Source organism: Globicephala melas, chromosome 6, assembly GCF_963455315.2.
Source record: "Globicephala melas chromosome 6, mGloMel1.2, whole genome shotgun sequence".
In the NCBI taxonomy this organism is placed as follows: Eukaryota; Metazoa; Chordata; class Mammalia; order Artiodactyla; family Delphinidae; genus Globicephala; species Globicephala melas.
This window is the reverse complement of record NC_083319.1, coordinates 68,207,865-68,331,894: the sequence shown is the minus strand read 5'-3', so window position 1 is coordinate 68,331,894 and position 124,030 is coordinate 68,207,865. Positions and strand designations below refer to the sequence as shown.

The following is a 124,030-nucleotide window of genomic DNA, read 5'->3' as shown; positions in this document are numbered from 1 at the left end:
TCTTTTTTTGGATTTCCTTCCCATTTAGGTCATCTATTTGTGTTTTTTGTTTTTTGGCTGTGTTGGGTCTTAGTTGCTTAGTTGCACACGCAGGATCTTTGATGAGACATGAGGGATCTTTCATTGTGGCGTGCTGGTTTTCTCTTCTCTGGTCGTGGTGTGCAGGTTTTCTCTTCTCTAGTTGTGGCGCGTAGGTTTTTTCTCTCTCTAGTTGTGGCACTCGGGCTCCAGAGCGCGTGGGCTCTGTAGTTTGCAGCATGTGGGCTCTCTAGTTGAGGCATGCGGGCTCAGTAGTTGTGGCCTGTGGGCTTAGTTGCCCCGTGGCATGTGGGATCTTAGTTCCCTGACCAGGGATTGAACCCATGTCCCCTGCATTGGAAGGCGGATTCTTTACCCCTGGACCACCAGGGAAGTCCCTACTTGTTTTTTTTTTAATGATAGCCATTGTGAAGTGATATCTTACTGTGGTTTTACTATGCATTTCTCTGATGATTAACGATGTTGAGCATCTTTTCATGTGCCTGTTGGCCATCTGCATGTCTTCGCTGGAAAAATGTCTACTCAGGTCTTCTGCCCATTTTTAAACTAGGTTGTTTGTTTTTTTGATGTTGAGTTGTATGAGCTGTTTATATATTTTGGATATTAACCCCTTATCTGTCATATCATTTGCAAATGTTTTCTCCCATTCAATAGGTTGTCTTTTTGTTTTGTTGATGGTTTCCTTTGCTGTGCAAAAGATTTTGAGTATAATTAGTTTCCATTTGTTTATTTTTGCTTTTATTTCCTTTGCTTTAGGAGGTAGATCCAAAAAAATATTGCTGCAATTTATGTCAAAGAGTGTTCTGCCTATATTTTCTTTCTCTTTTTTTAAAAAAATAAATTTATGTATTTATTTATGCCCATGTTAGGTCTTTGTTGCTGTGCGCGGGCTTTTTCTAGTTGCAGTGAGCGGGGGCTACTCTTTGCTGTGGTGCGTGGGCTTCTCATTGTCGTGGCTTCTCTTGTTGCAGAGCACGGGCTCTAGGCACGCAGGCTTCAGTGGTTGTGGCACGTGGGCTCAGTAGTTGTGGCTTGCGGGCTGTAGAGCTCAGGCTCAGTAGTTGTGGCGCATGGGCTTAGTTGCTCCGTGGCATGTGGGATCTTCTCGGGCCAGGGCTCGAACCTGTGTCCCTTGCATTGGCAGGCATATTCTTAACCACTGCGCCACCTGGGAAGCCCCTGCCTATGTTTTCTTCTAGGAGTTTTATGGTTTCCAGTCTTGCATGTAGGTCTTTAGTCCAGTTTGAGTTTATTTTTGTATATTGTGTTAGAGAATGTTCTAATTTCATTCTTTTACAAGTAGCTGTCCAGTTTTCCTAGCACCACTTATTGAATAGACTATCTTTTCTCTATTGGATTGATATTAATTCTTCTTTTAGTGTTTGGTAGAATTCAGCAGTGATGTCATCTGTTCCTGGATTTTTCTTTGTTTGGAGATTTTTGATGACTACTTCAGCCTCCTTATATGTTACTGGTTTGTTCAAGCTTTCTACAATATTTCTTCTTGATTCAGTCTTGGTAGGTTGTATGTTTCTTGGAATTTATCCATTTTTTTGTAGTTTATCTAATTTGCACACACATAATTGTTCATAATAGTCCCTTCTGATCCTTTTTATTTCTGAGACATCCATTGTAATGTCTCCTCTTTCATTTCTGATTTTATTTGAGTCTTCTCTCATTTTTCTTACTTGAGCTATGGGTTTGTTGGTTTTAGTTTTTCAAAAAACCCAACCCTTAGTTTTGTTGATTTTTCCCTCTATTCTCTATTTGATTGATTTCTTCTCTGATCTTTATTATTTCTTTTCTTCTGTTAATTTTGGGTTTAGTTTATTCTGCTTTTTTCTAGTTCCTTGAGGTGTAAAGTCTGGTTGTTTATTTGAGATCTTTTTAAGGGTAGGTTTTCATCACATCGTCCTAAGTCCTCTTAGTCCTGCTTTTGCTGCATCCCATAAGTTTTGGTGCATTGTGTTTTTGCTTTTGTCTCAAGACATATTTTGGATTCCCTTTTGGTTTCCTGTTTGCCCTAGAGATTTATTCAAGAGTGTGTTGTTTAGTTTCCATGTATTTGTGAATTTTCCTGTTTTCTTACTTTATTGATTTCTAGTTTTTCCATTCTGATCAGAAAAGATACTTGGTATGATTTTGATCTTAAATTTTTTAAGACTTGTTTTGTGACCTAATGTGATTTATCCTGGATAATGTTTCTGTATGCACTTAAGAAGAATGTGTATTCCTCTGCTGTTTGGTGAAAAGTTCTGTATATATCTTTGGTTTATAGTGTTGTTCAAATCCACTGTTTATTGATTTTCTGTCTGGATGTTCTGTCTATTATTGCAAGTGGGGTATTGAAGTCTCATATTATTATTGTATTGCTTTTAATTTCTCCTCTCAGATCTGTCAATATATATATATATATTTTTGTGGTACGCGCGCCTCTCACTGTTGTGGCCTCTCCCGTTGTGGAGCACAGGCTCCGGATGCGCAGGCTCAGCAGCCATGGCTCATGGGCCCAGCCGCTCCGCGGCATGTGGGATCTCCCCGGACTGGGGCACGAACCCATGTCCCCTGCATAGGCAGGCGGACTCTCAACCGCTGTGCCACCAGGGAAGCCCCTAAAGTGAGTTTCTTATGGGCAGCATATAGTTGAATCTTGGTTTTCATATTCTTTTAGCTACTCTGTATCTATTTATTGGGGAGTTTAGTCTATTTACATTTAAAGTAGTTATTGATAGTGAAAGATTTACAGTTGCGATTATGTTAACTATTTTCTCTTTGTCTTGTAGTTCTTTTGTCCTTCTTTTCTCTCTTGTTATCTTCCTTTGTGTTTTGTTTTTGTTTTGTAGTGTTTCGATTCTTTTCTCTTTTTCTTTTGTGTAACTTCTATAGGCATTAACTTTGTGATGACAAAGGGCCTACATAAAATATCTTATAGTTTTAACAGTCTAAAATAGACTTAAAATAAGCTGATAAAAACTTAACTTCACTTGCGTATAAGAACTCTCCATTTTTACGTCTTCTCTACATTTTATACTGTTGATGTCATAATTTACCTCAATTAATAGTATGTATCCATTAATATAATTTAGTTATAGTTGTTGAAATAGAAATTTGAACTCGTATAGAATAACTGCAGGGTCTACTTGCCTAATAATAGGCCGTACTACCCCCGTAAAAATATAACATTGTTCTGTCCTTGGTCTCTAAGTAGATGAATGAATTAGTTTTATTCAGTATCATTCATTCAGAACTTATCAGTGTTTTCAGGATACTGAAGCTTCCTAAGTTAGGATACTCCAGATCCACCTTACAGCCCTTTTTAGTGTGCTATACTCTACAAATACAGGTATTCCATTCTTCCATTCACTTATTCAAATGTCTCATCCTGTCCATCTGATACACATCTGTAACTTGCCTTAATGGGGGAAGAAAAAGCCATTGTTTATCATCGTACTATCATTGAGGCAACAACTAGCACCTTGCTTTGTATTCTGGACTAAAACTGATTAAAAACAGTGCTGTTTTTCAGAAAAAAATAAAATAAAATAAAAACTATTTGAATATTGGGCTTCCCTGATGGCACAGTGGTTAAGAATCCGTGTGCCAATGCAGTGGACATGGGTTCGAGCCCCAGTCCGGGAAGATCCCACATGCCGCGGAGCACCTGAGCCCGGGTGCCACAACTCCTGAGCCTGCGCTCTAGAGCCTGCGAGCCACAACTACTGAAGCCTGTGCGCCTAGAGCCCGTACTCCACAACAAGAGAAGCCACTGCAATGAGAAGCTCGTGCACTGCAACGAAGAGTAACCCCTGCTTGCCGCAACTAGAGAAGCATGTGCACAGCAACAAAGACCCAACGCAGCCAAAAATTTTAAAAATAAATAATAATTACAAAAAAAGAATACCTTGTAATTAAAAAATTTTTTTGAGTATCTTGTATCTGTAGGGCACTATGTTAACATATGTGCAAGACAGGAAGTTAAAATATCCTCCCTTGCTCTAGTTTATGGAAATAAAACATACAGCAAAATGTCATAATACAAAATAGTGTATGGAAAATCTCATTATATTCAAACTCAATTTCATCTCCTTGGTGACATCTGTTCTGGGATCCTCAGTGTCTCCTCTACAGGTGAACTGCTCTCCTTTCACTATCATTCTGGGATTTCCTTCCCCTTTCTTAAGTACCCTTTTTCCTTGATCCTATCTGTTCCTCATTTTTTACCTTATTCACTCACTTGGTGGAACACATTCTCCAGTAGCTTCCTGATAAAAAGCATGAGAGCAATAAAAGTTTCAAGACATTGCCTTTCTGAAATTGTCTTTATTTTTACTCTGACATTTGGTTGGTTGGAAACAATATTCCCTCAAAGTCTTAGAGGCATTACTCCATTGTCTTTTAGCTTCTAGTAAGTCTGATGCCTGTTAATTTGTGTTTGATCTATTTACTATTATTATTATTGATCTATTTTTTCTCTCTTAAAAACGTAGATTTTCTCATTATCTCTGGTGTTCTGAAACTGAGCCCCAGTTTGCTTTGTGCTGGGCCTTCTCATGTCCTTTAATTCTGGAAAATGTTCTGGACTTTTTTGATGCTACATTTCTTCTGTATTCTCTGTTCTCTCTTATCCACACTCCAGTGATCTGGATATTGGATCTCATGAACTATCCTCTAATGCTTTTATATTCCCTTTCTTATTTTCTATTTGTCTTTTTGTTCTGTTTTCCAGGAGATTTTCATCATCTTAATCTTCCATCTCTTCTTTGGAGCTTTAAATTTTGGTATCATATTTTAAATTTCCATAGGCTATTTCTTTTTCTGATAGTTCCTTTACAAATATAAATTATTTTCTTGGACAAAACATCTTTTACCTCTTTGAGGATCTTGGTAACATTAAGGAAAGTTTTCATCTCTGTTTAGTCTTGATTTCTTCCAAATTTCTTTTGTTGGTTTGTTTTGTTTTAGTCTGTCTTTTTCATGTTAGAAACTTTCCTCAATTGTCTAGTGATTTTTGGCTGTCTGCTCCTATTTAAATTCATTTAAAGCCTGTGGGTAGCACTGGCAGACTATGAGGTTCATTGGAAAGTCATCTGGCTGAGCCATTTCTTTGAGGAAACTTCTGTTGCCTGCATCTTTAGGCTTGTTCTGTTTGGCTGCTTTGATTCTTCCAAGATTCTTCTGCTGGGCTGGGATGAATATAAGCCTGATAAATAACATTCTGGTCACTCTAGGAGAAGAAAACCAGTGTCCTAATATTCAGTTTATAGGCAGACTTCACTTAATCCTCCTGTTTTCAACATGGTACTCCATTCCTCAATGTCCTTGGTGTTCCCCCAATTCATAGACACTCTGGTTTACTCTTTTCAGGGAGTAAAAACTGATAAGTGTTTGGGATTAGTGGGTGAGGAGCAATTGCCTGGCAATCTGGAATTGGGGAGGGGATCTGTGGGTCTAATTGCTTCATTTTTTAAATTACTGAAGGATAATTGATGTATAATATTATATAAGTTTCAGTTAGACAACATATTGATTCACAGTGTTTAAAGGTGGTTATATTCCATTTATAGTTATTATAAAATATTGGCTATATTCCCTGTGTTGCACCATATATCCTCTAACTGCTTCTTAAACAGGTCTTCAATCAGTCCTTCTGTTTCTAGTGTTCTACTGTCACTGATGCTGCTGAATCTTGAACATTTTGGAGGTTCTGTGGTAAAAATAATTCTTCTTCCCAACTTTCTCTGCTGTTGGCTAAGGATTCAGTTTTCTTGGGTCAGCTAAGTCAGGCACCATTCTTCCTTGTGCTTTTCTGCTTCCCCAAATTTGATGCTATTATCTCTTATTCTATCTTTGTCCATACCCCGTCCTCCCATTACTCTCATTTTAGTGGGATTTTGGAGAGAGAAAGATAAATCTGTATGTTTAATCTACCACCTTGTTTGGAAATAAGAAAAATCTTTACCTAAATTATTCAAAACTGAATAATAATTTGATAATGACACTGAAGGGGACTTTTTGCAAGTGATTTCTTTTCTTAAAAAATTTTTTCTTGACTGTACACCTGAAACTAACACATTGTAAATCAACTCTACACCAATGAAATTGAAATATTAAAAAAAACTTTATTGAGGTATAATCTACTTACCATAATTCATCCATTGTATATAAGGTACATTTCCATTACCACAGCTCATTTTTAGAATATTTCTATCACACCACCCCCCACCAAATTTCTCTTGCTTCTGTTTGCAGTCAGTCTCTACTCCCAACCTGAGACCCATGCAACTACTGTTTTGCTTTCTGTCTCTATAGATTTGCTTTCTCTAGAAATTTTATGTAAGTGGAATCATATAGTTATTTTGTATCTTGCTTCTTTCTCTTAGCATAAGGTTTTTGAGGTTCATCCAAATTGTAACATGTTTCAGTATTCCATTTATTTTATTGCTAAATAGTGCTCCATTGTATGAATATATACTACTACATTTTGTTCATTCACCAGTTGATGGAAATGGGGATTGTTTCCAGTTTTTATGCCATTATGAATAATGCTACCATAAACATTCATATTAAAGTTTTTGTATGGACACATGTTTTCATATCTCTTGGGTAAATACCTACGGGTAGAATTACAGTAAGTATATGTTTAACTTTTAAAGAAACTACCAAACTTTTTCATAAGTGGCTGACCCATTTTATACTCCTACCAGCAATGGATGAGAGTTCCACTTTTTTCAGATCCTTGGGAACAATGTTGGTTTATAGCCATTCTAATGGATGTGAGGTGGACTCTCATTATGGTTATAATTTGCATATCCCTAATGATTATTGATGTCATAGATTGTGTTGGGGGTCCTGAAGACCACCCTCCAGGTTCCATGATTTGTTAGGAGGACTCAGAGGAATTAGCATGTTGTCATGCTCATGGCTATGATTTATTACAGTAAAAGAACTCATAACAAAAGTAGCAAAGAGAAAAGACACATGGAGTAAAGTCTGGAGGAAGTCAAGCACAGGCTTCTAAAAGTCATTTCCCAGTGGAGTCACACAAAATATACTTAATTCCTCCAGCAACGAGTTGTGACAATACGTGTGAAATGTTGTCTACCGTGAAATCTCATTGGGAACCCAGAGCCCAGGGTTTTTTATTGGGGGCCCGTCATTTAGGCACCATTTACCTACCATGCACCAAAATTTCAGGTTCCTAGAAGGAAAGTAGGTGTTCAGTGTAAACTACAGTGTTTACACTTTAGGCACAGTGAGTTATTGTTACTAGGGAATGGTGGGAACTCTCCTGAGATCCAAGTTCTCAGCCAAGGGCAATCCTTGCAAGTAGGACTTTCTAAGCATAGCAGTCTCAGGCTTGCTTTGTTAACTCTTTTCTGCACAAGTATATTTTCATGTGCTTATTAAGCATTCATATATTTTCTTAGGTGAAGTATCTCTTAAAATCTTTTGCTCTTTTAAAATTGGGTTGTGTTACTAAGAGTTGTAAGAGTTCTTTGCATGTTCTGGATATGGTCCTTTATCAGATAAATGATGTGCAAGTATTTCTCTCAGTCTGTACTTATCTTTTTTATTTTCCTTTATCAACTATTCTTTATTTAATTTTCACTAAATTATTTTCTTTCTGTTGGCCTTATCACTGACATCAGTTCCAAGTTGCTTCAGTGGTCACTCACATAGTAGCAATTTTTTTTTTCTTTTAAAAAATTTTATTGAAGGGACTTCCCCGGTGGTGCAGTGGTTAAGAATCCACCAGCCAGTGCAGGGGACATGGGTTCGATCCCTCGTCCGGGAAGATCCCACATGCCGCAGAGCAACTAAGCCCATGCGCCACAACTACTGAGCCTGCACTCTGGAGCTCGTGAGCCACAACTACTGAACCCACATACCATGACTACTGAAGCCCGTGTGCCTAGAGCCCATGCTCTGCAACAAGAGAAGCCACCACAATGAGAAGCCCGTGCACCGCAATGAAGAGTAGCCCCTGCTCCCCGCAACTAGAGAAAGCCTGTGTGCAGCAGTGAAGACCCAACACAGCCAAAAATAAATAAATAAATTTATTAAAATAAATAAAATAAAATAAAAATTTATTGGAGTATAGTTTATTTACAATGTTGTGTTAGTTTCAGGTGTACAGCAAAGTGATTTAGTTATACATGTATATATATTTATTCCTTTTTAGATTCTTTTCTCATATAGGTTATCATAGAATACTGACAAGCATTCCCTGTGCTATACAGTAGGTCCTTGGTGGTTATCTATCTTTTTTTAAGTAGGCACTATCATTTTTTCTTTAATATTTATTTATTTATTTATTATTTGGCTGTGCCGGGTCTTAGTTGTGGCAGGTGGGCTCCTTAGTTGCAGCAGGCTCCTCAGTTGTGGCTTTCCAGCTCCTTAGTTGTGGCATGCAAACTCTTAGTTGCGGCATGCATGTGGGATCTAGTTCCCTGACCAGGGATTGAACCCCAGCCCACTGCATTGGGAGTGCAGAGTCTTAACCACTGCACCACCAGGGAAGTCCTTTGTTATCTGTCATATATAGCAGTGTGTGTGTGTGTTCATACCAAGCTCCTGATTTATCCCTCCCTTCCCCTCCCCCTGCCATGTTTCCCCTTTGGTAACCATAAGTTTGTTTTCAACATCTGTAAATCTGTTTCTGTTTTGTAAACAAGTTCATTGGTTTCTTTTCTTTTTTAAAAAATTAGATTCCACATACAAGTGATATCATATGATTTTTGTCTTTCTCTGTCTGACTTAGTATGCTAATCTCTAGGTCCATCCATATTGCTGCAAATGGCATTACTTCATTCTTTTTTATGGCTGAGTAATATTCCATTGTATATATGTACCTCATCTTCCTTGTCCATTCTGCTGTTGATGGACTTTCAGGTTGCTTCCATGTCCTGGCTATTGTAAATAGTGCTGCAGTGAACGTTGGGGTGCATATATCCTTTAGGATCATGGTTTAGGATTATGCCGAGGAGTGGGATTGCAGGATCGTGTGGTAGCTCTATTTTTAGTTTTTTAAGGAACCTCCATACTGTTCTCCATAGTGGTTGTACCAATTTACATTCCCACCAACAGTGTAAGAGGGTTCCCTTTTTTCCACACCCTTCCAACATTTACTGTTTGTAGACTTTTTGATGATGGCCATTCTGACTGGTGTGAGGTGATACCTCATTGTAGTTTTTTTTTTTTTTTTTTTTTTTTTTTTTTTGCGTTATGTGGGCCTCTCACTGTCGTGGCCTCTCTCGTTGCGGAGCACAGGCTCCGGACGTGCTGGCTCAGCGGCCATGGCTTATGGGCCTAGCCGCTCCGCGGCATGTGGGATCTTCCCGGACCGGGGCACGAACCCGTGTCCCCTGCATCGGCAGGTGGACTCTCAACCACTGCGCCACCAGGGAAGCCCCTCATTGTAGTTTTGATGTGCATTTTTCTGATAATTAGTGATGTTGAGCATTTTTTCATGTGCTTTTTGGCTATCTGTATGTTTTCTTTGGAGAAATGTCTATTTAGGTCTTCTGCCCATTTTTTGATTGGGTTGTTTGTTTTTTGACATAGAGCTAACATGAGCTGTGTGTATATTTTGGAGATTAATCCTGTGTTGGTCACTTCATTTGCAAATATTTTTTCCCATTCTGAAGTTTGCCTTTTCATTTTGTTTATGGTTTCCTTTGCTGTGCCAAAGGTTTTAAGTTTAATTAGGTCTAATTTGTTTATTTATTTATTTTATTTTCATTACTCTAGGAGGTGGATCAAAAAAGATATTGCTGTGATTTATGTCAAAGAGTGTTCTGCTTAAGTTTTCCTCTTAAGAGTTTTATAGTATCCAGCTTTGCATTTAGGTCTTTGATCCATTTCGAGTTTATTTTTGTGTATGGTATTAGAGAGTGTTCTGATTTCATTCTTTTCCATATAGCTGTCTAGTTTTCCCAGCACCACTTATTGAAGACACTGTCTTCTCTCCATTGTTTATTTGTGTCTCCTTTGTCATAGATTAATTGACCATAGGTGCATGAGTTTCTTTCTGGGATTTCTATCCTGTTCCATTGATCTATATTTCTGTTTTTGTGCCAATACCATACTGTTTTGATTTCTGTAGCTTTGTAGTATAGCCTGAAGTCAGGGAGTCTGAGTCCTCCAGCTCCATTTTCTTTCTCAGGATTGCTTGTACTTGTCTTTTCATTCTCTTAATTGTCTTTTTAAATATTAATTAATTAATTTTTGGCTGCATTGGGTCTTGCTCTGTGCAGGCTTTCTCTAGTTGCAGTGAGTGGGGGCTACTCTTCATTGCAGTGCATGGGCTTCTCATTGCGGTGGCTTCTCTTGTGGAGGACGGGCTTTAGGCGCGCAGACTTCAGTAGTTGTGGCCTGCGGGCTCAGTAGTTTGGGCACACAGGCTTAGTTGCTCCGTGGCATGTGGGATCTTCCTGGACGAGGGATCGAACTCATGTCCTCTGCAATGGCAGGCAGATTCTTAACCACTGTGCCACCAGGGAAGTCCCTTAATAGTGTCTTTTGAAGAGTAAATTATTTTTATAAAGTCCAATATGTCAATTTTTTATTTTTATGGATCATGATTTTGGTGTATGTCTAAGATATCTTTGTCTAACAAAGGTTATAAAGATTTACTTATATGCTTTCTTCTAGAAGTTTTACAGTTTTAGGTTTTCCATTTAAGTTTGTGGTGTATTGTGAGTTAATTTTTGTGTGAGGTGGTGTGAGTGTTTAAGCTCTTTTTTTAAATTTCCTGTATATGGATGTCCAGTTATCCCAGTGTCATTTGTTGAAAAGACCATCCTTTCCTCACTGAATTGCCATGACACTTTTTTGGCATCAATCGACCACAAATGTAAGAGTTTATTTATGGATTCTCCATTCTTTTCCTTGATCTGTATGTCTATCTGTAGCTAATATCATACTATCTTGATTACTTTAGCTATAATTTTGATACTAAGTTTTGAAATTGAATGGTTTAAGTCTTTTTTGTTGTTTTTTTTCAGAACTGTCTGGCTATTTTAGGTCCTTTGCCTTTTGTATACAGTTTTAGGATCAGCACACCAATTTCTGTAACAGAAAGTTTGCTGGGATTTTGATAGGGATTGCACCGAATCTATAAATCAGTTAGGGGAGAATTGCCTTCTTAACAATATTGAATATTCTGATCCATTCATTTATATATATCTCTCCATTCATTTATATCTTATTTAATTTCTCTCAGAAATGCTTTGTAGTTTTCACTGTAAAGTCTTGCACTTAAGGGGTAAATTTATTCCTAGGTGTTGTATTCATTTTTATGCTATTGTGAATTGCATTGTTTTATTAATTTAACTTTTGGATTGTTTGTTGCTAGTATGTAGAAATTCAATTGATTTTGTAATTGATCTTGTCTCCTGCAGCTTTGTTTAACTTTCTTGTTTTTGGTAGTTCTGTGTGTGTGTGTAGAGTTCTTAGGATTTTCTAAGTATAGGACCATGTCATCTGTAGATACAGTTTTATTTTTTCCTTCCCAATCTGGATGCCTTTAACTCTTTTTTCTTTTTTTTATTCCACTGGCAAGAACCTCCAGTAGGGTGTTGAATAGAAGTGGTGAGAACAGACATCTTGTTTTGTTCCTCACAGTGGCAGGGAATATTCAGTCTTACTGCTAAGCATGATGGTAGTTGTAGCTTTTTTGTAAATGACTTTTATCAGGTTGAGGAAGTTCCCTTCTTTCCCTAATTTCCTGAGGATTTTGTAAAAAAAAAAAGAAATCAAGAACGGTTATTGGATTTTGTCAAATGCCTTTCTGAATCATTGAGAAGATCAAGTAGTTTTGTCCTTTATTCTACTGATGTGGTATATTACATTAATTGATTTTCCAGTGTTAAAACCACCTTGTATTTCTGGTATAAACTCCTCTTGGTCATGGCATATAATCCTTTATAAATATTGCTGGTTCAGTTTGCTCATATTTTTAAAGGATTTTTACATTTATATTTACAAGAGATAGTGGTCTGTAGTTTTCGTGTGACAATTTTGTCTGGCTTTGGAATCCGGGTAATATTGGCCTTGTAGAATTAAGTAGGAAGTGTTCCCAAATTTTCTAAAAGATCATGTGTAGGATTGGTGTTACTTCTTTCTCAAATATTTGATAGAATTCACCAGGTCCCCCTATTTATCCTTCTTGATACTTAACATAGTTCATAATGATACACTTGGGCGATATTTTGGTCACCTGCTTCTCCTTCTATATTAAGGTTCCATGAGGTTCCTGTTCCTTGTCTCTGTCATTCAGCACAGTGTCTGATTCATCATAGGAGATCAGTAAGTGTTTGTGGAGTGAATGGTAGATGCCCAATTTATGTGTCATGATGGGCTAGTCTTCTATTGGTGCCAATGAAGTTTAGCAATTCCAAATAATTAAAGATGGTAAAAAAGGCAATGTTTGCTAAAGTGCTTTGTACTCAGAGGAGTAACTATAGAGTTTTAACAGTGGTCTACAAAGAGTAGATTTTCCGATGGTATACAGCAGTGAGTTTGGGGTTGGATCGGTTTTAAGGCCACAGGAAAGAAATTGTATAGCTTCACTGAGTGTCAATTTTACAAAAAGAGTTTGGGGAAATATTAAAGATGGCCATATTAAGAAGTAAATATAAAATTTTAAGATAAAATACCATTTGCAGTGGTCCCTAAGATCTCCAGCTTACCCATTCATTCTTTATCCTGGGAGGAAAAGTTTGAAAAGAAAGATCAAAGTGGGCCTGAATCTCAGCTCTAGTACTCATTAGCTGTGTGATCTTGAGTGAGTTTACCTCCTAGCTTCAGTGTTCTTGTTTGCAATATGGGTAAGACAGATTTATGCCAGTTTTAAGAGATGGACAAGAGAGCTTAAGGGAAAGTATGCAAAAGTGTTTAATGCATAGCAAGCGACAGTAAATTCTTCATAGGCAAGGACGTTTTGGAAAAGGATTAGAGAGTTGTTTATATGAGTTAGGGTAGAGTTGTCTGGAACTAACAAGACATGGGCAGTAATTGTAACAGGGAGGGGGAGGAAAGGTTGTCTTGTCCAGCACCAGCTCTACAAAAGTACCAGTGTTGATGCCATTTTATCCATACCATCTTCATCTTTCAAGATCTCCACCCTCTGTTGAGAGCAGGGATGGGGAAAGTTGGGAGTGCCATGGGTTGTTGACAAAGCTGCTCTCCACAAGGGCAGTTTGAAAGGTGGGGGGGGGTGCTTCTCATCCAAGTCTGGGGGCATGAGTGTGACATTTTTCTTCTGGAAGATTCATAGGTAATGTTAAGACAGCTGTCAAGAGAAGGCTGGTGTTCATCACTGTAGTTCCTCTGTAAGGCCCATGTGATGTTCCCTGTCAATGGCAAGGGATGGCATGCAGGCTTTTCCTCGGCTTCCAATAGCCTCCCTGTCTCCATCCTGTCCCCTCAGGTTTCCATCCTCAGCTGTTAGGGCCCTGACCTCCTACTGAGAAGGCAAGGAGCAGCTTCACCCTCCCCTGTTCTTAAGAATGATCAGTAAGCTTTGCTCCCCTCTGGATCTCCCTCTTTGACTTTTTAGAGCTGAGGTCAGCAAACTTTCTCTGTAAAAAGTCATATAGTAAATATTTTAGCTTTTGTGGGCCAAGAGGCAAAATCAGGAATATTTCTACAAATTTTGTAGACACCGAAACTTGAATTTTATATGTTTCATGGGTCGTGTATTATTCTTTTGACTTTTTTCAACCATTTAAAAATGTAAAAGAACATTGTTAGCTTGCTGGTCATACAAAGACAGGTGGCCGGCTGAATGTGGCCTGTTGCCAATACTTTGCTGAGCTCTATTCTAGAGCCGAACGTGGAAGAACAAAATACAAAAAACTCTGAATATTAAGTGTTCTGCAGTCTAAAATGCCTCTGACTTACTGACTCACTCCTTCACAAAAACTAATGGGAAGAGTGAGGAAGTGTGGGAAAGAAAAACAACCATAAGATTGTCAATACTTGAAGTTCCCATGTCCCACAATGGGGAAGTCATCGTGTTTAATTCCAAACCACCCATCAGAGCAGTCTCCTGAGTTTGCTTTGTGATTCAAATCACCTGGCTTCTTGTTGAAACTAGGGTCCCAGATGAGAGTTATTGATGCCAGTGGTTTCTAGGTAGGCTCTGTAGTGGTTCTAAGGGTCAGGTGAGCTGAAGAAACACTATAATAGGGGAAGGCTGCTTATAGAGAGGGCAAAATAATCTCCCAAACTGTGCTTCTTAAAGTGTGGCCCCTGGCCTAGCGGCATCGGAGTGGCTCAGAACTTGCTAGGTCCACTGAATCCGAAACTCGGGGGTAGGGTGTGGCTATCTGGCTTTTATCAAGCCAGGTGATTCTGATGCACACGGAAACTTGAAGACCACTGCCCCGGCATCATTACTATCACCTGGGGCAGTGATTGAGCACCCACTTGAGCAGTCAAGGCCGAGGCGCCCTGAAACTGCTTTGTTCTCAGAGTGCGAGGCCTGTGTGAAGAGCTGAAGGCATCGATTTCCACAAGGAAGATCTGGAAATGGATGCCTTTCTACACCAAGGGGCACCATGGATCCTAGAGATAGAAAATGCCACCCAGTGTGATGAAGGTGGGGTTTTCGGCCTTTTTGCCCAAGTGAGCAGGGCGTTTGCTGACTTGTGCACCCACGAGCTTTCCAAAGTCGTCACAGTCTTCGCTTTTCCCGAGGTTTCAACAAGGCCCAACGGGGGACCTTGGTCCTGGGCCTGCCAGGCAAGCCGCTGCAGGATTCCTGACCTCACAGGTGCACCCGTGGCCCCGGTGACGTCACAGAGGCCCAGCGGGCCTGGGGCGGGCAGAGGCGGGGCCGGTGCGTGGAGGGGCCGGGGCGGTGCGTGCAGGGGGCGGTCTCCCGGGCCCGCGTGGTCCACGCTCTGTTCTGACCCGGTGCAAGGCCGGCTCAGGGAAGGAAACGGAAGACCGGAGTTTGCAAAAGGGTCACTTAAGTTTTCTCTGGAGTCAGTATTCAGGATATTTGCCAAGACCCAGGAGACTCGGCGCGCCCCCTGCGAGGCGGTCGGCGTCTAGGAGGCAGCGGCGTGGGATGCCCTGCGCCGGCCTCCAGGCCTGTGCATGGCCCTGATGAAGAGGAAGTGCATCTGCGACCTGTGCTCCTGCGGGTAAGGCGTCCGCGCCCGCGCCTAGGGCCCAGGAACCTGGAATTTCAGACTCTGAAAGCTAGGCTGAGCCCTGACCCTGAGCTTCGAGATCAGGAAGCACCACGGTGGGTGCGTCCACTTGTCGGCGGCCTCTTTTAGGCTGCTGCTAACTGTTGTTAGCAGTTAACGCGCCGCGTTGAATCAGCCCCGATGAACGTGGCTGTTCTCAGGCCTTCTCCGTTTTCCTTCCCGCCGAGAGCTGCGCGGACGTTGAAAATGAGCACAGACCCGCAGAGTTTGTGCTCCCCTCCCTGCAGCCTAGAGAGTGTCAGACAAGGATAGAAACCCCCCTGGCCAGGTTGGGCCAAGTCTTGCATCTTTTGTTGGTCTCCTTTTGGGGAAGAGGAATCCTTTCATGTAACTGAATTTCTCATTCAGAGAAATTCTTACTACTTAGGAGTGTAAGGTATTCTAAAACTTATGTCCACACTGGTATAGAGTTGAACAAGAATAAGGAAAGGAAATTATTTTTGCGCTCCCTTGTCCTGGCCTTGCCAGGTGTCTCTCCTGACCATTGCCTTTATTAACCATGCTTGGGTGAAGCAGGTGGTTCCAGGGAGGAATCCCGGGTTTTAGTCAAAGTTCTGCCGCTGACTCCTTTCCTGTATCTCGCAACGCCTGAGGTGCTTCTTTCACCTCCTTCTTAGGACATGTAAGAATTGCTGGGCTTGAGGACAGCACAGGAGCAACAGAAAAGAGGGGCGGCTCTGGGGTCAGCCCTCATGGGCTGTTGTTCTTTGTGGGGTCTTGGGCAGGTGACTGAACTTCTCCAGGATTCTCTAAGTAGTCAATGAGATGATGTGTGTGAGACTCCTGCTAATGGGTTGTGCTTAAAATACGCTAGCATCTGGAAAGCTGCAAAAAACACTTGCTAACTTTGTTACGTGAATATTGAAAATGTCATCAGTAGTGGGGAGAATTAAAGGGAACTCTAGTAACTGGGTGAGAAATCTTACACATCTCTGGCATCAGTGGGTGGTTCTCAACCGTGGCTGCCCCCTAGAGTCACCTGGGGAGCTTTAAAGTGATACTGGTTTCCCAGGCTGTTAAATCATCCTCTCTGAGGGTGGGCCCCACAGCAGTCTGTCGGTGATTTCCCCATTTGCCAGGATTGGGAACCGCTGAACTAGATCACATAGAAGCATGGGTCCTGCTTTTTAAGGTTGGTTAGGGGGATCCAGAGCAGTGTTTTAATCTAGGGCTAATTTTCCACACGACTGAGGCAAAACCTCTACGGCTCACCCTCTGCTGGGGCCCTTTACATACCCTCGCGTCTCTTCTTGAGGTATTGAGTTATTCAGGTAGGACTGGGGCTTAATTTGCTCCCTTGTGGACATTGGGATTGAAATATCTGATACAGTCTCCATCTTTGCCCAGTATGCATTCCAGTTAGGAAGCCAGGAATGCTCATTGAAGAGGTACAGAGGGTATGCAGTGAGAAGTCTCCGTCCTGTCCCTGTAGTAGGGGACGTTCCTTCTCTGTTTCTCCTTCACCCCTGAAAAGGGGCTGTTTCCCATTGGATGCAGAGTCTGTCCATGGATCTCTTCTTTGCCTCCTCCTCCTCCTGTACCTACCCCTCTACTCTGATTTCAGTCAGGGATCTCTGGTTTGACTCTCACACCCCTCAGCCTCTCTTCTCTTATTTCAGTCTCCTTTCACTTCTCAGAGTGCTTGTTGGTCCATCTGGTTATCTCATCAACCTCAACTTCAACGACCTTCAGATAGTCACCACGTTCCCTTTCTCCAGTATCTGCCCCATTAATGGTGCCTTCTATTGTCCATTTACCCTGGGTGTATTTATTTATTTATTTTTAAATTAATTTTTATTGGAGTATAGTTGATTTACAATGTGTGTTAGTTTTAGGTATACGGCAAAGTGAATCAGTCATACATATATCCACTCTTTTTTAGATCCTGTTCCCATGTACGTCATTACAGAGTATTGAGTAGAGTTCCCTATACTATACAGTAGGTTCTTATTAGTTATCTATTGTATATATAGTAGTGTGTATATGTCAATCCCAATCTCCCAATTTATCCCTCCCCTCCCCTTTCCCCCTTGGTAACCATAAGTTTGTTTTCTACATCTGTGACTCTATTTCTGTTTTGTAAACAAGTTCATTTGTACCATTTTTTTTTTTAGATTCCACATATAAGTGATATCATATGATATTTGTCTTTCTCTGTCTGACCTACTTCACTCAGTATGACAATCTCTAGGTCCATCCATGTTGCTGCAAATGGCATTGTTCCATTCTTTTTTATGGCTGAGTAATATTCCATTGTATATATGTACCACATGTTCTTTATCCATTCATCTGTCTATGGTTACTTACATTTAGGTTGCTTCCATGTCCTGGTTTTCGTAAATAGTTCTGCAGTGAACACTGGGGTGCATGTATCTTTCCGAATTATGGTTTTCTCTGGATATATGCCCAGGATTGGGATTGCTGGACCATATGGTAGCTCTATTTTTAGTTTTTTAAGGAACCTCCATACTGTTCTCCATAGTGGTTGTACCAATTTACATTCCCACCAACAGTGTAAGAGGGTTCCCTTTTTTCTACAGCTTCTCTAGCATTTACTGTTTGTAGACGTTTTGATGATGGCCATGGTGACTGGTGTGAGGTGATACCTCATTGTAGTTTTAACAATTTTTTTTTTTTTTTGGCTGCATTGGGTCCTCGTTGCTGCGCGCAGGCTTTCTCTAGTTGTGGCGAGTGGAGGCTACTCTTTGTTGCGGTGCGCAGGCTTCTCATTGCAGTGGCTTCTTTTGTTGTGGAGCACGGGCTCTATGCACATGGGCTTCAGTAGTTGCAGCACGTGGGCTCAGTAGTTGTGGCACGTGGGCCCTAGAGCATGCAGGCTTCAGTAGTTGTGGCTTGTGGGCTCTAGAGTGCACACTCAGTAGTTGTGGTGCATGGGCTTAGTTGCCCCGCGGCACATGGGATCTTCCCGGACAAGGGATTGAACCCATGTCCCCTGCATTGGCAGGTGGATTCTTAACCACTGTGCCACCAGGGAAGTCCCCCTCATTGTAGTTTTGATTTGCATTTCTCTAATAATTACTGATGTTGAGCATCTTTTCACGTGCTTTTTGGCCATCTGTATGTCTTTTTTGGAGAAATGCCTGTCTAGATCTTTTGCCAATTTTTTTCAGTGGGTTGTTTGTTTTTTTGATGTTGAACTGCATGAGCTGTTTGTAAATTTTGGAGATTAATCCCTTGTCAGGATTAATTTGCAAATATTTTTCTCATTCTGTGGGTTGTCTTTTTGTTTTGTTTATGATTTCTTTGCTGTGCAAAAGCTTTTGCGTTTAATTAGGTCCCATTTGTTTATTTTTGTTTTTATTACTCTAGGAGGTGGATCAAAAAAGATCTTGCCACGATTTATGTCACAGTGTGTTCTGCCTATGTTTTCCTCTAAGAGTTTTATAGTTTCCGGTCTTACATTTAGGTCTTTAATTCATTTTGAGTTTATTTTTGTATATCATGTTAGAGACTGTTCTAATTTCATTCTTTTATGTGTAGCTGTCCAGTTTTCTCAGCATCACTTATTGAAGAGACTGTCTTTCTCCATTGTATATTCTTGCCTCCTTTGTCATAGACTAGGTTACTATAGGTATGTGAGTTTATCTCTGGACTTTCTATCCTGTTCCATTGATCTATATTTCTGTTTTAGTGCAAGTACCATACTGTCTTGATTACTGTAGCTTTGTAGTATAGTCTGAAGTCAGGGAGCCTGATTCTTCCAGGTCCATTTTTCTTTCTCAAGTTTGCTTTGGCTATGTGGAGTCTTTTGTGTTTCCATATAAATTATAAACTTTTTTTTCTAATTCTGTGAAAAATGCTATTGGTAATTTGATAGGGATTGCATTGAATCTGTCAGTTACTTTGTGTAGTATAGTCATTTTGACAATATTCTTCCAATCCAAGAACATGGTCTGTCTCTCCATCTGTTTGTGTCATCTTCAGTTTCTTTCATCAGTATCTTATAGTTTTCTGAGTACAGGTCTTTGCCTCCTTAGGTAGGTTTATTCCTAGCTATTTTATTCTTTTTGATGTGATGATAAATGGGATTATTTCTTTAATTTCTCTTTCTTATCTTTCATTGTTAGTGTATAGGAATGCAAGAGAGTTCTGTGTATTAATTTTGTATCCTGCAGTTTTACCAGGTTCATTGATGAGCTCTAGTAGTTTTCTGGTAGCATCTTGAGGATTTTCTATGTATATTATCATGTCATCTGCAAACAGTGACAGTTTTACTTCTTATTTTCCAATTTGAATTCCTTTTATGTCCTTTTCTTCTCTGATTGCTATGGCTAGGACTTCCAAAACTATGTTGAATAAAAGTGGCTAGGTGGACATCCTTGTCTTTTTATCCTGGGTTTAAAAATTTGAATCATCTCTTATCCTTCACCATCCCCAGTATTCATATCATCTCCAAAGTCTCAAACCATCCTCTTTTGAAATCTATATTGGTACCTTCCTTTTTATTCTCATTGATCTCCCCTTGGGTCTCTAATTTTTATGTTTGGAAGCTGGTCCTAATGTACCTTTCTAGTTCTCTCCATGACCCCCTTACATAAAACCACTCATACTGGATTGGGCTTCCTGGCATCCCCTAAGCAGACCTTGTGACCCTCCCCATCTCTTTTCCCCTACGCTTACTGCCCCTGTTCTAAAATGCTTGTGTCGCCTCCTCCTGTTGCATGATCTTTTAAGGCCCTGCATCTGTTGCCTGTCTCAGTAATCGAGCCCCGTAGCTCCCCTTTGGAGAGGGACCCCATTTTCTGTTAATGGTTCTAGTTATCTGTCTGCATGCTTTCTCCCCTCTTTGTGTACTCGTGGAAAGCAGAGCCCATGTTTTCTATTTGTGTGTGTGTGCTGTATAATACTAACACACTGTTCTCCATAGAGCAGTCAAAACATATCCTTTTGAATAAATAGATGGATTTTGTTTGTCAAGGTGTTATACTGGAATGGATTAGGGAGCCTGGGTTTACAGCTGTGCTGTCCCATAGGTTAGCCACTAGCAACATGTGGCAACTTCATCTAAATTGTTTGAAATTCAATAAAATATACTCAGTCACGTGTGTAGCCACATTCCAAACACTCAGTAGCTATGCATGTGCAGTGACTACTCTATTGCACAGTGCAAATAGGGAGCATTTCCATCATTGCAGAGTTACACTGGACAACCCTGACCTAGAGTCTCATTATTTGGAAGGCTTCCTCCTCACCCCCAATTAAATCTGCTTAGAAATGGGTTGGGAAGGAATGAGAGGAATTATATAGGTGTTCTCTAAGCTTTAGAAGTCGAAGATTTTTTACTTTGCCAGCCTGAGATTATGGGAAAAAGTGATGAGAAATCTGGTGGAAAAGCATGTGTGAAGATGAACACTACTGGTCAGAGGAGAGAGTGTTTCAGTGGGAGAGGGGAGCCTGGGGTTTCTGAGTGAGTCATTTGATCTCCCAGGGCTTCAGTTCCTCCAAGTTTTTAAAATCAGGAGACTTGTGGAGGCTCTTGGGACTGCCAGGGAGGGAAGGAAGCCCACATCTCTTTTTTCCTCTTCCACTGCATTTTCCTCCTGAGGCTTTGTTTGAGCAAATAGTTCTTTAATGTCCTTTCAAGTTTAATTTTTAAAAAAAATTTATTTATTTTTGGCTGCATTGGGTCTTTGTTGCTGCACACAGGGTTTCTCTAGTTGCGGCGAGCGGGGGCTACTCTTCGTTGCAGTGCGCGGGCTTTTTGTTGCGGTGGCTTCTTCTGTTGCGGAGCACGGGCTTGAGGCACACAGGCTCAGTAGTTGTGGTGCATGGACTTAATTGCTCCGTGGCATGTGGGATCTTCCCAGACCAGGCTTGAACCTGTGTCCCCTGCATTGGCAGGCAGATTATTAACCAGGGCACCACCAGGGAAGTCCTCAACTTTAACTTTGGGAGACTCTGTTCTTGTTACTGGGGAGGCTCAGGATGCACACGGATAGCTGGATAGGTAGCCGTCCTCTGTGGGAGCAGCTGTCAGAGGCTCGAGGAATGGGCAGCGCTCTTGGAGCCAGTTCTTTCTTTTGGCCACAAGATGGCAGCCTTCTCCCAACCAAGTCTCACTGCTAGATCAGCCTAAAGGGAAAACAACACCTCGTTCTGGGTTTTTCTTCAGCGTAATTTTTTATAGATTTACCTTAAGTTTTATAGAATGAGCAATTAGAGTTTAGGGCCCAGCAGAGCTCAGGAAGTGGTATACCTTGAGAGTAGATCACAGATGACAAAGTGAAGGTGTTGCAAATATCTAAATCTGGAAGATTCCAACCCCTCATAAAACTTTTTAATGAGCTTTGCAGGTTTTAAAAAACCAGGCGCATTTTCCTGAATTAAGCTCAAGGCTTTCCATCCACAGCAGCACTCCACTTGACAATCAAGATCTGGCGATCGGTATTATTACCATAAAGTGTTATACTCTCTTTTCAGTGCGATCAATGCCAAGTAAGCAAAAATATTCATGAGTTGTAGAGATACAGTAATGGAACAGTTTTAAAATTGTTTCTAACCATCCTATCACTTAATCATCTTGACACAACAGAGCTACATTGGGGGATTGGAGTGTTTGATTGTAGTCACCTTACTTTTGTATATGAGAAAATAAGATCATCTGAATGTCCCCAGTACTTCTTGTTACTGAAAAAAAGGCCACCTTTCACAGTTTTCAGTATTATACTACCTTACATTTCTGTAGTGTTTCGAAAATTTTAAAAGCACTTTCTTATACATTATTATCTTTCGGGATTGGCAGGGGTGGGGGGTGGTCCCTCAACATGGGGAGCATTGCTTAGCTTGGAAATTTGATTCCTTGATCTTAGCCTTCATTTTCCCTGGGGATGTTTTCTGTTTACTGAGCTGTTCTTGTCCCAGATTACTAAATTTGCAACTGGGGGTGGGGAGGAGGAGGGTTCTGGGGAGGGCTGTAGATAAAATAAATTGCTAATTAGCTTTTTTTTTTTAAAATAAATGTATTTATTTATTTATTTGCCTGTGTCGGGTCTTCGTTGCTGTGCACAGGCTTTCTCTAGTTGCCGCGAGCATTGCGGTGCACGCGGGCTTCTCATTGCGGTGGCCCCTCCCATTGCGGGGCACGGGCTCCAGGCATGCAGGCCTCAGTAGTTGAGGCATGCGGGCTTCAGTAGTTGTGGAGCACGGGCTCAGTTGCTCCGCGGCGTGTGGGATTCTCCCGGACCAGGGCTCAAACCCGTGTCCCCTGCATTGGCAGGCAGATTCTCAACCACCGAGCCACCAGGGAAGTCCTGCTTATTAGCTTTTTAAATCTGAAAGGGATCTTAGCAGTCTCTAGCTCTTCTTATTTTACAGATAAGGAGTTTGAAGCATTGAGGTTAATTTTAATATACAAGAACACATTTTGTTAAGCTTTAGGCACAATTAGGTCAACAATTAATTTTTTTTTATCTTCTATTGTGTATCAGACTCTGCTAGATGTTACAATTCAGTCTATGATCTGTTTTCAAGTCACACTGGGTAAGGTTTGAGCGTAGATTATAACGGAAAGGTTCCTGTCCATTTGAGAAATATTACCTGATGCAAAAAAAGAGGTGTAATTCTAAAAACCTTTTAGTAAAGTAATATAAATAGCAAATCTCTCTCCTGAGATTAAGATGTAGTAACAGTACTTTTTCTGAAATTCTTGTAAAAAAAATTGTGGTTAATCAAGGAATTGATACAGCTTACTTTTATATCTGATTATTTTATGGCTTGCAGTGCAGTGTTTTAAAGACTTTGTGCAATCTTGCAGGAAATTCCAGGACTGGGTAATGTATCATGAAATATTTATGTAGCATTGGTAGTATGTGCAGCATTTCATAAAAAAGGTAGTCCCATAGAGGACTTGCAAATTGTTGAAAAGGATGTGAATTTGGCCTTTTCACAGACCTTGGGGAGGAAGGTGATCTCAGGGGCAGCCATGTATCTGCAACTTAAATCAGTTATGTTAACCAGGGAGGAACTTGTTATTTTAATTTTGGAAAATATTTTCTTCACATCGATGGAAATTTCCTTAACCTTAGATTTTATTTTCTTAGAGTCTCTGTTATAAATTAAGAGGAAGGAAAAAAAATCGAGGAGTTGGTTTGATATTACATGTTTCAAGAAGAATTCTTGTTTTTAATTTAAATAAAATTGACTTCATAAATTCTGATTAAGAGAAAAAGACAAAGAACAGCTTTTAATAGATGCTTGCTGGTGACTTTTTATCTTTAACAGAATCCAGATAGAGAAGCCAGGACAAAAAAAAAAATCTTTCACTTTAACACTGAATTATTTTTATTGTAGAACTTATGCACTTGAATGTTATATGCTCATCAAAAATAATGGTATTTTTGTGATATCAGAATTATTATTTGTTTGTATATACCCTTAATCTTGTAAAATGAGTATAAGTCAGTATACATAATTAGTTAAATTTCAGATATTAGGAAATTGCTGAGTACAGCTTAGTAGTAATTCAAATTAGTTGTTAAAATGATCTCCTCAGTCTTAGAGTTTCTAAGCAGATGAGTTTAGAGAACCCCACTCCAATTCCATTCTGCCCTGGGTAGTTTTAAACACCCTTCCCTCCATCGATATAAATAGACATCGATTAAAATAGACTGGCCTTCAGGTGATAAAGTTCATTTGAGGAGATGACATGTCCCATGGGGGGAAAGCATAGCTAAGCTACAAATGAACGAGATGAATACAATAAGTGACGTAGGATTTCAGAGGTGGGACAGATCACTCTGGGAGGGGGTACCGTGCAAGCTATAGGAAGGGGAAATGATATGCTTGGGGTGGTCAGGAAAGTAAGCTCCAGGGTCAGGCTGCCTGGTTTTGAATCCTGGCTCTGCCGCTTTGTAACTGTGCAAGCTTGTGCAAGTTGAAAACAGGGGTAATAACTATACCTTAGCAGGCGGGGCAAGCTCTGAAGGAAAATGTTATGTTGGTGAGGGCTTGTCTCCACCAGCTGCAGGGGCCTGGGGGGCAGAGACATGGAGACATCACACCCACGTTGAGGGCTCAGGCCTGAAGCGGGGGATCATACCAGAAGCTCCATGGAGGCAGGTTGCACGGGGGCCCGTCCATGCCTCAGAATGTGAGCTCACGCAGCAAAGAGAGCCACTGACGGGTTGGAGCAGGCGAATAACAGATAAAGCACTCTTCTCCCCAGAAGAAGTACTTAAAGGAGCAGCATTTCCCTCTCTCGCTGTCTCTCTCTCTTCTCTTTTTCTGTTAAAATAGATGTCCAGTGTCTGAATCAGAGCGACGTTAAGCCTGTTATTCAGTTAGATCTCCAGAATGGATTTGTAGTTCGTTAATATTTTTTTTTAAATGTATAATCTCCACTCTATTCTTGGCATTTAAAAAAATTCAACAAATAATTTATTGATGAATTTAGTATGAGAGCCAGATGAGTATAGGTGTTAGCACAGATCGTGAAGCCAGACCACCTGGGTTCAAATCCCAGCCTTTCCACTTGCCAGCTGTGTCTCGTTGACCCATCTTACAGCACAGTCTCCTGTGTGCCGCAGGGTCCTCATCTGTAAAATGCAGATGACAGCAGAGCCTACTTCATAGGGTTGTTGTGAGGCTTATGTCCTTATTAAGCAAACAGAACAATGCCTGGCGTCCATCGGAAGGCATAGATAAGTGTTACTATTTAAATATAAATAAGATGCCGGTCTGTGTTCTAGGTCATGAGGTTCTGGGAGGTGTGAACAAGATCTCTGCTCTCATGAAGAGCTTGCACTCTAGGGGAGAGTTAATTTTGTTTATTCACTGGTAGGTAGTGAAAAATGCTCTGAAGAGAATGAAAGCAGAGTGATGTGCTGAAGTGCTTGGGGACCTTGATTAAATGTGAAGGATATAGGGATGGTCTGCAAAGATTGAATCTGCTCTTGACACAGCTGGGAGGCCCTCTGCCCTTGTAGGGCCGTCTGCCCTTGAGTCCAGCAAGTTCCGACTGACATTAACAAACATTAAGGTTGAGTTTCTGTTCAGTTTAGAGCTTTCCAAGTCTTAAATACAATGACCCAGGGATTAAAGGCATCCTCACTGCATAGCATACTCTACCATTCTGTTCTGGGGTTTTCTTTACGGGCTCATTCAGAATAACTTTGAAGTATCTGTGATTGTTTCTCTAAAAGGAAACGACAGTGTTTCTAAATGGCTGTCAAGTTAACCACTTAGCCAGATATATCCATGTATTTTAGATATCCAGGATATCCAAAAGCCCCTCCTTCTTATGTTAACAAATTGAGTTGTAAGGTAAAGAACAAGTTAAATTTCTGCCTGTGCTGGTCAGTTACTTAGTTTAGAAACGTTACCATTTACGTGATTATTTTTAAAAATCAAAACTTTTCCTCTTAAACTACCATTTTCTCTTTCAAGTATATCTCAACTCTGTTCTCCAAATAAAGTCTACATAAATCTGTGAACAAGAGCTCAAGATGAAAAGCAAAGAATTGACTGAATCCCTTGTTTTGTATCCTGCTTCAGATGGGAGGGCAGTGGGTAGTGTTAAGGAAAGAATTTGGGACAGTGAGTCAGAATGTCTGCATTCTAGTCCTGGTTTTGATTAATGATAAAGTTTGTGAGCTTGTTCAGGTCCTTTAACATCTCTGGGCTTCTAAAAATCAGTGATCATCAGTTTTGTTTTTTGATAATAGTATTGTTAAATAACAAATAGTATTTTTTTTAAATAAATTCATTTAATTTTATTTTTGGCTGCTTTGGGTCTTCGTTGCTGTGCACAGGCTTCCTCTAGTTGCGGTGAGCGGGGGCTACTCTTCGTTGTGGTGCACGGGCTTCTCATTGCGGTGGCTTCTCTTATTGCGGAGCACAGGCTCTAGCTGCACAGGCTTCAGTAGTTGTGGCTCGTGGGCTCTAGAGCTCAGGCTCAGTAGTTGTGGCGGACGGGCTTAGTTGCTCCGTGGCATGTGGGATCTTCCAGGACCAGGGCTCAAACCCATGTCCTCTGCATTGGCAGGCGGATTCTTAACCACTGCGCCACCAGGGAAGCCCAGTATTTGTTTTTTAATAATGGGGTATCTCATTGTGGCTTTGCTTTGCATTTGCCTGATGATTTGTGATGTTGAGCATTTTTTTCCATATATCTGTGTCTATTCAAGTCCTAGGCCCATTTTGAAATCAAGTTATTCTTTTTGCTATTGAGTTATATGAGTTCCTTAGGTATTTTGGAAGTTACCCCTTATTGGATATATATTTTCTCCCATTCTGTGTACCTTTTCACACTGTTGGTGGGAATGCAAAGTGGTGCAGCCATCATGGAAAACAGTATGGTGGGTTCCTCAAAAAAGCAAGAATAGAGCTACCATATGATCCAGCAGTCCCAGTTCTGGGTATTTATCCAAAAGGATTGGTATCAGGATCTTGAAGAGATCTTAGTACTCTCATGTTTGTTGCAGCAGTATTCACAATAGCCACGATGTGGAAGCAACCTAAATGTCCACTGATGCATGAACGGATAAAGAAGATATTGTACATAAACACAATAAAATATTCTTTAGTTTAAAAAACCAAGGAAATGCTGTAATATGTGACAGCATGGATGGACCTCAAGGATGTTATGCTAAGTAAAATAAGCTAGTTACAGAAAGACAAATGTGATTCTCCTCATCCTGTTGTCTAAAATAGTCAAATTTATAGAATTAAAAAGTGGAATGGTGGTTGCCAGGGATGAGGGGAGGGGGAAATGGGGAGTTTCTAATCAACACATATAATTTCAGTTGTATAAGGTGAATAAGTTTTAGAAATCTGCTGTACAGCATTGTACCTGTAGTCATCAGTACTGTACTGTGCACTGAATATTTAGAGGATAGATCTGAAGTTCTCTATAGATCTAAAGATCTAAAGTGTGATAAGTGCTCTTATCACAATAAAACTAAAATTAAAAATTAATGATCTTCAGACAGTGAGGTAGCCCCTATTTTTTTAAAATATGTATTTATTTGGTTGCACTGGGTTTTAGTTGTGGCAGGCGGGCTCCTTAGTTGCAGCATGAGAACTCTTAGTTGCGGCATGCATGTGGGATCTAGTTCCCTGACCAGGGATCGAACCTGGGCCCCCTGTATTGGGAGAGCGGAGTCTTATCCACTGCGTCACCAGGGAAGTCCCAATGCAGTAGCCCCTATTGTCCATAACAGCTTTTTTTTCTAGACCCAGAAAATTTCCATCTCAGGGTTCTGAAGGTGTCTGCAGAGGTCTCCTGGGGCCTCTGTTGGTGATCTCGGAGAAGTGAGGGAAAAGTGGAGATGTGTCACAGAGCTGAAGATGGACAGATGTTCTCTTGAGTTTGCCAAAAATTACTCAGTGGCTGCTGAGAATGAATGTCTTTCTCAGGCCTCGTTGTGGCCTAGTGTGATCTTGGGGGCATGTCTTACCTGGCTTCCTCTCAGCACTCTGCACCTCTGCCATGTGTGGCTGCCCAGCCCTTGCTTTACACTGCTTACCGTTTCAGGTAACCAAAGAGACTGAGTAGAATTCAGTGTACTGTACATTTCAAGGGGAAGAGGGCCTGGTTGGATCAGCCTGTGACCTGGTTCCTCTGGCATCCGGGGTCCTTCCTCTTGGTCCAGTCAGCTGAGCTGTGGGAGTTACATGATAAAAACTGGGCAGTTTGGGGAGGGGGCTGTTTTGTATAAGAGGGAATGGGTAGGAAGAAGAATGATTAGGAGAAATGAATAGCTTCTTGAAGACTCTTGCCGAGATATCCTTGAAGATGAAGTTGGTGAAAGATGGATTGGATGATGGTATAATGAGGTGGATTCCTAGCTCATTGAACAAGCAGGCCCATTAGAGTGTTGACTGATGGCTTTTTGCCTACTTGGAACAATATCACTGGTACCATGCCATAGGACTCCATCATTAGCTCTGTCAGTTCCACATTTTTATCAAAACTTGGACGAAGACATAGAAGTCATCCTTATCAAATGTACCGAAAACAAAATGAGAAGAAGATAGCAAGTGATAGACGACAGAGTCAAAATTCAAACTTATCTTGACCGGCTGGAATGCAGGGCCCAAAACCAAGCTGAGACTTAAGAGTAAACATGAAGTTCTACATTTGGGATGAAAAATCAGTTCCACACATTCATAATGGGAGAGGTTTGTCTTGGCCATAGTTTGTGAAAAGGTCTTGGGGGTTTTACTTAACCACAAGTTTCATATGATCTTGATGGTATGATGTGACTGATAAGAGACATTAACTTCGTTTCATGCTAAATGACAGTAGGGTGTCCAAGTCAGCAGATGTAATTACTTCGTTGGACTCGGGCTTGATCCGATCACAACTGAAGGTTGCTTTTCCATTTGGGCACTGTATTTTTAAAAGCCTACCAGCAAGTGATCACGAAGGCCAGGTTGTGGGGAATGCATTCTGGAAGTGAGAGAACTTGAACTTGACAGGGTCAGTAGACGGATAGACAGTCAGTGAGGCTATATTCTGCAGAGGAGGGTCTGTACTTGTTCTGGGTTGTTCAGAGGGTAGGACTAAGACCACGGAGTGGTCACTTCAGGCAAGCTTATCCGAGGTGAATACGAAGAAACAAGAGTTTTGTAGCAGTTAGAACCGTAGGGACTTGAAGGGGACTGCCTTTCGCCCTTGAGCTGGGCATGCGCCTGTTGGGATGCTGTGGAAAGGATTCCTGCTTGGACAGGAGCTTTGACGAAAGGATCTCTAGGGTCCCTTTGAGCGCTGAAAACCCAGATTTCTGGAAGGGGAGCATACCATTTATTTTAATATGATGATTGAACTTGAAAGACTACTGCAGAGGAAAGAACTATGGGTACATGTGATATGAAGAATAAGCTGAGATCCATATGTGCCTGAAAAACCAAGGACGTTGAGGGTTATTAAGACGTTTGTATTTAATGCGTAAAGCACATGTGCAGACTTGAGCCTCCTGTCTCCATCCGCTGCTCCTTCTGAACCTGCCTCATTACTTGGTGCCCCTTCTTTTCTGAGAGCCCTTTGATAACCTTCGGATAATGTATAAAGGAGCTTCATTGTTTTGCTTCTGTAACTTTCCCTGATTATGTCTACGTGTAGAAGTTCATATTTAGGAGGCTTTTGTGGGCTAGCCTGGGACTCTAGCCATCACATGAAGCAATACTTTTGTGGGAAATGTATTTCAAGTCCAACAAGCAGTGTATGGACTTTTGAAACGTGTTGCATTGCAATGCTGGAGAGACCCATGCTTCTTTTGCCTTGTGACGATTCGCTGCACACCACCTTGGGGCCTTTTCTAAGCTGGGCTGTGGGCTTGAAAGCCCCTCCTTGCTCCTTGCTGCCAATGATGGCAGTTCCTGAAATTCTAACACTTCCATGAATCAAGCCTTCCTGTTTCTCTTCTACTGCTCTATTTAGAAATGGATTTTATTAAGGTGCTTTCTTCCCCAAAAGGAATTTGGGGACTCTTAAGTAACGTCACATAATGCAGTACCATAGGAAAGAAAAACATGGTGACTAGGTCCAAGTCTTCCATCCCCATAGCGCACTTGGGTGCCTTCTCTGAGTCCTTATAGTGTGTGGATTTAGGGTCTCTGTTTTGCTGTCCTTAGCTTCTCAAGCTTCTAGTCACCGCATAAGGTGTAGGAACTTGGTGTGGCTATCTTTTAATGATGATGCTGGTACTAACGAGAGCTTTTAAGATGGTTATAGTATTCAGAATTCTTGGTTGAAGCAACTTAAATGGACACTGACTGGCTTAAGCAGGTTTAAACAAATGAAAAGCTGTAGTGCAATGCACAGAATGATGGGGAAGGGTGGAGAGCCGAGGATGGCAGATGGGAAGGTATAGAAGAGGCCAGGAGGCCAGAGCCACAGCCCAAGTCATTCTCCAGAGACCATCTGGTGAGGATGCTGCGGATGTAGCTACTGCCCCTGGACATAGCCCTGGCCCTGCCGATGTCACTCCTCTAGAGCAAATTCTTCACTCTCACCCCACTTTTTATTTATTTATTTTTGCATCACTTGTTCTATATTAAAATTTCCAGGTGGGTGTTTCTGATTTGCTGTGCTTCCGTCACGTGCTCAGGCCTCACTGTGGACTTGGGTGTTGGGAGGCGTGTTTTATGTTTTGGTTTCTGGAGGTGGGCGCTGCCTCTCACAAGATGAACATGGTTGGGAGTTCCTTAAAGGAAGGGTTTCGGATGTTAGGCAGCTAAAAAAAGAAATTGCTGAAAATTAACTTGTTTACATTTCAGTACCAACTTAGGAAAATAGAATTAGCTCAGGGTTTCTCAGCTGTGGCACGTTTTGGTATTTTTGACGTGGAGGTCTGTCCCGTGCATGGTAGGACGTTGAGCAGCATTCCTGGCCTCTGGCCACTAGATGTCGGTGGCAGCCACCCAGGTGTGACAATAAAAAATGATTTCAGTTATCTCCGCATGTTCCCTGGGGGGTAAAATCCGCCTGGCTGAGAATCACCGGGCTAGAGGCATTCTCAAACCACGGATTATGATTTGATAGCCTTGCAATGACGACTGTAGCACAGGAATGGATCTTATACTACTGTCCTTGGAGAGAGACAAAGCTTTCCCCACCTGGTGCCCTTCAGACATGCGAATGTCTGAAATTGCAGTGTTCTTCAACTTAAGTGTACTTAAGAATCCGCTGGAGAGCCCTTTGAAAGACGTGAATTCCTGGGCCCTGCCTCTGTATAGTTTGATTCTGTGGGCCTGAGGGTCCAGGGATCTGCAAGTTTTAACAATGAACCCTCGTGATTCTGATGCAGGTGGGCTACGGACCACACGTTAAGAAACGCATAGCTCCTACGTGGAGTATTGGCCTCAAAAATAAAAGGCATGTGTTTCTTTAAGGAGAAGAGACATGGTTTTGAGTCTTTCAGATCTTTTCAGTTGTTGATTAAAAAGAAGCAAGGTAAAGATGTAGTCTGTTCTTACAGGAGTTTTTGGCAAAGGGTTGTTTGGAAGCAGCCTTGACATGTGATGCGGGCACTCATCGCTCTCCATCGCCATCAGCGAGAAGTGTCTTCTGTTTGGAGCTCTGACTTGCCTCTCAATCCCCCTTGGGAAAGGACCTTTCACTTCAACCGCCACCGCCCCCCATAAGTATTAGTCAAACCTCGCAGGGAGGTTTTTAATGCTTTCCAGTTCTCGCTGGCCTGTCTATTGGTCTTGTTCACGGACGCCCTAACCTCCACAGGAGCAGAGTCAGCATCGCTGGCTTCATTCTGCCTGTGGAGCCTCCACGGTGGGAGGTCCCACATTCTAATTGTGGGTGGAGGAGACATCTGGTAATACCTGTGACACAGCTGTGGCCCTCCTGAGCCTCTGCGCTCTTCTCTCAGGAAGGCTTAAATCTAAGCAAGAAGATCCCACCCACAGACACAGCATCTTGCAGTTTTCTACCATGTTTGGGGGGCAGGGTGCTTACTTGAGCTCCTTGGTTCTCTTTTCCCTTCTGCTCTGGCTGGGACTAGACACAATGCTATTTCTGACAGCAGTTTTTCTAAAACTCGGGTCACGTGGCTTTGGTTCAAAGCCTTTGGTAGTTCAAAGCCCGTTGATCAAAGAACCAACTCTCCATCATTCAAGACCCTACCCTGCCTTTCCCGCTATTCCCTACCATGCACCCTGTGTTCCAGGCTCCGCAAGCTGTGCTGACACCCTGTATACTAACTATACTTGGAATGCTAACTCTTCTATCACCCTGTTTTCCAGGCTCATCAGACTATTCTACAGACTAGCGTGCAATACCCAGTTCACAAATGGGGAGCTTGCCAAATATTTTTCCTCCAAAAAGGAATTGGTTGCTAAAATGTGATATTTCCCAATTTTTAAGAAGTCTGGACTTTGTTTCTCTTGAAAAAGTAAAAGATGTGACAGTTACCATTGCCCACATTCCGAAGTGGTGACCGTCTTGCTCTTGCCCCAAGCTGGGGCTTGTTCTCTCCGTAGTGTCCTTGGATAAAGGGAAGGGGAAGAGCCGTGAAACTTTACCTTCCCATGTCCCACAAGAGGGCAATATAACCTCTCAAAAAGGCAAAGTTGCAGAAGCTGCTAGCCTGGCCCTGTCACCGTAGTGAAGTTATTTGGGCGCCCACCTGCGTTTTGCATGCCGAGTGGGCTTGCAGCAGGCTGTGTGCTCTTCACCCTTGCACGAAGTCCTTTCCCCTCCAGATCTTAAGCAGTTAATCTGAAAGCTAAGCGTGTGCAAGCAGGGCCTACGGTTAGCTTCGGGAGCTGCCGCTCAGCCTAGGTGGAGGTCGTGGAGGGCTGATGGAGGCTGATGAGGCAGGATTGTTTCTGGGAAAATGCCTGATCCGTGGAGACAGCCTAGCATGTTTCGGCAGTGCTTCTCCCTGGCACGGAATCTTGCTTGTCAGCACCCCAAGAGCTGAGCCGTCACCCCTGGGCGTGCCTTAACACTAACCAGGCCAACAGAGACTGATGCGTGAACCCAAATGTCTATTTCTCAATTTAGAACGAGACGTATCTGCCGAGGGGGCCTAGAAACTCAGTTTTGCTGGCCAGAGTGTACTTTCCTTTCAGAAGAATTGAGAGTAGAAGCCAAAATACAGTTGCCAGGTTGCTTGTCTGCATTCTGAGCAAGGGGAGTGCTCTGATTTGCTCATTTGGAGGTCCCCTTGGGGTGTTCTGACGCCCCCTCCTGGAGTGAGGGGCTGGCTGCGTGGAGCGTCTCTGCCAGGCTTCCTTATGGGAGCAGGGCTATGGGTGCCTTCCCATGTTTGCCTCTGACTCAGTCTGCGCCCTGCCCCTGTGGTCTGTGCCAGATATACAAGTCAGTAGATAACGCCATAAGTTATTAAATTACATTCGCATGTGCCATTTTTTACTTCAGGTCCTGTTTACATCTTAGCTGTTACAGATGATTTTTTTTCTTGTTTTTGGCCGCGCCCTGCGCCATGTGGGATCTTAGTTCCCCAACCAGGGATTGAACCTGCAACCCCGGCAGTGGAAGCATGGAGTCTTAACCACTGGACCACCAGGGACATCCCGTATTACAAATGATTTTATTAATTTAGGCCTAAGTATTTTGGGCGGTGTTAGGGTTGAGGCCCCTTAGCACCTTTGAGTGTACCTGAAGATATCTGCAAAGGTTTAAGAAAATAAAACTAGCTCTTAACTGCATATGGTGACTTAAGTACAGCTAAGTGAAAACAAAGGTTCCAAATCTTACTTTCTCTTTTGGCTTTCTTCTCTTTGCTTGCCTTCGGTTCAAACAACAAAGTGGCTCATCTTTGCCTCATTGTTTCTTCTCATTTCTTTTTTATCCATCCTAAATGCTGGTAATGTTTGCAGTGGTTTAATAAGAATGTGGGGCTTCCCTGGTGGCGCAGTGGTTGAGAGTCTGCCTGCCGATGCAGGGGACACGGGTTCATGCCCCGGTCCGGGAAGATCCCACGTGCCGTGAGCCGTGGCCGCTGAGCCTGCGCATCTGGAGCCTGTGCTCCGCAATGGGAGAGGCCACAACAGTGAGAGGCCTGCGTACCGAAAAAAAAAAAAAAAAAAGAGAATGTGGAAGTATGGAAAAGTGGGGGAAGAGAAAGAGCATATATGGAATAATTGGGTCTTGGGTTTTTAAAAAACTGGCTGTTAAACTTGTAAATTTTTTTCTGTGTCAGTTTGGGTTGAATAAATAGCCACATGACATTAGGTAAAGTTAATACTGAATTAAAGATACATACATACTAGCCTATGAATCCTATTTTTGCCTTCATTTTCCACTCATTTGCCCTCAGTCAGAAAGGATGTTGACCCAGCCTCGGGTCTTACAGTCTAAGACTTAGTTCTGGACAGGTGAGGGGTGTGAGTGCTGACTGGGAAACATTTCTGGTCATTTTCACTCCTGTGCTCAGTTTAGTTGATGGGGAATCTCCATAGGCTCCAGGGTGTGTCTCCTTGGGTCCGTTTGTTGCTAAAATCACCCATGGTCCTTGGGCTCTCAATGCAAAGGGAGGAAGAGACACGTGTGTGTTGATGGTGTGACTGTGCCCATCCCTGCCTCCCTCATCAGAGAGGGGGCCATGGCTCGGATGCCTCCTTGGGTAGTTCTAGAGGATTTGCAGAAATAGGACTGTTAAAAAATGAGTTATTTGCTACTGAAGTCCATTTGGCATGTATTTAAATGCCTTTTGATGCTCTGACCTTTGCTTGAGTTTCATGGCACTATGTAGATAAGTAGAAGACTTAATTCCTATTTCTATAGAGTTTAAAATTTATGCAGTTTCGTCATGTACATAAAACAGTGAGAGAGCAATGCAGGACGGCATAGTGTAGTGACTAGGGTAGGGATTCTGGAGTTAGACAGACTTGCATTTATTTATTTATTTATTATAAATTAATTAATTAATTAATTTATGTTTGGCTGAGCTGGGTCTTCGTTGCTGCGCACGGGCTTTCTCTAGTTGCGGCGAGCGGGGGCTGCTCTTCGTTGCGGTGCGCAGGCTTCTCATTGCGGTGGCTTCTCTTGTTGCGGAGCACGGGCTCTAGGCGCGCGGGCTTCAGTAGTTGTGGCGCACAGGCTTAGTTGCTCCGCGGCATGTGGGATCTTCTCGGACCAGGGCTCAAAAATGTGTCCCCTGCATTGGCAGGCGGATTCTTAACCACTGCGCCACCAGGGAAGCCCCCTGTATTTATTTTTAACCTTTCTGTGCGCCACCAGGGAAGCCCCCTGCATTTATTTTTAACCTTTCTGTGTCTTAGTTCCTTGATACGGTAAAAAATTATATGAGATAATGTACGTAGAGCATTTAGCCTAGAGCCTGGCATGTGGTTAAAAGTTCAATATTTGGTAGATAATCATAGTAATTGGGTCTAATAAAATGTTTCTTTATGCCCTTTTATTGAGAAGGGAAGGGTTTTCCATGTTTACTACTCAGGTAAATCACTTTGAAAGAAAATTTCCTAAAATACTATTATATACCATTTCTATTTCTTTAATAAACTTTTTCTGTGATGACAGAAATATGGACCCATTGATCCTCTCTTAAAAAGTGCCTTGTTTGAAGTCAGTGTGCCTGCCTGTAATTGTTTTTTTAATCCCTGTTTTTTAATAAGCTGCTTCTGTTCTGGAGAATCAGCTAACCAAACAATGTATACAAAGGAGTCAAGTAAAGGGCCTGCAGGAGGCCTCATAAGTCAGCTCTGGGAGATCTTCAGTGTTGGGGGTACTCCAACTGCTCCCACCTTATTGGCTGTGCTCTGAAAGATTGGGGTTTCTAGAAGCGTGGAATGTGGCTACATGGAGTGTTTGTATAGTAGGACCAGAAGTGTAAAGAAACAGTGAGTAGCCCCTGCATCATCTTTATTTCCCATCCGAGGTGAGCATGATGGAAAGTCTGATTCATAAGCAGGCAGGAAATGGGGGTTCCAGCCCTCATACTGTCAGGGCTGCCTCTCCACGGAATGCGGCTTTCATTGCCCTAGGAGGTCTTCAGAGCTACTGAGGCACTTTAGACCCTCCTGGGAAGAGTAAGGTGCAGAATGAGTGAAACTGAACTTACTACATCTCAACTTCATATAAGATTTCTTTTTAGGTTAATAATGTTTATTTGTAAACCAACACCCCCTGACCCCCAAAAACTTTAATGGACTTTGCTTCTTGAAAGAGTGAATATTCTCTTTTGAAGGTGATGGAAATTGCATGAGTAAAGGAAAATCTGACTGGCTTTGGTAATGAAAGAGTGTAAGAAAGTCAGGATTTCTCACAGCTGTTTTAGTAGGCAGAGTGCTTGCGCTTGGGGAATAACACCACAAGAAATCTTGATTTTCTCTGATACTCGTTCCATTTTGTTCTGTGTACTCCTGTCCTCACAGATTTAAATACCAAATTGCTTCTCTTACTTCACAGTTTCCACCTGGGGTCTCAGGAGTTTGCAGAGAGCCAAAAAAGCATCTGCTGTTTCCCCCACATCTTAGAACTGGGGGCTTCTTTGTGAGCTGTTTATGTCATCATCGCTATATCTCTGGGTATTCCTAGTTGAGTTTTTAGTTTCAGCTGAAGCTGGAATCTCAGAAGTGGTGGATCTCCTCTCCCCCTGCTTAAAAACCAACATCATCTTGGAGAGTTTTCTGCTGTGATGCTTTGGGGCGACTTAATTTTTGAAAATCCCTTTTGACCTTTCTCATCTCTGCTGGGATTTTTTTTTCTTTTCTTTTTTTTTAAATTTGGAAGATTTTTAAAAATAAAGATTATTTTTTCCTCTGCAGAGACAGAAAATAGCTTTAGTGTAACCTTGTCAGCATCAGTCTTTTATTCTCTGAACACAGAGAGGAAAAGGACGGGCAATAAAGATAAGATTCAGTTCTGTCTGCCAGAGCTGTGTGGCACTGATTAAAATGAAGCATCTTTGTTTATTTGAAGGTAAAATATGGATTTTTGTTGGGAAATAAGTTTGCATGTATGAAATTTGGCCATTTTGACTAAACTGATCCATCAATTAGCTGGATGATGAATGGCTTTTGATTTGGGGATTAATGAATTTTGGGTCTTGTCATCAGCGTTCACCTAGCTGAGGGTCTAAGTTGCATGCGTGCTCAAAAGTGCTTCCAGAGAGCTGGCCTGTCCTTGGAAAGGTCCCCACAATGGCTAGGGCACACTTCCCTCTCCGCAACTCCCCTTTTTAAACCATTATTGGAAAGATTTTTTTCTTTTTACAGTTTTTTCCCTAGCTTTATTGAAGTATAATTGACAAATAAAACAGATATTTACAATATACATCATGATGGTTTGATATACATTATGAAAGGATTCCTCCCATCTAGTTAATTAATGTATCCATCACCTCATATATTTATCTTTTTTTTTGTAAGAACATTAAGTTTCACTCTTAGCAAATTTCAATTTTACAATATAGTGTTATCAACTATCGTCATAATGTTATACATGAGCTCCTTAGACCTTATTCATCTTAGAGCTGGAAGTTTGTAAGTTTGTACCTTTTACCAACCTCTCCCTATTTTTCCTACCTCCCGTCCCTGGCAACCACTTTTCTACTCTGTTTCTATGAGTTTGACGTTTGACTTCGTTGTTCTACATATAAGTGTTATCATGTCCTAGTTATCTTTCTCTGCCTGGCTTAATTCCCTGAATATAATTCCTTCAAGGTCCATCCATGTTGTCACAAATGGCAGGGTTTCCTTCTTTCTCATGGCTGAGTAATATTCTACTGTGTATAGATACCACATTTTCTTTGTCCATTCATCGTTTGATGGACACTTAGGTTGTTTCGATGCCTTGGATATTGTGAATAGTGCTGCATTGAATGTGGGCGTGCAGATATCTCTGATATCCTGTTTTCACTTCCTTTGGATGTATAACCAGAAGTGAAATTGCTGGATCATATGGTAGGTCTATTTTGAACTTTTTGAGGAACTTCCATGCAGTATTCCATAGTGACTGCACCAATTTACATTCCGTGCCCCCCAACTCCATTTGTCCCATTCTTCACCCTCTGACACCACAGGTGAGCTGAGTGCCATCACAGTAACAGCTTGCCGGGGGTGAGAGATTGGACATGAGATGTGGGAAAATGTCTTACAGGTCCCTGTGGTCCTTCTATCACATCCCCTTCCTAGCTGTCCGCTGCCCCATCCTTCAGGAGTTCAGTGTCCTGTGGCTGTGCAAAGACCTCCAGTGAGACCCAGGGCTGCCTGCCCCCCTGTGTCCCAGGCTCTACCATTATTTCTCCTTTCTTTCCTGACTTTGAAATGCCCTTTTGTTATTTGCAACTTGCATTTTACTTGTTTGATGACTGACATATGGTTATATTTCCATAAGGACAGTGGCACATAGTAGTCACTCAATGAGTATTTGCATGAATAAATGAATAATTAGTCTATTGATGGAAAGCAATCTGACTATACTAATCTGTCTTAAAATACAAATGACTGCCCCAAATCTTTCATCATTATTATTTGAAGCATTCTAGGGAATTTAGGCTTGAGTTTGCAGCATTTGTACTATTAATTTATTTTTCAGAACTTTAAGATTTAAGAAAAAACATTTTAAAGGGAATACAGGTTCATGACTAAAAAGTTTAAATAGTCCCCCAGTTCCTTTTGCCTAAGGCACCACTGTTTTTGGTTTCTTATGTATCTTTTCTGAGAGTTTCTATAAATATACAAGCATATGTACAAATTGCAGCCTACTTTTTAAATAATATGAGACATAATATGCCCATTTGTTATCCTCTGTTAATGTAAGGCCCTGACCAAATGGGTCACCTGACTCCTTCCCCTCAGCCATTCCCAAATAGGCCATATGTTTGTCCTTAAAATTCATCTCATTCAGAATTGTGTTTTAGGGTTAACTTTACCTTTATTTCTTTTTTTTAAATGTATTTTTAATTCATTTCATTGTTTTTCACCTTACTGTTAATCAAGACTTAAAAAAAATTAATTAATTAATTATTTTATTTATGTTTGGCTGTGTTGGGTCTTTGTTGCTGTGCGTGGGCTTTCTCTAGTTGCGGCTAGCCGGGGCTACTCTTCGTTGCGGTGCCCGGGCTTCTCATTGCGGTGGCTTCTCTTGTTGCAGAGCACGGGCTCTAGGTGCACGGGCTTCAGTAGTTGTGGCGTGTGGGCTCAGCAGTTGTGGCACATGGGCTTAGTTGCTCCGCAGCATGTGGGATCTTCCCGGACCAGAGTTTGAACCCGTGTGCCCTGCATTGGCAGGCAGATTCTTAACCACTGCGTCACCAGGGAAGTCCGTACCTTTATTTCTTTATACCACTGTAGTATTTAGGACAAGGTTTGACCACATGTGTTAGAAAATGTGAAATGGCAGTGGCGTACACAAGATAAAAGCTTGTTTTTCTTTCCCCGAAGAGAAATCCAGGGTTAATAGGGCAGCTCACAAGGTCAGGGACCTGGGATATTTCTGTCTTCATGACTCGCCCTCTCTAGTGCTTTGCCTCATAATCGAATATGGCTGTTTAACCTCCAGCCATTACATCCATATTCTAGGCAGCAGGATAGGGTAGTCTCCCTTAACCCCCAAATCACGTACACTTCACAGAAGTGTCATACAAGCCTTTCTAGCTGGTGCAGCTAAACATTGGGGATTCTGTTACCACAGAAGAAGGGGAATATAGATAATGGGGTAGGTAGCTACTAGCATTTTCTGCCACAATCACTCAACTCTTCAAATATAGTGGTGACCGCCCCCCCAGATTTCTTATTCACCATGGTCTTTAAAATAACTTTGTGCTTCTTTCAGAAATTCTGATTTGATTTGTGAAAGTAAAGGTCAGTTCAGTCTGAAATGGCCACCAGATCTATTAAAAAAAAATGACCAAGTGCTGCATTAGCTTAGTGGAAAATTCAGTGTGGCTTTACATTGCAGTTTGGCCTTTTCCAAGTTGATCGTTTACATCAGGTGTTGGCGAAGGTTTCCTGTAAAGGACCAGATAGTAAATATTTGGGGCTTTGCAGGCCAAGTCCTCTGTGTTGCAACTACTCAATTCTGCCTTTTTAGTATGAGAGCAGCTGTGGACAGTACATAGAAGAATGAGCATGGCTGTGTTCCAGTGAAACTTTATTATCACACTGAAATTTAAATCACATATATTTTTCATGTGTCATGAAATATTTGTCTTAATTTATTCAGCTATTTTAAAATGTAAAAATCATTCTTAGCTTACATGCTGTACAAGAACAGGTGGTAAGCCAAATTTGGCCCCAGAGCTATAGTTTGCTGGTTGCTAATTTAGATGATGGTTGTTAGAAATAAGCTCTAAGAAAAGAAAGTAATGTTTTGCTATTCTAAATAGAAGTTGGTCAACCAGGGTGAGATTTAGGAATGGGGCAGAGGGAAGGAGAATCTAAAAATATTTAGAAGAATTGATGAAGTTTTGAGGCCACATATTCTAAAATGCTTAAAAATAGATCACCAGATTAGGAAAATAACCATATTTTAAAGAAATGCATTGTCTTCATTCTTTAGTATGATAAAATATAACAGAATTTACCATTTTAACCAATTTTTAAATGTGCAGTTCAATGACATTAAGTACATTCAAACATTACCACTATCTATTTCTAGAAATTTTTCATCCTCCCAAATTTAAACTCTGTACCTGTTAAATAATAACTCCCTATTATACCATCTCCTTAGCCCTTCATAACTTCTATTGTATTTTCTGTTTCTGAGAATTTGCCTATTCTAGGTTCCATATAAGTGGAATCATACACTATTTGTCCTTTTTTATCTGGCTTATTTCACTTAGCATAATGTCCTCAAGATTCATCTATGTTGTAGCATGTATCACAATTTCATTCCTTTTTAAGGCGGAATAATATTCTATTTTATGTATATGCCACGTTTTGTTTATCCATCTATTGATGGATAAAGTGGCTGTTTGTACTTCTTGGCTATTGTGAATAATGCTGCTATGAATATTAGTGTGCAAGTATTGTTTGAGTTCCTGCTTTCAGTTCTTTAGTGTATATGCCTGGAAGTGGAATTGCTAGATCAAATGGTAATTCTATGTTTACCTTTTTAAGGAACCTCCATACTATTTTCCACAGAGGCTGCATTCTTTTTACATTCCCATTAGTAATGCACAAAGGTTCCAATTTGTCCACATCCTCACCAACACTTGTTATTAAAAATTTTTTTGTGCTAACCATCTTAATGCATGTGAAGTAGTATCTCATTGTGGTTTAGATTTGCATTTCTTAATGACTGATGATACTGAGCATCTTTTCATGTGCTTATTGACCATTTGTATAAATCCTTTGCAAGACACCTGTTCAAGTCCTTTGCTGATTTTTAAATTGTGTTTTTCTTTGTTGTTGTTGTTGTAGTTGAGTTGTAGGAGTTCTTTTATATATTTTGGATTTTAATACCTTACCGATTTTTGATTTGCAAATATTTTCTCTCATTCTGTGGGTTGTCTCTTTACTCTCTTGATAGTATACTTTGATGATGAAAGTTTCTATTTTGATAAAGTCTAATTTATCTGTTTTTGTTGCTTGTGTTTTTGTGTCATGGCCAAGAAATCATTACTGAATCCAGTGTCACAAATCTTTCCCTCTATGTTTTCTTCTGAGAGTTTTATAGTTTTTATTTTTACAGTTAGGCCTTTATTCCCTTTTTTTTTTTGCGGTACGCGGGCCTCTCACTGTTGTGGCCTCTCCCGTTGTGGAGCACAGGCTCTGGACACGCAGGCTCAGCGGCCATGGCTTATGGGCCCAGCCGCTCTGTGGCATGTGGGATCTTCCTGGACCGGGGCACGAACCCGTGTCCCCTGCATCGGCAGGCGGACTCTCAACCACTGTGCCACCAGGGAAGCCCTATTCCCTTTTGAGTTAAGTTTTATATATGATGTAAGGTAAGTGTCCAACTTCATTTTTTTGCATGTGGATGTCCAGTTTTCTCAGTGCCATTTGTTGAAGACTCTATCAATAGTCCTGACACCCTCTGAAAATCATTTGGCTATAGATGTGATGGTCTATTTCTGAGTGCTCTATTCTGTTCTTTTGGTCTATATATGTGTTCTTATTGCCAGTACCACACTCTTTTGATTACTGTTGTAGTTTTGTAGAAAGTTTAAAAATCAGGAAGTGTGAGTCTTCCCATTTTATTCTTCTTCTTCAAGATTATTTTGGCTGTTTGGAGTCCCTTGAGATTACATATGATTTTCAGGATGAGTTTTTCTTTTTCGGCAAAAAATGCCAGGGAATTTGATAGGGATTGCATTGAATCTGCAGATTACTTTTGGTAGTATTTCCATCTTAATAATATTAAAATCTTCCAATCAGTGAACATGGAAATGGAAATGTCTTTCCATTTATTTGTGTTGTCTTTGATTTCTTTCAGACAGTTTAGTTTTTAGTGTACAAGTCTTTCACCACCTTTGTTAATTAAATTTATTCCTAAGTATTTTACTCATTTTGGTGCTATTATAAATGGGAGTGGTTTCTTAATTTCCTTTTTGGATTTTCCATTGTTAGTGTACAGAAATTCAACTGATTTTTGTGTTTTTATTTTATCTTTTTACCCTGCAACTGTGCTGAATTTACTAGATCTAACAGTAAAAACGATTTTTTTTAGTGTTTTTACATATGAGATTATATCATCTGTGAACAGAAATAATTTTACTTCTTTTCAAATTTGGGTGCCTTTTATTTCTTTTCCTTGACTAATTCTCTGGCTAGGACTTCTAATGCTATATTGAATAGAAGTGGTGAAAGTAGACATCCTTGTCTTTTTCCTGATCTTAGGGCAAAAGCTTTCAGTCTTTCACCATTGAGTATCATCTTAGCTATGTGTTTTTAATATATGGCCTTTATCATGTTGTGGAAGTTTCCTTCTGTTCCTAGTTTTTTTTTTTTTTTAAATCAAGAAAGGATGTTCAATTTTGTGTAAAGCCTTTTCTGTAGACATGCATATTAAAGTATACAAGGGTCATTTCTGAGCTTTACTTTAAAATACTTCAGTAAAAAAAAAAGGGGTTTGAAGTGTGGCAAAATCTGGATAATTGTGGAGAATGGATGATGCTTTGGGAATTTATTAAATGATTTTCTACTTTTGAGTATGTTTGGAAATTAAACTTTTATTAGGGTACTTATTTTATTGTTTTACATTGTTGAATGCCCTTATTTATTAAAATTTCTGTTTTAAACTCATTATTGTTTTGATTACTTTTACTTTCTCCTCGTTTTAGGGTTTCCTGTGTTCTTTTGCAACATCCAGCTATATTATACTTTTGCCTTTTCCCAAGATAGAAAAAGTATCTGTTTATATTTTTTCTGTTTGTAAGAGTCTCACTCTTGCTTAAAGTGCTCTTCCTGCCTTTAGAAGTTGGTAAAGTTGATTCTTGTGATCTCTTGGGTATTATGAGTGTGCAGTTTCTAAACCTGAATGACTTGAGGGGGCTTTGAAAAAACTGTAGATTCTGTAGGACGGATTCATCAGGCCTGGAGTGGGATTTAGTCCCCAGAAATGTTTGCGATGCAGCCAGGTTTGGGAATCGTTAAACATGAACAAGACTTCAGAAAGGGCATGGGGGCAACATCCCTTTGTGTTCCCTCCTTCCAGCCTAGAGACTATCTTGCTTCAATAGGAAGAGAGCAGGACTTGGAATCAGAAGTTCCAGTCCAGGCCATAGACCTAGATGACTTTGGTTGAACAGGTAACTTCACTCTCAGAAAAATTAGGAGACTGAACCATGCCAGTGGTGAGCTCCCTGAATGAGTTATTTCATGATGAAACTTTGGCTAATGCCAGCTTCAGCCTGAGAGAGAGATGTTGACCGCTAAAAATGAGGGGATCAATGTGGAATAATTCCATGAACCGAAGAAGATGTTTGTGTATTAGGTTGATTGAAGTTTAGACAAATAGCTCAAAGGAAAAACTACAGATGACCAAAGGATTTTTTTTTTTTGGGTGGGGGGTTGGGGGAAGAAGCTTACTTTATTCATTTATTTTTATACTTATTTATTTAAATCAGTATAAGCGGTAGAAACGTGGCCTTCTATAGTTACTTTCTACGTTTCAAAAAGAAAAACTCGATCTCTTCTTGGATGGTCTAGTGGAACCACAACCTTGACATATTTAATACATCATAATTAAGCATTATACAAAGAGCTTTTCTTTTGAAGCCTTGAAGAATGTTCAGATATGCCTTGTTAGCTTACTCAAGCCAAATTGGGAGGTCAAAAAGATGCTGGCAGCCTGTCAGATCCTGAGGCCCCCAGGCACTGAGATTAGCCCCAGATCACATCTGAGGGTTAGTGTGCAACTGCTAACAGATTCGTCTTCTAAAAATCCAGGCTTCAGAGGGGAAGGGATCTGAGAGGCTTTTGGTGCAGCCCTTCCTTTTACAGATGACAGAACTGAGACCTCCAAAGGGACGGCTTTGCCAGGGCCCCCTCATGCTGAGCCCAGCGTTTTCCATTTACTTGGTCTCTGTTAGGATGGCAGCACCTTCAGAACACAGAACACACTTCCCTGCCGGAAGCCACATCTTTCAGTGGTGACACCCAGAGGTGGCCCCTGTAGTCTTTTGCTTGTTTTGGAGAGATGCAGCGTGACTGCTTTTGTTGTTACAGCACTGGGTGGTCTGCTGGTGAGCACGTAGTATAAATAACAACTAATAAATAATTTTACAGCGGAGGTCCTAAATCTTTCCAGATAGTGCACTGGTGTGTGGCTGTCAAACGCCAGACAGATCTTAAGAAAATAGTAACTTTAACCCATCTGTCTTTTATGTACATGGCACATTATTGTCATAAAGTTTTCCTAAGGTTCTAATGGCTTAAAGGAAACAATGTACACGTAAAAACACACGTACACAAACACACCCACATATGCATAGCTACCCTAGCTTGCTACATGATCACTTCTGTTTTTAGAAATCACCAGTTTTATACCTTTCTGAATTTTTTTTCTACTTTGGCTACAGGAAATGATTTTAGTTCATACTGCAGTGGATTTGATCGGACTTGGTATTTTTGAAATACAATCCTTCTGATTTTGCGTGCTGAACCATACTTTTGCTTTTGTTTTTAGTGTCAGAAACGATAAGATGATGAATTGGCTTTACTCATTTTGTAGTTTTGTAGCTCTTGAGAGCCAGCTCTGAGTCCTGTGCTGTGTAAGACCTTTGGGTTTCCAGGTGAGCTGGAGGTTAGGATTCTCGCCTTATTCCCCTCCCTGAAATCTCCAGGCTTCAGCTTCTTCACCTGTAAATTGTGGAGGATACCCATTGCCTAGAGTTATTGTAAGGATTGAGGGTGGTAGCTTCCAGGAGAGCCCCGCATCATAGGCCCTCCATCTAAAGCTCTCGACAGGTATTGGCTTTCTTTGCCTTCTAGCTGTGTGTCTTACACCTTCTCATGCTGATACCTGCCCATAGCAAAGCTTGCCCTCTCGTGAAGCCATCCCCAGTTGGAATGAAGTTGTGCTGCTCTGTATTTCCATAGTGCGCTGTACCTTCCGCCCCTCCCATGTGGTCTTGGACGTGATGTCTTTCACTGTGGTGATGCTGGAGGAGCTCTCTGTGTATCCCCCCATCTCCCCCCACAGCTGAGCCACTGAATGAAGGCTGTCTGAGGACAGAGGCTGAGGCTGGCCAAGCCCTGCACTTCCTACAGGACATTAACGCATCCTGGCCACACAGCAGGTATGATCTCGGATAAGCTCTCGGTGGATTTGTGGGGTGGTTTTTGAAACACATCAGTAGAATAGTACACGCTCAAGAGGCGGTCCTGGTTTTCCTCGTCCCTGCTGCCTCCTACGCCCCACATCTCTCTCCAGCCCTCTCTCTTGGAAGGCTCTACTCTGTCACCTGAGTGGGCTTGGCCTCCTCAAGGAGCTCAGACTTATTGATGAGTGGTCAATCAGAGCCAGCCTGACTACGTAATAGCTGTGTGTCATTGGTAGAATTGTGTCCCCCCCAAAGATGTCAGAGTCCTAACCCCCAGTACCTCAGAATGTGACCTTCTTTGGAAATCAGGCCTTTGCAGAGGTAATCAAGGTCACGTGAGGTCATGAGGGTGGGCCCTAATCCAATACGACTGGTGTCCTTATTAAAAGGGGAAATTTGGACAGAGGCAGACACATACTGAGGGAAGATGATGTGAAGGCACAGAGAGAACATCTAGAAGCCAAGGAATGCTTGAGGCTGCCTGAAGCTAGGAGAGAGGTGTGGAACAAACACAGATTCTGCCTTGCAGCCCTCAGAAGGAACCTACCCTGCCACCACCTTGATTTTGGATTTCTAACCTCTAGAACTGTGGGACAGTGCATTTCTGTTGTTTAAGCCACGCAGTGTGTGGTCCTTTGTTATGGAGGAAACGAATATATTATGTGAAGCGTCAAATTTCTTAAAATTTTCAGCCTTATTTCCTTATCTGTAGAATGGGATGGTGTGACAAATCACACCTATCTCATAGGTTCTTCTGAGGATTACATAGTGCCTGGCACTTTGAAAAGACCTTTACGGATGGTATCCCTTTGCTGTTATTGCATAGATTCCCAGACTTCCTCAGCCCTGGGCCACTTTGCATTTTTCAGTCCCTTGTTTGCATTTCTTCAGAAGCTGTTGAGCCAGGTCTGGTTTCTGTGGCCATAGATCTAGAAACCTTAATGTAAAGCAAATCATATTTTCCTATGGAAATCTAGTTTAATTAGGGGTTTTATTTCCAGACAGTGTGCTCAGTGACAAACAGATAATCTGCAAAACCGTCCCATTCTAATAGGTTAGTACGTGTTAATGGGCCGAGGACCCTCTCTGGTAACCATTTCAACAGGGAGTCTTTGTTAGGTTATACAGTAACCTTTAAGTACCTATTGATTTCCTTACTTTTGAATGCCTGTCACTGTAGGTTATAGGAAGTAGGACATGGATTATTTGGTGATGGAAGAAAAATTAAAATCTATGAATTAAAATCCTTCTCAGCCTTTGGGAGGCTTTGGCGTCTGGAATCAGATGTGGGCTCAAGTCTGACACTGGGACCTGTGTGGCCTTGGGCCAGTTACTTTCTGAGCATCTACTTTCTCTATAAAACAAAGGCGATGCTACCTGCCCAAGTGGCTGTTTTAAGGTTTAAGGAAGATAACATAGGTAGAGAAACACCTCTTCTATGTGGTACATCCTACTCACAAACAAAAAAGTTCCTCTCCTCCCCTCTTCCCCATTCCTCAACTGTCGGTGGCTCAGGTGCCGGTCGCCTCAGGCTTGATGTGGAGGTTGCTTTGGGATAGGTTAAGAGTTTATTGTGCCCCTTAAATTATACTCGGGAGAAAGCTACCCACCACCTACAGGCTGAGAACCTTTGAGTGACGTAATTCAGATTCAAAACTTTATTTCAACATGGTACGAAGTGAATTTGATATTCTTCTTATGGTTCTTTTGGTGATATAACTTTTGGGTTGTTTATTTTAAAAAAAAGTCTGAAAGGACTAAACATTTGAAGAATGAGGTATCATGAGACAGGGGTGTGTGTGTGCATGATGACTAAAAAAGTAAATTTTCCTATAGCTAGTATTCTTTAATTATGAATTGGTCATCTCTAGGAATTAAATGTATATTTTTGAAGTTCTCTAAGATAAATCTGCATTAATAACTATGGCTATTTGAGCACTTGGGGTTCAGATAACATCAATAACCTAAAAATCTCTAAGCTCTTTATAAACACCAGTGCAGACTGTACTAATATCCATATAAAACAGGACTTCTGTTTAAGCTTAATTGACTTAGTCTTTTGGTATTGCATTAGGAGTCTACTCTCTAGTTTCACTTAAAAAGCAATGGAGTAGGGAAAGAAAGAGGCATAGAATGTTAGGTTTTGGCATCGTTTTGTTTTATTCATTTTCTAGTCTCAAAGCCATTCTCAGATGATTCCGTTAAAAGGAGGTAGGATATTTGCCATTTTCCAGGAAAGTAATGATAGATGATAGGAGAGAGAGATTATTCATGCCTGTTATAATCAATATAACTTCATTCTATAACTGCGTTTTGTGCACTTAAAGTCAAATGATCTTACTTCCTTTTAAAAATAAAAAACTTAGAAATTCCATAGAGGAAAATTAAAAACAGAGGAAATTTCCAAAAGTTTTAATATCCTCTTTTTCTAATTATTTTCACAAACTGTGTTCAGGTAGGACCCTGATTTGTGTAGCTATATAATCTGGAAACCAGTATAAAATGAATCATCATAAAGCAAATCATATTTTCCCACAGGACTCTAGATTGATTGATAGATTGATTTTTGGCACGTGCTTCAGTAGTTGTGGCTCTAGAGCGCAGGCTCAGTAGTGGCACACGGGCTTAGTTGCTCTGCGGCATGTGGGATCTTCCTGGACTAGGTATCGAACCTGTGTCCCCTGCATTGGCAGGCAGATTCTTAACCACTGCGCCACCAGGGAAGTCCCTGAATCTAGCTTTAATTAGAGGTTTTATTCCTGACAAAGTGCTCAGCATGGTATAAATCATATATATTACCACTAATATGTTATAAAAATAAAGATACAATGATAATACATCGTGTAATAATTTAAATAATATTATACTCCTAGTTACATACAATGGGCATGCATATAGTACATACACAGATTATCCAAAGGCCCAAGTGCTTTATAAAACATACATTCAGCATATAAAATGCACAGCTGTGCCATGATTTCATGTATATGAAAGAACTTAACTAATAGAGTGCTATACAAATGTAAGCTGAAATTTTATTAGCGTTGTGCATATAGCCTAACGTAATACACGTGCAATAAGACATTCCTAAATGTCTAGTTAGGAATATTTTTCTTCTCCTTAGAATTTGGAAGGACATTTGGGGGTTTGGGTGACTCATGAACTAGGTAATATTTCTTACACTTACATGCTTTGTTTCAGATGTTCTTTTTACATGTGTTTTGTAGCCTCATTACCACCTTTTGAGAGAAGATGCCATTGGCCCGATTTTGAAGAAGGGGCAGTGATGATCAGAGATGAGTGGCACTTTCAGAGTCACTCTGTCACTAGGAAGCTGTAAATCCCACACTAAAACCTGTTCTTCCTGATTCCTCATTCTATGCCCTTTCAAATACACTATGAGGACCTGACATTTTTCCTTGGGACAAGCAGATGGCTTCAAGATTATTTCAGGCATCCTAGAGCAGTGTGCAAACTTGGGGTCACTCTCAAAGGGAACTGTTAAGTGTCTGAAAGCGTGGAGTCCTCAGAGAAGACTTCAGCTGTGAGGGTTCAGAGAGTAAGAGACTCTTGAGTCCTTGCTCTCCCTGCTCCCTCCCCCTTCCCCGTAGCGTTACTGAATACAGGTGGTCACGGCAGGCTGGGCAGGTGGACAACCTGAGGAAAGTGCATGGAAGGGGCACGCAGGGCCCTATGTCTTTACCTTAGTGTATTAGTCAAGTAATACTAGTCAATGCTGCAGGAACAAACCCTGTCATCTCATTAGTTATGACAAAGGTTTATCAAAGTCAGAGGCTCTTTTTGTGCAGTGACCAAAGGATCAGGGCTGCTGCCATCCTGCAGCTTAGCCATCTTGGAGTTCCTTGTTTCCAGGTTTGAGAAAGAGGGAGAGGAAACACGTGGCTGCCCCTGGATTAAGGGGTGTGGCGTGTGGTCTCAAGCTCACCTGCTCTTCTCTGTGCTGAGACGATTGCTTCTCCAGCAATTGAATCATGATGCTGTCTTCAGTAACGTCCTGGTCAATCACCTGAGCTGATTGTACCTGACACTCATGTTGGTGGCTTGTTTTAATAAACATTTAAGGAGTGCTATGTGCAAGGCACTGGGTTGGAAGGCTGACACAAAGCAGCAGTTCATTCCAAAGAATCACGTGAATTGTGTCATCCAGAAATCATAACTTTACCACCAGAGCCACTGTTACCCATATGAAGCCTTTGTGCAAATTAGAAACAGACACCCCTTCCTCAATGTGTTTTACTTTCACCTGTCAGAAAATTGTCATGCTGAGTTTCAGAGCAATACCTTTCACTAGTGTCTCCTGAAAAACTGTCTAAATTGACAATGTCTCCAAAATGAACGGTGTCCTCTTAGATGTCACCCTGTCATCCTTGTGCAGTACATAACCTGTACAACTGTGTATAACAGCCTTTGTTCCCCTTGCCTCTTACTGTTGAATCTTTTTGAAATTCTACAGGTATTTCCAGATAAAAATCTTGAAAATCTTTGTAAACCTGGTGGGATATTAGTTTTTGGAAGAAGATGATTTCAGTTCTGTTAGGCCACAGGAAGGCGAAGTCTCTCTGCCATCTTCTGAGACATACATCATCCATCTTTAGTCTGATTTGTTTGAAAACTATATTTAACTTCCTCAATTGTAGGTTTCTCTGTTCTTTGACCACTTGCTGCATTTTGAAAATATGGAGTCACCCTGGTACAATAGTCTCTTTTTATTAAAAAAAGCTTTTATTCAAATAACTTAGGATTTTAATGAAATATCCAAAGAGTGATAAAATTCTTGCCCCGGGGGCTAAAAATTATTGACATCATTAGGAAAATAGATTTTTTGTTGCCGGCATTTGAAATAGACCAACCCAACAGGCAATGCTGTTATTTGTTAAATGAACAAATGAGTGGATACATTGTGAAGGACATTTAGTCTTAACTGTAAACCAATTGCTTTTGTAAAAAACAAAACAAAAAACCCCCACAAAACCTGCTTTATGACTGTATGTTATCACAGAAGGACCCAAACCTAGAAAAGCCCATTACTATTTCTCTGAGTTAAGGACCCTTGCTAAAAATGCAGGAGCAATCATGTGTGAAGAAAGGATAGTATGTTTAAAAAAATTCCAAGACTGCTCTAATTGCACTTTGATTACTCTCTCTAGGGAGTAATTCTTACTCCTTTGTAGGAAACTGCACGCAAGTCCGACCATTTGGTTTTGTGAAAATAAACTTCGTTTAATTTATTGACACGTTATATGTACCTGCCAAATTTTCTCATGCTTTTTCCCTGACATGTGTCTTGCCTGATGGAGTCACTGTAAGGCAGTCCATGTATTTTTAAAGAAATTATGTTTTGCTAAGGAATGTATCAAAACTGTTAAACCATTTGCACCTTGTTCTCATTAGTCTTTGGAATGCAGCTGCCGGAACAGAAGGGGCAGGGGAGACAGAGACGGAGAGGTGGCCCCGAATACTCTCACCTCTTCTGGCAGGAGACCTCTGGGCTCCATTCTGAGTTGCAGGAGCCCGCTTCTTCCTTGGGCAGCCATGCCAGGAGGTGCAGTCGGGGAGCCCCATAACCTAAGCCCAAGGCTGCTCTGTTTCGCTACCAAACCAAATAACAAAATGGACCTCACCTCTCCGTGCAGTCCAGCTCCCGTTGTCCCACTGTGTGTACAACACTGTATGTAATTAAACTTCCAACATTCGGGTTTCCACTGAAAATACTCGCTAGAGCGAGGCCTGTGTTGGTTCTTTAACAGCAGAGAACGCTGAAGAGTGTTCCAAGTCCTGACGATTCTACTTCCTAACATTTCTGCTCTCCACTGCTGAGACCCCTGCCTGCTTCAGGATCCCACGAATCGTGTTTGAACTGGTGCAGGAGCTTCCGAATAGGCCTCCCTGGGCTCTCCAATCCACCCTTTACGTTGTAACCAGAGAGATCTTTGAAAGACACGTGACCTTCTCTTCCCTGCTTGGGACTCATTTGGGGTCCCTGTCACCTCCAGCGTATAATGAGAACTTCTCTGAATGTCGTTCAACTTCTCTGCATGCCCTTCAAGGTGTGGCCTCTGCCGCCTTGTCCAGCCTAGTCTCCTGACCTTTCTCACCTGTCATTCTGTGCTCCAGGAATATAGGACTGATGGTGATTTTGGAAATTTACCTTGCTCTCGCACACTTCGTACCTTTGCTCTTTCTTCCTTGGATGTCCTCCCTGCGAATGGTCGATCTGGCTAACTCTCCTTAGCCCCATCCCACCTCATTTTGGAAGCCCTTCCTGATTTCCTCTCCTGATTTAGGTGCTCAGCATTCTGCGCTCCCTTTGAGCTTTATGTCAACACAGCCATCAAAGCAATTGCCTAGGAGCGTAAATACTTGTTGCACTTGGAGCTCCTTGAGGTCAAGGATCATAGCTTTTAATTCATGTCTCCATAAACTATCACAAACTGGGTATATAGAAGTTCCCTGAATGAATTAAGGAGAGATTACCAAGGTCAGTCTTCAAACGCCGTTCTTTTCAAAGGCGGGTATCTCTAAATCCGGCAAGTTAACCTAGAATGGAATGGCTTTGGTGAAAGAGCTCAGTTATCTTGGTGAAAAATCAGCTGAACTGCCTTTTCATGTCTGTGCTTGTTGCTTTCTCTCCTATGTTATGTTACATACAAAGTCACCTGAAGGAAGGCACTGCTCAGGGTCACCCCCCCACCGCGATGGTGACGCTTCTGAAGTCTGCCGATGACTCGGGGTGGTGCAGGACATGTCAGTTCATCACGCGGCATTTTGTAGTGAAATGTTTTCTCGGTTTCACACTACAGGGCTTATATTTTCTCCAGATTTGGGGACAACTGTATCTTCACTGCTTGGGCATCTTAGTATTGTGGCCTGTGGCCAGTTTTGGCCGAGTGGGTTGGTGAGGGCTCTGTCGCCCCGTCCTGCAGGCCGCCCTCGGGAATGCAGCCCTGCCTGGCCACGGTGGGGACACAGGGTAATGTGTGAGAGGTCTGAGAGCCTCTGCTGGGATAGGGTTTTCCTCCTCCCGGGTGACAAGGTCCAGCTCCCCCAGCTTCCGGGAGCTGAATGCCTCGGAACTTCAAGAGTGTGGCAAAATGCAGAGCTGTGCAGAGCTGCATTTAGAATCCTGTTTCTGGAACTTACTGCGGGACTTTGGAGAAGTTGTGGAGCCCTTCTGTTTGGTTTTTTATACTTATAAAATAGGGCCCAGGCTCCTTGTGGGTTGCTGCGAGATGAAATGTGATGCACATCAGGAGTGCAAAAGTTATGACTGCCAATTGTGCATATCTGTTCTTTCAGTACATTCGAGAAGTCTGCGGAGGCGCAGAAAGGGAGAGTGACTTGGTTTTGCACGCTGGACCAGTGAGATGGCTGTGATGACTAGTATCACACCGGCGCAGGGAGGGTTCCCCGCTGTGTGAGGAGCTTCCATCTGCTCCCTTCTCCAGGGGATCTGCTCGGGGGCCCCTCTGGAAAGGGTGGAGGGGGCACATTGCCTGAGTTCTAGTTCTGCCTTTGCCCCCCAACCACCTGTATGACCTGTGGTGAGTCACTTGCCCTCCATTCGCCTCAGTTTCCAGACTCCTTTGGAAATCCGTGAGGACCAGCCTCACTCACCTCCCAAGGTGTTTGTTGACATAAAAGCAAATAACGTAGGTGTGCAAGTGTTGTTATGAGAACGCCACGGGGTATCTTGTGACTGAGAGTAGGGGTGAGTGGGGGGCGGCCTTGTCCTCTCTCTCTCCCTTCCTTCCACGAGCAAGCTATTTAATCATCATAGCCACGAAGAAATAAACTAGGAGCACGGGGGAGAAGCGTTTCTGTTAAAGTGATTGCTCATCGATGTGGTCATATCCATTTCCGGAGGTTCTGAGGAGAGACTTTGAAGTTGGTTTAACACTCGACACCTGTTCTGCTGTCAGGTGCTGGACTAGGGGCTGGTCAGATCTGAGTTGCACAAGTCCATGAGTCAATTTATTCCTCAGCTCTTAGATAACGCTCTACAGGATAACCACATTTTAAAGGTGAAAATCCCTTGACCATGTTAAAAACGCAAGCGGAAAAGACTGGAAGGTAATGTACCAAAACGTTGACTGATGGTTCATCCTTGAGTTCTCAATGAGGTTTTCTTTTTTTCTTTCTTCCCTTCTTCTGTACTTGGCAACCTTTCAAGAACGAGTTTTGTTGTTTGGAATCCAAAAAATATATGCGCCTCCTCACACAAATTGAATGTAATGCTATTTCAGATTGGAAAAATAGGGATTTTGAAATCTACCAGTATACTGAAGAGGGCTAGTGTATCTAGAAAATTCCCAAAGGCAAGCTGGGCCCACCCAGGTGGAGACTTCCCTTGAGCTCAGCACAAGGGGCCCCCTCCGTCCTCTCCCGCAGCTGCTCGGAGCCGGGCCAGTGGCCACAAGGCTTCCCTGCAGGCCAGGCCTTACGGAGCGGGGAGTTTGGTGAGCATCACATAACCAGTTTCGGTGGGTCTAGAGGATTAATGAGCTGCTAAAACTCGCCTTCTTCATCTCCTGAAGCTTCCTTTTGAACGACAGATTCCAAATACAACCTACCACAGCCATGTTCCACCTCCCACTGTACTTCTGACTTGTTTGCTTAAACACACGCTCCCAAGCAGCGCCTCTGTTCCTACTATTGCCTCTGAGAGTTTAAGCCAAAAGGTGCCAGAAAACAGCTTTATGAAAGAGCTCAGCAACCTCAGAGCATGAAAATGACTCCAGAATGACCCTGTTTCCAGGTCTCCGTGCCAATTAAACTTTGAAATTAGTCTAAATTGTTAATCCTAACGTGTAAATACTTGAATCAGTCAGAATCAATCAGTTAGAAAACCTGAATTCCTTCCCTTTCTCTAGCAAAACTCCCTTTCTAACTACCCCGTTTCAGACTGTTTCTCTGGTGGAGAATTTCCTTGCATTCCCCTGATACAGCCGTTTCTTAACTCCTTACTTTCTCGCTTCCACATTCTCGTTTAGGCCTCATCATCTCACCACCAGATGACTGTAACTGGTCTCCCTGCTTCTGGGCTCTTCTCCCTCTGTACACTTCCACCAGATCAGTTCTGCTGGAAAATAGAGTTGATCGGGTCACTTCCAATCCGCGACCTTCATTGAGCTCCCGTTGCCCTCACTGAATGGAGCAGGTCGGTGAGCCCTTCCCAGTGCAATTCCCAGCCTCACGGCCACCTCCAGGCCATGCACTCCCGGCAGAGAGTGGCTGTGGACCGTCATGCCAAGGGCCTTGTGCCTTCTCCCTGAGCCTTTGCTCAGACACCGCCCTTCACCTTTGTCCGCTCATCCCTCACAGGCCACAGCCCGCTCGTTCTCAGCTTGGGTGCTATCTCCTCATGAATTCTGTATTTATTACATACCTTCCTCCCTACCCCCATCCCCACCCCCGCCCCCTTGAAAGTCAATTTGTCCTTATTTCCTTCCTCTGAGGTCCATTAGCATACTAGGAAATTGTTCTTCTCTTGCTTTAGCAATGTATGAAATAATTTGGGGATTCGTCTGCTCAACTGATTGGAAGATCCATGGAGGGGCCAAGGCTACCTCACTCTTTCGGGTTTCTCCACACTTTCTAGCTCAGTGCCTTGAACCTCCTCTGTTTGTTGAATGTAACTGAATAATGGGATTCAAAAATGACTTTTAATGAGGCATCTAGAATAGATTTAAGAAATATACAAATTGTTTCTTACCTTCACTCGGGAAGCGTGGAAAACATTCTATGCTATCCCATTTTAGTATCGATAGAGTGCCGTGAAATGATAGTTTTGCAGCTACTTAAGATGTTGAGGCCTGGACATCTTTGCTACTTTCCAACTTGAGTAAACTTTCTCTAAAAAACAGAATAATTTTAGTTCCATGAGAAAATGGGGGCATGGAGGGATAGAGGTGTGTAAGGGTTTTGGCGTTGGCCCAACCTGGGGTCAGATCCTGGCTCTTAAGAAGTTATTGAATCTTTCTCATAGGACTTCAGGTTCTCCATTGGCAAAATGTTGATAATATCTGCCTAAGCTGTTGTGAGGATTGCAGGATGATGGATGGAAGCGTCTAGGACAGTGCCTGACACACAGGCATGCCCAAAGTGCAACAATGGGTTATTATTTTCCTATCCATTACACACGGTTCAGTTGGAAATTGGGGCATCTGTTAAGTGCAGCTGCAGACTGCAAACCAACTTTACATATTTCAAGAGCTCACCTTGCACAATGGCTTTTATTAAAATGTGAGATTGTTCATAAAGCAGAGAATTACTTGACAGCTGACTCTGAACATGGGGCTCGAGTTCACGCAGAAGGGCCAGGTGTGCTGCTATGCCGTGCTGGGCATGTCTTCCCCAGCAGGTGAGCTTTTCAGGTCAGAACAAGCAGATGTGTGGTTTTCTGGGATGAGAAGGCAGGATGGAGTCCTGTTTGCTCTTTTGTAGCGTGTGGCTGCGAAGGGCAACAGTGTGAAAGGCTGGACCCTGGAACTATGCTAATGGAGCTCTCACGTGTGCGTGGCTTAAAAACAGAACTGTAAAAAATTCATCACTCTGATTGTGTCTCCATGGGGGCAAAGACTAAGAAAGGACCAGAGAAGAGAATGGGGTCAATTAGATAACTGGTGGTTGAGTACTTATCATGTACTAGGCACTGCTTTTGGGTGCTGGGGGCAGTGAGGGGAGTGGTGGTGCAGAATATAAAGATGATAAGATATAGTCCCACCTGAGTCTGGGCTTTTTTAAATATATTTTTTGAGTCCTGGACTCTTGAAAATATGGTAAAAGTTTTGGACTTTCTCCAAGGAAAATGTGTACGTACACATACCATTTTACATACAATTCCAGGGGGCTCATGGATCCCTTGAAGTTCATTTAAGGATTCTAAGTTAAGAACCCTTTATTTAGTAATGACAATCTAGTGAAAAACATGAACACGGACACTGGGTTCAGAAACACCTGGTTCGAGTTTGGTTCCACCCCCTTGCCAGCTGTGTGTCTCACTGAATGAATGATCTTGGATAACTTAACCTTTCTAAGCCTCAGACATCTCATGTAGATGAGAATAACAGCAGCATCTCATGGGGTTGTAGTGAAGATGAAATAATAAACAAAATGATTAGCACAGTGCCTGGCATGTGGCAAATGCTCAAGAAATGTTGACACATAATTATTCCTAGTGAGCCTGTTATAAGGGAGCCATGAAAGTACCGCAGGAGATTAATTCCTATTAGCCTCTGGGAGGAGAATATGAACCACAGGTTTCAGTGGAGGTCCTTGTTATAGGAAAGACTGTGAAGAACAACATGGTGGGTTTTTTTTTTCCTGTATAAACAACACATTCATGGTAACTGTCTTCTGCCCATTGGTAAAAAAGGGCTACCACCACAGCATTCCATAGGGGTGTTTCTGTGGTTATGTGCTCCATGCAGATGACCTCATTGGAGGGAATCAATCTCACAATGACTGCTAAATACAAACAGTGTTATAGTCCATCAGCAATAACGAAGAAAAAGGAGGATAAATGGTAACAGTTATGAGCTTCTGAGGGGTTACCATGAGCCAGGCGTTGTGCTAAGTGCCTCACGTTTGTGTGGGTTGAGTGTCCTTTCTGACGAAGCTTGATCACTTAGAAGAGCCGAAGTCAAACATAAAACACTCTCACTGGGTGTAGCTGGAAGTCAGCAGGCTGTGTGTGTGTGTGAGTGTGTGTGCGTGCACGGACACACACGCATGCAGGCTAGCAAAAACAGAGCTTCTTTTTATCAGCCTTCACTCATTTGACTGCTTTCTGAGCCGCGAGTTCAAACATTTTGGAATGTGCCTGTTGAACACGAAGGTTTATCACGCAGAGTGTAAGATGACAACCACAAGATTCAGAAAGATTCTGAGCTTGGGGGAGAGTTACAGTTAACCTCATAAAGAGTGCAGATGAAAGCCGTTCCCATAGTTACAATCAAAGACACTTTAGGCCACTCTTTTCCCAGAGGAAAAGTTGCTTTTTATGGCATGTTTTAAAGTTTTATTTCAAAAACAGTCAGCATCTTTAAGCAGAATGTAGTATGCTCCCCAAGCTTTCCCTTGCAATGTGTTTCCAGTTTTCTCAATCGTATTACCAAGTTTCTGGATGTGCCGTGAGTTGCTACCCTCACCAGATTCGCACTCAGGAGGATTTAGCCTGATGGTCTTGTGCGCGTAGCAAGAACGCTCTCCCAAACCTCCTTGCTCTTTTCATTCTGAGAGGAGAGTTCAGAGGCAGCATTATTATGTGTGAAGAGATTATCTTTATCGTTCTCTCACTTTTCAGTCAAGGAAACCGAGGCCCAGAGAAGAGATGAAACCCAGTTCTACCCAGTACTCTTGACTACACCCAGCACTCCACTGCTCCTAAAACTCAAGAAACCAGTTTCTCGCCCACATCTTGGGTTGGAATGCTTCCTTATTGTGTCCTAGGTCTCTGCGCACACAGGGGTTTATGAATGTATATGCATTTTAATTTAAGCACTTAAACTTATTTACAAAACAGATAAAGAGGGCTTCCCTGGTGGCGCAGTGGTTGAGAGTCCGCCTGCTGATGCAGGGGACACGGGTTCGTGCCCCGATCCGGGAAGATCCCACATGCCGCGGAGAGGGTAGGCCCACGAGCCATGGCCGCTGAGCCTGCGCGTCTGGAGCCTGTGCTCCACAACGGGAGAGGCCACAACAGTGAGAGGCCCGCGTACTGCAGACAAAACAAAACAGATAAAGAGTCACAGATGTAGAAAACAAACTTATGGTTACCAAGGGGGAAAAAGGGGGGGAGGGATAAATTGGGAGATTGGGATTGACATATACACACTACTATATATAAAATAGATAACTAATAAGGACCTACTGTATAGCACAGGGAACTCTACTCAATACTCTGTAATGACCTATGTGGGAAAAGAATCTAAAAAAGAGTGGATATATGTATAACTGATTCACTTTGCTGTACAGCAGAAACTAACACAACATTGTTAAATCAACCACACTCCAATAAAAATTAATTAGAAAAGAAACAAAAAAAATATAAGTGCTTAAATATCATGTCTTTTCCCAAGATGTAGAAACTGCGACTAGTTGCCTTTCAATAATATCCTTTAATTGAGCACCTCAGTGTTGCAAGGAATGACTAGTAGTCTGATAGCACCTGATACCTGATAGGTGTTACAGTACTGCTGTGGTCAGTTTGCAACTATGTTTGTGTGGAATTTCAAGGTTAGTGAAACTTACATCTCTCTTGGTCGGCCTGCTTCACTCCTAGTGTAGTCTGTTTTCCTGGGTCTCACTGTCCCCTGAGCACAGCCTTCAGCTTGCCTTGGATTTTGTTGTTTGAAGAGCACTTTATATGCTTTCTCCACCATAATATGCCTTCTGACAACGAGTAGATGAAAGCTTGGAGTTTGACCAAATACTGACTTTGTTTGCATGTGCACCTTTCCTTTATACATCGCACAGGACTATCGTAGTGACCTTCTCACCTGTCTCACAGTGCCTGCAGTCTGTTTCTTTTTTATTTATTGATTGATTTTGGCTGTGCCATGTAGCATCTTAGTTCCCTGACCAGGGATTGAACCGGCGCCACCCCAACACTGGAAGGCGGATTCTTTACCACTGGACCCCCAGGGAAGTTCCCTGTAGTCTGTTTATTTTTTGTTTTTTGTTTTTTTTTTGCGGTACGTGGGCCCCTCACCGCTGTGGCCTCTCCCGCCGCAGAGCACAGGCTCCGGATGCACAGGCTCAGCGGCCATGGCCCACGGGCCCAGACGCTCCGCAGCATGTGGGATCTTCCCGGACTGGGGCACGAACCCGCATCCCCTGCATCGGCAGGCAGACTCTCAACCACTGCGCCACCAGGGAAGCCCTGTAGTCTGTTTCTTGACCAATCTTTGCTGCTGTGCTGGTTGTGCTCCATTAAGAACAGAGCCAATCTTACCAGCCACCTGTTAAAAACCCTGTAAGTTTCCCTGTTGCCTAGAGCAGGGGCGGCAAACGATTTTATTTCAGATGTCAATTCCAGTTATTTGGTAGTGGCTGTCTGAAGCGTCATAAAGTGCCATGATTTGTAATGTCTGATGTGTAGGGAGAGGCGCTGATAGCAGATGTGCCGTGTCCTCCCTAGCCAAGAGGGCAAAGTGTCAACTTTAAAAAAAAATTATTTATTTTATTTATTTATTTTTGGCTGCGTTGAGTCTCCGTTGCCGCATGTGGACTTTCTCTAGTTGCAGGGAAAGGGGACTACTCTTCGTTGCGGTGCGCGGGCTTCTCATTGCCGTGGCTTCTCTTTTTGTGGAGCATGGGCTCTAGGTGCGCAGGCTTCAGTAGTTGTGGCGTGTGGGCTCTAGAGCGCAGGCTCAGTAGTTGTGGCACACGGGCTTAGTTGCTCGGCGGCATGTGGGATCTTCCCAGACCATGGCTTGAACCCGTGTCCTCTGCATTGGCAGGCAGATTCTTAACCACGGTGCCACCAGGCAAGCCCCAAAGTGTGAACTTCTAGGGCTTCCCAGGTGGCGCAGTGGTTGAGAGTCCGCCTGCCGATGCAGGGGACACGGGTTCGTGCCCCGGTCCGGGAAGATCCCACATGCCGTGGAGCGGCTGGGCCCGTGAGCCATGGCTGCTGAGCCTGCGCGTTCGGAGCCTGTGCCCCGCAACGGGAGAGGCCACAGCAGTGAGAGGCCCGCGTACCGCAAAAAAAAAAAAAAAAAAAAAAAAAAAAATAGTGTCAACTTCTAAACATGGCATGTCAGACTCTTCCTGATCTGGTTTTTGCCCACCTATCACTTACCCCTCCCCAGCTGGCTTCCTCCCTCTGTGCGCTGCTTCCCCAACACCCCTGCCGCCACGCCGACATGGCTTTGTATCTGCCGAACTTCTGCCTGAAATCCCTTGCCTCTTGCCTCCCCTTGCTTCTCCATTGCCTTCTCACCCTTCAGCATCGACTAAGTATAACTTGCCTTTGAACCCTCCTCACCCTTTTGCCACAGAGCCAGACCCCACAAAATCACTTTGTTCTTTTTTTAGTTGCTCATTGCATTTTGCATATACATAATATTGTTAACACATTATAGTATAATCATTTAATCATATATCTGCTCTTCTACTAGGTGGTTGGTAGGAAAATCAATGTTGATCGAGTTCCTTCAGTGTCCTAAATACACTGGGAAGAGCTGCCCATCCGAAAAGCCCAGTGCAGTAGAATGAAGGTAGGGTTTTGAAGCTGACTTCCTGGCTTGAACCCCTGCTTTTTTACTGAGGAGAGGACATGTGATTTCTCTGAGTCTTAGGCTATTCACGTTGTAAATTGGGAATCATAATACTATGCCAGGTTGTTGAGTGGTTTAGAAATAGGATTTCTAAAATGTGAGCGTACCATAGTAAGTCCTCAGTAAATGGTGACTATTATTGGTTATCTGCTTTAATCTCAATTTTGTGAGGCACAGTAGGAATTAATTTTAAATGCTGTAACTGAACCTCAAATTATTTCCTTAGGGTCCTAGATCAAATAAATTACTGAGTTAGAATTTAAACTCAGGTCCTAGTGGCGTCAGGGCCTCTTTCTTATATCATGCGTTTTTATAAAAAATGGCAGTGGTCTCAAACATACAAAAAGAATGTGAAAACAGTATAAAGAATTCTATATCTCCTCCACCTCACTCAGATTTTCCAGTTGTTAATATTTCACTTCCATTTCCAGTCACCCTCTTTCTCTCTACACACGCACGTGGCCACACATGACACACATCTTTTTCTGACATGCTCATCACCACTAATGTTGCCCCAAACAAGGACCTCTCCTCCTGCATTATCATTGTATAAGCATCCCAATCAGGAGATCAGCATCGATACAACAATACTCACTGTACAGTCTATAGACCCCATTCAGACTTATCCGAGCATTCCAACAATGTCCCCTTTTCCTTTCTGGTCCAGGATCCTATCTAGGAACATGCATTCTATTTAGTTATCTTACCACATCAGTATCCTTTAACCTGGAAACATTCCTCCGTCTTTTCCCTGTGTCTCATGCCCTTGAAAGACCTTCCATTCTGTAGGACAACCTTTCACTTTGGTCTGTCCATTGTTTCCTCCTAATTAGACTCAGGCCGTGCACTGAGATATTCCTGGTGTATCACGTCAAGAGACACATGATGATGACCTGTCTTATCACTGGTGATGTTAACCTTGATCATCTGGTCATGATGGGGTCTGCCAGGTGTCTCCACTGTACAGCTGCCATTCTCCCTTTGTATTTAATTACTATGGTATACAGTACTAATATCCTGTTCCTCATCAAAATATCACCCATCTGGGCTTCCCTGGTGGTGCAGTGGTTGAGAGTCCGCCTGCCGATGCAGGGGACACGGGTTCGTGTCCCGGTCCGGGAAGATCCCACATGCTGCGGAGCGGCTGGGCCCGTGAGCCATGACCGCTGAGCCTACGCGTCCGGAGCCTGTGCTCCGCAATGGGAGAGGCCACAACAGTGAGAGGCCCGCGTAACAAACAAAACAAAACAAAACAAAACAAAACTATCACCCATCAACCTTATCATCCGTGGTCGACTCCCACCTGCACGCACCACCACCATGGTTGCTGAATAGAAATAATCTGTTTCCACCATTTCTGCGTTTATTACTTGGCTTTCTACTGTAAGAAAGAGGGTTCCCTTCTCCATTTATACATGTATGTTCAGTATGGACTCATGGTTCTATTTTAACCAATGGGTTATAACCTGTTAACTATCATTTCAATCCTCAACTTGTTCCTGATTTGTTTCTTCAAGCTGGCTCTGTCCTCTTGACAGATGCCCATCATTTATTAAGCAGTTCCTTATATTCTGACACAGATGTCCCAGGATCATCTTGTATTTTCTCTGCTCCAACTCTGAAATCAACCTTTCTTCAAATTGTTCTGATTCACTTTAGTGGAGGGTGATATTTGGAAACCAAAGTTTGATTGCTCACTGTGCTCATTGCTGCCGTGTGCACACACACAGTCGTGCATGTAAATATGTATATACACACACACAAATACAGAAAAAATAAATATTTAATCTATTTTTTATTTAAAAACCCATCATTTTACACCAATACTTCTAATTCCAATCCAACACCTCAGAGGTCTTTCCAGCCTTCTTTCCATGTTCAGAAATCCCTTCTCAGAGTGAGAAAACTGACTCCTTTTACTCTCACTATATTTACTTATTTGTTCAGTGTAACTGATCTTCCTGCCTATGTGGCTGCCTCTTCTGTCTGCCACCTCCGTATCTACGACCTCTTACTGCCTGCTCTCTTGGCCCTTGGGGATGCTGCCACCAATGTCTTCATAAGGCATAAGGGCTTCTTCTCTTGCCTCCCCACATTTCTGAATGCTGAGTACCAATGTCAAGAAGTGGAGATAAGAAGTAATGGATATGTGCTTTCTCTTTTCCCCACCCAACGTGGTACAACTTTATAAATGCTGTATGAATGAATGAATAAACGGATCAATGAACAAATGGAAGCGTAAACAGACTTGTACTACTAGTGTGCGTTGTTTATCTTGTGAGTGTTATGTTGGGATTATCAGAGGATGAGAATAGAATAGGTAAGACCAAAGCATCTTCTCTATCCAGGAAGATGTTTGTCTCTTTTCACCCTTATAAGCAGCTTTGGAAGGCTACAGGGGAAAGGGGCAGATATGGGAATACCTGCTCAAGCAGCCAGAGAAGCTAAATGAAACTCTGGAGTCAGTTGACAGAGGAGGCCACCAGCTTGTCTTTGTATCCAGCACAGCTCCAGGGGACCCTTGAACCAGGAGGTATAATGATACAATGATGGGAACAAGTGCAAGACACAGTCTGAGCTTTGGCTGCTTTGTTTTGTTTGAGATTCGTGTGTGTGTGTGTGTGTGTGTGTGTGTGTGTGTGTGTTAGAGCTAATACAAGGCAACACTCCAGAGTAAACAGTTCTTGTCCCCCTATGTGATTTCTGAAATTCTATTTGGCTTGCAGTATTTCATGACATTTTTGTCCAACTCCATTGGGACGTGCAGCTTTACGGCAGCTATGTTGACAGTTGCTAGACAGTTGCTAGCGTAAAGGTGCTAGTGCTTTAGAATCCTCTCCAGTAGTGTGCAACTGGAAATAAATGTGCGTATTAGTTTTGTGAGTACTTAAAACCCATTACTATTCCATTAGAGTTTTCACCAATGCTTACATGGTACCTGCATGTACTACATGACGATACATAAAATTAGAATCAGATTCTGTTGGGTGACCACTCAAAGCATCCCCATCTGTCTTGCCTGTTGCCCACTGTGGTGACCAAAGAAACCCGATCCTTGACTTCGCAGCTCCCCTTGCTGCTGGGTGTGGCTTATGACCTGATTCCAGTTAGTGAAAAGGATTATGGGAAGTAGCTTTCACTTTTCCTTTGTCTGGTTGCAGAAGGTCGGGTTCCTGAGTGCCTGAGGCCGCCGACACTGTGTTCTCTCAATGGGCTTTCTCTCCCTGAGTGTTGTCTAGGTTGGGGATGGTCTCTGCCTTCAATCCTGAAGGACTCAAGGTTTAGAGTAGTGTGGGCACCAAGAGGAGAAAAAGAGCTAGGGGAAGAGCAAAGGGGAGAGGATGAGGAAAGAGATGGAGTCTGACGGAAGCTTGGGGGAGGCGCACCCTTGGCACCTCAGGCTTCCTAGAGCTTCAGGTCCACTCCCTCGTTCATGCCCTCGTGTGCCTTTTGCATCGACCTGCTCCTCTAACTGCCCTTTGCAGCCATGGGCTCTGTGCATCGTGACTCACAGCCTGAGGATCTGGGTTTTTTGTCAGCCTTTTGGTCTAAGGGCAGGTTATTGTAAAGACTGAGATAATACAGATAAAGAGTTAAGAGCTGTGCCTTGTACGTAGTCAGTGCTCCATCAGTGTTGAGTATTCATATTGTAACCTTTGAAGGTGTACAGATCTACCAGTGTACGGATTTTCTACCATTACGGAAAGCCAAAGGCCCCATGGAGAACTGTTTTCATCCAGGTTAATGGAAACGTATGGTGTTTATTTCTTCAGTGGTTTGAGAAGAGAAAGGGGAGGTCACTTTGCAGAGGTGATAGAAAGCCAAGAATTTTATTTTTGCGAATCTCACCTTTTTGGTAAAGGGCTGCCTTCTACCAGAAATCAAGACCGGAATTAATACCCATCGTGTGTGTATATCTGCCTGTTCTCTCCTAACGCCTCCTCATTCCCGAGGACTTTGCCAGCATCTGGGAGGTCCAGGAAGAAATGCTCTTTAAATCCTCTGCATTCTTCCAGAAGCCCAAGGGGTTTAACAAGTTCTGATTTTAGCTAAAACATATAAACCTAAAAAGAAAAAAGTACAGTTTCTGTAACTCGGTTTTTTTATGCCACACATCTTTGTGTGTTTGTCAGGTAACAAAGTAAAACTTGAATCTTTTGTTATTGGTTATTGGGCAGTTGATATAAAGCAGGATATTTGTTCAGAGATAAGAGTGGGTTGCCTTTAACATTTTATAAGGTCATGTTTTATCGAAGGAGTGGGTTTTACACTATCAGTATGAAGTTAATATCAGTAAATTTGAATTTCCAGAGCAAAGACTATATTGAAAAAGTACAGTTGGAAAGAGATAATTTAAAGAATTTCCCTTTAAGCTGAACATCTGAGGAGTAAAGTCATTAATGAAATCAGAGATCACTTGTATATGATGAATTAGGAACACACAGCACAGTGAAGTAATTTCATTCCAGCTGCTCATCTGTGGTCATAATTAAACTGGAAATTCAGCCTCCTGCTTTTTTTTGGGGTGGAGGTGGTGGTGCTCTCGTAACAGTAACTTCAGTCCCTAAGAATCAAATGCTTGTTTAAAAATATTTCTGGTACTCAAAGGAATACATTTAGCTCAATAAGGCTGTTTTTCAAAAATCATTCCACTCGTTTAAATTATTTTTCTTTCACTTTAATGACATTATAGGAGATTTGGCTCAAATCTTGAAAGGCTCCTTAGAGGCAGAGGAAAAAAAAATGTAGATTAGTATTGGTAAATCTTTTTCGATGGAGGATATAACAGTAGTTGAAATTTTGGTATCAGCTGAAATTCCAAAGGTTTCTAGAATTGAAGCAAGCAGCAGTGGGGCACGGGGAATCCTCAGTTTATGATGGTAGAGTCAGTAGCTTATGAGCAAGCAGTGGAGAAAATCCTCAGAGCTGAAACTGGGCATTGGCTACTAGATTCAGATCTGTTCTCTCTGCATGTCTTGCTTGGCCACGTGCTGCTCCGAAGGACAAAAGTACTCCTTTCTGTGGCTGCTTAGGTGGGAAATGATATTGGGTAGGAGGGCTGGGGCTGCGGATAGGTGATGGGAACCATTTCCTCCTCATTACCCCACAGCATGAGACAGGTCCACATTTAGAGAAGGAAAGGTTCCCAGAAATCTTGACACAGCAAGACCTTGGCATTGAAAACCTAGCATGGAGGCTAAGATACCTCAGCATCGAGTTTTGGAGCCCAAGGCAATGGAATATCAATAATCTTCAGTGAAGTGCCTGGTTAATTCCACAGTAATTCACAAGGCCCTTGACAGCTCCCAGGCCTGTCGGCAACTCCCTATCTGAAGGAGGTGGAGCGCAGCTGTGCCTGGAGACCTGCCCTTTGGACCTTTGGCCCGGTGCAAGTTGCCAGTTCACCTGCTGAAACTCAAAGCAGGAATCCTGGGCTGCATTTCATGTGTGCGTGGATGGGTTCAGGGAGGGCATGCACCTCAGCTGATGGCGTTTTATTTACAGATGCACCAGAACTTCCAGTTCTTTCCCCCAGCTTGAAGCTAAGAGAAGCTAAGAGAAGAGGATGAGTTTTGTGTGAACTACTGCTTGGGGGTAATTTGACCTCAAAGATGACAGCTCAGGGTAATCCTAGCCAGCCCCTGATCCTTCCAAAGGGGCTATGAAAACAGCACTTGGTTGTTGTTTATGCAAAATGAGGGAAGGGGCATGTTTGGAGGGAGAAATTTTGCAACAGATTAATGCATGTCGAGCAGCTGATGTCAGCTGGCTGGTGGAGATTAACATGGTGTACAGCGCCCCTGTTGTCTTTTTACCTTAATTAATTAGATGAGACATTTAATATGTTGAAACAGCAAGCCGAACATCTGGGCTTTTATGGGTAGTGGCGTTTATCCAGCTGTTTACTCTCCCTGCTTTCTGAGGAAGATCCATGCTCCCTGGGTCCTGTTCACTCTTAAAGTGAGTCAGTTCAGAGGCCACAGGATCCCTAACTCCAAGCGTTTTGATCGTGCTTAGAGAAGTGTCTCGTCTTCTGAGTGATCAACTTGAATTTTCCTCAGAAAGGAATCTGATATGATGAAAAGAACATCTCAAGGAGTTAGCAAAACTGGCCCTGGCCCAGGTTTTACCACTGATGGTTCTGTGAGATGGAGCGTGTCTTGAATGCCCCCTTGGCCTTGTTTCCTTATCTGGGATATTGCGGGGAGGCGAATAATTTCTGCCCTGCTTAGCTCTTAGGGTGGCCGGAGGAAGGAGACCATACGGAAAGGCTCTGTAAACTGTGCGAGTTTTACAAATGGTTCACCCAGCCACCCAAAACTATTCTAGGAAGCTTGTAGGTGTTCCAGGCGTTGTGCTTAGCTGGTTATATAATAGTGAACAAGATACCCCCCCCCCCCCACTCCCCATACCAAGGAGCCCAGTCTGGGCAACAAACAAGCATTTTGTAATATTGTGGGATAAATGCTGTGATAAGAATAATTACAGTGAGCCCGGCAACAACGCAATCTTGGGTTGGGGTGAGGTGGTGGGTCAGAGACAGTTATTATTTAAAAATAGGGATTAAAGAGGCTTTGGGTTTTTTTTTTTTTCTGTTTTTGGCAATGCCTGGAAGAGAGCCTTAGGAAGATTTGCTGAGCACAGCTGTTGGGTTTCATCTGAAATGCGCGGGGTACTCACTCGATTTCTTGAGAAGAGAGTGAAACTCCGGTTAAGTATGTGAGCTTCCTGCTTTTTGGCTGGAGGACCCTAAAAGGCCACATGGGAACAAGTCCGGTGCAGCTGACACAGACTTCAGAGTGTGAGAAGGAAAGCTTCCTTTGGTTGCTGGCTCTGCACTTATCATCAGCTTAAATCAAGATCCTCTTTTGTCCCAGGTGGTTGGATTAAAGCCGTGTTGGCCTCGGGGAAACTCTTGCTGAAGCAGATACATGCTTGTTTCATGTAGGCCCTGCCTCTTAGGGATTTGTTTTAATATTTCTTTAATTAAAGAAATTTAAATCTGCAAAAATGAGAATAGTGATGAACCCCCGTCAATAATTATCTTCCAGCATCAATAATTATCAAGATTTTGTCACATTTGGTTCATCCATCAGTTCCAGGCGCCATGTCATTTCACCCCTACCTACTTCACCGTGCTTCTCTAAACGTGTGGACACTATATTACGTAACCACAATGCCACGATCACATCTACAGAGGACTTTTAGAAACTTGTTCTTGCTCTTTTTCCTCTCCAACATTTGATTATGAAAAATTTTGAGCAGACTTCTCTGGTGGTGCAGTGGTTAGGAGTCCGCCTGCCAATGCAGGGGACACAGGTTCAAGCCCTGGTCCGGGAAGATCTCACATGCCGCCGAGCAAGTAAGCCCGTGCACCACAACTACTGAGCCTGCACTCTAGAGCCTGGGAGCCACTGCTACTGAGCCTGTGCACCATAACTACTGAGCCTGCACTCTAGAGCCTGTGAGCCACTACTACTGAGCCTGTGCGCCACAACTACTGAAGCCCGTGCGCCTAGAGCCCATGCTCCTCAACAAGAGAAGCCACTGCAGTGAGAAGCCTGTGCGCTGCAAAGAAGAGTAGCCCCCGCTCACCGCAACTAGAGAAAGCCCACGTGCAGCAAAGAAGACCCAACATAGCCAAAAAAAATAAATAAATAAAAAAAATTTTTTTGAGCATATGACAAAGTTGAGAATTTGAAAGTGCACGGCTGTATATCCACTGCCTAGATGCTATCATCCACATCGACACACCTCTCCATCTAGTCCTCTCATTATCCCTCCATCCATCTGTCAGTCCATCTCGTTTATGTATTTCAAAGTAAATCACATACATCAGTAAACTTCTCCCCTAAATAGTTCAACATTCGTGTCCTTAACAGTTTAATACTGGTTTCCTTTTTCTTTTGAGATAAATTTACAGTGACATGCACAGATCTTGAGGTGTTGGCTGAATTTGACAAATTCATGTGCCTGTGTAACTCCAATCCCTATCAAGACGTAGAACCATACCTGCGCCCCAGAAAGTTCCTGCATACTCCTTCCCAATCATTCTCTTATCTCTCTCTCCTTGTGGTAACCACTGAGCTGATTTTTTTCTACTATAGGTTAGTTCCTACTGTTCCAGAATTTCATATAAATGGAATCGTCAAGTATGCACTCTTGATATTGTTCACTCAACAAAAGTGTTCGTGGGATTCATCTATGCTGTTATGTGTCTGCTGCTTTGTGGCTGCCAGTAGTTTGCTTCTTTTTATTGCTGATTAGTATCCCATTGAATGATGATACCACGATTTATCTGTCCTCCCATTGATGGATGCCTGGGCTGTTTCTATTCTTTGGTTCTATGAATTAGCTTCTTTGGATATTCTTGTCCAACTCCTTTTTGTGAATGTATGGCTTTTATTTCTTTGGATAAATTCCTAGGAATTGAATTGCTGGGCTGGGAGGTAGGCCAGCATGTAGAAACTGCCGTAGCTTTTGCCAAATTGGTTTGGACCTTTTTACATCCCTACCAACAGTGAATGACAGTGCTGGTACTCTACTTAGCCAACAGTAGGTTTTGTTAGTCTTTTTAATTTTAGCTCTTCTGGTATGTGTGTAGTGGTATCTCATTGTGGTTTAAACTTGTCTTTCCCTGATGACTTGTGATGTTAAACACTTTTGTATATGTTTCTTGTCCAATTTGTATACCTTTTTGTGTCTGTTCAGATTTTTGCTTGTGATTTTTGTGTCTTTATTATTGAGTTATAGATGATTTTATATATCCTGGATAACAGTCCTTTGCTAGCTATCTGTTTTGCAAATATTATTTCCAAATGTGTGGCTTGCTTATGTTCTTAAATATATCTTTGATGAGCAGAAGCTTTTGACTTTGTCTAACTTAACCAGTTCCTTCTTTTATGCTTATTACTTTCTGGGACCTAAGAACTCTTTGCCTTCTGCTCTTACAAAGGTATTCGCCTGTGTTTTCCCCTAAAAACTTTATAATTCTAGCTTGCACATTAAGGTTTGTTGTGATCCAGCTCAAATGATGTACGTGTGTGATTTGCGAGTGGGTCAAGGATTTGTTTTTTTAAAACCAATTGCTAAGCTGCGTGTACCTAGGAAGCGCCGTGCCGCAAGGGTCAACACATAGGAGTCTAGCCGCTGGGTTTGCTTTTTAAGCAGTTTGCAGGTGTGCTGCTGGCTCAGGCCACAGTGGACACGACTTAGCCGCATATGGTACTTGCCCCTGTTCTTCTTGCCTGTGTTCAGCAATCGAGTATTGAATGCCTACCACGTGCCAGGCACGAAGGCAGTGGTATCCGAGACCCGCCTGCCAGGACGTCAGACTGAGCAGGTGGCTGCCAGCATGTGGTGTGAGAATGGGGGGGATGAGCAGAGTGACCGCCATCTGATGAGGGGTCTGGGAAGTCCTCCTGGCAGGAGGGATTTTTGAGCTGAAATCTGAAGGAGGTGAAGGGGGTCAGGTAGGACTAGGGGTCTGGGTAGAGTGTTGTCAGGGCTGGTGGGGAGGAGACGTGCCAAGTTGGAACAGCCCAGGTGGCACCTGCCTTCCCCCAGAGGGTTGGTTGTCTAAGAGGTAGAGAGAGAAGGCGCCTTGGTGACTGGCATGGTCCTTTCTGTGTGTCTCTCCAAGACTCAGTGGGGCCATTGCTAAAATGCCTGCCCTGTGTCTCCTCAGGATGCCTTGAGCAGTTGCACCTTCTTGAAGAGGTTTCCTCAATTCATCTATTTTATTTTCACCGAAGAAACTCTTCTTCCTTTTGACTGCTAAGGCGGAAGGGACAGGGAGAGCCCCTGGGGTGCTCTTCTGTGGCTCTGAACATACTCTCTGCTGCTCTCTCCAGGCTCTTGGCTTTTCAAAGGACCATTGGCTCTCACTGACTGCCCTCCTGCCCACTCAGCCTGCTGGCTGCACGCCCCACCAGAGCTCCTCTCATTGGTGCCTGCCATCCCACGAGGCCCTCTGCCTCACAGTCTGCTGAACCAGAGTATCTTCCCTTAGAGCTTCTGAGCATTGCCGCACAAGGTCCTAGTTGGGCCCCTCTCCTTTGGCATCACTACTCCTTGGAAGCAAGTCTGCACTTTTCCAGCTGCCCTTTCAACGCACTCCCTATGGAGTGCCCTGTGCATGCCTTGCACCTCTTCATTTCATCCGCTTTCTTTCTCTCGCTGCCTTTGTGTCCTGCGTCAAGGCCACCAGACTGGTGCTGCTCAGGTTCCCATCTCTCCTCTCAAATTGTCTCTTGAATCCCGCCCGCCTTCCCGCTTTCATCATATCTCCTTTGTAGTCCAGGCTCTGGCTCCAGCAATTGTTTTTGCTCATAAAAGAATCCCTGTCGGGGCTTCCCTGGTGGCACAGTGGTTGAGAGTCCGCCTGCCGATGCAGGGGACACGGGTTCGTGCTCCGGTCTGGGAAGATCCCACATGCCGTGGAGAGGCTGGGCCCATGAGTCATGGCCGCTGGGCCTGCGCGTCTGGAGCCTGTGCTCCGCAACGGGAGAGGCCACAACATTGAGAGTACCGCAAAAAAAAGAAAAAAAAAAAAAGAAAAAAAAGGAATCCCTGTCTGCTACTCTGTTCCTCTACCTACAAAGATGATCTGATTTCACTTCTTTTACCCAGTACCGCATGATGATAATCGCATAGTTAGCAATTCTTGTGTATGTCCTGGGTAACTTCTTGAACTCCCATTGGACTTTTCTTGATGGTTTTGTCGCCAGAGTTTTCAGCGTGGTCTCCCTCCCCTCCTCCACTTCCTCAGCAGCATCCGTTCCTTGGATCCAGCACAGCCACTCTGCTGAAGCTGCTTTCTAGTCACCATATGAGATTTTTCTGAGGCGTTTAACTGTTGAACACTTAAAATCTTTTATTTGATCTGTCACCGAATTTTCTCCTTTTTGTCAGTTTTTTCCTCCTGAGACTTCTTTATCCTGCTTCCTAAATGTGGTGTTCTTCAAGATTTTGGACTTGTTTTTATTCCTTTTTTTCTCATCTTGGCAACTTTACATTCTTATGGCTTTGTTGTTTATAGATGTCTTCCAAACGTGCGATTCCTGTAAGTCACCATTTAGGACATTTCCACCAGAATGCCTTCCCTCCCTTTCCTTGCATTCATATATTTATCACCCATCCTCACTTCCCTAAACCAGCACCCTTGACAGGCATGGCTAATCAATCAAGACGGTCATCCTCACTAGACTTGGCTGTGACCTAGGAAGTTTTCAGTGTGGCTCGCAGGCAGCCTCTGCTAGTTGGTACATCAGTTGCATCTATCTGTCATATTTGTACCAGATGGCCCTGCTTTCTGTTACCCAGAATCTGATCCCCTGAAGGATTAGTCACCACCAAGTTTCAGTTTGTAATCCCTGCCCAATTTCCTAGCACCGTGGGCAGGACATAAGCTGGAGTTATTCAGAGTTCTCACAATGCAACATTTCTTTAAAGATCTAGGCAGAAGATGTAGGTAGGGGGAATGTGAGTCGTCTTAAGATTGGTATGAAATATATCTGTGTATGTTCAACAGTGGTCTTATTTTGCAGTTCATAAAAGCATTCTCACTTATCCCTTTGCCTCTGGGTATATTCTAAATAGGAGAGAACCAAGTTTAGTAAACGTTTTAAAAGTTTATAAGCCACTGCAGGTAGATACACATGCACGTTGGGAAAAGCACTGGCTTTGTCCATCCTCAGAGGCTAATTGGGTTGGCTTTGTGAGCTGTTCAGGGAGAAGACCATTCCAGAGATGTAGGTCCTCCTCTGAGAGGATGCTGCCTCTAGGGTCTCAGAGTTCTTCTTACTCCAGACACCCGGAAATCGTTCTAAACCGTCGGCATAGAATGATGACTTTTTGACTTGAAGTTTGGTGATGGTTGGCACCTTCGCCTCTTCTAGACCAAGAATGCATTTTCCGCTCTAAGTGTTTTCCTCCGTCGCATGGCTGCTGTGACAGGTCACAGTCTCCCAACTACCGGACAAAAGGAAAACTGGGCTGCAAATCCTTTAAGAGTCTGCACTTGGAGTTTTAAGTCAGGCTGTAAATGGAAGTCAGTTATGTGGGAGGTGGTGTGGGACCCGGGGTGGACGCTGCCGCTGACCAGCTGTGTGACCTTGGCTGGAAGCCTGGCGTCCCTCCATCTCAGTGCCCTCACCTGCCTGTTGAAACTGAAGGGTTGCCTGATCTTGAGGGTCCTTTGAGACCCAGCGTTCCATGTTCTTTGTTTTCCTGGTTGTTACTGTTATGACTTTATCTAATGAGACTTTCTTGTTTAGACAGTAAAGAAAGTTCTGTGGAATGATCAGTGTTTTAAAAAGCCTGTGCTCTGCAACGGGAGAGGCCACAACAGTGAGAGGCCCGCGTACCGCAAAAAAAAACCCCAAAAAACAAAAAACAACAAAATGACACATGTGGTTCTCATTCATGGCTCGCCTTCTGTTTCTATTGGATGGTGCTATTCTGGAGGGACTTGTTCTATACTTAAAGTTCTATCATCCATTCTGGGGTCATCTGAGTCCTAGATGGCTTTGAGCTGGGGGTACCTCAGGAAACATACTTGGTCATTCAGATATGATGGAGACCTAGTTTCTCTCTATGGCTAGGTTACACACATGGTTCTCTGAGCTTCAGAGACTTCATCTGTGTAGTGCGGACGTTAGATCAGATATTTTCCATGGCCCCTTTCAATTAAAAAAATTCTATGATTCTAGCTTGGTGTCAGCTATTAACTTTTTCTGGGTTCCATTGAAAGGTCTCTACTGCTCCCTTTACCAAATGTCAGAAAAAGTCTGGATTATTTCCTCTTACTTGTGTTCCTTTAGTAGTTCTTGGAGTGGAAAGACTTCAGGGTTCTGATAGATTAAGGAAACCTTCTTACTCTCCTTCTCTTCTCTGTCTGTTGGCCCATCTTGGCTTGTTTCAGTGTGCTCCTGAACAAGGTGGCCCACCAGCTCCTTTAAAATGGTAGAAGCATCAGAGAGCTGGGAGAAGAGGTCTCTCCTTTCTTTGGTTCATGACTGTTAAGACTGCTTTTGAATACCCCATGCACGGTGATCCCATAAACTTCATTTAGACACTGTCTAGGTCCATAAAAACTGAGAATCTGATCTGTATTTTCCCTTTTGGCTCTACTAATGTTAGAACAAATCAGTCGTGTCTTTGTAAATATCTTTTCTTTCAGCAGTTCATCCTCTTATACACTGTCCATCTGCTATTAAATAAAATATATCAGGTATTGGGCTAGTTTCCAGAACACAGAAGTAGAAGACTTGGTCTTTATCCTTGAGGAGCTCCTGGATAAAGGGGTTCCACCTTTAAACTTCACCAACAAGGTGAATACATGGTGCTTTCTGTCTTGAGAGGGACATTCAAGCTGGGGTGGGCACAGGCGAGGAAAGAGGGTGGCACCATGAGCACACTAGGCGATGAAAAGTTGACTTTCAGTTGAGAGATTTTGATGTTTCAAAGTGAGACAAGGTCTTAGTTAACTACCAACATGTCAGATGAATAAAATCTGCCCTATAAATATATATTATATGTAATTCCATTGAATGGAACATCAATGTCTGGATGCAACTGTGTTGCTATACTGAAATCCCCTCTTATAATACCAGTTGCAATGTAGTTTCTTGCCATTTAATTTATTTTTCTTTTGGAATGAGCCTTTTACAATATGTTACATTTTTTGAAAGTAACAATATAGAAAGGGGGTATATAAAAGCAAAGTTTTACTGGTTTAAAAAAGGGCACTAGAGGGCTTCCCTGGTGGTGCAGTGGTTGAGAGTCCGCCTGCCGATGCGGGGGACACGGGTTCGTGCCCCGGTCCGGGAAGATCCTACATGCTGTGGAGCGGCTGGGCCCGTGAGCCATGGCCGCTGAGCCTGTGCGTCCGGAGCTGTGCTCCGCAACGGGAGAAGCCACAACAGTGAGAGGCCCGTGTACCGCAAAAAAAAAAAAAAAAAAAAAAAAAAAAGGGCACTAGAGAGGGAAAATACTGTTAGGCCTGTGGAGTCCACTTTATTGCAAGTGCCTGAATCTGAGTTACCCTTAATAAAGTCTTGATTTCTGTCTCAGAGTATGGGTGAATAAAATATATCTGCAGAGGTATTTTTGAGTAACCAGCACTTCTTGGCTTTTAATTTGAGGTTTGTAGGAATCCTGATCTGATACACAAATCTACACGTGAAATGAAAATAGGGATAAACGTGTTCATATGCAGCTCTACCCGTACGAACCATGCAGGTGTTGACCATTTTCCCTGGTGGGGGCAGGTGACAGGGCGGTGGTTGGAGGTTGAAGAGAGGCACACAGTAATAACAGTGGTGGCAGCAGTATTCATGTAGACGGTTGAACTTACTAACAATGGGAGCAGCACGCTAACTGTTGCCTAGAAACCAGCTTTTGATTGGAGCAGTGATGAGTTCTCTGTATGTCTGTTTCTCTTTTCTCTGATGTGCTGCCCCAGAACACTGTGTATCTTAGTTTCTGTAATCAGAATCAGTTTAGTGTAAAAAGTTTTTTAAAATTCTGTGCCATTTCTGGATGTAACTAAGTTGGAGATCACTAACATGGAGTTTTGTGGATGTGCTGGTGTTGATGATTAGACGTACCCTAGCTGGTTTGCAAGGATTGTATGTGGGCATTTAAATAATTGATACACTGCTTTGTTTTGGACAGCTCAAATAGCTGCCCTTTATTCACCTGCAAGGAGAATAATAAGGTCATTTATTACCATGCATGTAAAATGGAAAAACTTACTATAAATTATAACTTCAAATTATTATCTATCATCTCCCTGCATAATGAGGCATAAAGTTTATTTAATCATTCCTTCATATGTTCAGTATTCGTTTAATAAATGTTTATTGAATGCCTACTCTGTGCCAGGCAGGATATGAGAGGTACTAGGGATGTAGCAGTGAACAAGATAGAAAAAGGTTCTGAGCTTGACAGATGAGACAGATAATAAACTCAGCAACAAATGTGCCAATTACAGATAAGAGTAAGCGATGGGAAAGGCATCCACGTGATGAGAGAAACTCTGTTTGAGAGGTGAGGGCGTGGAGGGGTGTATTTTAGGTAAAGATGATCAGCGGAAGCCTAAGTGAAGTGAGACCTGAAAGAATAAAGGAGCCAGGCTTTCAATGTAAAAATGGTTTCACATAGTCAGTGGTGTTTAGTAGACTCAGAACTGAGGTGGTTCTGCTATGTATGATGCCACTTGTGTGCGAGGATGATATTCTGAATTGACCCAGGAACTAATGAGGAAAGACAGTAGCCTGGCCCTAGAGCACAGCCTTGGAGCCCCCATTAGGGCAGGTGTTAAGCCCTTAATTGCTGGGTGATTGGGAGGGCGGGTTTCAGGGGAGGGACTAGGTTGGCACTCAGATGCCTTGGGGGCCACAACCGTTCACCTATTATGGTATGGAAGTATTTCAGTATTTAAACAAGCAGCATGGCACGTGTGATGGCTGGTCATCAGCCGTGCTTGTGCATAATTTTATGGTTCAAGGTATTTTGACCATTAACCAATGGCAGTTACAGATCATTTAAGAAATTCTGGCCACCTCACATAGTTCAGTAGAGAAAAGGAAGGGTTAAAGTGCTGTTTTCAATGCCGGCAGTCATGATTTTATACTCTGGGTCAGATTTTGAGGAGGTAGCAAACTGAATGTATTCTTCCCAAGAAGGTAACTAACCTAACATTCCTGTTTTCTTCTTTCTTTTTTTTAAATTAGGCGGCATCACTGTCCACACCTCCCTACCAAGATATATGATAAAACAGAGAAACCATGTCTTTTCTCCGAATATACCAAGAACTACCCTCTCTATCGCTCTTACCTGCCCAGAGAGTCCTTCAAGCCCAAGCTGGAGTACCAGAAAGCGTCCGCGCCAATGGAAGGCCTGACCACATTTAGGTGAGGGCAATAGTGTGAACGTATAAACGCACACCACTACTGGAGTAACGTACAGCATTAACCTAACGTTCAAATTGCATTGACGTGCACTATCAATACATGCTATTAATGCTTGAATGTTAATTTACTGTATCTCTGAAAGAAAATCCTGCATTTATTAGCCTGTTTAGTTTTCCCTAGCCCCCTCTTAAAGAGAAAGGATTCTTACTTGGGGCTGGGGCGGGGGAAGGGGGAGCCGTGGGGTGGGAATTGTAAATTGATCTGCATCAAAAGGGTGGGAGGTTACGTTAACTATGCAAGGAAAATAATAACTAGAAAGAGGGTGGCTACTGCAGAAAAAGGAGCTTTGGGCTTCTGCACAGAAGCTCTAGGTCAGCTTGGGTGGTGGTAGTGATGTCGGTCGTGGTGAAAGAGAACTTGAGCTTTTTTGAAATTATGCTATAGAGTTTGAGTTGGGGTCCCCTTGAACATTCTTCAGGAATATGAACAAAGAATATTTCCTTTTACATTACCCTTGACTTAGCAACTCTGGCTCTTGAGCTCCAGCTCTGTGAGGAGACTGAACCCCGTGGCTCAGCGTGTCAGGCCTGCAGAGGTATCTGTACTGAGGGGGTGGGCACACATGATCAGTCTCAGGGTTGTTCCACATGCTGCAGGGCTCTAACAGAATCTGCTGTTGACAGCTCAGTTAGTGATCTCCAGGTGATGACCTGTGACTGGTGACCCAGAGGAGTAGAAACGTGTTTGAGTCAGTTGGGCAGTGTTTCAGGTTGTAGAACTTAGTCCCCACATGAGACCTGAGAGCTGGGCGCCTTCTCTGCCTCCCAAGTTCCTCATCCCTACAGGGCAGGATTGCTGTGTGGTGGAGGTGAAATTGTTCTACCACGATGCCCGCACGTTACGGGTTTGCAAGACCTGGTAAAATTTCTTCCTGTTGCTTCCCCCTTTGCCTCGCAATTTTGTGCTTTTCTGTAAAGGTCCCAGGTGACCCTGGCTGAGCAGAACGCCAGTTCATTCAGTTTCCCCCAGGACGGGCCTGGAAATGTCCTCTGTTTAGAATGTGGGTTGGAGGCATGAAGTATTCCTCCTAAAAGCTGCTGTCTTCTAGATCCAAAGGAAGAAGTCCATGTCTGGGTTATCAGAAAAGACCCACAATGTGGGGAATGAAGCCCAGGGATTTCTCGGCTTTGTGGGAACCCCTGGACAGGGGCCGCTTGAGAATGAGAGGGACTCGAGGGTCTTATCTGACTCTTGACTTGAATCAGGTCACCTTGATGCTGAGTAGTTATATTAAATGATTTGAGGTCAGCACAAGGTTTCTGGGTCCTGATTCATGAAAAAAAATGTAATCTATGCAACCTGTTTTTCAACCTGTGACTTACTAAACAATATAAACCTTAAAGTTTGGGCTTCATTTTCCCAGGAAAACGGCGTTCTTTGTTTCTATGAGTCTAAAGACCACAACAAGAGAAGTGGATCATTCTGGAGCATTGCTTTTCGTTTTAAGAAACCACAGTCAGTGCTCATGAAAGGAACTAGGCTTATGTATAAGAGACATGTAATTGGTAGGAAAGGATAAGAGCAGTGTTGAGGAATGGATTACAAACATCACGTTCAGTTTCTAGATGCTGGTCTTCACTTCTCTTTGTACCCAACTTGCAGGAAGTCAAGAGTGCCTTGTGGAATGCAGAGTACAGGCCAGTTTCAGCTATTGTCCTGGAAATATTTGGATACTTGGAGTGTTGGATGTTGAGGAGTGCTTTCTTTTTGTTGCCCACAAGCTCAGGAGAATGAGAACAAATCCTTTCTCTGGAGCAGGCGTCCTGTCCCATCCCCTAGCTCTGAGGCCTCCAGTGGTGCCCCACATGCCCTCCCTCTTCCCGATGGTGCTTTGCAAAACAAAAACTTGCCCTTTGACCTGTCCTAAATTATCCTTGCCTTGTGTCACTTACAACAATAAACATTTCACCCAGAAAGTCTCTCTGTCCCTGCCAAGGCCAGAATAACAAAATCATTCATGTTAAGATACGGCCGAAGTGGAAGAATGAAGATACTGAAAGAATTTCCAAAACAACTTATTAATGATTGTAAGAGCCTTAGAAAGAAAAGTGGCAGGATCATGGTTACCCATGGGAAGAAAAAAGAACAGAAGTGCTTCTCTCCTCTCCTTTATTTCCTTCCCCAGAAAGAGGACTAAGGGACGGATGAGCAGAAGGCATCTCTTCTCTCCCCCGTCCCTCAATCTCATCATTTCTCAGCCCTGTGCCTACCCTGCTGGGCACATTTTCATAGACTGAAAAAAAAAAAACCTATGCCCCTGTCAGGATGCCTTCTTTTTTTTTTTTGAGCTTTGGTGGGCTTTTATTGACATAAATTAACAAAAATCGAGATTGTACTAACCATCTTTTCTGAACTTTATAAACTCAGCAGAGACTCTGGCCCGTATCTGAATACATACAGTAAAAGTGTTCCCCATTGGGCAATGTAGAGTTGTTGTCATCTAGGTTCTCTGCCAGAGGATGCTGGGGAAAGGGTGGGCCAGCCCTGTGTCTGCACACCTCTGTGTCTGTGTGGATCGTCATCCTTCTGCCCTTAGAACTCTGATTATTAGAATGTCCGACCCACTTAGCTCTCTAAAGGCTGACCTGGCTTAGTTTCTGAGATTGGGACTGCCACCTGCTGCATGAAAAAGTCATGTGGCCCGTGGCTTGGCTAGGTTTGGCGATTAAGCTCAGACACAAAAAACACCTGGTTTCCGGAAAGGTTATCGTCCCAGCATGAGGCATGATTACAGCTGCACACAGCTCTTACTGACTGTAAATCTTGGGCATTTACAGCAGGTACCATGAGGTGAATGCTTGTGCTTTTCAGCCCTTCTTAACGTTGAACTGTTTCTTGCCGCCCTGAGTAATTCTCTCACAGAGGATCTGCCTTTAGTTCGGGTAGACCTGAGATCAGTTTATGAATAAGAGGTTTGTACTTCAAACCTCATTTCCCCTTAGGCACGTCACCATGTAAAACAGTTGGGCCCCATTTGGGGACATTATTTTGTTAGCTAAGTGAGATCCCTAAAGATGGGCAAAGTGACAGCCTCAGAAAAAAGAGGTGAGTCTTCAAGATGGTGTTGGACCTTTATTCTTAAAGGGAGAGGGGCCGAGGGTAGGGTGAAATGGAGGTGCAGAGGGGGAGGATGGAATCGGGTTCACCCCTGATGGGTTTGGCTGCAGGGAAGAGGGCAGGAAGTTGGTGGCACAGATTCCTTCATGTATTGACAAGACTCCTTGGTAAATCGGAGTGTAAGGGGGAAGAGCTAAAAGTGAAAGGGCTTTTAGAAAAGCCAGGAAAGAAGCAAGATGGTAGTAGGCTGGAGTCTTTTCCTACCTATTGAATATTACACATTTCCTGTTCAAATACATATTTCTCTACTCACAGCTATCCCAGTGCAGGTATACTTCCTCACCTCTATAGATTGGACCTGAGAATTAAGACATGCAGTAAAAGGTCTCGGCACTAGACTTGCCTGGGTAGTTTAAGAGCCTTTGATGTGCATCTTTGATTAATTTGGGGGACATTTTGGCCGTTCTTTCTTTAAGTATTTTTTCTGTACCCAAGGCTCTGTTCATTTCTTTCCCCCAGTCTTTTTCTCTCTCTATCCTTCATGTTGGAGAGCTTCTATTCAAACATTTTCAGGTTCACCGAGCCTTTCTTTCTTCCTCTATTTCCATTCTGCTATTAAGCCCATCCAGTGAGTGTTTTATTTTAGATGTTGTGTTTTTCAGTTTTAGAATTTACATGTGGTTCTTTTCATATGCAGTTTCTCTTTCTCTTCTGTGATTCCCTGCCTTTTAATTCATTGTGACCTTATTTTCCATTTTGCAACAAAGCATAGTGAAAATAGCAGCTGTCTAATCCTTGCCTGCTAGTTGCAACATCTGGGTCAGCTTGGGGCTGGTCTTCATGATTATCTTTTTTCTCCCTTGAGAATGCGTCACATTTTCTCTGTGTATGTCAAGAAATTTGGATTGATCCTGTACGTTGCTCTTTTTTTTGGATTGTGTTTTTTTATTTTTTTAACATCTTTATTGGAGTATAATTGCTTTACAATGTTGTGTTAGTTGCTGCTGTATAACAGAGTGAATCAGCTGTATGTATACGTATATCCCCATATCCCCTCCCTCTTGTGCCTCCCTCCCTCCCTCATTATCCCACCCCTCTAGGTGGTCACAAAGCACCGAGCTGATATCCCTGTGCTATGCAGCTGCTTCACACTAGCTATCTATTTGACATTTAGTAGTACATATATGTCCATGCCACTCTTTCACTTTGTCCCAGCTTACCCTTCCCCCTCCCCATGTCCTTAAGTCCATTCTCTACATCTGCGTCTTTATTCCTTTCCTGCCCCTCGGTTCATTAGAACCATGTTTTTTTTTAGATATGTATGTATGTTTTTTAGATATGTATGTATGTTAGATAGATATGTATGTTAGCATATGTTGTTTGTTTTTCTCTTTCTGACTTACTTCACTCTGTATGACTGACTCTAGGTCCATCCACCTCACTACAAATAACTCAGTTTCATTTCTTTTTATGGCTGACTAATATTCCATTGTATATTTGTGTCACCTCTTCTTTATCCATTCATCTATTAATGGACACTTAGGTTGCTTCCATGTCCTGGCTACTGTAAATAGTGCTGCGATAAACATTGTGGTATGTGTCTCTTTCTGAATTATGATTTTTTCTGGATATATGCCCAGTAGTGGGATTGCTGGGTCATATGGTAGTTTTTTAAGGAACCTCCATACAGTTCTCCATACTGGCTGTATCAATTTATATTCCCACCAACAGTGCAAGAGGGTTCCCTTTTCTCCACACCCTCTCCAGCATTTGTTGTTTGTAGAGTTCTTGATGATGGCCATTCTGACCGGTATGAGGTGATACATCATTGTGCTTTTGGTTTGCATTTCTCTAATGATTAGTGATGTTGAGCATCCTTTCATGTGTTTGTTGGCAATCTCTATATCTTCTTCGGAGAAATGTCTATCTAGGTCTTCTGCCCATTTTTGGATTGGGTTGTTTGTTTTTTTGTTATTGAGCTGCATGAGCTGCTTGTGTATTTTGGAGATTAATCCTTTGTCAGTTGCTTCATTTGCAAACATTTCTCCCATTCTGAGGGTTGTCTTTTCATCTTGTTTATGGTTTCCTTTCCTGTGCAAAAGCTTTGAAGTTTCATTAGATTCCATTTGTTTATTTTTGCTTCTATTTCCATTTCTGTAGGAGATGGGTCAAAAAGGATCTTGCTGTGATTTATGTCACAGAGTGTTCTGCCTATGTTTTCCTCTAAGAGTTTGACAGTGTCTGGCCTTACATTTATGTCTTTATTCCATTGTGAGTTTATTTTTGTGTATGGTGTTAGGAATTGTTCTAATTTCATTCTTTTACATGTAGCTGTCCAGTTTTCCCAGCATCACGTATTGAAGAGACTGTCTTTTCTCCGTTGTATATTCCTGCCTCCTTTATCAAAGATAAGGTGACCATATGTGCATGGGTTTATCTCTGGGCTTTCTATCCTGTTCCATTGGTCTATATTTCTGTTTTTTGTGCCAGTACCATACTGTTCTGATGACTGTAACTTTGTAGTATAGTCTGAAGCCAGGGAGCCTGATTCCTCTAGCTCCGTTTCTCTTTCTCAAGGTTGCTTTGGCTATTCAGGGTCTTTTGTGTTTCCATAAAAATTGTGAAATTTTTTGTTCTAGTTCTGTGAAAAATGCCATTTGTAGTTTGATAGGGATTACATTGAATCTGACAATTACTTTGAGTAGTAGAGTCAATTTCACAATGTTGATTCTTCCAATCCAAGAACATGGTATATCTCTCCATCTGTTTGTATTGTCTTTAATTTCTTTCATCAGGGTCTTATAGTTTTCTGCATACAGGTCTTTCGTCTCCTTAGGTAGGTTTATTCCTAGGTATTTTATTCTTTTTGTTGCAGTGGTAAATGGGAGTGTTTCCTTAATTTCACATTAAGATTTTTCGTCATTAGTGTGTAGGAATGGAAGAGATTTCTGTGCATTAATTTTGTATCCTGCTACTTTACCAGATTCCTTGATTAGCTCTAGTAGTTTTCTGGTAGCATCTTTAGGATTCTCTAGGTATAGTATCATGTCATCTGCAAACAGTGACAGTTTTACTTCTTCTTTTCCAATTTGGATTTCTTTTATTTCTTTTTATTCTCTGATTGCTGTGGCTAAAACTTCCAAAACTATGTTGAATAGTAGTGGTGAGAGTGGGCAACCTTGTCTTGTTCCTGATCTCAGAGGAAATGATTTCAGTTTTTCACTACTGAGAACGATGTTAGCTGTGGGTTTGTCATATATGGCCTTTATTTTGTTGAGGTAGGTTCCCTCTATTCTTACTTTTTGGAGAGTTTTTTTTTTTATCATAAATGGTGTTGAATTTTGTCAAAAGCTTTTTCTGCATCTATTGAGATGATCATATGGTTTTTATCCTTCAGTTTGTTAATACGGTGAATCACATTGATTGTGTATATTGAAGAATCCTTGCATTCCTGGGATAAACCCCACTTGATCATGGTGTATGATCCTTTTAATGTGCTGTTGGATTCTGTTTGCTAGTATTTTGTTGAGGATTTTTGCATCTATGTTCATCAGTGATATTGGCCTGTAGTTTTCTTTCTTTGTGACATTTTTGTCTGGTTTTGGTATCAGGGTGATGGTGGCCTTGTAGAATGAGTTTGGGAGTGTTCCTCCCTCTGCTCTATTTTGGAAGAGTTTGAGAAGGATGGGTGTTAGCTCTTCTCTAAATGTTTGATAGAATTCCCCTGTAAAGTCATCTGGTCCTGGGCTTTTGCTTGTTGGAAGATTTTTAATCACTGTCTCAATTCCAGTGCTTGTGATTGCTCTGTTTATATTTTCTGTTTCTTCCTGGTTCAGTCTTGGAAGGTTTTGCTTTTCTACGAATTTGTCCGTTTCTTCCAGGTTGTCCATTTTATTGGCATAGAGTTGCTTGTAGTTATCTCTCATGATCCTTTGTATTTGTGCAGTGTCCGTTGTTACTTCTCCTTTTTCATTTCTAATTCTATTGATTTGAGTCTTCTCCCTTTTTTTCCTCATGAGTCTGGCTAATGGTTTATCAATTTTGTTTATCTTCTCAAAGAACCAGCTTTTAGTTTTATTGATCTTTGCTATCGTTTCCTTCATTTCTTTAACATCTGTTTCTGATCTAATCTTTATGATTTCTTTCCTTCTGCTAACTTTGGGTTTTTTTTGTGTGTGCTTCTTTCTCTAATTGCTTTAGGTGTAAGGTTAGTTTGTTTATTTGAGATTTTTCTTGTTTATTTGAGATTTTCTTGTTTGAGGTAGGATTGTATTGCTGTAAACTTCCCTCTTAGAACTGCTTTTGCTGCATCCCACAGGTTTTGGGTCGTTGTGTTTTCATTGTCATTTGTTTCTAGGTATGTTTTGATTTCCTCTTTGATTTCTTCAGTGATCTCTTGGTTATTTAGTAGGATATGGTTTAGCCTCCATGTGTTTGTGTTTTTTACAGTTTTTTCCTGTGACTGATATCTAATCTCATGGTGTTGTGGTCAGAAAAGGTACTTGATATGATTTCAATATTCTTAAATTTACTGAGGTTTTATTTGTGACCCAAGATATGATCTATCCTGGAGAATGTTCCATGAGCACTTGAGAAGAAAGTGTATTCTGTTGGTTTTAGATGGAATGTCCTATAAATATCAATGAAGTCCATCTTGTCTAATGTGTCATTTAAAGCTTGTGTTTTCTTATTTATTTTCATTTTGGATGATTTGTCCATTGGTGAAAGTGGGTTGTTAAAGTCCCCTACTATGATTGTGTTACTGTCGATTTCTCCTTTTATGGCTGTTAGCATTTGCCTATGTATTGAGGTGCTCCTATGTTGGGTGCATAAATATTTACAATTGTTATATCTTCTTCTTAGATTGATCCCTCAATCATTATGTAGTGTCCTTCTTTGTCTCTTGTAATAGTCTTTATTTTAAAGTCTATTTTGTCTGATATGAGAACTGCTACTCCATCTTTCTTTTGATTTCTGTTTGCATGGAATATCTTTTTCCAGCCCCTCATTTTCAGTCTGTATGTGTTCCTTGGTCTGAAGTGGGTCTCTTGTAGACAGCATATATATGGGTCTTGTTTTTGTATCTATTCAGTGAGCCTGTGTGTTTTCATTGGAGCATTTAATCCATTTACATTTAAGGTAATTATCGATATGTATGTTCCTGTTACCATTTTCTTAATTGTTTTGCGTTCGTTTTTATAGGTCTTTTCCTTCTCTGTTTTTCCTGCCTAGAGAAGTTCCTTTAGCATTTGTTGTAAAGTTGGTTTGGTGATGCTGAATTCTCTTAACTTTTGCTTATCTGTAAAGGTTTTAATTTCTCCATCAAATCTGAATGAGATCCTTGCTGGGTAGAGTAATCTTGGTTGTAGGTTTTTCCCTTTCATCACATTAAGTATGTCCTGTCTCTCCTTCTGGCTTGCAGAGTGTCTGCTGAACGATCAGCTGTTAACCTTATGGGGATTCCCTTGTATGTTATTTGTTGCTTTTCCCTTGCTGCTTTTGGTATTTTTTCTTTCTGTTTAATTTTTGATAGTTTTTTAATATATGTCTTGGCACATTTCTCCTTGGATTTATCCTGTATGGGATTCTCTGCACTTACTGGACTTGATTGACTGTTTCCTTTCCCATGTTAGGCAAATTTTCAAGTATAATCTCTTCAAATGTTTTCTCAGACCCTTTCTTTTTCTCCTCTTCTTCTGGGACCCCTATGATTTGAATGTTGGTGCATTCGATGTTGTCCCAGAGGTCTCTGAGACTGTCCTCAATTCTTTTCATTCTTTTCTCTTTATTCTGCTCTGTGGCAGTTATTTCCACTGTTTTATCTTCCAGGTCACTTATCCGTTCTTCTGCCTCAGTTATTCTGCTATTGATTCCTTCTAGAGAATTTTAAATTTCATTTATTGTGTTGTGCATAATTGTTTGTCTGCTCTTTCGTTCTTCTGGGTCCTTGTTAAACATTTCTTGTAGTTTCTCCATTTCCAAGATTTGGACATCTTTACTCTCATTATTCTGAGTTCTTTTTCAGGTACACTGCCTATTTTCTCTTCATTTGTTTGGTCTGGTAGGTGTTTACCTTGCTCCTTCATCTGCTGCATATTTCTCTGTCTTCTTATTTTGTTTAACTTACTGTGTTTGGGGTCTCCTTTTCTCAGGCTGCAGTTCGTAATTCCTGTTGTTTTTGGTGACTGTCCCCCATGGGTGAGGTTGGTTCAGTGGATTGTGTAGGCTTCCTGTTGGGGGGCACTGGCACCTGTGTTGTGGTGAGTGGGGCTGGATCTTGTCTTTCTGGTGGGCAGGACCACATCCGGTGGTGTGTTTTGGGGTGTCTGTGAACTTAGTATGATTTTAGGCAGCCTCTGTGCTAATGGGTGGGGTTGTGTTCCTGTCTTGCTAGTTGTTTGGCATGGGGAGTCCAGCACTGGAGCTTGCCGACCGCTGGGTGGAGCTGGGTCTTAGTGTTGAGATGGAGATCTCTGGGACAGTTCTCGCCAATTGATGTTAGGTGGGGCCGTGAGGTCTCTGGTGGTCCAATGTCCTGGACTCTGCTCTCCCACGTTGGAGGCTCAGGCCTGACACCCGGCCGGAAAACAAAGACCCTGTCAGCCGCATGGCTCAGAAGAAAAAGAAGAGAAAAAAGAAGAAAAAAGAAATTAAAAAAATATTTAAAAAATAAAAGGAAAAAAAATAGAAAGAAGAGAGCAACCAAACCAATAAACAAATCCACCAATGATAACAAGCACTAAAAACTAAACTAAGATAAATAAAAAAATCAGAAACAAATCAGTCGCAGACAGCAAACCCGAAGTCTACAGTTGCTCCCAAAGTCCACCGCCTCAATTTTGGGACAATTCGTTGTCTATTAAGTTATTCCACAGATGCAGGGTACATCAAGTTGATTGTGGAGCTTTAATCTGCTGCTCCTGAGGCTGCTGGGAGAGGTGTCCCTTTCTCTTCTTTGTTTGCACAGCCCCTGGGGTTCAGCTTTGGTTGAACCCCGCCTCTGCGTGTCGGTCGCCCTCAGGCATCTGTTCCCAGACAGGAGGGGGTTAAAGCAGCAGCTGATTAGGGCTCTCTTGCTGTCTCAGGCTGGGGGGAGGGAGGGGTACAGAATGCAGGGTGAGACTGCGGCAGCAGAGGCCGGCGTGACATTGCAGCAGCCTGAGGTGCACTGTGTGTTCTCATGGGGAAGTTGTCCCTGGATCTCGGGACCCTGGCAGTGGCGGGCTGCACAGCAGCAGCAGCGTTAGCATTTCATGCCCATCTCTGGGGTCTGAGCTGACAGCCGTGGCTCACGACCATCTCCGGAGCTCACTTAGGCGGTGCTCTGCCTTCTGTGGGCACACGGGGAAGGAATCCCCTCTCCTTGTGCACTTCAAAACAGGCAGGTCCAGACTTTTATCCGGACTCCCTCCCGGCTAGCTGTGGTGCACTAGCCCCCTTCAGACATGTCTTCATGCAGCCAACCCCAGTCCTCTCCCCGCGCTCCGACCGAAGCCCAAGCCTCAGCTCCCAGCCCCGCCCACCCCGGCGGGTCAGCAGACAAGCCTCTCGGGCTGGTGAGTGCCGGTCGGCACCGATCCTCTGTGCGGGAATCTCTCCGCTTTGCCCTCCGCACCCCTGTTGCTGTGCTCTCCTCCGCGGCTCCGAAGCTTCCCCCCTCCGCCACCCGCAGTCTCCGCCCGCGAAGGGCCTTCCTAGAGTGTGGAAACCTTTCCTCCTTCACAGCTCCCTCCCACTGGTGCAGGTCCCGTCCCTATTCTTTTGTCTGTTTATTCGTTTTTCTTTTGCCCTATCCAGGTACGTGGGGACTTTTTTGCCTTTTGGGAGGTCTGAGGTCTTCTGCCAGCGTTCAGTAGGTGGTCTGTAGGAGTTGTTTCACACGTAGATGTATTTTTGATGTATTTGTGGGGAGGAAGGTGATCTCCACGTGTTAGTCCTCCGCCATCTTGAAGGTCCCCCCAGATTGTGTTTTTGTTGTTAAGTCTTGCATGGCAGTTGCTACATGTTGGCTACTCTGTTCCACAGGTCTTCTTATTCTGGGGTACCAGAGTCAAAGAGAAGCTCCTTTTGGGGACATGCTGCTCTTGTGGCAGAAGGCAAACAGCAGAACCTTTTTTTTCTTTTCCTTTGTGCATCATCTAGTTTCACTTGCTCATAGGGTGCCAAATGCAGAGGCCTCTTGCCCACCCTTCAGAGTCCCTCCTGCCCTGTGCATTGTTATTGTTATGTTGTGGAGACTCTGGATTTAAAAAAAATTTTTTTTATTGGAGTATAGTTGGTTTACAATGTTGTGTTAGTTTCTGCTGTGCAGCAAAGTGAATCAGTTATACATACATATATCCACTCTTTTTTAGATTCTTTTACTGTAGAGGGCATTACAGAGTATTGAATAGAGTTCCCTGTGCTATAAAGTAGGTCCTTATTAGTTATCTGTTTTATATATGGTAGTGTGTATATGTCAACCCCAATCTCCCAATGTATCCCTCCCCCCGTTCCCCCTTGGTAACCATAGATTGTTTTCTATGTCTGTGACTCTATTTCTGTTTTATAAATAAGTTCATTTGTACCACTTTTTTTTAGATTCCACATTTAAGCAATATCATATGATATTTATCTTTCTCTGTCTGACTTTCTTCACTATAACAATTTCCTAAGTCCATGTTGCTGCAGATGGCATTATTTCATTTTTATGGCTGAGTAATATTCCATTGTATATATGTGCCACATCTTCTTCATCCATTCCTCTGTTGATGGACACTTAGGTTGCTTCCATGTCCTGGCTATTGTAAATAGTGCTGCAGTGAACATTGGGGTGCATGTAGAGTCTGGATTTTTTTTACATTCCTCTGTAGAGTGTGTTTTTTAAAGCAGATAGTAAGTTGATTGGACTCAAAATGGAAACTTGGTGTTTTGGGTGCAACTCTAATCTCAGTTCAGTTCTTTATCTTTCGCGCAATTGTTTGAAGTCTGTCCCATGCAAGTGAGGTCAGCCAGAGATTTGAGCCCAGTTTATAAACAGAATTTGAACCTTCCTGTCTCTGGTCTCTCCTTTTCAGGATTCCTTCCTCACTTTCTAGCATCTGTGGTTGTCTCAAACTTCATCCTCTGGTTCTTCAGTCAAGAAGGATGGAAGGTTTTCTATTCACATTTTAGCTGCCTTGCCTGGCACAGGCTGGAGCCTGCCTTCAGACTGGAAGCACTGAAAAAAAAAAAAAAAGGAAGCTTAACACAGAGACTCACCCAGTACCATTCTCTTCTCCCACCTGTTGGTTCGGCTCCAGAATTTGCCTATCTTTGTTGCTCTTTAGTGCTCACAGGTAGTCATTTTCATATTTTGTCCAGAGTTTATATAAAGCAATGACAGATTTTATCCTCAGCTTTAGTGGGGTTTGAGGAGATGAGAGAGTAGAGGAATAGACAGGTACAGTCATCCCTCCATATCTGTGGGTTCCACATCTGTGCATTGAAAATATTTTTGAAAATTCCGGAAAGTTCCCCAAGGCTCAAGTTGAATTTTCCATACACTAGCAGCCATTTACATAACATTTACATTGCACTGGGTATTGTAAGTAATCTAGAGATGATTTAAAGTATACAACAGGTTGTGCACAGGGTATCTGCAAATACTACAGCATTTTATGTAAGGGACTTGAGTATCCAGAGATTTTGGTAGCTATGGGGGGTCCTGGAAGCAGTCCTCCACGGATACTGGATACTGAGGGATGTCCATACTGGAGGCGTATTCTTGGAATCCGTCTGTCACAGAGAAGATTGGGAGGGCTCAGTGTGTCCTTACCAGGATAAGTGGCGCGAATCAAGCCCTGTGAATCAGCCTAGGGATCTTTCTCAGTGTGCTGGAGTGGCCTGCCCAACCTGCCTGCAATGACATAATGGTTTCCTTAGAGGGTTCCTGTACCCCGGGAGTTTCAGAATTACATGTGGAAGTAGTGAAATGAAATTAATGGAAAGACAAAGAGCAAAACCCCATAGAAGAGATTAAGAGGACAAATGACAAGGAGGAGTGTCGCAGAAGTCAAGGGAGAGAGTATTACAAAAATGAGTGAGGGGATGGACGCCATGAAGATGTGCATAATGGTAAAAACCTGGGGACCAGTGACTGGATTTGGAAATAAGGTGGTACTTTTGAGGCCTTGGCTGAAGCAAGGAGTGAATAGAATGAGATTTGATAGATGGCGCATGAGTAGGGGGTGAGGAAGGCAAGCCTGTATCTGTAGACAGCCCTTTCTAGCAGAGAGAAGTGGAGGGGAGAGAACTGGAGGAGAGTGAACTCCAGTGAGGGTTGTTGTTGTTTATTGTTTTCCTTTAAAAGTGGGAAAGACTGCAGCATGTTTAAATACTGATAGAGGGAATTCCCGCACTTTTACTACCAAGGGCCTGGGTTCATTCCCTGGTCGGGGAACTAAGATCCCACAAGCTGCATGGCGTGGCCAAAAAACAAACAAACCCACCCCCCCAAAACTGACAGAAAGCAGCCAGTAGGAGGAAAAGGTGAAACCACTGACGGGCTCCACAGAAGGGGTCCTTGAGAAAGAGGTCGGGGAGATTTAGGGCAGGGGTGAAGGGATTGGCTTTGGGCCAAGAGGAGGAACTCTTTTTTTTTTAAAATTGGAGTATACTTGATGTACAATATTGTATAGGTTACAGGTGTACAATATAGTGATTCACAATTTTTAAAGATTATACTCCATTTATAGTCATTATAAAATATTGACTGTACAATATATACTTGTAGCTTAAAAATTTTTTTAAATTAATTTTTATTCGAGTATAGTTGTTTTACAATGTTGTGTGAGTTTCTACTATATATCCTTGTAGCTTTTTATGCATAATATTGATAGTTTATACCTCTTAATCCCCTACCGGTATATTGCCCCTCTCTCTTTCCCTCTCCCCACTGGTAACTGATGGTTTGTTCTCTACATCTGTGAGTCTGCTTCTTTTCTGTCGTATTCACTAGTTTGTTGTAATTTTTAGATTCCACTTCCACATGTAAGTGATATCATACAGTATTTGTCTTTCTCTGTCTTATTTCACTTAGAATAATAGCCTCCAAATCCATCCATGTTGTTGAAAATGACAAAATTTTATTCTTTTTTATGTCTGGGTAGTATTCCGTTGTGTGTGTGTCTGTGTGTGTGTGTGTGTATATATATATATGTATATATATATATACACACACACACACACACACACATACACACCACATCTTCTTTATCCATTCATCTGTTAATGGACACTTAAGTTGCTTCCATATCTTGGCAATTGTAAATACTGCTGCTATGAACATTGATGTGCATGTATCTTTTCGAATTCGTGTCTTTCTTTCTTTCAAATATATACCCAGGAGTGGAATTGCTAGGTCATATGGTAGCTCTATTTTTAGTTTTTTGAGAAACCTGCATACTGTTTTCTACAGTGGCTGCATCAATTTACATTCCCACCAACAGTGTACAAGGGTTCCCTTTTTTCCACATCCTCTCTGACATTTGTTACTTGTGTTCTTTTTGATGATAGTCATTCTGATAGGTGTGACGTGATATTTCACTGTGGTTTTGATTTGCATTTCCCTGGTCATTAGCAGTTTTGAGCATCTCTTTGTGTGCCTGTTGGCCATCTGCATGTCTTCTTTGGAAAAATGTCTATTCAGATCTTCTGCCCATTTTTTTTTTTTACGGTATGCGGGCCTCTCACTGTTGTGGCCTCTCCCGTTGCGGAGCACAGGCTCTGGACGTGCAGGCTCAGTGGCCATGGCTCAAGGGCCCAGCCGCTCCGCGGCATGTGGGATCTTCCCGGACCGGGCCACGAGCCCGTGTCCCCTGCATCGGCAGGTGGACTCTCAACCACTGCGCCACCAGGGAAGCCCCTGCCCATTTTTTAATCAGGCTTTTTGGGTTTTTTTTGATGTTATATGAGCTGTTTATATATGTTGGATATTAACCCTCCTTACTGCTCATATCATTTGCAAATATTTTCTCCCATTTCATAGGTTATCTTTTTGTTTTGTTGGTGGTTTCCTTTACTGTGTAAAAGCTTTTAAGTTTAATTAGGTCCCATGTGTTTATTTTTGTTTTTATTTCCTTTGCTTTATGAGACAGATCCAAAAAAAATATTGCTACGATTTATATCAAAGAGTATTCTGCCTGTGTTTTCTTCTAAGAGTTTTATGGTTTCTGGCCTTACATTTAGGTCTTTAATCCATTTTGAGTTTATCTTTGTGTATGGTGTTAGGGAGTGTTCTAACTTCATTCTTTTACATGTAGCTGTCCAGTTTTCCCAGCACCACTTATTGAAGAGGCTGTCTTTTCTTTATTGTATATCCTGGCCTCCTTTGTTGTAGATTAATTGATCATAAGTGCATGGGTTAATTTCCAGGCAGGAGCTCTTCTTAAAATGGATTCCATTTAATATGATGAACTCTCTGGGCATACTCACAAATTCTGAAGTTTGCATAGATAAACATTAAAAATAGATTAAAAAAAAGTAAAGTATTGCATATCCTCTTTATCATGATGAAAATATCCTTTTCCCTCTTCCAGGCTCATGACCCTAGTTAGCTGTTACGTTACAGTTTCTTTCCTTTTGCCAGACTCTTTTCAAATGCCTTTCTTTAATTTTGCCTAATGATGGGAAGTCAAATTGTTATGGCTTCCCAGCAAGTTCTCTTTAACCTTTACTTAACTCAGAGTTTAACTCGGGGCTTTCCATACTAGATAACTTTCATGGCTATGCACCTAAAAGAAACTTATTAACATCTTTGACCAATTTTTTTCTTGGTTCATAGTCAGAATGGGCACAGAGACTAGGAAATGTACCACAGGAAGAGAAGGGAGTGTTCTTAAACAAAAAAAAAGCTACTAAAATTGGGCAATTTCTGGGAAGGATAAAATATTTTTCTTTTACGTGAGCTTAAAGGCTGTAAGATTATGTGAGGTTGGGGACCTGCAGTTATGTTGTGGTTAATGATAGGTTTCAGTGAATGTTCTGAACATAAAAACATAACGAGAAAACACATAAATTCTGATTAAATTCACCCTTAAGCCACAGTAAATAATTTTGGGTGGAAGAGAAATGAATTAGACTTTAAACTTCTTTCCTCTCTTCAGAGGTAGATCACTACCTCCGTAAATTCAACCCCATAAATGTACTTTCATTACAATAACTTAAATTTTTTGTCGGAGGAGGAGATTCAGTTAACAATTTCATTCCCTGAACATGGTCAGTAAGGATTTTGCTGCGTCACATTTTGCTTTTGAAAAACCAGCTTCAGGAAAGTCCATGAATTGGTGAGTTTGGTGGTGGGCATTTATCTGTTCTTTTCTTGTAGCAGCAGGAAATGGGGGCATTAAGCACATTTTAGTTGCCAGAGAGCTTGGCAGGCCTTGTAGGAAGGTTCTTGCAGTATCTCTGAGGGGAAGTTGGTTCCCTCAGTAGAAGTAACAGCAGAAGAGAATGTTGTGCCCTGTGTGCGGGGTTCCAGGGTGCGACAGGGCCATGACAGGAGAGCGCTCCTGGCTGCTCTGGGCTTCGGGGGGCTCCACGGGGCAGCTTGGGCATTCAGCTTTGTTTCTCAGTGCCTGCCCCTGGTATCCCCTGGTATCTCCTTTGTTGGAAGCAAAGAGGGCTGAACCCTTGGGTAGGCGTCAGTGAAGACAAGTTTGTATGGAGCTGTGTGGTCTCAGGCTGCTTTCAACCCCACTCCACCCCTTTGGAGCCCTTCCCTGAGAACAGAGACTTTCTGACCAAAGCCACTTGGCAGTTAACTGGTTTTCAGCCAGGGTTTTCTGGGCATTTCCATTTCTCTCTGAAGCCCAGGGCCTGACGCTTCTGGTTCCCTGCTGCAGTTGGTTTAGCACTGAACAGACACCAGCGTGAGGTACTTGCACACTAAGGAGAGTAGGAGCATGGAGTTGATTCTTGGGTTCTTGTTTAGCCCATTCCCTCCATCAACCCCGACGTACACAGTCAGCTTCCAGTCGCCTCGGGTCACTGGGCTTCCTCTTGCTGTTTGCCAGCATGGGGCCCCCGAGAAGGCAGCCCAGGCTGCAGGTCCGGTAACTGCTGCTGAGATGTGTTTTTAAACCTACCCAGAGGGTATTACAGGGAGTTCAGCTGAAGCATCTCCTATTTCCCCCTTTGAGCCCTAGAGAGACGAATTCTCCGGCTTCCTAACTCCCTCCTCCCATCCCAGCAAGCATTTTCAGGCCCCGGTTTGGGTTTATCGACAACCATGTGTATAATTCATGCAAGACAGGTTACAGTGGAGCGTGTTACCTCTGCTAGTCAAGCATGGCTCAGTAATGCTGCTCCACATTTTGGCCAGGAAGTAGGTTTTATTGGTGTTTGGGCCTGATGTCTTCCTGTCCGGAAGCCTTCCCTTTCCCTTGGTGAGGTTGTTTTAGCAAGCACCATCAGGGAAAACCTACCTTCCTCTTGTCCAGTTGGATAAATGGCTTTCAGGCAAAAACAGGCCATTGTGTAAAGCAGAAGTTCTCGGAGGATGGGGGGGGGGAATGTTTGCTCAAGAGAGTTTGCCCTGGGCAGTGGGAGGCTGAGACTGCCCCGGTAGGCGGTGGGTGCCCAAGCTGAGCCCTGGTGCTGCAGGGTGCTTCGTGGTGGTGTTGCAGTCGCATCTTGGCCTTTTTAGAACTGTGGGATGCTTTGGGAAGAGAGCGCTTCCTACACTCTTCAGTAAAGGGTGTCTTGCTTTTCCTATCCCATTGTTTTCATATAGCCTGAAATAATGGGGGTGCTGATGCCAGAGAGCTGAGAAGTGAAAGGTTCATTGCCTCCATTTACTGGCCTTTTCTACTGGGTTTTCTGTGAGATCGAATAGAGGCAGGAGATAAATCTCAGCAGGAGCTCTTGGGAGCACAGAGAAAGAGGTGGTGGGACCTGAAAAACAGAAGTTAGCTCCACAGTGAACAGGTTGGGGGAGGGAGGTGGAGAGAGCAGGCACAGGGGAGACCTTCCCAGTGGCCCAGGGCGGCTGAGGTAGAATGTGCGTGGGGAGTGGGAGAGAGAGGGGGCAGCTGTGGTTGGGGAGGCCGAGGCAGGTCCAGGAAGGCTTGCATACTATGCTGGAAAGTTGGGTTTTATCTGGAAGATTTTTAATCTGAGGAGTGAAAGGTGCGATTTTGGTTTTAGAGAGTTGATTTTGACCACACTATGAGGATGGAAGTAGGAGTGGCGGGAATGATGCAGGAAGCCCGGGGGATGGGTTGTCACATGACCCACATGAGAAATGGTCAGGGTCTGAACTGAGGGGGAGAGACACACCGAGGAGCTGTGAGGCGGGCACACTTGGGGAATGACTGGACCGTGAAGGCGTCTGACTTGAGAGAGGAGTGAATGGCAGTATCTCTCTCGAAAGCCGGAAACAGGAGGAAGAGTGCTTAAGGGATAGAGGAGAGGATGACTTCTCAGCAAGCATTTGTAGAACTGGGTTGAATGGAAACCATGAGCCTTATTCCAAGGCAAGGGCCCCCAAGGTGTGTGCTTATTTTCCTTGCAGGAGAGATTTTGGGCCTCACAGGGTGTTACCGGTGAAGATCCACCAGCCCGACCCGTTTGTCCCAAGCGAAGAGGATATGGATCTGCTCACGACGTATAAACAAGATTACAACCCGTACCCTGTCAGTCGAGTGGACCCCATCAAACCTCAGGACAGTAAATACCCACGCGGGGGCAAGATGGAGTGTCTGCCTACTTACAAAGGTGGGAGAGTGCCCGAGGCGCAGGTTGGGGGAAGGATGGGCTGAGCCTGAGTGCTGGCTGGGAAGTGGGTTTTATACACACACCCTCAGCGCGGAGGTTGGGCAGAGTACTTTTTTTTTTTAAAACATCTTTATTGGAGTATAATTGCTTTACAATGGTGTGTTAGTTTCTGCTGTATAACAAAGTGAATCAGCTATACATATACATATGTCCCCATATCTCTTCCCTTTTGCGTCTCCCTCCCACCCTCCCTATCCCACCCCTCTAGGTGGTCGCAAAGCACCGAGCTGATCTCCCTGTGCTATGCGGCTGCTTCCCACTAGCTACCTGTTTTACATTTGGTAGTGTAAAATACTTGAGGACGTGTCCTCAAGTCCATCCTCTTCGTCTGCGTCTTTATTCCTGTCCTGACCCTAGGATCTTCAGAAACGTCTTTTTTTTTTTTTTAGATTCCATATACCTATGTTAGCATATGGTGTTTGTTTTTCTCTTTCTGACTTACTTCACTCTGTATGACAGACTCTAGGTCCATCCACCTCACTACAAATAACTCAGTTTCGTTCCTTTTTATGGCTGAGTAATATTCCATTGTATACATGTGCCACATCTTCTTTATCCATTCATCTGTCGAGGGACACTTAGGTTGCTTCCACGTCCTGGCTAGTGTAAATAGTGCTGGGCAGAGTACTTTTTGTGGCCAAATCTGGCCTGAAGCCTGTTTCTGTACAGCTAGAGAGCTAAGAATGCTTTTTAAATTTTTGAATGCTTAAAAAAAAATGAGAAAAAGACTATTACTTTAGAACATGTGAATAGTAAGTGAAATTCAAAGTTCAGTATCATGGCTGTGTTTTGCTGGAACACAGCCACACCCATCTGGTTTCTCTGTTATCTATGGCTACGTTTGTGCTACAGCAGCAAAGCTGAGGGGCTAAGACAGAGACCGTATGGCATGCGAGGGCTAACACATTTAATATCTGGCCGCTTACAGAAAATATCTGCCAACCCCTGCCTCAGCTTGCCGTTCCCATCCTATATGAGGGAAGCATTTCAAGTTTAGGCTTATTTGAGTTCCACCACTGACTGATGGATTGGTTCATTAAAAAAATTATGAAAACGTAACATACAGAAAAAATGCACAAATACATAATGATACAGACCAGTGAATTTTGAGTAAATACACGTGGAAAACAGGATGCAGATCAAGACATATAGCATTGATACTCCCTTCCAGTTACCATTTCCACCCAGGATAGAACCATTATGCTGACTTTTAACTTCATAAATTACTTTTGCCAGGTTTGAACTTCATTTTAATGGGACGATTGCATTCTTCATTGAGCACCTCCTGCATCCCAGGCATGGTATTGGGAACTGTGACCTGCCCTTGACTTTACAGTCTAGTAGGAGAGACAGGGTGTGGAGTGGCGGGTGTGGTAGCGCAGGCAGCGTGTCGCTCTCTCCGTGCAGCACGAGCCACAGGGCTGAGACCATGAGGATGGAGGCCCGCTTTGTGACCATTAACTTTGCTGCTTACGATGCACGTGGCTGCCTTAAAAGTATGTGCTAAACTGTTCCTGTCACATGTCTGTGGGTGTCTATGTGATCGTGATGATAATGGCTTTTACTTAGCCGTGCCAAACACTTAGCCGAGGGGAGGTGGGGAGGCTTGAGGGGTTGTAGGAATCTTCCTGAAGCCCTTCCAGGAGCTCTAGATCTATTATTCTTGAACATTCTGCATGTGGCTGAGCTTCTCTGCTTTTTCTTTGTGTGTGTGTGTGTGTGTGTGTGTGTGTCCTTTTACTTTCTTACCTTCAGTGTCATCCTCTTCCACTCTTCTGTAGCTGCCTTCTGCCAAGCCACATTCTGGATGTCGTCATACCCCTGCATGGCTCCACCTTCGTGCCCTCCACCACCGGGTCCTTCTGGCTTGCTCCCCTATTTACGCCCACCTTGACAGTCCTTGGCCTCACTGGGATCTCCAGCCCACTGATGCCTCAGCCTTCCTTCTCAGCATCAGCCCCGCCTGTGCCTGTCATCATACAGCCTATTCCACATTATATCACTGCAGCCCGTCTCCTACTCCCTCTCTTCTGTCCTGCGGTTGCTTCCTCCTAGCAGCAACCGAACCCTGTCTTCTCCATGTCTACACCTGGACATGTGCCTGAGCGTCGCTCCGACCTTGTCAGCTCATCTCCACTATCCACAGAATGGAAGCAGAGAGGGCTTTTGCAGATGACGTGACCTCTGCCTAAAACTCCTTAAGTAATTATTATGGTTCTTAGGATAAAATCCTCTGCTTCCTTGCAGATTTGGTTCCTTCTCCCTGAGCCCCTCTGCTCCGACCACAGGAACTTCTTTCAGTTCCTTTGCTCTAGTTCTTTTCTGTCTCAGGGCATTTTGCACTGCTCTTCCCTCTTTAGAGAGCTGTCCTCCTGTCTCCTGTCCAGCATCATCCTTCAACGAGTGGCGGAAGGATCACGCCTTCAGAGGGAGTCCCAGACCTTCCCTCATGTCAGACCAAACACACCCTGTTAGGTGCTCTAAGAGTGTCTTGTGCTCGCTTGTTTTGTAATTCATTTTGTAATTTTGTTTAACATTGTCTCCTTGGCTAGACTGCAAGCTCCTGGAGGGCAGGGATCTTTTTCTTTGCCTGTTACCCTCAACAAAGCAGGCACCATAGCAGATGTTTTACTAAGGGGTCAGCGCAACCAGGCATGCGGTGGGATGGCACTCAGGCCTCTGCAGGGCTCGTTTGTCTCCCTTTTCATCCAGTGTTTACAGGAGGGCCAAAAATGGATGCTGAGAACCAGGAAAAAACCAAGCTGCCGTGAGCACTTCCTTCACTGGGGGAGGGGCAGGGACTTGGTCGGGCTCATCCAACTACATCCTCTACTTTCCACATCCTCCCTGTGGGCTGCCTGGATTTACACATCTTGGAATAGTTAGAGATTCTTCAGAACAACTGCCTGCTCAGCTCAGTTTTCCTTCCCCGCCTTGCCCTACATGCAGGGAGAGGTCTAGGGGTGAGAAATGCTCCTTGCTTTCCTTAGGGGTTGGCAAGGATGGAGTAGCCTAGTGGTGTTATTTTAAGGAAAGTCCCCCCACTTCCTCCCACAAAATACTCACCCCTCAAAATCAACACACAGAAAAAAAAAAAAAAAAACAATCCTAATACTTAAGTTTTAATCTCTCCTACCTCCAGCTCTCCCATATTCCTCCCCTTCTCCAAACAGTTACATCTCAAATTGCCCTCTGCAAACCAGAGAATAGTATTCCGCTGCTAAAACTGAATCATGGCTGACTTTTCCCTACTGAGAAAGTTAAGATTGAGAAAACCTTATTTTCTTCTCTTTTATTTTTCTTAAACTTCTGGCACCTGTTAACTGCTATCTACTTATACGTATTTAATGAATGTATACCAGTGAAGTAGCAACAGGACTCTTCTGAACCAGGCAGGCTTAGACCCTTTGTTTTTTTTTTTTTTTTTTAGTTTAGTTTTGTCTGTGTTGGGTCTTCGTTGCCGTGCACGGGCTTTCTCTAGTTGCGGTGAGTGGGGGCTACTCTTCGCTGGGGTGCACGGGATTCTCATCATGGTGGTTTCTCTTGTGGCGGAGCACAGGCTCTAGGCGCGCGGGCTTCAGTAGTTGCAGCATGTGGGCTCAGTAGTTGTGGCACGCAGGCTCAGTAGTCGTGGTGCATGGGCTTAGTTGCTCTGCAGCATGTGGGATCTTCCTGGCCCAGGGATTGAACTCGTGTCCCCTTCATTGGCAGGCGGATTTTTTTTTTTTTGAATTTTTGGCTGTGTTGGGTCTTTGTTGCTGCACATGGGCTTTCTCTAGTTGCGGTGAGTGTGGGCTACTCTTCGTTGCAGTGTGTGGGCTTCTCATTGTGGTGGCTTCTCTTGTCGTGGAGCACGGGCTCTAGGCGTGTGGGCTTCAGTAGTTGTGGTGCACGGGCTCCAGTAGCTGTGGCTTGCTGGCTCTAGAGCACAGGCTCAGTAGTTGTGGCACACAGGCTTAGTTGCTCTGTGGCATGTGGGATCTTCCCTGACCGGGGATCGAACCCGTGTCCCCTGCATTGGCAGGCAGATTCTTAACCACGGTACCACCAGGGAAGTCTCAACCCTTTGCTTTTATTCTGGCTACATATGTACTTGAGGGTGGATTTCGTAGTTCTCCTCTGAAATTCAGGTTTAAAAAGAAACAAATCAGTTTGTAGTCAAAGAGAACATATCTGTCATGAGAACTCACCTATAGGTGTCAGTTTGCAGTCTATGTGTCTTACTAGTTCTTTGAATAATACTTGTCATATCATATAATCTCAGTGGTTTATTTTTTCCATGACTCCTCTATGGTACAGTGGCTTCCAAAACTTGGTCTTGAATGCCAAACACGTACTTACAGTTTTTAGCACAGGAGATGCAGCAACAAAGGTGTGTTTAGTGAGGGAATAAATGAACGAATGGTTCTGGATCACCGTTTACGAGGGCTCCAGGTGACACCTTTTGGCATTAGATTTGCGCAAATCCCCATCAGGTCTGTTACTCTGTGGGTGCAGGCCAAGAGCAGGAGTGAAGATTAGAGAAGACCCATGACGTTTGCTCTGCCCTGTGGTTGGTCCTGCACAGCCTCACGCATCTTTGAGGGTCCACACCCTTGCCTTATCTCTTGGTTTATCACTCATTTGATGACTTGTTTCTCTTGTGGAAATTTGCTTTCCTAAGTCTTTTTCGTAGCAACCTTCATAGTTTTGTGGCCATACATTGATTCTCCTTACAAAGGAGGGGAAAATAGAAATCAAAGACCAAGGTCATTAAATATATGTATTTCAATGGGTGCATCTATATTACGTCTATATGCTCTGCTTACTATTGGTTCCATAGGAAAAATATTCAAAGTTTTCTCTTACTACTCTTATGGCCAGCACCTCTACTGGGCTTCAGAAAACCACCAGTAATATATGCTCCAGTAGCATTTGGTTGTAATTTTGACATTTTCAAAACGCTGTGCAATTGGAAAGACTGAGAGTGTAATTAGTTGATACTCAGCTTCAGGTTTAGCTAAGTTTTTTTTTTTTTTTTTTAAAGACACATTATTGAATGGAATCTCTTTTAAAGAGGTTCTTGCCAATTACACACATGACACTCTGGCCCTGAAGGGCTTTTACTGGTGGCTTTTCAGGCATGTGAATAGTTTGTCATGTGGAATTCTGAGGTTTTCAGGGTCCTGTGGAGGTTTTTTGTAATATATGCTGGGTGGAGGAAGTTAGGAGGTTAGATAATAATGTGGTTTCAGCTGTATTGTTGGGTATCAGAAATCACATGAGGCAACTTTCAGTTTAGGAACCTGTTTTCGTAACACTTCATCCATCCCAGAAGAGGGCCAGAAAACCCTGTCCTACCCACCCCCAGGCACCTTGAGGCAGTGTGTAGGCATCTACAGGTAGATGCCCCCATTTCAGTGAGGCTTAAAGTCTGAGGCGGAAACATGTGGTTTATATTCAGTGAGATGGTTCCCTCTAAGGCCCCCTAATGCTTTCAAGATGCTGATAGAGCCATTAATGGCTCTTGGAGAAAGATTAGATTTTCAATTAAAATGAAGCCAATTTAAAATAAATAGTTGGTAGTATTATTAGCCTAAAATCAGCTTAAGAGTGCCTGGGGGGTGGGGTATGTCAGGCCTTACAGAGTGGTAGAGTGAGGAGCCTGACAAATTCTCTTCCCAAAAAAGGAACAAAATAGTAAAAACCAATCATTTTAGGACTCTGGAAATCAACCAAAGGCATACAACAAATTGTGAACCATTTATTCAGGAAAAACTACTAAACCTTGTTATGAACAGTGGGGGCGTGTGGCGTTTTATCCTGGGGCTGCTTCCATCACCCCTCCCCCAAGTTCCCTCTGTGTGGTAGGTTCTGCCTGGGTAGGCTGGGCTGTGAAAACCAGCAGCTCTGCTGCCAGTGGGGGCTGATTGGAGTAAAGTACATACGCAGGCATTCCCATAAAAAAATTGTGATATGAATGGCAAAATAACCAGGGAAGACAACTTGTGCAGTTAGTCTGAGGTTGCAGTACCACTTGAAGCAAGCAGCAGTCCAGTAGAAGAGTCAGAAATTTCCCAGAGAGATCCAGAGAATGAGACAGACACAGAGTAGGCCTTGATAAGCTCATACGTATTCCTGGTGGTCTGGAAGACTGTGCATATGGGCAAGGCAGTGTGCAGGCTCAAGAGATCAGAGAAAGGGTCTAGTTATTTACTCATCTTTCCTGGCTGGATATGATGCCTAGTGCATGTGCAGAGGAGACAAGAGACAGCCCAGCAGAAAATAAAAGCCGGAGAAGACTTGTTAGTTGCCTGATCTTTGACTCTATTCTCCAACCCACACACGGATCCATTAGCAAATGGCGAAAGCCTTAGCGGCTTAAGGTGATGAAGTATAACTTCTGGTGAATCATAGGCTGATTGCTAAACTATGCTGATAGAGGGTGGCGCTTAGGAACCTAGGCTTAAAAATAAAATCAATTAAAAAGAAAACACTCAGCAAAAACATCAGTGGCCGCACATTGCAGGGGAGATAAGTCTCTATAGAATTACTGCAGGCAGGTCACTAAACAAACAGCAAAAACTATTCCCGGTGGAAGATCAGAATCCAGGGTTGCTGAGGCATATTGTCCAAAGTGTTGAGTTTTTAACAAAAAATGATGAGGCATAAAAAGAAACAGGGAAGTGTGATCCAGGAAAAAAGCAGTTAATAGAAACTATCTCTGAAGAGGCCCAGATGTTAGACCTAGCAGACAGATATTTCAAAGTAGCTATTGTAAATACGTTCGAAGAACAACAGGAAACCCTGTTTAAAGAAATAAAGGGAAATATAAAAACAGTTTCCAGTCAATTAGAGAATACTATAAAGGGAGATCCTAAAAATAATTGAATGAAAACTCTGCAATGGGAAGGACAGTCATCAAAATAAAAAAATTCATTAGAGGTGCTTAATAGCAGATTTGAGCTGACAGAAGAAAGAATCCATGAAAATGGAGATCTCAGTAGAGATTATCCAATCTGAAGAATGAGAAAAAATTGAGAAAAATGAACTCAGAGACTTGCGAGATACCATTAAGTGTACCAACAGACAGATAATGGGAGGCCCAGAAGAAGAAGGGGCAGAAAAGTATTTAATTGTCGAAACTGTTAAGTTTGATGAAAAATATTAATCTGCACATCCAAGAAGCACAATCCAAAGAGAAGAGATGCAAAGAGATCCACCCCTGTTCACATAACAGTCAAACCGTTGAAAGCCAAAGATTTGGAAAAGAGCAAAAGAGAAACAACTCATCACATACGGGGAAATGACAACCATAACTAACCTCTCATCAGAAACAGTGGTGTGACCTACTCACAGTACTGAAAGGAAAAAAAATCCTGTCAACCAAGAATTCTATAACTATTAAAGATTAGGCTTCAAAAATGATGGGAAACGAGGTGAGAAAGTGGCATGGACATATAGACACCACCCAATGTAAAATAACTAGCTAGTGGGAAGCAGCTGCATAGCACAGGGAGATCAGCTCAGTGCTTTGTGACCACCTAGAGGGGTGGGATAGGGAGGGTGGGAGGGAGACGCAAGAGGGAAGAGATATGGGGACATATGTATATGTATAGCTGATTCACTTTGTTATACAGCAGACACTAACACACCATTGTAAAGCAATTATACTCCAATAAAGATATTAAAAAAAATGATGGGAAAATATATTCCCAGATAAACAGAGACTGAGTTTATTTGTAGCTCACTGACTTGCCTTACAAGAAATAATAAAGGAAGTCCTTCAGGCTAAAAGAAAAGAATACTGAATGTTAACACAAATCCATGCAAAGAATAAAGAGCACTGATAAAACTGCTTATATAGGTAAATATATACTTTTCTCTAAATTAAAAGACAACTACAGAACCAATAATTATGAAACTGTGGGGTTTATTCCAGGAATGCAAGATTGGTTTGACATCAGTAAATCAATTAATGTAATATACTATATTAATAAGGTAAAAGACAAACCTACATGATTGAAAGCCACAGATAAAGCATTTGACAAGATCTGATACCCATAAAAGCTCTCAGGAAACTAGGAATAGAAGGAAACTTCCTCAGCCTGATAAAGTGCTTCCACAAAAACCCCTATAGCTAACATCATACTGAATGTGGAAAGACTGAATGCTTTCCCCTTAAGATTGGGAACATGGCTAGGATAGCAGTTCTCACCTCTTTTATTCAACATTGTAGTTGAGGTTCTAGCCAGTGCAGTAATGCAAGAAAAGCAAATAAATAAATGCATCTAGATTAGAAAGGAAGAAGTAAATCTGTCTTTATTCTCAGACAAGATAATCCTAAAGAATCCACAAAAAAAACCCTACTAGAATGAATTCATCAGTGTGTCAGTGTTGAAGAGCAATATATAAAAATTAGCATTGAAAAAATATATATTAGCATCGAAAATCTGAAAACAAAATTAAGGACAGTTTTCATTATAGCCTCAAAATGAATAAAATATTTGTAATAAGTTAAAAAAAATAAATGTAAGACTTGTACGCTGAAAAGTACAAAATAGTGCTGAGAGAAATAATATGGAAACAGGTAGCGATAGTCCATGTTCATAGACTGGAAGATTCAATACAGTTAAGATACAGTTCCACCCAAATTTATTTATAGATTTAATGCTATTCCTATCAAAATTCCAGCAGGCTTGTTGTTGTTGTTGCAGAAATTGGCAAAGTGATCCTAAATTTTATATGTAAAAATCAAACCAAAAGAGCTGAAAATTTGTCTTTTTGACAAATGATGCTGACATATTAAATATCCACATGCAGAAAAGTGAGCATAGACCTTACTTCACGCCATACTAAAAAATTAACTCGAAAAGTGTTAGAGACCTAAATGTAAAAGGTAAAATTTTAAATCTTTTAGGCTAAGACATAGGGAAAAATTGAACTTGATGAAAATTCAAAACCTGTGTGCTTCAAGAGATACCAGCAAGAAAATGAAATGATAAGTGATAGACCGGGAAAAAATATTTACAAATCACATATCTGCTATTGGACTTGTATCTAGAATATGCAAATAACTCTTATAACTCAAAAATAAGACAAACAACTGTTTTAAAAAACGGGCAAAGGATTTGAGTAGATATTTTACCAAAAAAGACACATGAATGGCTAATAAGCACATATAGAGATACTGAACATTTTTAGTCATCAGGGAAATGTAAATTAAAATACGATGAGATACCACTAAACACCCACTACAGAATGTCTATAATTAAAAAACAAACCATAATAACAAGTGTTGAAGATGTGGAGAAATGAGAACCTTCATACATTGCTGGTAGGAAAGTAAACTGGCACACCCACTTTGGAAGAGTTTGCAGTATCCTGAAAAGTTAAACATAGATTTAACATATAACCTATCAATTCTGCTTCTTGGTGTCTATGTAAGAGAAATGAAAAGATATATCCACACAAATACTTGTCTATCGATGTTCATAGCAGAAATTTTCATAATAGCCAAAAGGTGAAAACAACTCAAATGCCCATCAACTGATGAATGGATAAACAAAATTTGGTATATCCATATACTCTAGTACTATTCAACAATAAAAAGGAGTGAACTGATATATGCTATGACAGGGATAAACCTCCATTACATGCTTAGTGAATGAAGCCAATGCAAAACACTACCTACTGTGCAATTCTCTTTATAGGAAATGTCCAGAAAAAGGCACATTTATAGAGACCAACAACTGATAAATGGTTGCCCAGGGATGGGAATGAAAATTGCAGATGGGCTTGATTGATATTTTTTGGGTTGATGGAAATGTTTTACAAATAGATTTTTTTTTTTAACATCTTTATTGGGGTATAATTGCTTTACAATGGTGTGTTAGTTTCTGCTTTATAACAAAGTGAATCAGTCATACATAAACATATGTTCCCATATGTCTTCCCTCTTGCGTCTCCCTCCCTCCCACCTACAAATAGATTTTTTAAATTTATTTTTTTATTGAAGTATAGTTGATTTACAATGTTGTGTTAATTTCTGCTGTACAGCAGGGTGACTCAGTATAACTAGATTTTGATTATAGATAGTTGCACAACTCTGTAGAAGTTATTGAATTGTGTATGAAGGATGGTACATTTTATTTTATGTTACACAAATCATACCTCAAGAAAGCTGTTTAAAGAAAGTGTGCCTGTGGACTCCACTGGTGTTGGCTATATACCTCAAAGACTCCTGGGAAGCTGCTTTCGTTTTCTTTGTAAAGTTGTAGGCAAGAGAATTCCCTGTGGATTCCGAGTTGGCTAGCCAACACAGTGCCCTTATTCCCTTGGAGCGCCATATTTGATTTGCGTAGATTATAGGGACTTAATGGCTGTCACGCCACGGATGACCAGGGAGGCCTGGTAGGTCTGGCTGGTGGCCCAGCAGTGGTGGGTTGTGAATCCCCTGTCTCACTGCCCTGCCTGCACCTTCACAGCCACTCTTTGCTGATTCACAGAGGCCACCTTCCCCTTAGAGGAGTGGAACTGTTCTTGGATCAGGGTAAACCAGCGGTTGGACTTCTCTGTTGGAATCGCTTCCCTGTATCCTCCCACGGCTGTGGACGCTCTAAAATCCCTGCATGCAGCCTTGTGGGTATGATGAGACTCCTCTAAATTTGTCTCTTCCGCACAGCAGCCCTCAGATACCACAAAGTTGGAACACCAAGCCCTTGGTTGAGGTGGTAGCAGGGATCTACTCTGTTCTTTGTCTCAGGGAACATCTCACTGGAGATTGGCTTGTGGCTTTGGGGCTTCTTGGAATACATGCAGGTTGAGTGACTGGATTTATGAGTGATTACCACTTCTGCTTTATTTTCAGCTGATTATTTACCCTGGAACCAACCAAGACGAGAACTGCTTCGTGTGCCACACAGCTACCGGCCAGCGTCAACCAAGTTTGATAGCCGAACCACACACCAGGATGACTACTCCATGAAGGGCCTGGTGAACACCAAGAGCTGTAAGCCTCCGGCCGCACTCAGGCTCTGTAACATCCCCCTGGAGGATCTGACAGACTACAAGATGAGCTACGTGGCCCACCCCATGGAGAAACGCTATGTGTATGAGCCGGAGAAGTTCAAGCCCTGTGAAATCCCCTTTGAAAGCCTTACCACTCACAACGAGTCATACCAGGGCCTGATGGGGGAGCCAGCCAAGAGCTTGAAACCTCCAGCCAGGCCTAGTGTGCTAGACACGCCGTTCTCTAACACCAGCGAATTTCGAGATAAGTACCAAGCTTGGCCAACGCCCCGGATGTTCTCCAAAGCTCCCGCCACCTATGTCGCTCCTGAAGAAAAGATGGACCTTCTGACAACAGTGCAGGCCCACTACACGTACCCTAAGGGTGCCCCAGCTCAGTCCTGCCGACCGGTGCTCTCGGTCAAGAAGGGTGGCCGCTTTGAAAGTTCCACCACGACCAAAGAGGACTTTAAGCAGTGGGTCGGCGTGCAGACCAAGCCAGTCAAGCCCGTCTCGCAGCTGAAACGTCCCACCGAGCCCTTGGACCACCTGACCACCACACGAGCCCACTATGTGCCCTGCCCTCCCGTCACTACCAAAAGCTGTAAGCCCACCTGGTCTGGCCTCCGACGGAATATCCCTGTGGAGGGCCAGACCACATATACCATCAGCTTTACTCCTAAGAAAATGAGCAGGTGCCTGGCTTCATACCCTGAGCCTCCCGGCTACATCTTTGAGAAAACAGATGCTTTGGGGCACAGAATATACAGGCCAGTTTCCCAGACAGGCTCTCGGCCGAGCAGCCGTCTTTCTGTAGGTGATTCAGAAAATCCTAACCAGCAGGAGTTGACAGTGTCAGCTTGATTTTGAAAGATTGTAACTTAGAAATTGCAGACTACTTTTAAAAGCAGATGATTGAGTTATTCGTTGGACAAAAAAAAAAAAAAAAAAAAAAAAAGAATTCCCCAAAATGAAAAAAAAGAAATCTTCACCATCGTTTCCAGCACACTTGAATAAAATGAGAATCACTTGACTCAAGGAAAATGACATTTAATCACTGGGTAATTAGTCCCCTTAACCCTCCTTCTGCTGTCTCCCCCTCTTGGGTCCTTTACCTTGTGCTCATGGAATCAAAGCTGGTCTCTGAGGGTTTTTTTTCCCATCCAGATGTATTTTATTAATTTAATCATTGTATTAATTGACATTATGATTAACCCTTGCCGAGTATGAAGTGCCAAAGAATATAAACTTTACTTTGGGGGGATCGAATCTGCAGGTCCACGTGTTCACCCCACATGCTGTCTACACAGAGAGCAGGCTGTGTTCTTTGTGAGCTTCGGGGAGATTTCAGCCTAACTCTCTCATTGCCTCTGCGTCCCAGTGGGAGTGCCTTGGGCCTGATCTGGAGTCTTGTTTTGGGTTCTCTCTGCCCAGGGCTGTTGCACAGGGCATCTTTCTACCTCTTTACATCATGGCGTATGAGCACAAGCAGTGTTGTCTCAATGGGTGTGGGTCTGGTCATGGGAGTTGGAGGGGTAGGAAGAGGTTCTATGGCAGTCCCAGGAAAGCATGGACCTGCCAGACCTCTCTCACTCCCAAACCAGCGCAGGCTCTGAGTCCAGGGAGAGGAGGGGGAAAAAGGGACCCTTGGCAACCAGGCAGTTGGCAGCTGGCCCTTGAGCTGTGAGCTCTTTGAAATGCTCAGAACCTGGAAAAAATGGCCTCCGCTTGGGCTGGTTCCTGGACCTGCTTGTCCTAAAATGACAGCTGTGATCAGACCTCTCACAAGGCTTGACACAGTGGTGAGCTGGATCCTATCCTGGAGAAAGGGCTGGAGGTTCCTCTTTGGGGCCTAAGGTTTGATCCTAAGGCTAAGTAGTTTGGAGATTTTTTTTTTAATTCAGAAGAGTCAAGGAGGGACTTTGTTCAGGAGGGCCCAGGCCAAGATCAGATGGATTCAGGGTCTGGGTGAGCCTCATACAGAGGGATGCAGATTGACACCTGGGATACCCACCTCTCTTTTGAGTCTGTGGAACCCTAAAATATACTCCATGGTCTCAGGGAACTGGGGAACAGTGTGGAGGGGAGAGGGGAAATTTCAGCTCAGTGCCTGTTCACAGGCAAGAAACCTGTGTCTCTTATCCAAGTCTGTCTTTCCATGGCTCTCACCTGCCTGGCCCAGACATTCAGGTCCCCACCCTTTTCTTCTCACGAGCTTTGCTTCACTGGGTTGGGATCTATATTATTTAATCCTCTTGGTTATATCAGGTCTGGATGCCTGCCCTTACGTGGTAAAGAAGCTGAGAGAGATTGTGCAGCTTGCGGAAAGCCACAGAGCTTGGAGCACCAAGGCCAGGCTTGGAACCCAGGTCTTCTGTTTCAAGATCCAGGGCTGTTCACCCAACACCAGGCACCCCCCATCTGCAGTGGCTCAGATCGCATGGCTCCACAAACCACATCAAACCACACTGTCTCTGTCTGAACTCCTTTCTGGAGTCCATTAAGCTAAAGGAGACCACTTAGGAGGGTAGGTTTTATTATTTTTGTTTCATTTTCACAAATCAAATATTGGCACTTGATTTGAAACACCAAATGGTGCTAAAATGCTTATAAAAATGTAGCAATCTCTTAAGTAGCTGCCCCTTGGCCTCTACTGTGACTTCCCCAGAGAACAATTGTAAATTATTGGATCTGTTTCTGCTAATATTTTCCTTCAAATTCCTAAATAATATACTGCTGTCTGTTGATTCATCCATTTTATTTTTTAATGAAAAAAAAGTTAAAAAAATATTTTCTCACTATTTTTATTTATTTTTTTTGGCTGCATTGGGTCTTCACTGCTGCACATGGGCTTTCTCTAGTTGCGGTGAGTGGGCTTCTCATTGGGTGCCATCTCTTTTTGCAGAGCACGGGGTCTAGGGCGCAGGCTTCAGTAGTTGTGGCTCATGGGCTCAGTAGTTGTGGCTCACGGGCTCTAGAGCGCAGGCTCAGTAGTTGTGGTGCACGGGCTTAGTTGCTCCGCGGCATGTGGGATCTTCCCAGACCAGGGATCGAACCCTTGTCTCCTGCATTGGCAGGCGGATTCTTAACCCCTGCACCATGAGGGAAGTCCCTGACTTATCAATTTTAGACATTGTCTGTTTTGGTAGATTAGGAATATTAATTCTTTTACATCCCTTCCTTCTCTCCCCCGTCTTCTTAGTATAGTTATATGATAGTGTGTGGTTATATCAAAACTAATAAGCTTTTCTAATGTGTCTGATGAGTAGGAAGGGAAGAAGCTGAAGAAGGATGTGCAGACCTGGCTGATTCAGGAGCACTGAGTCCCCTTGGGGTGAGAAGTTTCCTCTGAGCCCTTCCTTTGGTACATTTGGGATCACCTCCATGGTGATCCCAGGCTAGATGAGCCACCCAGGGCATCCCTGCCTTACCTGTCTCTTTAGGACTTAAGGAGTTGGCTCTCCCTCTGATACCTGTCTTCCTTCTTATGAAAGTGGTTAATACAAGTAAAAAAAATTCATAAAACACATAAAGAAGGACACAAGTGGCTATTATGGGTACTAGTGGAACACCATGACTAAGAGTGTGCAAGGAGAGTCCAGCAGACCTGGGCTTGCATCTTGGCCCTTGTCACCCCACTAGCTATGGGACCTTGGTCAAATTCTTTAAAATGTGGATAATAGCAATACTGGTCTCATGGTTTTGTTGTTTGGATTGAATGATTGAGTATGTTTCAGTCACTCAGGCCTGGCTCACCTTTAATTTATTAAACATAGGTGAGGATGAGGACGGTGGTGGTGAAGACAGTGGTGGTGATGGCTGAATTCCGCCTGGCTGAATTTACCTGTGATTTTATTGGTCAGTGTTCACAAGTGTGCAGGTAAGGATAACTGCTCATGTTTTAAATTTTGTATATTTTATAAAGTTAAAGTACCTCCTTTTTTTTCATATAGTTAAGTTTACTTTTTAGTTGTTCCGAGGCAGGGTTGCTAACTGTGCTCCCTGGAAATGTCGTTTTAAGAAGTTACTTGGGCCACGAGAAGGGAAAGAGAAGGTGAGCTGTGCAGATGGGGCCTTGATTCCCCTCCCCTGCTTTGCCATGGTAGCTTCTTGTAATCAGTTCTGTGTATTGGACTCCCATATAAGAGTTTGTGAGAGAAAGATTCTTTAGCAGCTGTGAAAACACATGCACATGCGTGCACACGCTGCTCTAATACCCCATAGCATCCTATGCAACAAACTCTAATGATGGAAGACTTCAAACACGTTGCCTTCTTTTGAAATACACATTTATAATTTATTTCATGTATTTTTCATTTGTGGGAATGATGTGGGAGCTTAGTCACCTACGAAAGCACAGGGTTTTCAAGGCTTTCAGCATGTTATAAAACAAAAATTATTAGAGACCAGAAATCAAACACGAAGAAGAGTTACAGCCAAGCAGGGAACCTGCTCCAGTGCAGAATCCAATATGCTCTGAGGATGAGGCGCTGGAGAAGAAAACAGGTGGAGCTTTTAAAGCCCAAAGATGGCAAACTCTATCCTGCTTAAGGAAGGCGGAGCCTCAGGGTGAGGCTGATTGGCTGGAGATAGTGGGACTAGTTGGTGTGGAGACCCTGGGTGGGGTGGGTGTGGTCTGCTGGTGTAGCATATGGTGCCCGGGGGCATCTGCTGGGATGTCCCACTCCTGACGATGGTGTCTTCCTGCCCGTGCTTTGTACGGGGCAGCCCTGTGTCAGCAGGCTAGGTGGCCAGGGAACGCCTTATCCCCTGGTTCACCTTCCAGTGGGGCCACCTGTGTGGATAAAGACCCTGGCACATCACTTGTATTTTTTGAAGATCAGGAACCGTCTTTCGACTTGGCTTCCCAATTATGACATAAATACAGCACCAAGAATAGCTTGAAGGATCTCCGTTTTCCTGCTTGTTGCATTTTCACAGGGGTCAAAGTCTTTGAAGATGGGCCCCCCTGTTTTGGCTTGGCTTTGAGATCTTATGCCAGGCAGTGTCTAGAGGCTGGGGAAGGTGGGGCCCATTGTCAGTGATTCTTTCGGCAGTCCCCATTTTCAGCACTGTTTGTCTCTCTGCTTTCTGTGGTACCTGCTGTTTCAAATCCTGAGCCCCTGCTGGGTTCTGCCTGGCAGACCTGCTCCCTATCAGCCCCAGCACGCCTGCGGCATTTTTATTCTGGGCTTTGCTCTGCGCTCGTTCTGCCATCTACCTCCCATCTTCTTCCATTTTCTTGAAAACCCTTGTTCACTGATGACCCTCCTCTCGCCTTCTTGCCTGTGGTATTTCATAATTTCATTATTGCTTTATTAGAGTTGAATGGTGTATGTGACGTAGCGGGAAGGCACTTGCCTGGGCAGAGGGCCTGTTGAAGGTGGTGCCGCACTAATGGACTTCTGTGGGGTCTTCTCCACTGGAAAGCACACGTGGAGGGTGACTTTTAGCGCTTATGGGACCGAAAGGCAAACCTGGGCAGTCGGTGTAGAATAAGTGCCAGGCCAACCAGTGTATGCAGTGATGGGAGCCCTGGATCTTGGGCCACTACCCTCTGAGCCCCAGGCCACTCCCCAACGCTGTGCAGACGGCATCAGACAGTGCTCTCCCACTCCGTCCTCGGCCCCAGTCACCCTCCTTCCTACCCCTTTCAGACATCACCAGCAATTTCATGGCGGAGGGTCTGGGGGCTCAGGGAGAGCCCTCCACTAAGTGGAAATCACAGCCCAGTTCTGACACCGGGAGCAGCTGTCCCGGCCAGGGCCTTGCTGGGGGTGGCAGGGGAGCAAGCACTCCCTGCTCTGTGTCCAGACGCCTTTTCGTCATAGTCACACGGCCCTGAAAGTGTTTGCAGTAATGTACATGGTTAGAGTAGCTGTGCTCCCCACCCCGCTCCATGCTTCTGCCTCTAATGCAGGAGTGAAGCAAAGTGCCCCAAGGCCATGGGATCGGCACAGCAGAACCTTCCCAGAGGGGCGCACCTTTTTGGGATCTGGTCATTTAGGCCATGAAGATGGGCTGAGCAATCCGTTTCCTCCAAAAGTGCTCTTCAGCTGTGCAGTTGTCAAGAGGAAGTGGGCAGGGCGGGTGAGGGGTGTGTACAGGTCCTAATTGCGGCTTAAATGGCCCCCTGGCTCTTCAGGCCTGCCCAGCCATCACCCGGGCCCGCATCTGGTCCTCAGGCCTTGAAGTGAAGTGGAGGACAGAGGCCCTTCTGAGCATAAACACCAGGGGTGGGGACAGACAGGGGTGTTTACTTCGGCCAGGCAGGCTCAGAGTTTCCACGTGGCTGGCTGAGCAGGTGCTTGGCTCCTCCCCACACTGGGGGTGCCCTGGGGGAGCCTTTCAGAACACGTGCTCTGGATTCTGGAAGAGGCATCAGGGCAGTGCTAAGCTGGGCTCCTCTTTAAGCCGTACCTCTGGGTCACAGGGTTGGATGCCGACGTGAGACGTACAGATGGGTTTTCCTCGTCCATTGAAGTGTGGCGGCAAACCCAGCTTGATGCTAACTGAAAGGATTCAGGAACTTTCCATTCCTGTGGTTGAATCTAAAACACTGATTTTCTTGGGCTTTTAATGCCCAAGACCAGCCAGCCCGCCTGCACGCCTCATCTCATCGGGACCAAGGCTGTTCTTTCAACGACAAGGGGGAAGCTTGGTTTCTTCCCTGATGTCCCCAATACCCCATCCGTTTCATGTTATAGGACAGGGGAGCCCACAAATACCCCTTAAAACAGGCAAGCGGCTACTTGAGAGTTATAGACAGACAGAATACCTGAAAAATGACTGAAATTTGACATCTGTGCCAGTGAATGACGTATAAACTAAGAAATGGAATTTTTTTGGACTATAGGCTCTCCTGGGCATAAAAAAACCCAACAAACCTTTTTCATTTTGAAGTTTCTAAGCAGGGCGCGATGCTTACTGTTGACTTGGAGGGGCTCTTTTCTTGGCTAAGCATGGTAACATCTCTTACATTTGGAGGTCAGTTATTTGGAAACTTCAGCTGTCCCAAACTGAGGCAAGAACCTGGAAATACGCCGCTTTTAATCTGCCGAAGTCACTGACATGCAATTCATGTATGGAAACTCAGGTGCTTTACGCAGCGCCCACTCTCAGCATGTTGGCCCGTCATCCACACTTTTTTTTTTTTTTTAAACACACAAAGTTCCCAAAGAGCTTCTCTTACCTGGTTTACTAGCCCAGAGAAGAGTCAGAGACTCTGCTGCTAGAAGTAGACACATTTAGAACAGAAAGCAGTGACAGCTAATAGCTTGGCAGTGGGACTAGAGGCCAAAATAAAATAAAATAAAATAAACCCAATTAAAAAGGGCAGAACTCAGAAGTATGACAGCTCATGAATTATCCCAATATAACACACACCACGTATGTGCATACATACTAAGTCTAAAAAATATACCATAGTTTGTGCTTATGACCCCAATTTAGTAAAAAGAATAAAAAATCATACACATTTTTAAAGTCTGGACAAATGCATCAGTAGTGTTGGATAAATGAATTCCCGTTTAGCTCATTTATCCAGAATAATAAGGGAAGGGGGATTTGGAGTATTTTAACTTGAGGTTAACCTACAGGTCGTATGTATCAGCCCAAGGTCTTTTCCTTGGAATACCAGTCCTGTGATATGGTTATCAAAACTGTTCATTGGACATCTAAGTTTGGGAAAGGCTGCATATTAGAGCCTCCTGTTGGAGATGCATGATGCGTGTTAATCCTTTGAAAGGTCTGTGAAACACTATAGTAAAGGCACCTTGTTTAACTTTGTATAACCCAGGCTGTGACTCAGCATTCTTTTATTTCTTTCTTTCTTTTTCTTTTTCTTTTATTTATTTTTGGCTGCATTCGGTCTTCGCTGCTGCGTGTGGGCTTTCTCTAGTTGCGGCGAGCGGGGGCCACCCTTCGTTGGCGGTGTGTGGGCTTCCCACTGCGGTGGCTTCTCTTGCTGCGGAGCACGGGCCCTAGGCATGAGGGCTCAGTAGTTGCGGCACGTGGGCTCAGTCTTTGTGTCTTGCTGGCTCTAGAGCACAGGCTCAGTAGTTGTGGCGCACGGGCCCAGTTGCTCCGTGGCATGTGGGATCCTCCCGGACCAGGGCTTGAACCCGTGTCTCCTGCACTGGCAGGCGGATTCCCAACCGCTGCGCCACCAGGGAAGTCCCGACTCAGCATTCTTGTAAGTGCTCAAGTTACACGTGCTCAAATGAAAAAGGGAATTTGTTGGTTCAGGCAGTTGAACAGTCTAGGGCTTTATCTGTGGGCTTTAGGCACAGCTGGATCCAGGGGCCTGAATGCTGTGATGGGGGCTTGGTCTTCGTCTTTTGGCTTTCTTTTCTTCTGCATTGCCCTCTTAGGCAGGCTCTTTCCATGTGGTAGTTTCCAGCAATTCTAACCTTACAGTATCCTTTTAGCTAAAGGGCTTCTTTCCGGTGGTTGCAGTAAAAATCCCTAAACTGAGTCTGTCTTGCCTGGCTGTGTCTCATGCTGGTCCCTGAACTGATGGCCATGGCCAGGGAGATGGAAAATACTCACTGTCCAGGCCAGAGTCGGGGTCCACCCCTGCACTGAGCAGTGTGTGTGTGTGTGTGTGTGTGTGTGTGGGGTCAATCCCATGTGAGCTACACGAACTGTAGGAGGGCTGGGAGTGAGGGGGATGCCCCAAAGAAAACTGGGATATGGTTTCCAGGGAAGGGAGGGATAAATGCCGAACAGGCAGAAACAATCATTTCCAACTCCAACAACAGAGTCCTTTTATTGTGCAAAACCTATTGGAACACACATGGAGAAATACTGCCAAGAGCTCATCATAGATTTTTTGTTTTTAAACATCTTTATTGGAGTATAATTGCTTTACAATGGTGTGTTAGTTTCTGCTTTATAACAAAGTGAATCAGCTATACATATATCCCCATATCTCCTTCCTCTTGCGTCTCCCTCTCATCATACATTTTTCTCAAAGAAGTTTAGAATGTGATAAAACACATACGCATGCAAACATGTGGTCGGACCTTTCTTCGATGATGCAGAAACACAGTGGATCCTGCCGTGCCTCAGGGTCCCGCTCACCGTCCGTTGAGATCGTGTGGCTTCTTGGTAAATGGGAAGTTATGGCACAGCCGGAGCGCAGGGCACAGGGAGCCTGAGAAAGTTCACACACGGGACAGTGGACACAAGTGCGTATCTCCCGTGTCGTACTCTATCGAGTTCCCACAGCACCAGCACATACCACCTCACTTTATACACACACAAACCTTGTATATGTAAAACAAACCTTGTGAACAGTGAAGATGTTTTTGAATGATGCCGTGGATTTGGAGGAAGGGGAGCGCTACTAGAGAGAGGCAGGAGGCTCTTGAAGTTGAGAGAAAAAAATGGAATTTGGAAAGCTTTTAAAAGGCTCTGTGGTTTGCAGGTGTGTGGCTTCAGAAATAATAAGGTTGAAAGAACTTTGGGAATGGTAATTGTATGTGTGAGTGATTCGCCACTGTACCTAGTACTGAGTTAGCATTCAGACCTAGTCACTAATTGCTTCTGGACACACACACACACACACACACACACACATAGATACAAAAATGTTGATTAAGTTGCAATAGGGCTTCTTTCCATGATACTCACTTACTTACAAGTGTAATGTATAATGAGGAATGATTACATTTAGAGATGAAGGTTATTTGCAGAGATTTTTACATTTTAAGCTTTTGGTCTAAAATAGTTAATCACTTTAGAAAAAGATCCCTTGGGATTTTCCAAGGAAAAAGTTATTTTCATCTTGTGATTTGGTAACATACAGTCACATCTGCTGTGTATGTTTTATTATAAGCTCTCAAAGGGAGGCTGTGTCCCTGAGATCCGAACATTGCTGTATCTCCTACCTCTGCTTGCCTGGCTGCCCCAGGGGTCTGTCTGACTTGAGGCTATCGCAGTGTCTGTGCAGCCCTTTTCCCAGACTCCTGGGTCAGCCATAGTTCTCGCCATGCCCTTGCCCTGTGGGCACCTCCAGGGGACCCATCCAGATGGCCCTTAGGTGTTCTCCCGCGTCTCCATGGGCTTTCGTTTCCTCTACTCCATCCAATGAATTCCCTGTCTGATGGGTGGTTTCTCAGAAATCTTTCCTTCTCCCTCCACACATCCCATCATATGTTCCTCCGCCCCCTAGATACGCCTCCCTGCCCCCCACAGTCCTACAGCTGCTGTCTCAGCTCCGTCACCAGGAGGGACAGCACGCCCCGTCTGTCATAGCGCTGACCACCCTCCCTCGTCCTCCCCCTCCCAGCCACCTGTACACACATACATACATAGATTGGTTCATTCCTTCAGAAAATATTTATTAGGTGCTTCGGGCTATATCAGTAAACAGAGCAGATGCAGGTCCTACCCTTCGTGGGGCTTACAGTCTAGTGGGGGAGACAGACGTTCAATAATAAATAGGTGTGCTGTGCAGCTCACTAATATATGACTATCTAATAGTGTGGAATATATAATAGAAATGCAGCAATACGCACATGATAAATAAAAAGCCTCCTGTGTATTGTAAGTTAGAAGGTGATAAGAGCCACGGGAAAAGGAAAAGGTGATCGGGATGAGAGAGGGCCCGGGAGCTCTGGGAGGTACAGGGTGTCTTGAAGGGAACGGTCCGGGTGGACCTCACTGAGAAGGGGGTCCTTGAGAGTCTCAAAGGGAGAGGTGAGGCTCTCGGGGAGCAGCTAGTGCAAAGGCGCCAGGGTGGGCACAGTTTGGTCTAGGGGTGTCCAGGGAGCAGTCAGGAGGCCCGTGAGGGCTGTAGAGACCATTGCCAGGAATTTGGCTTTTACTCTAAGGGGAGCCAACTGAGAAGTGCCCAGATCAGGTTTCTATTACAGCTGTCACTGTGGTCACCCTGACGGCTGCTGTGAGGGGCGGCAGTGGGCAAGGGTAGAAGCAGGGCTCGGTAGGAGGCTTATGACGTAGAGAATGATTCAGGTCCACACGTGGCTGGTAGAAATGGGGGCAATGAGTAGACTACACTGTGTTGCTCATTGGAGGTGGAGTGAGATTAACAGGGGATCAGCATGACTCCAGAACCTTTGGGCTGAGTGCCTGGAAGGATGGAGTTGCTGTCCACTGAGGTCGAGGCGGGCTGGGATAGGGCATCTGAATGCAGGACCGCCATTCAAATGGGAAGCGAGGTGCAGTGAGGCCTTTGAAGAGGCTCTGCAGCCAGACAGGCCTGGCACTTCCACTTACCGCTGTGGTCCCAGTGTGGTCCCTGGTAAGGGGTGACTGGAATATCCTAGAATTTCCAGACATGTTTCCTCTTTCTGCCTCTCCTTTCTCCACTACAGCTTTTAGGGAGAAAGGGGTCTTTCCTGAAGTACAGAAGGAAAGATCTTCTGAGTTACCAGGCACCGGGATGGGTCAGGTAATTGTCATTGTGTTGGGTGCTTGGAGGGAGGGAGAGGGCAGGGAGTTAGCTTGAAGGGTGGTGATGGCTTCCTTGAGATTGTAAGTATGATGCTGAGGTGGGACTCCCCTCACCTCTCCCCCTTCCCTCCTCTGTCTCCTCTCTCCCCAGCCTCTCCAGCCACAGTTATCCAGATCTTGTCCTTTAGGATTTCTTCGTCCTTCTATCACGTCATGCAGTATAGTCTTCCGTTGGTCATTGTCGTCTTTATCCCTACCCATCTTTTCAGCAAAACAACAGATCGTTTTAGCAGTCTATTTACAAGAGGAGATGTGGTAAATAAATCTGACAGCCTCCATATTTGTCCCACCCTGGGTGCCAGGGAAACTCCCAAGGGAGGAGTAGGTGGTGGGGGGTATGGCGGCCAGTGTTCCATGGCTCATGGGAAGGTGACAAGGGGAAGGAGGATGGGCCCTGGAGCCTTCAAGGAACTGAGGCCAGTCACCCAGAGAAAGCAGCCAGAGATGAGGCTGGGCTTTTGCAGGGTGTCTCAGGACATTTTAAGGAGTCTGTCCCTTATCCTGACAAAGTAGGAAGGTGGAGAAGGCTTTAAAAAAACAGAGGACTGGTATAACCCAAACCGTCTTTTGAGAATATTTCTTTGTGAATGAATTTAAGCTGTTTTGGCTGACCAACAGTTATCTTGGTAAAATGGGAGCTCCATTAAGAGAGGCTGGAGTTCTGTGTTTCCACCGACACAGCCTCACTCCCTAAGATGGTGTGTTTCAGTGGAAACAATCTCAGACCAAATCCTGGCACAGGCATAAATGCTCGCCAACTGGCCCAGTGCTGCCACATAACCTGCTCTGTGAACCTGAATAAATCCTATCATTACAACCCTAGGCACTCTGACAGTTACTCCACGGTGGTTGTTCTTGTGGTTAGATCAGCCAGAAACTTCTCTGGTCAGATCAAGCAAGGGTTGGGTGCGGGGAGTGGGGATACACAGGACCAAGGAGAGCTCTGGACTTGCAGCTCTAGGCTGCTGGGTTTGCTGGATACTTAGATGGTTTGTACAAGGGCAGTGGTGCTTGTGTACCCTTTGCAGTCCTCTAATATAGCTAATTTCACTGGTGTGTAATTAATGAACTTTGTGGAATTAACAAACCCTCGTGCAGTTTTAGATAATGATATTTGAAATGCTTGCAATGGTCACTTTTAGAGGGTAGATTCATGAATAGGTAATTAAATTGTTAGCTAGCTGCCCCCTAGGGTGTAGGGCTTTTTAAAAAAATATTTATTTATTTATTTGGTTGTGCTGGTCTTAGTTGCTGCAGGTGGGCTCCTTAGTTGTGGCTTGCTGGCTCCTTAGTTGCAGCACATGGGCTCCTGAGTTGTGGCTCTTGGGCTCCTTAGTTGTGGCACGTGGGATCCTTAGTTGTGGCATGCATGTGGGATATAGTGCCCTGACCAGGGATTGAACGCAGTCCCCCTGCATTGGGAGCGTGGAGTCTTATACATTGAGTCACCAGGGGAGTCCCAGGGTGTAGGTTTAAGTTAATTTTACACGTATGCACCAGTTTACGTTGATGTATTTGCAGGTAGTATAAGAGGAGTGCTAGCTGCTATATGGGAAGTGGATTGGAGGAGACTGGACTCCAGTCGGGATATCTTTGTAAAAGCCCCAGTGAGAGAGGATTAGGAATAAGAGGAGCGATCCCTGGCTTGCTGACTGGACAGGACCACATGAGGAAGAAAGCTGGACTGGAGAATCCCCCACACTTGGAAGAGCAGGGCACGTTGGCGTTAGTGGTGGGATGTGTCTGCTTTCTCGGTTGGACTCTGAGCTCCTTGGGGGCTCAAAGCAGAGACTAGGCTTTCACCCTGTGTCCTCAGGGTCCAGCCTGGGCCTGGCACAGAGTTGGTGCTTAGTTAGAGCTGGTCAAACTCTGAGGGAAAGGAAAGGTATGTGATGGGAAAAGAAACCAGGGGGAAGGAGATGAGATCAGAAGAGACAGAGGACTGCCTGGTGGGGGCGAGTAGAGTGAGGTCCAGTAGGACCAGATGAAGAGGCTGGTGGTTTTCCATCCCAGCTGGGCCCAAGTTGCAAAGGCTAGACCTTCACAAGTGCAAAAGGAGGGGAGGATCTAGGTCATGGAGGTTTGCTCCCAGGTGGTTACCTTGAGTGTCTCCACTCCAGTAGCGGGGAGGTGTGCAGGTGAAGAAATCCAGCTCAGGAGTGGCTGGCCCATGAATCTGGCACCTGCTCTGTGCCCTGGCACTGTGACTTGCTGAGCTCCAGCTGTGGGACAGAGAGCTACCTGGATGACTGGCGAACAACTTCATCAACCTTCAGCTGACCTCAGCTACGTCATTTCCTGGCCCTTTCATTGTTATTTAAAAACATGGTGGTGGGGATTGGGGGAATAAAACCAAGCCCATGACACACTTCATCACCGCACTCCCTTCCTTGACCATTAAACCTTTCCTAGAGTTGCTCACCTGGTAACTAAGTTGTTCACAGCTTGTCTACTGTCCTTCGTGGGATTTGTAACGAGGTCAACCCTGGTATCACAAAGACCTGGAGGAAGGCTGTTTATGGCATCTTGGAGAGGGAGGGAGCAGGTTTCCCAGGCCTGCTTTCTGGTCTGGGTGCTGACTGTGCAATCTCTCAGGTCCTCCTAAGCATTCTGCTTAAGCAAACATTATTTATGTTCGGCAGGAGAACCATTCCCCACTGTCTGCTTTCTCTTCACTCACATAAAACTGCACATTTAATGTCTGTTTACACATATATAAACTATATCTTTAGGAGCAGCCTGGGAAATCCTTGGTTGAAGTTGGATTTTGCCTTTGGAAAACAGAGGTGAGTGACATCTGTATATTGTGTTATCAGAAGCGTGACACATGTGGTTGATGGAGACCAGGTGCTTCACAGAATCCATCTGAGTGAAGCTGTAAACCTCTTGTTGACAGAGAAGGTGACAGCTGAGTTCTTATTAGCAGACGCTTCATTACCCATACCTGCCTTCCAATTTTAGGGGTGGCAGCAAACAGTTGAAAACCTTGGGGTGCTGTGAGTAAGAAGCTAAGATTTGGTTGAAGATAACAGTCTCTGATCAGCTCACACACATTTGACCTGTGAAAGTATCTCCAAGTGGACAGGATGGGTGGGTGGGGGCAGATAACAATTTTAGATTGATCTTAGAGGATTGGTAGAATTCATTGGGTATTCACTTCTTTACTGTTCGCTTCAAGGCTTGCATCAACACCGATATTTTCCTCACTGGCAGTCTATGACATGGGTAGATAACCTTCCCTGATTTAACTCACATTCAGTGCATTCTGAGTCTGAATCCTGAAGTCCTTAAATCACAGTTGGTGCATCAAACGAAATGCGGGACAGAGAGAGAAAAAACCAAGGGGGTGTCACCTCATTTTGTTTCCTAATTTATTCTCCCATGGGTAAGCTTGCTAGACAGGTCAGCTTTCATTGGGTTATTTCCCAAAAGCTTCATCCTTCTCTCTACCCCACGATTCCGTTTCTCCTTGTGGATGAATTTGCCTATTGTGGGGAGCCCTGCGGATAGATTATTGAGATCTAACTTGTCTCATTTAAGCTGAGAACCATTAATAAAATTGGGTTATTTCCTTTAGGTTTATTTGCAGGATGAGGTGAGAGGATAATACCATGCTGTTGATGAGAGCGCGTACCACTTGGTAAGTGAGATATCCTTAATTTTACCTTTTACTTTACTTTACTTGTGTATTTGCTCATGAATGACTATTTCTCCATCTTCTTCTTTTTTTTTTTTTAACTAAATCAAAGGAGATGGGATTTATGTGTACATTTGGGTATTTTGAATTGAGACTATGTTGTACTTTGGAATTATAAAATAATATGTCTCGGGAAGTATTTCTGGAAGTTTGTCAGTATTTTGGTGAATGTTTGAGTTTGCTACGTGGATGGATCTGTTTTCTTCCAAGATACAGAGCTTGGTTCACTAATACCTCTCTTGTTTACGCTATTGTCTGGTACTAAACTTTTAAGGAATGACTGATGTGTTTCTCAATTGAAAATGGAAACATAAGCGAGGGTCTCTGAAAGCTGACAATGGGAAGTAACGTGACATAGCAAACGTTCTGCCAGCCCTGCCCGTCATCTCCCCATCTCTCTAAGGTAGCCTGGATGATGATAATAGCAATTAACATTCAGTGAATGGTTCAGTGACATGCCAGGCCCCCTTCTATTTCCTCGACAGGAATGAACCAGTTCTTTACAACAGCCCTATCCCATGAGGTATCCTCTCTTCAAAGGTGAGGAGGCTGGGACATGAGTGAGCTCTGGTGACTGTTGATCAGTCTGGTCTCAATGGGCCCACAGATTTTCTGAGCTCATCTCGTCAAAGTCCTGGAAACTCCTGAGTCCAAGCAGGGCACTCTCGCAGGAGGCGTTACAATCCTAGGACTGGCTCATGGTTAAGGTTCCAAACTTTTACACTGTGGTTGGTGGCATCTTGGTCAGAATCTCTCTTTTTCGCCTGCTGAATGAGCTTTGTGATTTTGGCTGGAAGATTTTCCAAACGTGCTGTCTGAGCCCTTCCCACCCTTTGAGCCTTCCTGGCTTTTCGCTCTGGCGTCTCTGACTCCTTCCCCCCCAAAACCCTCCACGGGGGTCTCTGTGGAACATTGTTTGGTTGCTGGTATGTGAGTATTTATCGCGCTAGCATCGGTCTTTTCTTTAAAGCAAACCCCACAACTCCTTAGAAAATAGTTAGAATTTCAAGAAGAGCTTTCTGGCATATTTTTACGCCGTTCGGCAGAGTGTCGTGTGCGGGGGTGAGTTGCTGGAAACAGGCTGGAGTTGGGCTTTCAGGCTGGGGTCCCCTGGAGCGTATCTCACACAAAGGTCCCTGTGTGGACATCTTCCGGGTCTGGGGACACGCTGCCCTTTCACCAGAGCCTGTTTATATAGAACCCTACAAGTATGCTTTTGTTTCTGCACTCTCTATAGTAGCTTTATTAAATGCTTTAAAAGTAGGGGGAGCTAGGAGCCCTACAGTGCCATGAGAATTGATTTTAGGGGGTGAGAAAGCAACAACTCCATTAAGAGTCCCGCCATCGCCTTCTCCCAACCTCTGAGCGGTAGGAGAGAAAGGTGCCCGCACCTGGGCTGCCACAGCTGCTCGGCTTGCGCACGGAGGAGCTGAGGCCGGCATAGCGGGGAAGAGCAGGGCTCTGGCTAAGAAGCCAGGCTGCTCAGGTTTGAATTCTGGGTGACCTTGGGCTTCTGTGGGTCTCTGTCTACCCACATGTCAATGGAGATGATCACAGGGTGCATGTGAGGATTGAATGTAGGAATGATCTATAGATGGGAGCCCCGACAAGGGCGCACACCCAGGATTTCAGCACGCAGCCACTGCATGCGGTGCATGCCCTCGGGGGTAGGAAGCCTGACCGGGAGTGAGACCCCTCCTGCTCCGAGTCTGCACACCCCCCCCACCCCCCACCGAGATGCCTGCACTCGCTCTTCTTCCTGACGGTGCCGTGGCTCCCTTCTTCCCACTACAGGCGTGTACCACGCTTCATCGTGCTTTGCTCTGTTGTAGATCGGAGATACTGTGTGTATTACAAATGGAAGGTTTGTGGCAACCCCACCCTGAGCAGGTCTGTTGGCGCCAGTTTTCAAAGAACATTCGCTCACTTTGTGTCTTTGTGTCACGTTTTGTTAATTCTCACAATATTTCAAAATTTTCATCATGATTACATTTGCTATGGTGATCCGTGATCAGTGACCTTTGATGTTACTACTGTGACTTGCTGAAGGCTCAGGTGATCTTTAGCATTTTCTAGCAAAAAAGTATTTTTACTTAAGGTATGTACATTGTTTTTAAAGACATAATGCTATTATACACTTAATAGACTACAGCATAGTGTAAACATACTTTTTATATGCACTGCGAAACCAAAACCTTCGTGGGAATTCCTTTATTGTGATATCTGCTTTACTGCCGTGGTCTGGAACCAAATCCTCCATCTCTCCGAGGTCTGCTGACACACAGGGTCA

The 124,030-nt window shown here is 43.4% G+C and overlaps 1 protein-coding gene across 1 annotated transcript; it reads left to right on the top strand.

Annotated features, from left to right (window-relative positions):
• The first annotated feature begins 15,147 nt into the window (after window positions 1–15,147).
• SAXO1 (stabilizer of axonemal microtubules 1) lies at window positions 15,148–107,426 on the top strand. The gene is made up of 5 exons (XM_070045838.1): window positions 15,148–15,194; window positions 70,000–70,101; window positions 76,482–76,661; window positions 95,311–95,513; window positions 106,423–107,426. Exons 1-5 carry the CDS (start codon window positions 15,148–15,150, stop codon window positions 107,424–107,426), a joined length of 1,536 nt encoding a protein of 511 aa, XP_069901939.1.
• Window positions 107,427–124,030: the final 16,604 nt, after the last annotated feature.

Bases quoted from the DNA above. Each gene is read 5' to 3' on its own strand.
- SAXO1 (XM_070045838.1), top strand. From the start codon at position 15,148: ATGGCCCTGATGAAGAGGAAGTGCATCTGCGACCTGTGCTCCTGCGG. The intron at 76,662-95,310 runs GTGAGGGCAATA...TTTTCCTTGCAG, and splicing joins GAAGGCCTGACCACATTTAG to GAGAGATTTTGGGCCTCACA. The intron at 95,514-106,422 runs GTGGGAGAGTGC...CTTTATTTTCAG, and splicing joins GTGTCTGCCTACTTACAAAG to CTGATTATTTACCCTGGAAC.